This window comes from Ictidomys tridecemlineatus, chromosome 13, assembly GCF_052094955.1.
Source record: "Ictidomys tridecemlineatus isolate mIctTri1 chromosome 13, mIctTri1.hap1, whole genome shotgun sequence".
Taxonomy (NCBI): Eukaryota; Metazoa; Chordata; class Mammalia; order Rodentia; family Sciuridae; genus Ictidomys; species Ictidomys tridecemlineatus.
Window position 1 is genome coordinate 20,189,328 of NC_135489.1, and position 144,179 is coordinate 20,333,506.

At 39.3% G+C, this 144,179-nt stretch overlaps 2 pseudogenes; both read right to left on the minus strand.

Moving 5' to 3' along the window:
- Positions 1-29,066: 29,066 nt before the first annotated feature.
- LOC101973803 (large ribosomal subunit protein uL23 pseudogene) lies at positions 29,067-114,419 on the minus strand (annotated as a pseudogene).
- An 18,276-nt stretch (positions 114,420-132,695) lies between these two features.
- Positions 132,696-144,179, minus strand: part of LOC101974079 (ankyrin repeat domain-containing protein 49-like) — a 14,865-nt pseudogene continuing 3,381 nt past the window's right edge.

Sequence of the window (144,179 nt, forward strand, 5' to 3'; positions counted from 1 at the left end):
TGACTGGCCTCACTGTCTTTCCTCCTTGCAGTTCCTTGCCTGTGGCTCAGAATTGAGGTCAGTCTGCTTGCACAGGTGGGGCTCAAGGATGAAGGAGGGAAGAATTTATGTGCCTGATTTCTAATTTCAAATTTACCTTCTGGGGTGGGAGAGAGACCAGGGATGGTTTTAGTTAGAGGAACTCAATTCTGAGAACAATTGTGAATAGGAAATAATTTTTCATATTAAAATATTGCAATACTTACTTTCTCATATTTGCCTCCTGCTTCTATTTCTTCTAATTAATCTTTCATGTAAGAAATTGAAAAATTATAAACTTATAATACTTCTCTGCTCCCTCCAGGGGCTCCCCACCGCCTATAGGACAAAGTCTTATTCTCGGGGCAGAATGTTGTCTTATTTAGCCAGTTTCTTTACTTGGGGGCATTTGGTTGCTTCCCCCCCTTTTTTCCTAATTAACCAATAAAACTTTTTTTTTTAAGCTATGTCTGTTTGCCTCTCTCAGTTGATCATCTCATCATCAGGTTGGAACAACAGTGGATTGGTATGAACGTGAAAAGAAAATTCTATAATAGTTTTTATATAAATAATAAAGCTTTTATGATAATTACATTTAATGCTTTAAAAGTGAGTTGTTTAAAAACTAACTGAATAGATTTGAGTGGAATATTATGATAGTATGGCACTGTGTTAATTTTGTTGGTTGTAACAAAAGCATGGTGGTTATTTTAAGGGATATTCTTATGATTTTTTTGAAGTGTTCCTGAAGTATGGATTTCAACACATCTGACTGGGATTTGTTTTGAAACATTTCAGAAAAAGTGTATCAAAATTGGCAAGATAAATATTATTGAAGTCAAGAATGGGTACATGAACATTTATTTTACCATTTTTATGAATGCTTTAAAAATGTTAATGTATTTCAAAAAATAAACTCATTTAATATAACATGCTAAGCAACAAAGGATTAGAAAATATTAATCTTGAGTGACACTGTCATCAGAAAGCTTTCTAGTTTCTTAAAATTATCAATCTTTTTAAAGAAACTGAATTTCAAAATTACAGATGCCTAATTATGGGCTTAATTTTATAAGAAAAATGGAGCACAGTTCAGTCAGTAGATCCATATTTGGAGTATCACTCTAATTTTATTTCTTATTTATCACTCTAATTTTATTTCATTTCTAGATAATGGATGCATATTTGTTTAAGGGGAAATAATGTTTTAGAATGTATAATTTTGAAGATTTTTCACCTTAACTTTTTAAAAAATATCATTTTAATTTTAGAATATTAGATACACAGAAGAATAACCAAGATAAAGCAATGTTCCTGTTCGTTTTTTCCCACTTTCCCCTCCCATTACCAACTTGTATTACCATGACTAAACTCTAGACTTTTTATATTTCACCAGTAATGCCCCAATTCTATGCTGGTATTCAATCCAGGATACTGTATTACACTGAATAAATGGCAATTTCTTAGTCTTTTCTTAATTTTTATAACCTTAATAGTTTGGAGACATGGTAACCATCTGCTTTATAGAATGTCTATCAATTTGTATGTGATTTTTCTTCATGATTATAAAGGAATAAGATTTTTTTTTTTAAGTATCACAGATAACTTCAGGTTTTCAGGTTATGCCAGGAGGTAGCTGATATCCACACGCACACAGCATCCTTGGCAATGATACTCTCTGGCAGTGGGTTACCGTGGTACTTGTCAGTTTTCTCTACTGTAAAGTTACTGACATTTTCCATATTCTACTTTCTGAAAGTAAAGTGCTAAGTCTAGCCCATCCTTAAGCCTGGGAAAGGAAGGAGTTGTGTCTACTCTCATTGTGTGCGATTTTTCTGAAGTAAGATTTGTCCCTTTCCCTCCATTTGTTTCTGTATCCAATCATTTATTTATGGCCAATAGATTCATGTGTTTATAATGTACTCTGGGATGCAATCCAGTACTGTTATGTGGTTGCTGAGATTGTTCTAACTTTGACTATTGGGAGATTTTTCAGGTTAGTTCTGTTTTCCTTTGACTCTATCTTTTGGGGATTTTTTTTTTTTTTAAAGTACCTTCTGTTACTATAAGCTCCTCCGGGCTTGTCTTGTATTTCCCCAACCTGGCGCTAGAGGCAGACATTTCCCCAAGAAGCCGTTTCCTTTTACTAGAGAATGGTACTTAAAAACCAAGGTCTAGGTGTTCTCATTGCTACTGAGTATTAGCTGATTCTTGGCCCTTCCAGGCTTTAAACCCCTACTCCCTACTCCCCGATCCCCACTCAGAGACTGCCAGTTGTGGAGTTGCCTGAAGCATCATTTACACTGAACTGAGAACTAGTGCCATAACTCTGTAGGCAGATGGTTCCCAATGATGCTGAGCTGGGATGAAGGGACTGGGGGGAAGGGCAAGCTCCAGAGACACTGGAGCCTTCTTGCCTGGAGGAGGGGCTCCCAGCATGCTGCCCCTTACAGGGAGGTGGCTGGGGAGAGCCCAATGCACTTGTCTGCAGTGGGTTTTGCGGCTAGTAGGCATGCAGTAGGCAGCCACAATACAAATGCCCATGAGCAAGCTGGAGGGCCACACAGAGGAATAGGGGACCCTCCCATGCTGTGGGGACACCACAAGAGGCAACCAGCCTGCTCTCTTCTTCCCCTACACTGGCTCATGGGTCAAAGCACAGGGAAAGGTGAAGAGCAGGTAAATGAGGATGGACCAGTGCTTCCCCCTCCTCTGCTTGAACCTGAAATAGTCGGCAGAGAAAGCTTCAGTTTAAAATGAGTTTAGAAGTTTAAAGGGAGAATGGCTGGTTCTTTGGGAAGATTATTCAAGGCAAGCACTCTACCAACTGAGCTATGTCCCCAGCCTGGGAAGATTATTCTTTTAAGATTATTCTTTTAAGAGGTTAGAGGTCAGAATGAAACCTTGGTTTAAAAAAAACAAAAAAAAAAAAAACAACTTTTTTTCACTAGGTGGGTGTGGCAGAATCCAGTAAGCATAATGGGGACAGTTATTAGCAGCAAAATAAAGGAAGCCTCCCTTATAAAAAAGCCAACAGATTTCTCGGTCTTATTAAAATCTAGCATCTAGCATGAAGCCTGGCTCATGTTGGGTGTGCAACAGATATTGGCTTTTCCTATGATTAATGTTATTAATTTTTTGAGTTTAGGTCTATTATCATTCTGTATATGATTAGCAAATCCAGATTCTTCCTTCCGGCTTGCCTTTCAGTTATGTATGCTAAGAAAAACAAGGTAAGGGGCACCCTCCCCTTCTTGATGCAGGGACTTGCCTATTGCAGATGGTGTGTGCGCCGGGAGGCCACTTGGAGGCGCTCCTCTCTGCAGCATAGGGTTTTGGGCAATTTTCCCTGAGAAAGATGAACTTCTAACTGCAGTGGTGAACACCGAGTCTGGAAGGTAGTGAAGCTTGAAGCTGGCTTCCTGTTTTAAGTAAAATGTTCTAATGTAAACCAAAAGAAAATATGATACCAGGGAGAGAAACTAGGAAAGGTCAATACATACATTTGGTTAATATGTTGTAAAAAGCTGGTATTCAGTTAAATAGGCTGTTAGCCCTTTGTGATATGGGGAATGAATATTATCACCTGACAGCTAAACAGAATGGGAAAAGGAAACTGTTAGACTCTGCTTATCTTGCTCCAAGAGGAGACCATGGTAGGGCTGTGAACCCCTAGCATTGTTTTTGTTTGGTTACATTTTCCAAGCTTCTTAAAATGTTAATAGTTTCTGGGAATACTGACAAAAGGAAAAAAAAAAAAGTTAAAACAAAAATTGAGAAAATAATTCTTAGGGAAAAAAAATAGGCTGGAACATAAATCCAAATTGCCCGAGACAATGCTGAGTTTAATTCCAGGAATTAAAAATGAGAATTGATGTTACATCCAAATTTGAATCCAAATTCTAGGGCCTCCAAAATAAACGTTTCAGGGTACTCCTTTCCTCCCGCAATTCTTTCCATCAATGCAAAACCTAGGAGCGGTGCACTGGGATGTTGTGGGAAATACCCAAGGAAATCCTGATACCTGGTTCCTACTCTCCTGGGGCTCTCAAGAGGCTGCTTAGGGGGGAAAATGTCTGAAGTCAAAGAAGTCAGAGCTGGATTTTTGCATATTAACTGAAAGAATCTCTAGGAATTCAGATGGAAAATACCAACTGAGATAAGCAAGTCAAATCAAGGTGGAAATGCAAAAAGACTGAATGGGTAGGTAAGGAGCAGACTTGGCTGGAAGCCAAGTAAAAAGGTGGATAAGTTAATTGAAAATGGTCAAACAATGAAGTTCTCAAAAAAAAAAAAGAAAAAATTAGGCTTGGGCTGATAGCACTATGGTGGATTCTTGGGCAATTGGTCTATCTGTTGGGAATGGTGAGAACCTGACTCTTCACCATCTGAACGTGTCTTCTGGGGCCTCTCTGAGTACGATTTCCCTATGCCTGTGTTGTTAACATTTTAGCTGAAATTGTTCTTTCAGTCCATCTAACCCCAGAGTTCCTCTGGGGTTCAGAGGTTTGAGTTCTCTGACTCTGAATCAGGAGGACCTTTTGAGCCTAAATCTTTCAGGTTGAGTTTTTACACTATTTCTCATAACTTTCTCATCTGAACTGCAGCCAGTGCTTGTTCAACTGGCTCCTCAACTCCCTGGATCCCTGTGGATTCCATCAAAACTTTCAGAATATCCGTGTAAACCAAATAAGAGACGGCATAGATACAGGCCTAGTGTACTATGGGCACTTAGCAAATCTTAATTCATAATTATCTGTTGTTTCTTAGAATTTCTGTAGTTTTTCTTTCTTCTGCTTGCCATCCCAAGTCTGATGAGTTGTGGGCTTACTTAATAGCAATCAGTGTCATGGCACAAAGAGGATGCATTTATTAAAAGAACCACCCCCTCCCCACATTTTGACAAGGGAGACAACCACCCCAGTGACTGTGCAGTGCTCAAAAACTGAAGAACTACACAGACTGGAAACCAGATTAGGGGATGCGTGATTCACTTGGTTAGATCTAACAAGTTGCTCATATTTTGCATTTACTAGTTATTTACAAAATAAAGTGATCCTTCTATAGCAAAAATTAAATAAGTCAAATGGTCATGTTTAGAAGAGTGTCTTAGATCATTAATATTCTAGACACAAATGTATGGTTAAATTGAGGTTCTAGGAGTTTTGGGGTTCAGAAGCTTGGGGTTGAATCCATTTCCATCAATTGTTGGGTGCTAGGTGCTAGAACTTAGACAAATTGTCTCAGTTCCTCCATCCATAGAATCATCAATAAAATGATACTACTCACTAATGGAGTTAATTATAATAATCCTATCATGTATGGATACCACAATTTATCCATCCATCTGTTGAAGGGCATCTAGGTTGGTTACTTAGTTCAGCTATTGTGTAGTGAGCTGCTATAGACACTATGTGGCTGTGTTATCATCTGCTCTTATGAGCAGCAGTGTGATAATAAAGGAGAAGGAAACAATGGCCTTCAGCTATGCTGTCTCCCCACCAAACACAATAGGGGTTTCACAAAGAATACTTCCTTTGCCCTCTTTTAGTGTTTCAAAAATGAAGCATTTTACATGAATGGACATCCGTATGTTCTTCTCAGCCTATTTTTTCTCCTTTTATTTATTTTTCTTCTCTAAACTGAAAACCTCTCACAATTGGTGCTTTTTCCTCTGAAAATGGCAGTGAAGTTGGTTGCAGCTAGGGGTTGCCGAGGACCACCAGTGGCTCTGCAGCCTTCCTATTTCTGACAGCTCGCTCTCTTCCCAGACTGGAAGGGCATGGTGCCCAGAGCCAGGAGATCTGCAGCTTTGGTCTGGTCCCAGCACAGCCGCTCACTCCAGCTCTCTAGCCCTCCTCTCCCTCATGTTTAGCATGTGGGGGTTGAATGAGGGTGGAGAGACTTTCAGATGTTATTCCTTGGTGATTGGGGGCTTCTCAGAGATGCCTTTATGAACATTGTGGGAGTCGGGAGGCTGGGGAAGCCTTGCAGGGCCAGCTGGGGAGGAGTCCTAGCCTCCACTAAACTGAAACGGCCCTGCCTTTGTCTTTACACTGGCATCCTGTACAACTTTGCAGACTTCTGCTCTTTGAAGATCTGAAAGGGCTCCCAGTTGGACGAGTTACTTCTAAAGCTGTGCTGCCCAATCTTTTGTCCACTAGTCACATAATAGCTATGGAGCACTAGAAAGGTGACTAGTCTGAATTGAAATGTGCCATAAATTTAAACTGTGTGCTGAGTGTCAAAGATTCAGTATGACAAAAATACATAAAGAGCTCATTAATAATTAAAAAAAAATCATGTTGGAATCGCATCATTTTGGATATATTGCATCAAGTAAAATATTAAAATTAATTTCATCTTTTTTAAAATTCATCTTCTTGAAAATTAAAGCTAATGTGTGTCTTGCATTAATTACATTTCTAGCAAACAGCCTTTCTGCCCTGAGTCTCTTTATAGCTCTGAAATTCTGTACATGAATAAATGGATCCTGCAGCGTGTGGGGTGGTGTCTGAGGCTTGCAAGTAGACATGGAGCCTTCTTTGGGGAGCTCAAAACGGGTCGTGAACTTCCACACCACTGGGAGTTCATGGAGAAACGGTGCTCTTGCCTTTTGGTGGTATCCAAAGGCTCTCCTGCTTTTCCAGCCCTGCCTTTTTTCTTGCCTGCCTCCCAGAAATCCTCCTACCCTGCTCACAATGTCAACAGTGCGACCGCCATATGTCCTGGTGGTTCCTGGAGTAGCCCTGAATGTTGCTCACTTATTCTGATAAATACTGTTTTGTCAACCTGATTTTGGTTCAAAGACTATGGCACCTTGGATATTAGGGGATAAGAAGTTCTCCCCTTAAAATTTACAGTGTGTAATCATAATCTTCAGTGGTTCCCAGGGGTAAGTGGGAGAAAGGCATGAACAGGCAGAGCACGGATTTTTGGTGCAGAGAAATAATGACGTATGATGGTATTAAGGGTGGATATGTGACGTGCATTTGTCAAAACCCATAGAATATGACTCAGAGTGAACTGTAAGGTGAGCTATGGGCTTTGGTTAATAACACTGCCTCAGTGTCGGTTCATCGGTTGTATTTTTAAAAAAGTACCATTTTGTGGGGATGTTGGGGGAAGGGGAGGAAGTACTTGGAAATGCCATCTACTTTCTGCTCAGTTTTGCTGCGAACCTAAAACTGTTCTAAATGTAGTCTACTAATTAAAAATGAACACACACAACCTTATGTCTACACTGAAAATGAAAGCCATATATATAGAAAACCCCTGTGTTGAAAATTGCCTCTTCTCCTGTTGGAGTGGCAGCTCTGAGCTTGCCCGATGCCCAGCTGTTCTCTGAGCTACTTTGCAGGAGAAAATGGCAATCCGGCACCTTGCCAAGGTGTCTGTCTCTGTCCCTTAACACGAGAAGGCAGGAAAATGATAAATTCACTTGTTTTCTTGCCTTCCCAGGAAGGCCTGATTGATAGAAATAGCCACTAAATGACTTTGCAAAGCTGTAGGAATCTCTTGTGCTTTCTTTGGGACCCTAGGAGGTCAAATTGTCTTTGAAGGCTGGTTGCAAGGTAACCTGGTGACCTCTGAGTGTGATGGGGGACATAGTCTTATTTATTATTTAATGGAATACCTTGGATGACAAAGGTATTCATCCATAAACTTGGATGCAGGCTTTGACATGCTTAGTGATACAGGGCTGTTACAATGAGATAGTGTGTGAGCAAATCAAGGCTTAATAAGCATGCTCTTCCTCCTCTTGCCTTATAACCTATACTCTTCTTGATTCCCAATGCCATGTGTGGAAAAACTCTCCTTCAAGATTCATGAATCTTTTTTTTCAAAAAAGGATGAAGTTAGAAGATCAGGATAATGTTCTGTTTTGAAAGAAGTTTAATTTTATGCTGTAGAAGTTGAACAAGCTTTGACCAAGAATGAGTGGTCTGGTTATCCTAGGTTCTGCTGCTCAGTCTCTGTCCTCCTTGGATACTTCCTAATTCATATGTGAAATGGATGGAAGAGTGATTACTTTGCTCCTGCCTGCTTATATTTTAAAAGTATTTGGTGCTGAGCTTGGTGGTGCGTGTCTATATTCCAGTGACTTGAGAGGTGGAGACAGGATGATCACACAGTTCAAGGCCAACCTCAGCAACTTAACAAGACCCTCCCTCAAAATAAAAAATAAAAAGGGTTGGGGATGTAGATGAGTGGTAACATGCCCCTGGGTTCAATGTGCAGTACCTTACACACAAAAAATTGCTAAGTGAATAGGGAGAAGACTCAGTGCTTGTGGATTTGTCAGAACAACTTGGGAAGTTGAAACATGGCCCTCCTTCTCCCCAGGATGCTGTGGTTTGACCCCTGTGTTGACACTTTTCAGAAGTGTGAAGCTGAGCAAGACACCAGTTCTCCCCGGGACCCATTCTTTCTCTTGTGGGCCCCTAGGAATTTACAAATGCAATTTCAACCCATTGATTTATATTTTCTGGGTCTTAAACACACATCTCTCATTTATTTTGAAGAATCTTTTAAATTGCAAAGATATATACTCATTATATAATAAGTTCCAAAATTATGAAAGCATAGAAAATAAAATTGCAAGGCTTCCCATTTCTCCAAATCTTGATAATTTGGTATGTTTGAGGTATCTGTTGATGTGTGTGTGTGTATGTGCAATTTAGACTGTACTTTTTGGGCATTCAAGTTATTGGCATTCCAGGGTTATCTTGATATGTCACTACATATTGTGCTACTTTTTTTTCCTTTCAGTATCTGCATGATAGTGTTCCATTGCGCTGTGTGTACTTAATTTATTTAGCTAACCATTTATTAATGAGGATGTTATCACTCCTTTTATATTTGTTTATTACAATTGCAGGAAAAAAATACATGCTTATAATAAGAAACAAACAGTAAAGAAAGGTATAAAATGTAAAGCAAAACTTCTATTCTGACCCATTCTCACTTTTCTCAAATCAGATTCCTTAGAACACTTGAGATAAGTATCCCCCTCCCCCACTTTCTGGTCATTATTGTAGTTCTAAACAGTACACATATCACTAGTTATTTAACAACTTTAGACAGTGTCTTTTGACTGGCCACTATGAAAAATGAAGAAGGGTTCTGGAAGTCTGAGGTAGGGAGGACAGAGCAATTATTCAGAGAGACAGAGAGTGTGTGTGTGTGTGTGTGTGTGTGTGTGTGTGTGTGTGCCTCCTGATAAAATATTTCCTCATTTACACCTCTATTGCTATAAAGGATTATTTGTAATTGTTATTTTCCTACATTTTAAAAACTTTTAACACTGTTGGGTTTAAGGGATAGGGATAATTTCGGTCTGTCTTGAAACTGGTACAGGGCAGGGGGCATGTGTAGTCTCAGTTTTATATGCATGTTACAGTACTCCAGCCTTGTCCTTGGAATTACCAGAGGCCCTTACTGAAGGGAAAGGTCCAAATTTTGGTCAGTGTGCCTCTGAGAAGACACTGTAAAGAGCATTAGAAGCCATACATTATGCATGGAATCCAGGGTGAATTCAGACAGACTTCAATGTCCAAGAACTAAAGGTTGGGTCTGAGCAAATGATGCGAACTATAGGGCTGGAGTTATGACTCAGTGGTAGAGTTTTTAGCACGTGTGAAGCACTGGGTTGATCCTCAGCACCATATTAAAAAAAATAGTTTTTTAAAAAAAGATGTGAACACTAGGGTCAAATGTACTATTTTGACTATGAGGCTCTCAGTGTGAGATGGTTAATTGGATAGTTTTGGGTCAGAGACCATAGGGACATCTGAAACTGAATTGAGTTTTACAGTTGGAGATATCAAATCTGGTTTTTGGAAGACGTGGGAAGGCTTTGTAATGTAGGCACTGATAAAAAATAGAATTAGGAATTTCCAAAATCTGCTTGTGTTGGGCAACTAAAATCTTTCCTATGTTTAAAACATTATTGTGTTCATGTTCAGATTACCAACTCTTGCTGATAAGATATTAAGTGGGATGTTACTCTGATTTCACTATTGAGGATAAGTCAAGAATAAAGATAATGGTGGAAAAGTAATCAGGGATGTATTTTTGGTTTAGCAATTTTCTGGCTAAGGGATATGTTTCCATCATGAGGAAGCATTGTTATCCTGCAGGGGAGGGAAAGTCATTTCTAACATTATCCTTAAGATCCTATCTCCAACTGTCATTTAATAATCAAGTTTTATTCATTACATCTCTGTGTATACAACATACCATTGTGATTTCCTTGTACATGAAACACCCAAGAGTAACTTGGATAGGAATGTTATAAATTCAATCCTCCTGGATGATTTCATGCTGGCCCCAGACACTGGTGACATTACTGGTAGAATAAGGTACCAGAGACTCAGGCAGAAGGACTTTGCTTCTGTGGTCAGTATCCAGGGATACCAGGCTGATCTGCATTTCTGAGGCAGACTGCACAACAAATAGGATTTAGTGGGACCACTTTTCAGTGGACCACAAGGTTTGGTTTCCCTGGGCTCGGCGCCCAGATAAAGTAGAGACTGAAAGTGACTGGCTTTTTGTTGAGTATAAAATACCTAATAATAAGGTCTAAAATGGTAACCATTCTTTAGAATGAGGCACACGGGGCTAAGTCCTTGGGATCGTAAGAAATGTTAAAAGTAAATCTCTGAAAAGGAAGATGGCAGTCCATTGTGGTTGGGGTAGTGTACTGTACAACAGTAGTTCTCTAAGTATGGTGTCCAGACCAGCAACATTAAGATTGCCTAGGAACTTGTTAGAAATGAAGTCCTAAGGTATACTTTGGACATATAAGTCAGATATCCTGGTGGTGAGGACCAGCAATCTGCATTTAATAAGATCTTTAGGTAATTCAGTTTCAAGGTAAAGAATTATGACTGTCAATTAGCAACCTGTTAAATGAAGATTTCCCTGGTGGCACTTATATAAGTATGAACAACTGAGAGGGTAAAAAACAAACAAAAACTAGAAAAGTTTCTTTTAATTTTGCTATTTTCAAACTTTGTTATTGAAGAAGTTTGTATTTTTTGGTTACATTAACAAAAATGAAAAAGTTCCCATATGCATGATAGTGTGCTTAGTATTTTAGCTGTATTACTTCCCTGATTTTTACCATCTTCTCTATTGCTATTTTAATTTCCATTTTACAGATGAAGAGACAGAGGGATTAAGAATCTCATTAAACTTTTTGGAGCTAATAAGTGGCAGAGCTGAAACTTGAACCTAGGGACTTTCACAAAATGAACTTGGCCTTCTTAACCACTAAGCTGTACTGTATGGGTTCTTAATTTCCCATTACACCCTCCTTGTGCAGAAGACTGCACCATGCACAGTTTGGTAATGTATATTGATTAGTGCTTTTCTGCTTTGGGAATGATATAAAACTGGTATTTTCCTGTCATGGCTAGCTCATTGCTCTTGAATCTTGATAGTTAACAATTTCAACACATTTTTATATAGAAAAGCTCAGAGTTTAATGCTAACTGGACTCCATACATACTACGTTTTAATCTTTCACTTGCTAAATTTATGCCTCGCCTCTTATGCCCCTAAATCTTTCCCTGTCATAATATGAATGATTTACCATTTTCCTCTCAAGGATTTCCTCTTGTTGTATTGGCACCTCCTATTATACTTTAGGACAAGGGTAAAAATAATGAGATTCAATGATTTTAAATCAGCCCAAAATATTGTTGCAGGATAAGCATCCAATTATTCTTTTTTTTTTTCCTGGTGGTAAGTTTTCTGTAATTGGAAATGTTGCGGTAATGCTATTTTAAATTCTGAGTGTGGAAGTATTTCTACAGCATAAAACTCTTCTCTCTTGTGTGTATGAGTGATTGGGTGTGGGTCAAAGAGACTTGGAACATTAATTTTAATTCAGAAGTGACTCCAGAGAGACAAGTTAATTTTCTAAATCAGCCTGGTGAGAGTTGGAGCTTGGAAAATGCATTCAAGGTAAAATGTCTTCTACTCTGCTAAAACAATTATGAGGTAATAGGCTCAGGAGTAAGCTGGCCACCAAGGTTTAGTAACATTTCTAGAGTTGTGGCTGATTTGCCTGAAAACTCCAATTTCAAAATCTTGCTCATTCTAAGGTAAATCACTTTTTCACATCTTAATATTTCTGAAATTGGAATGTGCTTGTGGCCAGTGAATATGTGGTAGAAGGTCAGCATGACTTTTTACCTAAAGTTGTAATAGACATATTGTCAAAAAAGATGGTTGCAGAAGGAATTGTGATCCTATTTTTTTAATTGTAGTAAAATCCACATAATATACAATTCATCATCTTAAAAAAGTGTACCATTCAGAGGATTAAAGTACATGTGCTTTGCTGTATAATGGGTACCACCACCCATCTCCAGAACTTTGTTTTTCTTAGACTGAAACCTTGTACCCATTAAACAATTCTCCATTATCCCATCCCTCAACTCCTAGCAACCATCATTCTAAGTTGTTTTATAAATTTGTCTGTTCTATAGGTACCTCATAAGTAGATTCATACAATATTTATCTTTCTGTGGCTGGCTTATTTCACTTAGCACAGCGTCCTCAAGGTTCTAACTGTAACGTGTCACAGTTTCCTCCCTTTTTTAAGACTAGATAATATTCCATTGTATACGTATACACTAGGTTGTTTGTTCATTCATCTGCTGAGGGACATTTGGTTTGCTTCTACCATTTTAGCTATTGTGTATGATGCTATGAACATGAGTGTGCAAATATCTGAGTCTGTTTTCACTTCCTTTGTGTACCAGAAAACAATTGCTGAATCATCTGTTTATTTTTTATTTTTTTTTGGGGGGGGGGAGTCTTTGTTTTCCAAAGTGGCTGCATCATTACACTCGCACTTAGAGTGGCCAAGGGTTCCATTTTCTCTACCTGCTGCTCCCCAGCACTTATTTTCTGTTTATTTTACTTATTTTTAAAATAGTTCCTATTGTGATGAGTGTGGGGTGGAGGAGTCATGACTTTCCATCACCCTGCTCACAGGCAGGCTATGATGTAAGGATGGGGACTGGATATCTGGGGATAACTTGGGGCCTGGGGGGGGTCATGTCAGTGGAGAGGGCTGTGGATGTGATCTCATGGGGGGGAAACAAGTCAAAGTGAAATTTTTGGGAAGGTGTTATTCTTCCTTTGTTTCCTAAAGTCACAGGCGACTCCCCACTCCCAGTTGTAAGGGACCACTTAGAACGCTAACCTGAGTCCCGCCTTGGACAGAATTGATGACCACCTATGACGGCATCCGTCAGGTTGGAGCTTCGCTGGTTCCTTTCCTCCCTCCCTCCCTCTCCTTTCACTCTGGAGGAGTTGGGACCTGCCATTGTAGGGTTGAGGAGTGGGGAGAGGAAGCCCAGGACAGAATAGAAAAGGAGAGCAGACAGTACCCTGCTGGCTCACTTTCCATTTGCTGCAGACACAGGTAAAGGAGGTAAGAAGCTCCAACTTTCCATCAGGACAAAGGTTTGTTTGAGAGGTCACTGAAGATCTTCATGACACATGAAAACTGCTTTTATAACTTCAGGTGACCATTGGCCTTTTGTATGACTTGAGCATACCCAGAGAGCTCAACTTATGTTTTTGTCTGTAGCAGACAAAAGTCACATTGGTGACTAGGTTTCATATGAATAGGGGGCACAGGCATTCAGACCACAAGCATTCCAAGAATACTTGCAAATTGTACACTGTAAGGTACAGAGAAAGTTGGAAATGAAGTTGCTTTATAATGGGTTCTGTCAGTTTGGCTTGTTCAGAGAGATGGTGAAATGGACTTAAAATGCGATAATCTTTCCCAACTGTATCTCTGCCCAGTTGTAACTAAAAAACGATGCCGATTTCCCCCCCCCCAACCCTTTGGCAAATTGAGTTGCAGGGGTGAGGGGGTGTTTTCATCTGGAACTTGTTGGGATATTTGGAAAGCATCTCACAGGTGTATGGTGTTCAGCTGTCATGTTCTGCCTTGGCAAGAAGTGAGCCCTTTTACTGGTGCATCTAAAGTTGAGGAAGTGGGACCGGGTGCTCCTTACACTTCCTCCAGACAGTGGGACAGTGGGAGTCTTTGCTTCTCACATGTTGACCATCTTTATATTTATAAAACTGCTCCTTTATATTCTCTCTTAACGTCTTCAAAACGTTATCCGATTGGGGTTTCATTAGTATTACAGACATAAATAAGGTTTATGAAAGACTTGAGGGGTACCAAGTTATAGATGTTTGCCATGTTAAAATAGCTACTGGGAAAGTTTGTTTTCTGAAAATATTTTTGTTTTGGGTGTATTTTGTTTTATTCTGCTCTGGTTGCTATTACAATTCCCATAATCGGAGTAGCTTTTAAATAACATTCATTTCTCATGATTCTAGAGAATGGGAAGTCCAGAAGTCAGGTGCTGGCAGAAGGATTTCTGGTTTGTTGATTCTGCCTTTCCACTGTGCCCTCACAGGGTGGAAGAAGCTGGGTAGCTCTCTAGGGCACTAATCCAGTTCATAAGCGCTCCATCTTCATGATGTCACACCTCCCAGAGGCCTGTCATCACATGGGTGACTAGGTTTCACATGAATAGGGGGCACAGGCATTCAGACCACAAGCATTCCAAGAATACTTGCAAATTGTTTTTGACTGAAATGTTCAAGTTTGTCATTCAGCATCCACCGGACAGCACTGGTCATATAGTAATGAAGAGAAGTGTATTTTAGGAAATGGTGTTGCTGTTTAGTTACTACTATCTTTGGAAATAATTTTCACCAGGATTATAATCATCCTTAACACCACTAAAATCTGCCTTTCGCTTGGCTCCACATTTCACCTGGGTATCGTGTGTTTTTCAGTAGCTAACAATAAAAAATAAAACTGGCCTAAACAGTAAGAACATTTATTTTCTCAAATAACAAAAAATTCAGAGGTTGGGTAGGCTTCCCATGCCCTCTTGAACCGGCTTCCTCTCCTTGAAGTGCCCTCATCCTGGAGCTGCTCGTAGATAACGGTGGGGGTTCCAGTAATGCATCTAGTCTTAATGATGGCTAGAGAAAGGTTCTCGTTTCAAGATCAAGAAAGCTTGACCTTGGAGTACTTCCTTCCACGCCACAACTGTCTTCTCCCAAAATCTCTTTGGCTGGAATTCGTGACACATCCTAGTCAGATAACTGGCAAAGCGCGAGGTACAACTAGGATTGACTAGAAGGTCAAGTTCACTCCCTGGAGTGCTAATAGGTTAGCTGCCCTTGAAGCATTTATCAGAGAGAGGGGGCCAACACCAGGTAGCACTGTTACAAAGGAGGTTGAAAGGTGAGATGGCCAGTAATGTCCACTGTGGGGTGAGTATCCTTTATCTCAAATGCCAGGGAACAGAAGTGTTTGAATTTTTACTTCTTTAATCTTTGGATTTTTGGAATACTTACATATATATAATGAGATATCTTGGGGAGGTGACCCAAGTCCAAATAGAATTCACTTACGATTCATGTGTACTTTTTTTTTTATTTGTTCAAAACATTACAAAGCTCATGACATATCATCTTCCATACATTTGATTCAAGTGGGTTATGAACTCCCATTATTTACCCCAAATACAAGTTGCAGAATCACATCGGTTACATCATGTGTACTTTGCACATATGCCCAGAAAGTAGTCTTATACAATAGTTTTGGTGTAGCTGTGTTTTAACTGAGTGTCACATAAGATCAGGTGTGGAATTTTCATCTTCTGGTACCATACTAGAGCCTAAACAGTTGTGGATTTTGGAGCATTTTGGATGTTCAGGTGAGAGTTGCTCACCCTGTATAAAAAGTGGGCTCTTAAAGAAATTTGACAGTTGGCTGTTAAAATACCTCTTCAGATGAAATGTTCTCATTGCCGGATCACCAACATTTCAAAGCTAGAAGGTTCCTTATATTTGGTCTATTCTAAACTCTGCATTTGGGAATGGAATAGCAAGCAGGCAACTTCCAGAAATACCAGTAGGAACTGTAAGAACAATTCTGTGGACAGTCCTAAAGCAATATGATGACTACTACTTTCATTATTGTCAAGAGGATAAGATACTGTGAAATGAAGCTGAAGGGAAATATAAGAGAATTCCAGAATTCCAAAGTTTCTCTCTGGTGTAGGCCATGATAGACCCCCAGACCTGCCCCGCTGTTAGTGAAGCCAACTTCTGTAGAAAACCGGATCAGATTTGTTTCTGACTTTGAGGTCCAGTGGTCTCTGTGCAATTACTCGACTCTGCCACCAAAATGCAAAAACAGCCCAGTCAAAATAGTACAGAATAAATGGGTGTGACAGTGTTCCAATGAAAGTTTATTAAAAAAAAAAAAACAGCTGGGTAGGATTTGACCTGTAGTCTAGAGTTTGCTGAGCTCTGGTTACATTTATCCAAAAGATTGATCTCCTTGCTGCCATTCTAGTTCAAAATGGTATTGAAAAGGACCAAATAAGTTTCAGGCCAGATTCAAAAATCTGTATTTTCCACCAAACTCAAACTTGAAGGCATGAACGTCTGCTTTGTTTCCATGATGTGGAAACTGTTCTTTGTACCAGTTGTCATGATAGACTGGGGTATTCAGGATATTAAGGTGATTCACAGTTTATTTCACTGGACTGATCTGTCAAGCAGTCATAATAGTGTGCTCTTGCCAAGACATAACCTTTATGTGACTTGGACTGGATAACTCCTCCAGGTACCAATCTATCCCAAAGTAAGTTTACCTGTAACCTACATTTCTCTCCAAGCCTAATATGAGAACATCTAATTAAATCATATTCTGAATGAGGGCACAGCTTGCCTTAGAATTAATTTAACCAAATAATTAGGAAACTTCTGAAGTTGTTTCAAAGACTGGTAACAGGGAGTCATTTGAAAATTGCCCAAGCGTTCCTATTCCAGGAGACACAGGTCATCTATTTTTGGCTTGGAAATCACATGGTGATGGGTGTGTTCTGAAATCTCAAGGAGAGGAATAAATTATATGCAGAGAGAACTTTTTTTTTTCTTAAACAAAAACCCAGAAGTGCAAAATCTTTCTTGGAGCAATAACTGAGATGAAGCAGGCTGTAACCATTCTGATCGAGCAGTTTCCACTTTTGCTATGGAACATGCAATGACTTTATTTTCCACGATTGGATTGTGTCTTTGAGTTTTTATTTACTGCAGGGTAGCTACTCCCTTGATGACATTTTGAGTTGATTTCTTCATCTTGCATTTACTTTGGAAATTAAAGCGATCTCATTTTGGTTCCTAAAACTTTCCTGATCTTTGAGGTGCCTCAACCACATTCCTCTCGGGCCTTCCCTACTTCCTACCACCTCTTTCTAAACCCAGCAATGAATGGACAACTGCGGGGAGGTAGGAGTACAGTCCACCTTTTCCCAGCTTCCCTGTCCTGAGTGTCTCCCTGTGGGGTCAAGGTGATAAAAGGACCCATCATCTGAAGAATCTGTAGGTAGAGAATGGAGTGTCCTAGGCATGGTGTCTGCAATTACTGTTCCACTATGTGAACAGTTTTAGACGGAGGTGGCAAGTTTCATCCCCTGTTTGTGGTTTCAGCTCATCCATTGCCCACCCATGGATTCCCTCAGAAGAAAGGCAAGCATCTGCATGGCAGCTCTCTTGGGCAGATAGTCTTTCTTGAGGATTCTCAAGGCAACCTCCTTTGAGAAGGTCCCTTTATGACTAAAGTGTGACCTTTTTTTTCCTAACTCAGTTCCCATTGTGGACAATCCACGCTGTGACCCGTTGCTGCTGACTGCTTGCTAGCAGGAAGGTCGGGCTTTGTGGACATGTGACCAGTGGAGTTATACGGGGCGGTTATACGGGGCCTGAACTCGCAAGGAACCAAGAGTAGGGTTTAATGCTCTTGGGGTACCATGTTAAAATTCTTTATAATTTTACCTTTGAAATTGGGTTTTGGAAATGAAGCCTAATGGGGAAACTGAACATGTGCCAGGGGCTCAGAGCCTTGAGCCCTTCACAAGCCCACATCTTGCAGCCTCTTCAGTTCCATGGGGTGGATCCTCCACTGCCCTTCCTTACCCCTTCATGTCCTGGGCCCATCTGGCCTTCTTATCCTGCCCTTGCCCTGTTACTGGTGCTGCCTTCTGCCTGGGGTGGTGACTGTATGTGGGTTGGGGTGTGGGTGTGGATGGGGGGCTGTGGAAGTGTGAGTCTGGGAAGGTTCAGGTTGGGGACATGGTCTACCGAGTTCTGAGAACAAGCAGACATTTATCCCTTTTTTTGACTGGCAGGGCTATGGCACTTTTAGTGGGTGACTTAGCACTTAGATTAGAGGCATCTACTAAGTGCATCCTGGCAGGAAATGGAACTTGTCCTTCTACAGTGTGATGGGGTAATAGACCCATGAAAAGGGGAGACTGAATTCCTGCCTCAGCCTAGGGTCCCACACTTTGATTTTTGCATTAGGACCCACAAATGACACAGCCAGAGCTGCCAGAAGGTGGTCCTTGTGGGGGATATTGGCCAAATAGCTTAAGCTATTGTAGTGACCACTTCATCCACAACGAGGTGCATGCCTTGATAGTGAAACCCATAGAACTGAAGTTGTCCCTTGTCATTTCCTTTCTTTGACCTACCATCTTTCTCCTGAACCCTTATCCCTGCTCTACCTGAATAACTTGGCCAACTTCAACTCATCTCAAGCTCTAATTTAGTGGTGGGATGTTTAGGAGACCCCACTCCATCTTGAAAGGGGTAATGGGAGGCACTCACCCACCCATTCACCTTCTTAGATGGGAAGTGGGTCACCTTATACCATGCTAAACTGTCTTCCCTCCTGGTCCTCTTTCACTTCTTAGTGACAAAGGCTGGGAAACCATGTCTGAGTGTCTGGATTTGGTCAGATACCTCACATTAAGTGTCCTGTCCGCACCCCTCCCCCACCCCTCCCCCACCCCACCCCGCCTGCTTTTCGCAGCTCAACCCTGCAGTCTTGAGATTTTTGATCTCGGCAGGCACTGGATCTGCTTTAATCTCTGCTCTATTCATTCAGCTTCTGGGGCAGAGAAACCCCTCCTTTGGGCCTTTCCCTATTCTGTTAATAAGCAGTCTCAGGACCCTTGGGTGTTGCCTGAATTCACAGTCGGCTCAAGCCGACAGGCTGTTTTGATCAAATGATAGCCTCCCCAAACAACTAAATTTCCGTGGTGTGTCTACTCTGGTATTCAGCTTCACGGGCCTTGAACAGCTGGGGGAGCATTTTACCCCCCTGGGTAGTACCCGGCTTAACTTTTCTACACATTTTCTCTTTAACATTTTTATATATTGGAAACAGTCACAGTGATCATTCTGAGTTTCATTAACTTCAACTGATCCTTAGCTGTCTTGCGGGCAAGATGAAAAACCCCAAATTGGCTCTATTCACTTTACATGGCATTTGTGAGAATTCAATGGGATGATGATTGTAAAGCTTCTCAGATCTCGAGCTCTATAAATTTGAGATGATCATAATCTGAATCAAACTAAATATAAGCCCTCGGCACCCACACACTTCCTCCGGCAACAGTGATTAATGATGAGAGGAAACGCCCCCCTCCCAGGCTCAAGGTTAGACAGTGAGGTTTGATTGAAAGGAGCATTTCCTGGTGGAGGCTCCCACTTGGGTGGGAGGAGCTGGGGTGAATGAGACTCGGGATGCAGGGATCCCTGTGGTGAGATGCGGCCAATCCATGAATCTGAGGTCAGGGTGTTGAGAAAACAGTACGGGGTGTTTTCTTAGTCTAAGAATCTTGACATGATTTAAATTTGCACTTTTGACATCCACCTGCATTTCTATTGGCAAATATTTTTGCTGCTTTTATCCTCACTTGTTGGCTGTCTAAGGAGTTCATTCATTCTCCTTTTCCCGTAATTATCCTCGTTTTATCTTTCCTACTTTAAAAAAAAAACAAACCACCTCCCACCAAGTGTGCTTGTGTTTCTGGATTTGTGATGTCCTGCAGACCGCATGACGGCCGCGCCTGCGGTGTTTGGAGTCTGAGATGGCATATGATGACAACATCCAGTGACTTTTGGGGACCTTACATCTCTGCTGTTGTTTACCAGCTACAAATTCCATCTGGTCTTGCTGACAGGGACCTTGACACCATCTGCAAAACTTGTAATAAAGCAATTTGGGCCTGAAGAAAAGGAAAATAGCAAGTTGAATCCCATTTGGGAAATGTCACATCTGGTGCTTCAGAAGGAAGAATAGGAGGCGGGGGCGCGTGCTGCCGCGTGTTCCTGTTGGGTGGACTTCCTGAGGGCACACCCGTGAAGGCAGACTCTTTGACGATTCTGACTCCTTGATCAGATAAGCTCAGGCTGCAGTTCAGGAAGTTCACAATCATGGAAGTTCTTCAGTGCGAATCTTGATGATGAGCTGACATTGGGGTTGTGTTTATGCAGACTAAATCCACCTTGCACCCTAAAACAATGGGTGCCCGTGTGTTTTCCTTGTGTCTGAGGCATTTAAAAATCATATACTTTTCCTGTTACCCAGAGTTCACTGATGCATTACACAGTTCTCTACGAATATCTATAATCTCACCCCACAACAAAGGATAATAGTATTAGCTAACATTTTTATTCAGTGTTAAATACCTCGCACTGGTCTGAACCCTATAAAGATGGTACCTTAATTCCCACAACAACCCCAGAGGATAAATGTTCTGTTATCCTAATTCTACAGATGAGGAAACCAAAGCACAGAGAGGGTAAGTAACTTGTCAAGGGTCCCCAGACAGAAAGTGGTAGACCAAGGGCTTGAATTTAGGCCATTGTGTTTCAGTCAACAAAGTCAGCACTAGTTGCCACACTACAGGAGATGGCTGCTATTTTTAGATGTCAGTGAGGACTATGTACTGGCCTTTTTTCATTTGCTACTCACTTCTGTTCTCCCCTGTCTCCTGAATTGGCTCCGAGAGGCCTACCCTTCACGGCTGTGTCCCTGGCTTGTTAGCCTCCGTTTCATTCAGCTTTTCCATTGCTGTGATTAAAAGACCCAACCGGAACAACTGTAGAGTAGGAAAAGTTTGAGGGCTCCCGGTTTCTTAGTCCATAGAAGGCCAGCTCCATTCCTTGGAGCCTGAGGGTGAGGCAGGACATCATGGCAGAAGAGTGTGGCAGAGGGAAGCGGCTCACATGATGATCAGAAAGTAGAGAGAGGTCTCCACTTGCCAGATACAAATGTGTGTCCCAAAGCCATGCCCCCAGTGAACCACTTCCTCTAGTTGTACCCCACCTGCCTCTAGTTACCACCCAGTTAATCCCATCAGAAATTGCCTTTTTCAGATCATGCTAAGGCTGTAACCCAATCATTTCTCCTCCAAACCTCCTTGCATTCTCACGTGTGAGCTTTTGGGGGACACCTCACATCCAAGCCTTAACAGCCTCTAATTTCCAGGTGGGTGTGACCAATGGACAGCACCAGGAAGAGATGACAGGCTGGGCCTCTATTGAGTGAGCTCACTGCTGTCATAGGCAGTGACATCGTTAGGTGGGCCTGAGTCTGTTCAGGTCGGGTAAGAGCATCATCTACACCTTCCTTCAGGTGGAGGGAAATCACGCCTGCAGTCTGCAAGCCCTGGTGCTTCATCGTTGGGATTCTGCCAACTCTGCCTACACTTTGCAGATAGTGTTCAGTTCTGATGAAGGGACTAAGTATATTATCTGTTTCTGTGGAAATTCTGACAGATACAGAGTTTTGAGAGTTTGCCTATTGACTTGAGTTCCCAGTATTTTAAAACTATTTTATATTTTTAGAACTATTTAGGAAGAGCTAAATGGGTAAAACAGTAAAACCTAAAGTATGGTCAGGAAGAACCCTACTAACTTGCCTTTGAAGCAATAATGATAATTATGTCACATAAAGTCTTAATGCTTCTAGGTGTGTATATTAATAACAATTGCAGTTACATTTGCAGATAATGTTATGTGTACTCCCACGAACACTTTATGTAAATTAAATAATCAGCATTCTGAGGAGGTAGGAATCCTTATTATGTTGTAGATGAAGCAACAGAAATTGAAAGATTAAACAATCTGGGGCGGTACAGTTAATAACTTTTCATATAGCATTTACATGCAAGCAGCTGACTCCAGAGTCCATGCTTTTAAACAATATACTTATGCATTTGGCATCTGATTTTTGCCTTTAAAGCAACTTCCAAAGTAGGCCAGGTAGGTATAACTTTTTTCCTTTATTATAGTTGAATACACTGAAGCACAGTGGGTTGAAGTGACTTCTCCTAAGATCAAAGTGCTAATTAGTCTGGCAATTAATGGAAAAGCTTGAGGAAATCACGTAGGCTTGAAGGTGGCTTTGGATTGTGCAAAGAGCAATGGGTAGGGTTTATATCCTGAGACTTCCTACATACTTAACTTGGGAACATTCAGCCTCTGAATTTCCTTTCTTTGCGTGTATGATGGGAGAAGTGGTTCTCGCTTTACAGAGAATGTGAGGAGGATATAAAGTAACTGCACAAATACTCATTACAGTAGTTATTTTAAAAAATACTCATCTACCATCAAAGGGCATAGATGTAGTTTAGGGACAGTTGTGGAGGCAAAGGTCCTTAGGTTCCAAAAACCTACCTAATATGAGGAACGACTACCAGAAATGCACAACTTCCAGTGAATTCCACATGAGTAGGTGAAACTCTACCTCTAAATGTGTATTGAATGCCTGCTGTATGATAACGAAGAATTTTATATAAGCATGAGTGCTATATTTTTGTGACATACTTTGAGTAATTCTATCAATAGGTAGCCAGATATTTAACAGTTTATTAAGTACCTTTATGTAAGGACCATGATTTTTTCCTAACAGAATAACTATCTGTTATGGTGAGGACTTGATATATGCTATATTAATCTCTTTGCAAATGGTTTAGGGTATATTCTCAAATGAATCTGAAATGTGAGGCCTTTTAAAATCAACCCACAGGAAATAATTTGTCACCCCTCTGAACTGGCAGAACTTATTGTCTGTAGCACCTCTCTGTAATATTTCTGGTTTGAACATCATTATTTGTCTACCTTTTTCTCTCTAAATTGAGAGATTATTTTTAAGAAGCACTATGTCCTGGGCTACTGTACATAACTATTAGAAATGAATTAAATACATTTGGATCCAAGTTATGCCTTGGGGTTTTTGCTGTTCTTTCTGACATTGAACATCTTCTGTGTGTTAGGTACTCACCTGAGCAATAGGGACACAAATATGGTCGTTGACTATTAACTGATGTACAGATGCTAATAATTATGCGATCCACTGAGGCCTACGAGAAGCTGTGTGCAAGTCAGTGACATATATCAACAGTAAAAAGGAAAGCCAATGTGGTGTTCAGAAAATATCTGAAGCATGTAGATCATGTAGAGATCTTAATATGTTATTTTCCTTGTTGAGTACTATCCTCAGTGACAATAGTAAAAATAGTAATGGAGGAATTTGGTTACTGGGATTTCCCAGTCAACGATGTTTCAGTCCATGTGGCATCTGTAGTTGTGAAAACGCAACGTGAATGTGAATGTTGTTCAGTGAGCATATTACATCTCCACAAGATGGGAGTGTGTCCCTGGAAAAGCAGAGCTTTCAAGCCAAGCTTTAATTCAATTTGAATTCACTACACTCTTTCAATGGTGACATTTGCCTCACTTTTTAGGGAAGAAAATGTCTGGAACATATTAGTCACTCAATACATACTGGTTGAATAAATGTCAAATGGAAAAGTTAGTTTTTCATGTTTCAGTTGAAAATGAGAGATTTTCCAGAAGTTCACTTGGAAGACATCAACTGAAATTTTGAAAATAGGATTTAGCACATTTTTGCATTTATTTTCAGAAAAATGGGGCGGGGGAGGGAAGGCAGGTGGCTAAGTAAACAATTTCACCAGATTTTGTGAATATAAAATAAGGATATGGCTTGCAATTGCCTTTGCTTGACTGTACTCAGATTTTTCTAAAGTGAAGAATATGGACTTAGATGAAAAAGAGAAATAGTCTATTTTTACAATATCTATAGTGAGTGCTCTTAAGCTCTAATGCCAGGTGCAGCCCAACCAGCTACCAGTATCTGCAAATTCTTTTGCTATGCATTTACAACCTTATTTCTTTTTATAGTAAGAAACTGAATATACAGTGGACAATAGTCAGATCATTATGAACCCACCCCATTATTTATATCCACCAGCTTGGGAAACCCACCTATTTTCTATTGAAGACTCGTAGGAAGTCATACCATCTTTATAAATGGGTCTAAGAAGCCAAGCAATAACCTCTAACAATAAACCCAAGATGGCCAACACTTGATTGCCGCAGTCTGGCTGGGCACAAAATCGTGAGCCACTCACAGCCTTGTAGATTCAAACAGCAATTCTTTATTCCTGAACTCACACCGGCACTCTACACGCACTTTCTGGGGCAAAATCCACCTGACTCTGCATCCCAAAATACTCTCTGAATCCCATGGGAACTCAAGGAGTGGGCGGGTGCCTGAGGCAGCAGGATACGCCCTATTCCCAGCAGGGTCCACCTTAAACCTGGAACCGCCCTAAATCCAAGGAGTGGGATACTCCCTATTCCCAGCAGGATACACCCTAAACCTGGACTCTCCCTAATCCAGCAGGATCCACCCTGGTCCTTGAGCAGGGTCACCTTACTCAAACATACATGCAATGTCACTGCAAATGACCTGGGACCAAGGCAAGCCCATTTCCACAATGGAGAGTCCTCCCTCTAAGCAACATGGGGTAGGCTGACAAGGAAATTGCCATGTGTCATTCTTACTTAGCTATGGCTCTCAGCACTTGATTACTCACATCTATATTAATTTCTGTCCCTGTTTCCAATTTAGGAGCAACCATAGGGAGCCAGTTGTTTTTGTACCCCTAGACAATCACATGGAAATACCCACTGAGAGCCTGCCTGTAGTTACCATATTGACGGGCCCCAGTCAGGACGTACCTGAAGCTTTCTCTCTTCCCACTGTGATAGGGCTTGAATACGTACCCCACCCCACCAATGTATGTGTTGGAAACTTAATACCCCAATTCATTAACTATAGTTGGAAGTGGGGTTTGGGGATGTAATCAAGATTAGAAAAACTGAAGGTGGGGCCCCTTGATAGCATGAGTGGCTTTATAAGAAAAGGGCACACTTGCTCTATCTTGCCATGTGATTCCCTCTGCCATATTAGGATGCAGAAAGAAGGCCCTTAATCAGTGCTGAGCAGAGGCCTGCACAATGCTCCTGGACTTCTCAACCTCCAGAACTGTGGACAACTAAATTTTTTAAGATACATTACCATATCTTTATTATTCTGTTATAGCAGGAGGAAACGGATTAAGACAAACTACAAAGTTTTCTTCCCAGTCTCCCTGCCTTTGAGTGTCTGCCAAACGCAAGTGGTGCTTCTCACCAGAGCAAGCTCAGAACATAGCTTTTCCTTGTTCTTACTCACTTGGTCTTTATTTCTACAACTGATGTAGTTCTTACATTTAGCATGGATTTGAGAATCTCCCGTTGAGAGGCCTACACCGGTGGTGCTTGTGTTGTCCTGGAGGGCAAAAGAATAAATACGGTTATAAAATAGTATTAGGAAACTATAGGTTCTGAAGAAAAGGAACTGGATCAAAGGATAGAGTAATAGAAGATTCTATCTAAGGTAGACGGGAAAATTCTGAGCTGTGACCCTTGAGCAGCAATCCAGATAAATGGCGGGAATAAGTCACACGGCTAAACAGGAGGGAGACCTGTAGGCCAAGGTTGTGGCAAGTGCAAAGACCCTGCCTTGGGAGTGCGCTTGTTCTGTTCTCAGAAAAGCAAGAAATTGGAGGTAGTGAAATAGTGAGCTTTGGTGGCTGACAGTGAGGTGTACAGTTTACTTCATGGCCCAGCATATGATGCAGATACTGCTATGGATCCAATTGTGTCATTCCAAAAAGGTGAGCTGAAGTGTAACTTGTAGCACCTGAAAACTAGGGAATGATGCCTGTAGGGATAGAGGAAGTAGGATGAAGTGACTTTTGGAGATGTGCCCTATGGGCACAAAGCCTTGCTATGTCCAGTGAGTCTTTGTCCCAGGAAAAGTGACTAAGAAGACATGGCCTTTGCTGGGATACAGTGTGTGGACAGGGTATCAGTGACTAGATTTAGGTCTCCTCTGCCCATTTTTGGCTCGGGGCTTTTTGCATTATACACATGGTATGACCATTATACACCTCTCAGAAGTTTATCACAAGCTTTCCTAAACAGAAATTTTAATAGCATTTTTTTGCGTGACAGAAATTTTATTTATCCCTTAATATCTGATTTTTTTCCTTTATGTTGACAGAGCCTCAGATTGTTGGCTAGACAGATACTCAGAATGAAGTGACATCTTTGAAAATGTTTCTTAAAGAATAGTGTTCAATTTTAAAATATACGTAACAGTATATTTTGACATATTTCACACACATGGAGTGTAACTCCCCATTTTTGTGGTTGTACATATGGAGTTATATTGATGTATTCATATATGAACACAGGAAAGCTATGTCCAATTCGTTTACTGTTTTCCTTTCATTCCCCTTTATCTAATCCAATGAACTTCTATTCTTCCTTCCCTCCCCTTACTATGGGTTAGCATTCATATATCAGAGAACATTCAGCCTTTGGTTTTTTGGGATTGGCTTATTTTGCTTAGCATGATAGTCTCCAGCTCCATTCATTTACCAGCAAATGCCATAATTTCATTCTTTTTTTTTTTTTAAAGAGAGTGAGAGAGAGAGGGGGACAGAGAGAGAGAATTTTAACATTTATTTATTTTTTCTTAGTTCTCGGCGGACACAACATCTTTGTTGGTATGTGGTGCTGCTGAGGATCGAACCCGGGCTGCACGCAAGCTAGGCGAGCGCGCTACCGCTTGAGCCACATCCCCAGCCCCCATAATTTCATTCTTTATGAAGTAATATTCCATTGTGTGTATATAGCACATTTTCTTTATCCATTCATCTGTGGAAGGGTACCTAAGTTGGTTTCACAGCTTGGTTATTGTAAATTGGGCTGCTATAAACATTGATGTGGCTGATTCACTATACTATGCTGATTTTAAATCCTTTGGGTATATGCTGAGGAGTGGGATAACTGGGTCAAATGGTGGTTTCATTTCAAGTATTCTGAGAAATCTCCATACTTCCTTCCATAGAGGTTGCACCAATTTGCAGTCCTCCAGTAATGTATGAGTGTACCTTTTCCCCCACATCCTCGCCAACATTTATTGTTACTTGTATTCTTGATACTTGCCATTCTGAATGGAGTTAGAACTACCCTGGGAATCCTTCTAATTTGCATTTCTCTAATTGCTAGAGATGTTGAACATTTTTTCATGTACTTGTTGACCTATCGTATTTCTTCTGTGAAGTGCCTGTTCAGTTCCTTTGTCCATTTATTGATTGGGTTATTTTTTCTTGGTGTTAGTTTAGGAGATATGAAGAATTATATATCAGATTAATGCTCTGAGGTGCAGGTGGCAAAGATTTTCTCCCATTCTCTAGGCTCTCTTCACATTGATAGTTTCCTTTGTGAGGAAGCTTTTCAGTTTGATTCCATCCCATTTATTGATTCTTGATTTTTACTTCTTGTGCTTTAGAAGTCTTATTCTTTCTTCGTCCTTGGTGTTCCCCAAATGCTCATGTGTGAAACAATGCAAGAGTTTTCAGAGGTGAAGTGTAGAGTATGAGAGTTGTAACCTAATCAGTGGATTGATCCCCTGACAGATTCCCTGGGGGGGTGGTGTCACTGTTACTGTAGGCAGGTAGGGTGTGCCTGGATGACTTTGGAGTTTGTTTGGTCCTTGGTGAGCAGAGCTCTCTGTGTTTCCTGGCTGTCATGTCTTGAATAGCTTTCCTCTACCACTCCCTTCTGCATGATATTCTGCTTCACCTCAGGCCCAGAACAATGGTGTTGGCAGATCATGAACTGAACCTCTGAAATGGTGAACCAAAATAAACTTTTCTTCCTCCAAGTTCTTACAAGCTTTTTTGGTTACAACAATACAAAGCTGATTAAAGACATCCTTCTTCCTACAACATTGATATGAGATCAAATCACTATCTTAGACAATGAGAATAAAAGCCTTAGTTTAAGTATAAGCAGCAGAAAACTAGAAGCGTTCTGGTAATTGATAAACCATAAAATTGGGGGACACCTCAGTATCTCAACCATAAAACCATAAAATTTTGGAAACCCAATTTTGGATTTCCAAAATTTTATGCAAGAGACCAGTTTCTTTTCTGTTTGAATTCTTTTAATTTGTAGTAACATTTACATAATTTATACTTTTCAAAATGAACCTGGATCACGTTTCCTTTAGTAAGAACTGATTTTTCTTACATCACAGTGTTTCTGTGACATGGCCAAGGTGATTGCAATCTGGTTGTAATTAGGTGTTTGTCAGGCAGAGACTTGTTGCCTGTTAACTCTGTTGTTGGCTCCTCTGGTTACCTGGATCAACTCAGAAGCAATCCGTGGGAACTGATTATTACAACTTTAAGGCTACAAAGTCAACTCCTTTATGGTTTAGTATTAGCATGTCCTCACCTGTTCACCCATTCACTTATTCATGTATGTGTTCACTCATTTTCAATAAACATTTCAAAGAAAGATGAAACCTAATTCTAAAATCTAATATCTTTTATAAGATACTATCTTATTTAACTAGGCTTTTATTTCATACAAATTTTGGTTCAGTTCATATCTTTCCACAAGTTATCTTTTCACAAGTATTTATGAAGTCGGCTTAGAAATGCAGGTTTTATCTAGTGGTATTTGCAACAAGTTGAGGCATCTGTCTTTTTATCTGTCCTTCCCTAGTCTTATGCAGCTCTGAGGTCTCCAACCTCTATCACAACTGACAAGAAAACAATTGTGGGTTTTGGGGAGCAGATGCTTTCAGAGTAGAAGGGAAAATGCCATGGGAAGAAGTAATAGTGTGAGTAAAGGAACCCATTGGGCAAGTCCAACTTTTTCTTTCTGTTGAAAAAAAAAATGTATATTTAGAATTAGCCAGCTGGAATGTGTTTATATGATCCCAGTTTATTGGCAATGTCCAAAGTGTCATAATTAGGAGATAGACGAACATCTGCCTTTTCCCCATCAGGCCTGGTCAGAGTGTTGACTTTGGCCACATCCACGTCACAGATCTTCTTCACAGCCTCTCTGAGCTGGTGTTTGCTGGCCTTGATGTCCACAATGAACACAAGTGTGTTGTTGTCTTCAGTACTCGTCATGCTGGCTCGGTGGTCAGGGGGACTTGATGATGGCATAGTGGTCAAGCTTGTTTCTTCTGAGGCCGCTCCTCTGAGGATACTTGGGCTGCCTCTGGAGCTGCAATGTCTTGAACTGCAGGAAGGACCTTCTTTCTGTAGCTGGGGATGACTTTCAACACTGCCTTCTTGGCCTTCATATCTTTTGCTTTGGCTTTGGTTTAAAGAGAGACAGGAGCTTCCCTCTGGCTTTTGGTACCATCTTAGTGAAAGGGGCACGTCTACTTACCCACCCTGCCCTCCAAAGCAATCACCACCATCTTGGCTGGTGTAATGTACCAGCTTCTTTATTTCCCTTTTGCCCTTCATCAGTCCAGTTAATATATAAAAAAATATTAGGAATCCCGTATGTCCTCTGTAGTATTTATTGATTGAATTGATAAGGACTTGATCCAAATTGAAAATGTGAGAAAAGATCACAACTGAGTTCTTGGTGCTGGGACTTCTGAGGCTGACCATGGAGGGATCTAGAAACTCAGTTCTAATTTCTAACACATACATTACTGTGGCTTAAATGGGTAGTTTGTGCCACACACATATGATGGCACCACCTCCAAGTAGGAGCCATTTGTATCCTAGATGTTCATGCATAATAAGGAGAATTTCCTGGTAGATGTTCTAGCAAAATTAATTCATTACCATGTTTTTAGAAAAGGGCATAAAGTGTTCTGAGTAAGAATCTCATTTTTCTTATTTTCACAATGCTACCGTGGGGACAAGTGGTGCCCTTGTGACCACTTGAGTATTGCATTCTAGGCATATGAATAATATTGGGTAAAGGTGTTCCCTGTTTACAAATAAAGCTGCCTAATTAAAAATAAGTCCCTAGAGAACTATATATAGCTAATATTATATCAACACAACTCAATATTTTCCTTATCTCACTGCATTAATTCCAAAACTGTTTATTATTTTACAAAAGGAGAATGTCAGGTTTAAATACATATACTCCAAACACATCCACATCAGATCTCAGCTCTACAGGGGTGAGACACACTGAATGGCAGCTTTCAGCTTACCATATACCTGTTTTCTCTCGTGGATGTGTGCATGTGTAGCATTTCGGCAATAGAACCCAGGCAGCGGGGGCCAATAAACATGGGGTAAGAAACTTCCCAAGTCTTGCTATTAGGAAATAACCCCACTGATGTAGGTTCTCACTGTTTCTAAGCCAGACCCTCAGTGTCTTTTTCTTAAGAGCAGGCTGACTTCTTATTCATCTACGGTCAGATGGGACCAGCCACCTGACATTCTCTGTTTATCACTATAGGCTGAACATTTGGGGAAGTAAATTCTTTGGTTTATTTCATTGTGGAAACTTTAGGGGGGAACTTTATACTTCTTGCTTGTGAGTGTGGAAAAGAGAAACCAGGTGTAATATGGTAAGACAAAAACCACTATCTAAAATAAAATCCATTTTTAATATTTTGTAATCCATCATCCTTGGAATTGTACTAATTGGTCCTGGAATACAGTTAATCAGCATACAACTACCAAATGGAAAGAGAAAACCCAATCCATTCGTCTACATTCTAAAGAAAATTACCAAGTTACATAGGATTAGAGTTTGGTAGTTGTAACTAATAGTTTACATTTTCAATTGATTGCAAATATAAATTTACAATTTCTGTCTTTTGTTTCCTCTTAAAGCCTGAACTTTCCAGTCAGAAAACTCCTATGTAAAGTAGTGCATTATTTCCTTCACTCCATGGGCAATTGTCTGTGCTTTAAAGAGTTGGTTCGTGACTGAACTTTCAGGGTCAGTGTGCCCTTGTAAGGTGGCATCTCTCCATGTGCCTAATTTTCCCTGCCATATTGTAAAATCCTCCAAGGCATTCTTTATGTTTAAAACCTTTTTATCCGTCCTAATGACACCTAGCACAGTGCCTTACATATGACATTCAGGTGTGTGTCAAGTTATATTAAAGCTCTTCTCTTTTTTAGAATGTGAAAAGTCATTGTTAACTGTGACAGCGATTTTTTTTCTTTTTTTGCCCTTCTCTGGAAAAATGACTGACTCGGTTAAAAGTTTTAATTGGTTGCCTTTTCTGCCCTATTTAACTGTTTCTTATTCTTTGGAAGTATTGATCTATCTTCACATTTTCTATCATGTCTTTGTGTATATATAAATAAATAAAATATACTTTTTCCCCACTTTCTATTTAAACATTTCCCTCAATTAAAAAACTCTAATGCTTATATTGGAACTGGTCAGTGAGTGATACTGCCATTTTATTAGACTATTAGCTGCCCAAGGGTAAACCTGTGAGGCTAGCTGACAGCTCCCTCTGGCCATTTCACTTTCTTGGAGTCATTTGGAGTAATACAGGGTGACTCAAGGATACAGGTTAACTTTATTCACCTTTGGCAGCTTTTCCTAAGTTATTTCTTATGCCACTTCCAAGAAGCAGTGTTAACACCTTGCTGGTATCACCGTACCCGAGCTGTGAGGTTTAGTTGAAACATTTGGCTAGGCTTTAATACATTACCCAGATGTGAGATTTCCTACATATCCAGTAGACCGGGATTATCCGATATACCCTAAAGCTTTCTGCTGCAGTCTCCACCCCTACCCCAAGATTTCCCTTTCTGCGAGTGGCCAGTGTGTGCTGTGCATCATTGTAGCCCTTGATTCACAAGAATTACCTTTAGAGCTGGAATTTTCTGCAGGATTTTACTCTTCCTCTTCCTCCTCCACATTCTCCCAAATGTGTGGGTGTGCTGATTTGCATGTGTGCAGACACATATGAACACATCCACCTACTACTCCCTTTATGACTTTCCTTTGAGGAAATGTGTTTTTATGTTTTTCTGGAGAAAAATTCACCTGATTCCTTGTGGCAGGCAATAACTGTAGACCGTATGTATAAGAGTGTGTACAGACGGAGACCAGAGAGAGCAAGATGGATTATACATGGGGTGAAAGGATAAACAGAGTTACCAGGAGAACTGGTGATTCTGATCCTCATATGCATCATTTACATATAATTCCATTTGGAACTCCTCACTTCTGATATTTGTGGAGCAAACACCCAGTTTTTCTTTTGAGACTGTTAAATTTAGGGCTAATATTCCAGGAAGTTTTAAAATGTGACTGCAACCAATTTAACTTCTTGAATTGGTGTCCCCTTAAACATCTTTATATTGACGAATCAAGTAAGGTTAAAGGCAACTCCCCCAAATATATTTCTGCAGAGACTTTTTTTTTCACTTTGCTTTTATTCTGGAAGGATTTGTTGCATTTGGAATTTGGTATCTGGACTTCTTGCCCAATTTAAAGTATCCATTGTGAGTGATTTTATCCCTGTGCCTGAAATTATAAATTAATGTCAACTAATAGACTCTGTGATTTATTGGCTATAGCTCAGTAACGTTGCTCCTTTTATTTTATTGAAGTCAATTTTGTTAAGCTCTGCTAAGGCTCGTGGAGTCCCTCTGGGGCATAGCATTAGCCTAATTGTGAATTCGGAGTAAACCCGTTGAACCACTATGCGTTGGTTTATTATCAAGTGTAGAAACATGGTGAAAATGAGCATTTTTGTCAACCCTCTGACATTGAACAGATTTTTCCTGGGTTGAGTAGCAAAATACCATGTCTAAGTCTTGGGTAAGTCTTGTCTTCCCCTGAAGCTTTTAAATATTCACACTATGAGCATTTCTTACATCAGGTTAGTTCATTACCCACTATGTAGCCAGCAGTTAAACAGGAGAGGGTAAGACTGAGGGACAGAAGTTCCTGTCCTAAGACACTAGAATGTAGAATGTAGATTACACCAAGATGGGGACTGTTGTCTTTTTTTTTCCTCCTATGTTTCTCCAATATCTAGAACATGCTAAATGTATGACAATGTCTCAAATGTCAAATTCATGAACACAGTTTCACAAAGATTGTGGAGTTGCCTGAACCTGAAAGTGTTGGGTATTTTAACCACTGTTCTCAGAATCTGAAACAAGAGCAGGTGGTGGGGTTGGAGCCGAGCGGGTTGGGTAGATACTGCTTAAGCTGATGACTGGCACATGGATTTGTGTGTCCTTGGAGTTAAGAATATATTGGGAAGGAGGTAAAGATTTGGATGCTCTCTAGGATGTGAGCTCATCCATGCAGGCTCCAGGTATGTCTCGGAATGTAAGTGCATGAAACCTTAGAATGAAGCACTCACTGTATTAGGTACCAAGTGTCCTCCACAAACCTGTCAGAAGGAGCCCATTTTGCTTTACCTGGCACCTTGAGCAGTAGAGAACTTGAGTCCACTGTCAGATAATTTGACATTTGTTTTCTTGTTTATTTTTGACAAGGGGTTTCGCTATTTTGCCCAGGATGGTCTTAAACTCTTGGCCTCAAGCGATCTTCCTCCCTCAGCTTCCCAAGTAACTGAGACACCAGGTGCAAACCATGCCTGGCTGATAATTCCACAGTTGGACTGCTCTAACTATGGAAATTCTTTCTTAAATGTGGTCCAATTTCTATTTATTAGTCTTCATTTTACTCCCCAAAAAGTACTTAAAGTACTCATTAAAAGACACCTCCCCCCATCAAGGATTGAACCCAGGGGCACTTAACTACTGAGCCATATCCCAGCCCTTTTTATATATTAGAGACAGTATCTTGCTGAGTTGCTCAGGGCCTTACTAAGTTGCTGAGGTTGGCTCTGAACTCTTGCTCCTCCTGCCTCAGCCTCCTAAGCTACTGGGATTATAGGCATGCACCACCATGCCTGACTTAGAAGACACTTTATCATGGAATGACATCATTTTTAACAGATATCCTGTCTCATTATTTTCCCTTTTCCTGGACCTTTTGTTTATAACTGTTGGCAAGTAATATTTCCTAGACTGTATATTTCCTATGGTGAAAAACACCCATGGTGATACATCACTGTATCCATGATCTCTAGTTTATATGCACTACTTCTTCTTTGAATTGAGGTATACTTTCCAAATAATAGAATGCACTGATCTTAGGAATGAGCAGTTTGAGTTTGAGAATGGTGTACTTTTCTGTAACCACCATCCCAATCCAAAGCAAACATATTTTTATCATCTTGGAGAATTTCCTATCTCCTGTCCAGGCAGCTCTCTGAGGAAATGCTGTGCTGATTTTCATTAACAGACTCCTTTTGCTTTTTTTTGTGAACTTCATATTAATGGAATCAAACAGCATGTGCTCTTTGTGTTTTGTTTTTTTGCTCAAAGTGTGACTTTTTTTTGGGTGATATGTTCATGTCATTGCAAGTGTCCCTTATGACTGTTGGTTAGCATTGCATTGTATGAGCATCCTCCTATTTTTCTTTGCTTTGATTGTTAGGTGCATGTGTCACTCTTTCCTTTAGGTTTCCACAAATGATCTGATCAGTACATAGTGGAAAAAGACCAGTATCTCCATGGTTTCAGCAGCTTATTTTCATTTAACCCAAGTTTAATTTAGTTATTACAGTGTCCTTATTGCCCTGTATGCTTGATGGATTGGGAAAAGCAAGACTTTCCAGAAAATGTACAATGGGTTCAAATCCCAGATTTACCTCTTGCACTCTAGAGGAGATAGGGGAGATTATTTTATGTCTCCTTACCGCTGTAAAATAGGAACAATGATACTGTGTCTCTAATGTCTGTTTAGGAGCTTAAGGCATTCAATATACCTGTGGTTTCTACCCACACCTGCTTTCAAATGGGAATTGTAATTATGACAGCATACCATAGTCTTGCTGTTCTAGCTCTCTCCTATACTCATGCGTTTGTATAAGTTCATATGCCAGAATTTTAAACTTATCCCATTTATTTTCATGTAATACAATCCATCGTTCCACCCCATTGAAACCAACCGACTCTTCACCTGATCAACCAGCAGAGCTGCTTTCTGTATTGGCTCTGTCATTTGTGGATTTAATAAGCAGATCATCTATATCCTCAAGCAAGTCACTCTTAATATTTGAACTAGAACAGAACCAAGGACATATTCCTTTAACATAAAATTAACAACCACTCTTTAGTTTGAAATTGACCTACTAACCAATACTCTTTGGGAACTGTTGTGTAGGCATTTTCAAATCCACTGAACTGTATTTTTCAGTTATCTTTTTATAAGATGTCAAGGGATACAATTCTACAAATCTATAAAATTCAAAGTCCTTGGAAGTCCCATAAGCATATAAAGTAAATTATAATCTCCTCTTTAAATTGTATTTTAACTTCACCTGTTAAAATATCCTGGTGTAATATTTTAATAATTGAACTCATATTTTCAAAAATTTAAAAGGGAATCCCTAATTTACTTCACAAAGAATGTTATAGATCTTGTTCAAAATGATTTTTCAGGGGGGAATAAAAGCAGAAAGGTAAGGCTATTTAATATTTTTCACTTAAGAGTCCTTTTAAAATGTTCTTAACTTGCAAAATTCATAACTTTGATTCTTTGAGGAATAAAATTTTATTAGATTCTTTCTTTGCATTGTCACATTTAGTATCATTTCAAAATACTCTTCAGATCCAACCAAGAGTAAAGATTAACACTTGTCAAGCTTTTTCAAATATGTTATCTTGGTTTTGCAAAATATCTCTGTGGTTGGGATCTAGACAACCCCACACACAGGTCAGGTATATATTTGTCTAAGTAAGTGTGGTTTGTTTCTCCTGGTTACCATTCTTTCATTCTTGAACATGAGAATTAATCATGTGACCGAGGATCTTGATATGAAAACTATCATTCAAAATTTTTGGCTATTTTGAAAATTAAATACCATTTAGTTCATATGAAGGAGGAAAAAAGGGCAAGTCCATATGGAAGAAAGGGCACAGGCCAGGACAGACATGTTCTTTTGTCTCCTTATTATCCAGTGTTGTGGTTTTTACATAATAGGCACATAGTAAGGTATTACTAAGTTGCTTGAGGGGAGAATTAATTATGATCGTTTTTTTTGCACATATAATATAAATTTCATATTTATAAATGTTTTTAGTAGTTCATAGTTCTTATTATTCGTTATCTGCCTATGGATTATAGAATTTTGAAAATGACAGAAAACTGTTCCTTCTGTAATTTTATAGAGGGCAGTACTTTGGTGTCCAAGATGACTAAAAGGAACATAGCTAGGCAGGTGACATCTTCGGGAAATTTTAGATTAACCCTCACGTAATAAGATTCTATGAAAAGATAGCCAAATGATAAAAAGATAGCCAAATTTTTTTTGCATACAAATTTCTATCAGAACAATTTTATATAGCAGTTAGAAAAATCACAACACAAAGTAATATGCAAATTTTTAAAAAGTATTTGTATTCCTGGAAAGTACAGGAACTTACCAAGAGGAGTATCCTTGGGCTGAGTCTGTCTGCATGCATTATATGATCACTATTTATTGCTTTGTTGACTGATTCATTTTTTCATTTGAAGATTACTATCTTCAGATATAAGACATACACTTGTCTTTGGAAGGATTCCCAAACCAAATTGTAATTTTCTGGTTTGTGTGCTTATTATTATTATTATTATTTATTATTATGGTGTGTGTAGAGAGGGAGAGACAGAGACTGACTCAACAAAACTAGATAAAACATTTCTTTATCTTAACTATTGTCAATAACGTAGGGGTAATAAACTTCAAGGCTAGAGCTTTGGCATGAACTACTTTTGGGGATCTTGAATTTGAAATACTTTAAGAGAGATGTCTGTATATGTGTGAGTTAGCCTGACAGATAAATCAGAGATCCTAACACCAAATTTAATACCAAGGAGTGTAATAAGGATTTGTGGTGCTTCCTAGAGGCCCCAAGGTCTATAAACCAATGAATAGTTTACAGTGGGACATAAATATAACATATAAAACATCCAGCCGTTTCATAGAGGAAAACCTTGCTATGTTTGAGGTTTGGCAGTCAGGAAAGAAAAATACTTCTTACAAATTTTATGTGAAGATGGCTTTAGTTTTCAAATATTAACACGGGAACCTTAACAACCTTAACTGGGCTGAAGATATTACTGGTCTATAAAGGGGCAGCAAGTGAGGAGGAGCAGAGAGGCTTCTAAGGAGGGGGAACCTCGTGGCTCTCTGCTTAAGATCTGACTCCTTCCCAGAGAATTGTCTGCACTGGTAAATGATGGGACCAGGGAGAAAATTGCTTAAGAAATGACCAGGAGAAGGTTCTGAAATGAAATGAAAAAAGCCCCAAATGAATAATTTATGATTGAATCTCCTCCTAAATTCCCATTTTCTTAAGAAAAACATGAACAATCTGTTAGAGATGAACCACTCTTCTTGAGGTGCCAATCTTGGCTTGTGTGACATGACAGAGGCATTTGTAAGCCCAGTGTCTCTCTCAAGCTCAGCTTTATTCATTTGCCTGCAGATCTGCACGGTAAGTCATGGCTGATTGGCTCAGCAATAGAAATGCTTTATGCATGTCCCTCTCTCCCAAGGGCTCTGACTACAGCAGAGTTGCCTCCATCACCGTCTCTCAGCCTGGCCTCACTCTGTCTATGCTTGTCAACGCGCTACAGGCTGTGGTCTATTTCCTATCAAGTCCCCCAAGTCCACCAGTGGAGTCCAGAGTGAATGAAATGCCTGGCCATGTCCCCACCTTCACAAGATTCTGAAGTTTTATATGGAAAATTGAGACTGGGTGTAGGAACAGAGACCTTGCCATGTCTTTTGCTAGAACCAGGAAATTAACTGTAGTCAGATCACCAGCTGTCAGCCTAAGTTTGTTGGCCTTTTACACTGGCATGTTTGGATGGCCTCAAAAGTGATGGAACAAGTCTGGGCAATACCAATAGTTCTATGGGATGCAACTCATCAAAACACAAAGAAGGGCTGTGTGAAGAATTGCTACTTGTAAGTGTTTGAGAATAGAATGGTTGTGATTTAAATTCACTTTGATGTACCAGGATGGAAAAAAGACCTTTATATAAGGGTCTAATCAGACTCCTTCTGGTCATAGTTGTTTCTTATATCACCTTTTGTCCCCAAATTAGAATTTTATTGGCAATGGTTAGTTGAGAATTTTGTGATGTTTGCGGGGGGAGTTCAGTAAGAAATAGGAAATGCACAAACTCCTTGAATAAAAAATTATATTTTAATTTATGCTTTAAAATTAAAAACATGTACATATGTCCAAGTATGTTAATGCAGCATTGCTTGTACTGGTATATAACCTAAAGTAGCTTAATTGTTAACCAGTACAAAAATGATACATACATAGTATATATCTTGTAATTTTACTTAAAAGTCGAGAAAAATAATGTGTGGAGAAGGTATGGAAAGGCACACTTCAAAATGCTAACACCAATTACTTTTTTATTTTCATTTTTTAAATTGATTTTGTTTTTAAAAATAAATGACAGTGGAATGCATTACAATTCTTATTACACATGTACAGTACAATTTTTCATCTCGTTATTATATAAAGTATGTTGACACCAATTCGTGTCTTCATACATGAACTTTGGATGATGATGTCCATCAAATTCCACCATCCTTGCTAATCCCCTGCCCCCTCCCTTTCTCTCCCACCCCTCTGCTCTATCTAGAATTCATCTATTCCTCCCATGCTTCCCCTCCCTACCCTGCTCTGGGTCAGCCTCTTTATATCAGAGAAATCATTCAGCATTTGTTTTTTTTTTTTTTTTGGGGATTGGATACCTTCACTTAGCATTATCTTCTCCAGTGCCATCCATTTACCTGCAAATGCCATGGTTTTATTTTATTGATGAGTAAAATTCCTTTGTGTATATATGCCACATTTTTTTTATCCATTCATCCACTGAAAGGCATCTAGGTTGGCTTCATAGTTTAGCTATTGTGAATTGTGCTGCTATAAACATTGATGTGGCTGTGTCCCTGTAGTATGCTAATTTTAAGTCCTTTGGGTATAGACCAAGGAGAGGGATAGCTGGGTCAAATGGTGGTTGTATACCCAGATTTCCAAGGAATCTCCATACTGCTTTCCATATTGGCTGCACCAATTTGCAGTCCCACCAGCAATGAGAGGGTAACACCAGTTACTAAAGGGCATGAGATCACAAAGGTGTGAGGAAGAATAAACAATTGCATGGTTTGCATTTAATTGACCTTTTCAAGGAATATAACACATTGACTATAGTTATCACGCTATCCAATTTTGAATTTATTCCTTCTAACTGATTTTGCAGTCTTTGATGAATATCTTCCCAACACACTCTTCCCTCCCTGGTAACCATTCTATTCTCTGTTGCTGTGAGTTCAGCTTTTTAAGATTATGTGTATAAGTGGGATCATGTGCTATTTGTCTTTTGGCTTATTCACTTAACATGGTGTCCTCCAGATTCATCTTGTTTTCCCAAATGGATCTTAGACGAAAGTGATTCTAAGGCAGTATGAAAAAAAAAAAAATCTAACAAGTGAAATAGCTCTTGCATTCTCTAGGCAGCTTAATCACAACCAGCCTGGGTAATCATTTACCACGTGCAACTCCATGTATCTGTCCTCCAACTTCATCCAACTCTGTAGATCATTTTTCTTTTTATGTCCTTACATCTCAGGGGTGCCTGTTAGACACTAGAATTATCTACAAAATATTTCCTGAACCCTTAGGAGGTCCCCTCAAATTTCACTGGGATTTTCCTCTTGTGCATAACTGACCCAATGTATAATGTAATTTTGGTAGAAAAGCTGGTCTTCATCCAAGTTACTGTGGAAGAAAGTGAATATCCTTTCCACACAAGAGCTGATGGGCCAAGTTCATCGTTAGAAAAGAACACATTTACTACGGATTTCATCTGGCTTCTCTGGCTTCGCTGCTTCTTTCTCTTGAAATCCTACATAACACATTTTATTGTACTCTCCTGGTTGCCTCTAAGAGTGACTCCATCATTATTTAATTTGGTCTTGTTATGTTATCCCATAATTCTTGAATGTTCTGCTCATGGTTACTTACCATCTTCACTGTGTGGTCAGCTTTAGTTTCAAGATTATATATTTTGTCTTCGTTGTCTGAGGTTCTATCTTCCAAGTGATCTAATCTGTTGGTGATGGTTTCTATTGAGTTTTTAATTTGGTTTTTGTTTCCTTCATTTCAAGGACTTAAAAAAAAATCTCCTTATTGAAGTAATCTTTTGCTTCCTGAATTTGCTTATGTGGCTCTTTATTAAAATGATCTTTTGCTGCCTGTATTCTCTCATACCATCCTTTAATTCACAGGACATTTTAATTATGTACACCCTGAACTCCTCCTCTGTAATTTATTCGTGTGCTGGCCATGGATTCTAATAATGTTGTATCTTGTTTGGGGCACTTGTTTTTTTCTTCCCTTGTTTTTTCATGTTGTTCATGTGTCTTTCCTTCTAGCACTGCAGATCTGAGGTGCTAGTTTTTACCATATAGGCTTATAGTGTCCCTGCAGGGTTCCAATACCTCTCCTTTAAGGGGGAGAACAATATTAACAGATCCCAATACAAACAAGATACAGCCTTCAACCAAATAGCTGCTATTAAGGCATTTATAGTTTTGTCACAATATATAGAAACGGTGGGTTCAGTTACTATCCATACCATAGACAGTGGGTTTGCAAAAGGGTCTACAGTTTCTGATGGTGGACAAAGAGAACCGGGTGTGGGGTATAGGATGAGATGTTAAGGAGGTAGGAGTGAGGATAGTTATTAGATCTTAAGAAACATAAAAGAAACAAGAAAAAAAATCTCAAAGGAAAATACAAGGATTGTTATTGTTAAAGTTCAGTATCTTTCCTGCTTTCTTCCTCATCCAGTAGGAGAGGTTGTCTGTAGTTTGCTCGTATTTCCACCCTCAGGATGGTCAAGGTTATTGGGGTGGGAGAGCTGGAGCTCCTGGAGGTGGGGTAGTACTTGCCCCAAAGATCTCTTTTTGGGCCCACTTATGTGATGTGGGCATCTGGTCTTATCTCCTTGAATCACCTGTAGACCTCATAATTCCTGGTCTCTAATTTAGTCTCTAAACTGTGTCTCACTCGCCCCTCCCTTTCTACTTCACAATCGGGAAGCTTTCTCTCCAGAGGTCTAGTGGGCTGCACCCTGGGGGCTGTGCACCTGTCGTGGAGAGCTGTTTTGTATTGGGCGGTTCAGGGCCAGGCTTTGCTATTTATAGACTAGCCAAGTAGCTGCAAGTACTTTGCTGGGTTAGTGGCTGTGGGGAACCGTGGGGAGTTGGACTATAAGTACCTTGATATTGCTTCTAGTCTCTAGCTGGTATCCCAAGTTGGGAGTTTCCCCAACTAAAGACGGCGACAAAGGTGTCCCGGGACCCAGGCAGCTGCTTTCAGAGGTGGGTGTCGGGTTGGGTGGGGCTGAGTGGTGGCATTGGGCAGTGCGTTCAGAGATGCAGCTCTGTGACATGCAGCACTGTGGCTGGTGGTGTCCCCAGTCCCTGTCCTGGGTCCCCAGGTGCAGGCTACCACATATAGGGGATTATGGCAGTGGTAGCACTGTACCAAGATGGAGATGACTGGGGGAGCCCCATGTTGGTAGATGGGGGTCCACACGGTAGTGGAGGCTGGAGGCCCTACATGTGGGCAGCAGCTGGGTATCCTGGGTAGGACCAATGGCCCAGATTTCTATGTGGGAGGAGTGGCCGCAGATCCTGCGTGGTTGAGTAGCCAGGAGTCCTGTGCTGAGGCTGAGCCCTGGAGACCTGTGTGGGTACGGTGGCTGGGATTCCTGAGCAGGAACAGCTGTTGGGGGTCCTCTGATAACTCTCAGAGAAACAGTATCCCCATTACTAAAATCCTAGGCCCTGGAGAGACATAGAATGCAGCCTCCGTCTCAAATAGTGGGTTTGCAAAAAAAAAAGGGTCTACAGTTTCTGATGGTGGACAAAGAGAACCAGGTGTGGGGTATAGGATGAGATGTTAAGGAGATAGGAGTGAGGATAGTTATTAGATCTTAACTCTCTCCCACCCACCATTGTGGATGGAACCCTCATTCATTTAAACTGATGGGCCAAATTATCTATTTTGACTGTCATTCAGGCTGATTCCTGGTAACAGCAGAGTCTGAGAGGTTTGTTTTATCCAATAACTCAAACTTCTCAGGCTTTTGAATGAGGAGGGTCATTTCAAATAAGACAAAGGAATGGAGTCTTCAGCTTTTGCTATCTGTTCATTCTCAGTGTTTATTATAACAGTTCTGACATCAGGGGTCTAAGATCTAATCTGCCACAGATGGCTACAAGTAGCTTTAACAGGCTGCTACTGAAGTGGTGTCTAGTACACTTGGGTGGCTTTACTTTTTATATTGTATTTAAACAGGGACAGTAAACTGGATTCTATAGTTGGAAAGGTGTTAAAATGCATGGGTGGGTACATTGTCAAAAGAAGTATTAGCTATGATATTTTGTACATGTAATGTTTAGATGTAGTATGTAATATCATGGTAGTTTTTCCAGTATAATTTTTATTTGGTTTCATTATTTTTACTTCTAGGCATTTCTAAATGAATTGAATTGAGTGGGAATTCAAATTCTCTTCATTCCTGGAGTTAGGGCATTTATAATTCCAATCAGGCAACTTGCAACATTTGTGGGTGATCACCTCTAAAGGGGTACACCATTAGAGCCAGCATGGATTCCATGGGGTAGATGTGGATAATTGCTGAGGATCTTTGCTGCAGGAGGTGAAGATCAAGACTACCATGTTAGTACTGTGGTTGATTTATCGACTGGAATAAACAGAGCATAAGACTCGTGTCTTACTTGCTAGACTATTACTGTATTTCCATGAGGAGTCAGGCCCTGCCATTGGATTTGGGTATTTGGTTATAGTGCTCATGTGTCTCACATGGAGGATTTTAGCTGGATAAACAATCTCTTTATGACTGCAATGTGGAAATAGGGAAGTTTAAACATTTCTTCTGTTTATGTCTCTGTATACAAAGTGATAGAACCTGTAAAGTCTCCAGTCGGTATTTGAGTGGTAATGGGGCATGCGCTCATTGTTCTTATCTGGGACGTGCATAAAATGGCAAAGTACATGGAAATATATGCCATAAAGAAGCGGCTATTTTAAAGCCATGTGGAAAGTTCATGACAGCTCAATATTTGTATTGTCTCCACTTCTATTATTTTTGGTCTTCATATTTTCATCTGACAAATTGTGGGCTCTATTGGATGCCATGGCTGGTACCCTTTAGGGGAAAAAAAAATTTCATTGTGCGGGAGCATAAGCTCTTTTGGTTCCAATGAGCCATGTTTTCATGTGGCTGTTCCCACGTGTGCCCTGATGCACATCAGCCAACATCGTTAAGACCAAGAGCTCCTGCATGACAGAATCATCAGGCAGTTTCGCAGAGCTTGTGGTGGTGTTTGACTATTTATGAAATGGGTAAAATCTGTAAATGATTATTTTAAAAATTATCATTTTATATGCAATAGATATACGCTTCCGTCAAAGTCCTTTCTGTTTTGATGCAAATTTTATCCTAATGATATACAAATGATGCTTTAGATGGTGACTGGAAAATCTACTCATTAGTGTCGAAGAGATGCAGATTTATTTCTGATTTCCCTCCATTGAATTATGTCCCCTACAGAAACACACATATTAACACACAGTCTGAGAACTGATCTAGGCTTTAAACATCCTCAGCTTAGACTTTTTTCCAGTCAAACCTTAATTGCCCCTTGGAGAGTCCCATTTTCTTGGCTTCCTACTATCCCGTCTTCAGAACCTTTTTAGTTCTAATGATGAAAAATACAAAGGGGGAAGTACTTTAACCTAACAGAGGAGAATGTGGGAAACACACGGACCTTGCAGCATGATTGGCTTGTGTGGTGACAATGGCCTGAGAGTCGGTGGAAAAAAAGTCTGTCGGCTGGAATGAAGAAAGGCAGGGTGCTCTTCTCTCTCAAAGGGTGAGCTCTAGAAAGTCTCATTTATTGCTTTATTTCTACAACTTGGGGTACACAGCGGGTGCTTAGGAATGTCTGTTGAACCACTGAATGAATAAATAGTGTGATGTAATTTTAATACTCGGGTAATATTTCATTGGGGAGGAAAATACTAGAGCCTCACCTCCTGAAAATTGCCATAATGCCCCTCTGCCTTAGTTTAGAAGCTGTAGGGGGATTCCGGTTTCCCTCAGCAGGTTTAATAATATAGTCGACTTAAAACAAAACAACAAAAAAACCCCAAACACCCCCTGACCGTAAACAGATCAATAGGAGAGAAGGCAAACGGTTTCCGTCATGTGCTCATGTCCAAGGAGCCACTCAAATATCCAACTCAAAGAAGGGCCCCATAGTTAATGCCACGTAGTTGAGGCTTAAGAATCCTCTTCCAAGGGGAAAGTGGAGCGGGGCTGCAGGCAGTCTGGGGGGAGTAGGAAACCAATGGGCCTGAAGAAGGGTTGATGGCCTGGGACAAAGTTCTCTGGGCTCTGGGTGTGATGTCTGACTTCCAGTGTCTTCCTCTGGGATACAAGTTTAATCTTCCTTGGTAAATGAAATGTCAGAAGATTTGAAGGCAATTGCGTTCCTCTTTGATCTGGTCTTTGGGTGGATATGAGAGTGCAGAGAAAGCCCTTCCCTGCTGTTGCTCAGTTTGAAGTTCAAAGCAGCATAATTGGGGGGGGGGTATTGTTTTCTGAGCCACAACAAAGCAAAATGATAATTTTATGTCAAAATACAAAATCATAATGCTTAGTTTATCAATTATAGGATGGATTCCTTAAAACAGATCATCGCATCGTTTGTAAGTCTTTATAATCAAACATTTTACTTTAGATAATCGTAGATTTGCGTGAAATACCAAGAAATAATCCAGAGACAGCCTATGAACCCTTTATCTCAACGTCTCCTTCAGTGAGAAGTCATTGAAACAATATAGTACAATGTCACAACCAAGATGCCGACATTCTCCTAGGGATGTAGAACATTTCCATCGCCACGGAGATGTCTCCTGCTGCCCTTTGATACCCATAGCAATCTCCTCCCTTTTGCCATCTCCCAAGTGCCTGATGTGGCTGACCTCCGTTTTTACAATTTTGTCATTTTGGGAATGGTGTGTATGTGAATCTCACAGCTAACAACCTCCAGGAGCTACTGTTTTCCCTTAGCATCAGGTCCTGAATGCTCACCGAGTTTGTGCTGCCAAATAGAGGTGGAGGCTCCGCTTGCTGTTGATGCTTCAGCACTGCCCTGTGTGTGTGTGTGTGGGGGAATCAGGGCACTGGGTAGAGAAGGGATGATCAGCTCCCTGCTCAGCCCCCATGACGGGAACTCTGGAGGGGAATCTGAACACCACCTGGCTCTGCTGTTTGGGGGGAATACAAGATTAGCTCTCTGCTTGGCCATGCTGAAACCAGACAAAAGGGGAATGGACCATCTCTGCCTGCTTCCTCCGGGAAAGATGAGGATCGGGAGTGGCATGCAAGACGAACTTCCCTCCTGGTCCTGCAGCTTTCTGTCCCATGGAGGAAGCCACAAGGAAATCCAAGGATCTGCTGCGGAGTGGCTCCACAAGTCCTAAGGCCTGCATGTTGTCCGCTGCCATTTTTCTTAGTCTTCCTACACTTGTTGTGTTATATTCAGTGTTTTTTGAATGCAAGGAAAACCTGGGAGGAATTTGAATTTTCTTTTTCAAAAGAATTCTATACTTTTTTTTTTTCAGAGTACTTTATGAAATAACTTTGACACATGATATTAGTTTTCATGCTGTTTTAGACGGCATACTTTTGCTATTTCAGCATATCCAATATTTAAGACAAGCGTCTGTGTGAAGTTCTTTAAAAATAAGACTTACATCAGGGCAGGTATTTCAGGATGAATTGATAGGTCAGCCTATGGGGGGAAAAAGAGATAAGTATGTAGTTCTTTGTGAAATTGTCTCAATAATTTACAAGTATTACTTTACATATTTACTTTTTCAAAACATCATCCTCGGTGTGGCTGATGGAAGCTATACATCATTTTGGCACTCTGGATGACTTGAGAGAGAATTACTTATGATTGAGCAATTTTGTGATACTGCTAAGTGGAAGAGGGGCTAAGATATATTATGATCTTCTGAAATAACCCATCTAAAAATGTTGTTGATATTCAGACTATATATTCCTGGTTACACATCATTTTATAGCTAGTTTTCATTATGTTCCTATTCACTGCTTTCTTCTGCTTGTAGCTTCTTTTTTTCCCCCTACCATGTCATTGGCAACGATTCTCTTGTTGTGGAATTAGAGTAATTTCCAGTGTATTTTTACATTATACACAAAAATCGAGAAGTCCAACAGTATTATGCTAAGGAATTTAGCTTCACCCATAAACTTTGCAACTAGAACCATAGACCAGCTGACCTCACCCAATATATATATATATATATATATTTTTTTTTTTTTTCCTAACAATAATCTCTAATGGTACAAAAATCCCTAAAGGACACTAAACAATGTCCTTCATTCAAAGCAAAGAAATATAAGTGTTGATTCCCGTAAAGGGACAGTAAAAGAAATTAAATTGTCCAGTGGTTTTGATATATTTTAGACAGTTGATCTGAACTCAATTTATAGTTAGTCTCTGACATGCTTAGGACATGAGTAATTACTTATACACCGGATCATGCCGTAGTCCGGCTGCAGCAGAATAACCGGGGGGTGACGAATAACTTCTGTACTTTGATACAGCAGGAATGGGAGCCGTTTATTGTAGGACAACAGAGCTATTTATACATTTTGCACAGCTTATCTTAATTAGCATAAACTAGATACATCAGTCAACCAATAAGGAATCTCCACACTTAATAGCTCACTTTTGTTACTTCTCAAACCACTCCCTCTGGCATTTTTCCAGGCACCATCCAGACTTGTTTATGAACTCTAACATTCCTCTGGCAAAATACCAGGTGTTATTTTGACTTGTTTACAGACCTTAACAGGATCATTCACGTTTATTATAAATATCAGACCTAAAATGTTAAGGAATGTATTTTACACATTAAAAACTCATTATATAATCTTGTCTCTAGTAGCTGCTTGATAAATATATGCTGAATGGCAGAGTGATTTGGGCCATTCAACTTCCCTCTCATTAAAAACTTCTTGGGCATGATCTGTGTGAAGCGGTTTTTTTTGCCTCTGCTGCCCGGGGCATTTCCTAAATGCCTTTTTCATTCACTGCTCTGTTCATAATCATAGGCATTGTGAGTTCAGCTCACCAAGAACGAACTTCATCTTATCTGTCCCACCTACTTTTGCCTTGGAGATTGCCTACAACCCCCCCTCCCCCGCCAATGTCCCACTTCAGTTCTAGTTTTGCACCCACGTTGTGGGTACTCCTGCTTCTGTGTGTATGTGAGTTCTTAATTCTGCCCAACACCAGACCCACTGCTTTACTGTCTCGTTTGCTCACATTCTGATCTACAGTTAGCATTTCAGCTCATTTCTCACTTCCAGGATACCTTCTGTAAATGCTTTAAAACATGCTGTTACATCTTCTGTACAACTAGTAACACACATCTTGTATCTTAAATTTACCTGTGCATAATCTCACATTTTTTTTTTCCTAATTTTATTTTTGGCTCTCTTGCTAATGACTTTTGTTACACTATTGCTTGCTCTGATGAGGGCAAATCCTTCCTTTGTAGGATTTTGTGACACAGCAGACTTTCCTGGCACTGGTCATAGTTATGATCGCTCCAGGCTTCCAGGACAATGGTTCTTTGGTTCTTTGCATTCACATCACCTGATTTGATGCTAGTGCTTTCTCAGGACTTGGAATATGAGTCCTTTCATCAGAGAAATCTTTTTCTTACTTGCTAACTAGGTGAGGCTATGTTGCTTTAGTATATCTTTCATTAATTAATTCAGTCTTTTCACTTAATAACTACTGATCACTTCTTACACATCAGGTAATGTTTCAGGGGTTAGAGATATATAAGTGATATGGCTGGGGGTATAACTAAGTGGTAGAGCACTTGTCTACTATTTGTAAGGCCCTGTGTTCCATCCCCAGGATTGGGAAAAAACCACATGTAACAGGATGGGCACAATTGCTTTTTCAATATGCACTTATATTCTTGTGGGAGACTGACAACAACAACAAAAAACCCCCAGGAGCTGGACAATAAAAATAAACTAATAATTAATATTAGAAGCTCTATTAGTCAGGGTAGGATTAACTGTGCTGTGACAACATGTAAGTCCATGATTTCAGTGCTGTAACAAATAGTTTTTTATTTTTGAAAAATACGCCAAGATCTGGATAACTCTCCAGGGAAACATCCATCTGTATAGTACTTCTACAGTCTGGAATGTTTTGCCCTTCAGCGCTGGCATCTCAAAATGAAGTCGGCTTCGTGATTGTGATTGTTGCAGGGGAATCTGTAGAAGGTCATGAACTGGCAGTTAAATGCCTGGGCACAGAACCCTTATATGTCAATTCTGCTGACACTGCATTGCCCTGAACTAAATCATATGACTCCATCTGAGTGGGGCAGGGATTATCAGCTCTTCTGTATGCTTGAGAGGAGAAACAGACATAGGTGAAATCTAAAATCTGCATGTAAGTAGGTAATGCTGAATGGGAAATCCTAGGTCGGGGTAAGCGGCTCTTTTGTGCTTGGGGACATTGCAATCGAAGCCTAGTCCCAAAATGACATCCCAGTGAATGAAGTGAAGGAACGAGGATGTCAATATGTCCAAGAAGGCCATTCCAGAGATTAAAATCAGCTAGTGCCAGAGTCCTGAGCTGAAAGATGAGTGGTTTGTCTGAGGATGGGCAAGAAGACCTGTGTGGCTACTGTGAGTGGACAAGGAGGGGAATATGGACAACTCGGAGGATTGCTGTGGGGGCCTCAGAAGTCATTTTCAGGATTTTGTATCCTCCACCTCACTATTTTAGGTAAAGTTCACTTGCCACAACATTAGTCCATTCTGTTGTATAATTGAATGATTTTTTTTAATGTATTCAAAGTTGTGCAACCATGAACACAACAATTTTAGAACACAATCGTCATCCCCCTAAAGAAACCCATACCAATTAGAAATCACTCCCCATTCTCCATCAGTCTCCCCAGCTCTGACTCTAGATACTGGTCCATGGTGGACATTTCATAAAAGTGAAGTTATATAATATGTGGAATTTTGTGACTGGTTTATTTCACTTACTGTAATGTCCTTAAGGTCGATTCATGCTTTACTATGTTTTTTTTTACAGTAATATTCCATTGTATGGATATATCACATTTAATTACTCATTAGTTAATGGACACTTGGGTTATTTCTACATTTGGGCAATTGAAAATAATTGTTTTGAGAATATTAATGTTTAAGTCTTTATGTGGAAGTATATTTTAGCTTTTGGGAGGTATTATATCTAGAACCAGAATTGCTAGATCACATAGCAATTCTATTTTTAGCATTTTGAGAAGTTTCCACAACTTTTTGCCAAAGTAACTGAATTATTTTACATTAATACTGGCAGTGTAAGGAGTCTTCAATTTTCCCACATCCTCACCAATCTTGTTGTTACCTTTTTTAAAATTCTAGTAATTGTAGCAGATGTGAGTGGTATCTTAATGTGGCTTTGATTTGCATTTCCTTGATGGGTGATAATATTGATGATAATATTCATGTACTTATTAGTCATTTGTACATCATCTTTGGAGAAATGCATATTCAGACCCTTTATCCATATTTTAATTGGATTTAGGATGTTGGCATTGACTTTTATAGAATAATTGTTATCCACCAAAGTTTTGAGCAGACAAAGGGAATAATCTGGTTTAGGATTCTAAAAGGACCTCTCTGGTTCCTATGTTGAGAATGGACAGCAAGGAGGTAAGCATGGAACTAGTTAAAAGAATATTGGACTGACCTGGTTGAGAGGTTCTTGAGGTCTGGACTGGGATAGGAGCAGCAGAATCGGAAATAAGTATTTTCATTCTGGATGTGGTTTGCAGGGAAAGCTAGCAAGATTTGTTGACAAATTGGATATAGCACCAAGAAAAAGAAATTAGTCAATGATGACTCAACATCTGTGGCCAGAGCATCTGGATACATAGTTGCCCATGCTTAGGTTAAGAAGACTGTACTTGGAACAAATGGGTAGGGAAATTTTTTTCCACTCTTGTGAGACTTCAAGCTTTGTGAGGACAGAGACCATTCCAGTCATAAGCACCACAGCATCATCAGCTAGGAACAGGCTCATGGTATATAAATAAAAGAATGAGTGATTAAACAAAAGCAAGTGCCACGCCTCTATCAAATGTTGAATTTAACATTTTTTTGGTGATGGGTATACAAGTCTAATACATTAATACTTATTTTTCTTTCAGCAAGTGTTTTAAATTATTCCATTTGTTATAGGATCATGCTCAAGAGCATTAACTTTATAGTCGGGTATGACTGGCTTTTATCAGTATGACATCGGACTCATTACCTAACTGCACTGAAACTTGGTTTTCTTGTATGTTTGGGGTACTAACATTAAGCTAAAAGTGGTCTCTGAATATTAAAAGTCCTTAGGACAAAACTTGACACGTGGGAAAATCCTGCAAATCATTTCTGTATGTTTTGTGTAAATATTACATGCAAAAATAAACACAACATGTATGTGTACACATATGTACACCTAATATATTTACATATGCAAATGACAAAAGTACATATTGAATGTATTGCACTTTCTGCAACCATTCGCAAAAGAACAAACGATGATATTTAACATTTTGAATTAAACTACCAAAGCTGTTTTGTTTTATATATATTACTGAATCATTTCTTGCTCCAGACACAATTTTAATTTCTTTTCTTATAAAAAGCAAAAGGAAAATTATTTAAAACCAGAAGTCTGGGGTTTGAAGTTCAGATCTACAACTAACTGTCCATGAAGCTATTCTTAGAGTCCATCTTCCCATCTGTAAAAGGGTGGCAATTGCACATATGCACACTCGCCTTATATGCTAACATATAGAAGGGCATGGGGAGGAAAAAGTGGAATGTAACAGTGCTCATAATATTGCATACGTTTTTACTTAATGTTATATATTAAAATATTTAAGTTATTCTTATTATCTTCACAACTTGCTATTTTACTTTTGGGAGAGGATATCATGAAAGAGAATAGACTATCAGTGGATTCTGAGAAAGTAGGAACAGCATGGAGAAAATTATTATTGGAAATGCAATGTACAATAATCTGTTAAAATGTCTACAGCAACAAAATAATAGAAACCCGAGATATGACTTTAACGGAGGCAACAGCGTGGAACCCACGGCGTTTTTTTCTAGATTTTAGTCAATGACACGTCAGACTCATTGTGTTTGATTCATTGGGTTTCAGTGTCTGAAGCTGAGGATTGCACTTTCTGCAACCATTCGCAAAAGAACAAACGATGCTACAAATGGACAGCTCAGCATCTTCACGGCTGTGAAGTTCAGGTCACTGAGAGAACATTAGTGTCGGGAAGTGCAGGAGATCTGGTGGTACTGGGCTTGAAGGTCATTTGTTAGTATCTGAGGTGTACAGCACTTAGTAGGCACTCGATAATAGATGTCTGTTGATAAATATCACTCAACTACTACTTAGAAATTTGATATGAGGCCCTGTTTTATCATGTGGGAAAGGTGAGAATTGGTGTAAAGCAGCTCTAGTTCATAAATACTGACAACTTCCTTTGAAATGCATTAAAAAATAAAAGGCAAATTGATGGAGAGAGAGATGTGCAGATGGAATGATATGCGATCGAGCAAATCTGTGAAATGTTAATTGTAGTAACTGTACAATTTTGCAAGCATTTGTTATTTGAATTATTTCTATAAAATATTTATAGAAGTACAAAAAAGGGCTGGGAATATGGCTCAGCAGTTGAGTGCCCCTGAGTTCACTCCCTGGTTTCCCCCTCTCACCCCCTCCAAAAAAAAAGATGTAAAAAGAAACCAAAAATACACTATAGGAAGAAAAACTAGCTGGTTTCTCAGCTGCTTTAAGAATTGTAGTGCTGGGCTGTAGCTCCGTGGTGGAGAGCATGCATGAGTTCTTGCATTTGATTTCCACTCTGCAAATAATTGTAGCACAAATATGCCAAAGAGAAGGAACAAGTACTACCTGATCCTACTTATATGAAGACTCTTAAATGATCAAACTCACAGAAACAGAAGAATGGTGGTTGCCAGGATCCTGGGGATAGTGGAGAATGGGGAGGTATTAATCAAAGGGTACGAAATTATGCAAAATGAATAAGTCCTCGCCGTCTCTTACAGCATATTGACTATGGCTCATGATAGTGTATTGTATACTTAGAAACCCATTAAGTGGTTAGATCTTGTATTAAATGCTCTCCCCACCAAAATCAATTACTCAATAAATCAATAAGAGTGGGAGGAAACTTTCAGAGGTGATGGATATGTTTATGGCATTGATTATGGTGATGGTTTGGTGGGTGTGTATACTTATCTGCAAACTCATCATGTTGTATGCATTAAACAGGTACAGCTTTCTGTGTGCCAACCATGACTCAATAAGGTTGTTTTAAAAAACAAAATTTACAGAAGCTGTACGACCAAACGGTATCAACAGAATAACAGTGTTTTGAACTCGTTGCCATTGACTTCCTTCTCCTTTTCTTAGTGTAACAACTAGAAAAGTTTAGGCATGTTGCTGTAACAAATTAATCCCTGAATCGTAGTCACTCAGTGCCACAGTTATTTCTCTCTAATATCCATGACGAGTTGACTTGGGGCTTTGCTATAGGACGTAGACTGATAGCATTACAAACGATGGAGCTTCTGTCAGTCCTCCTGCCCCCACAGAACACAAGCAAGGAAAGGAAACATGGAGAGTCCGAGCCATGTTTCAACACTGGGAAGTAATGTTTCACATGCTTGCGGAGTGGAGGAGAAGCTAGAATTAGTGAGCAGTTAAGTCTTTATAAGGAGATGGAGGATGAAGCAGAGAGATCAGTGTTCATTACTTCTTTATTTTTCTTCCCAGTAACAGGTACAGCATGTCATGCTTGAAAATCCCAAATCATTAAAAAAAAAAAACTTTGGAAACAAGAGAGTTTTGGGGAACAAATGCCCACATTGACAAATTCTAGAGGTCCAAATATTATGATCCTCATTTGCATACCTGGGTTATGTGCTATCATTACAGTGTTCTCAGAATTTATCAGTAGGTCAAAAAGGTTCAGCACTTTGTGCCTGAGAACTCTCTCTCCATAAGGGAAATAACAGACATGGATCCTGCCTTTAAGGCTTAATAATCCAGAAACTAATGGGCTTGAAATTGCTAGAGAATAATTGTTCCAGATACAATTGAAAGCTTAATTGCTATAGACATTAGGAATCAAATAGAGGTCAAAAAAGGTGAATAGCATATCAATAGCAATAGTAGGAATAGCAGTAATAGTAATAGCTAAGGCTAACATTGTGCTTCCTTTGTGTCAGGTTATATCCTGAGTCCTTTGTAAGTATTACATTTTTGAATGTCCCTATCAGCCTGGTGAGGTCAGTGCCATTGCTGATGGACACTTCATAGAGAAGCAAGAGAATGGTGTTCATCACTGAACTAGGGTGGTACTAAACAGGAGAGGGGAAGGAAGAAAGTCTTCAGGGAAGAGAGGAGTGTGTACAAAGTTACAGGGGCCTGAACAAGCAAAGAGCAGGACAGGAAAGAGGCAGGTTTAAATAGAGCTCAAGGTCGGGGAGAGACAGGAGTTGGGTAAGTTGGATGTGACCAGATAACGGGGGATCTCAAACTGTAGGAGGACACTCTTTAATTCTTTTTCTTTGCTTTTGTGTTTGTGTATGTAAATGGTGGGGCCCAACTTGAGGTAGAACATACACTTTTAATGATAATACTGTAAGTTGTCTGTGACAGGAGAAATGATGAATTGTAATGAAACAGTTGCATGGATGATCTCCGGTTTTGCCTGATTTTTATCAAGAATGGAGGATGGGATAGAAGAACAAACTTGGTCCGAATGTTTGAGGAGGTCGAGCCAACTACAAAGTTCAAGGGGTGCTGTGTCCAAGACTGTTCTCTTCTGTCACCAAATTTGAGGGATTCCCACCATCATTCCTAGGTTGGATAATTCACTAGAAAGAGAAGTCGCTTAATGCTACATCCATAGTCACGGTTTGTTATAGGAAAAAAGGGACAGATTAACATTGGACAAAGGAAGAGATGCAGGGGGCAGAGCCCAGAGGAATTCCAAATATGGAGTGTCTGTTGTCCCCTACCCATGGGGCATCGCTCTCAACATCTCGGGGTGATGATACATATGGTGCATTGCCAACCAGGGCAGCTCACCTGAGCTGTGGTGTTCTGATGTTTTACTGGGACTGCATTACACGGCATGATTGGCTGACTGTCCATCTGGTTGAGCTCAGCCTCCAGAGCCCCTGATACTGGATACACACAACCCCCAAGGGACATTGCTGGTCTTTCTGGTATAGCCAGTCCCTTCCCTAATTCATAACTGTTGGATTATCCACCCTGTTTCAATGACAGAAATCAAGTCACTGCTTATCCACGAAGTGTTCATCAGTGATGGCACTCGCCTTGTTTGCCTTTGTTTCCAGGCAAACGAGACTCCCATATGGCACAAATTTCTCAGGCTCAGAGACCACTTCTTAAAAGCCAAGGGCAAACACCAGACCTCCTCTATAGTCAAGGTAAAATTCTTTACTATGCGCACACACACACACACACACACACACACACACACACACACACCAAAAAAAAAAAAAAAAAAAAAAGGTCTCAGGGAAAATGAACTCTTGGAGTTAACTTATTGGGTAACTGGCAACAAATGCCTTTCTAATGTGTGTTTTGCAGGAAAAAAAAATTGCCATGGATTTTGGCATGGAACAGACTTAAGGAACTTTCCCATTCAAGTACATTTGCAACTTCTTTAATAACTAGGTAAAAAGCCCTTTGTGGCATTCCATGTATTGCTCTACTGTGTTAATTCTTTGGCTACCATGAGAGATAGATCGGTCTTGTTAACATTTCTGTGACTTAAGGGTGTCCTCTATATGCTAGTAGGAGATGGAGGATCTCACTCGCAGGGCTTTTTTTTTTTTTTTAATTCAAAACATTACATAGTTCTTGACATATCATATTTCATACATTTGATTCAAGTGGGTTATGAACTCCCATTTTTTTCCCCGTATACAGATTGCAGAATCACATTGGTTACACATCCACGTTTTTAAATACTGCCATACTAGTGTCTGTTGTATTCTGCTGCCTTTCCTATCTTCTACTGTCCCCCCTTCCCTCCCCTCCCCTCTTCTCTCTCTACCCCATCTACTGTAATTCATTTCTCTCCCTTGTTTTTTTTTCCCCTTTCCCCTCATTTTCTCTTATATGTAATTTTGAATAGCGATGAGGGTCTCCTTCCATTTCCATGCAATTTCCCTTTGAGGTGTGGGTGTGGTCGTGGTCAGAACCCTGTTGAAAAACTGCAGAATTTAATCAACTCGGGCTTCAACTCCGACTTTGATTATAGCTGGAGTCCAGAGTGGGTTTCCTGGAATTTGAAACTGAGTGGCACTTAACAGATTGGGTTCAGATCAGGAGCAACTATAGAACAGGTTTGTACCAGTGAGTTCTGATGGTGAGGGCCAGAGACAGAGGAGGCCAAATCCCACGCTGACTCCGAGTGGAAGGAACGTTAATGGTTTCAGTAGTAGAATGTTGTTTACCTGCCCTGCCCAAAGCTTGGTGGGATCTTCTGAGAGTTTGTTGAACAGCCAACAGTCCAGGTTCTGGCAGCACATTACCTGCATTTAAGACATGGCCTTGCCAGTTGCTAATTATGCAAGCTACAAATTATTTCTCTGTGCCTGTTTTCATAAATAAGGCTAACATTCATTTTCTGTACCCTTAATTTCTGTTCCCATTTTTTTTCTTTAATTGGATGTTTTTTCTCTAGCTTCTTGAAATGGAGGCTCAGTTTTTGATTTTCAGTTTTTATTCTGTGTATTTAAACTTACAAATCGAGAATCAGGACTTGAGTTAGAACCCATAAGTTTTGACAGAACACATCCTCGTTGAAGTTCACCTTGATCTATTTTTGAAATTTCCATTGTGATATCCTATTTGAGGTCTGGATGATTTAAATGTACATTGCTTTATTTTAATTAGTTTTCTTTAATTTATTCCTAGTTTATGTCGTCTGAAGTTTTTAATATCCATTCTGAATTTTTGTCTGTTCTTACGGTTTCTTGTCAAGGTGGTCAAGGTGTGCTAACATTTTTTCAACTTTGACTAAAGATTTGTCTAGTCCTTTGAGGTTTTTTTCCTTAAGTTTATAAGGACTTTAAAGACATTTTTACTGTATCTACTTTGATTATGTTTCTAGTTACAAATTCAGGATTGCCGTGTCTTCCTATTGAGGTGACTGTCTTTGTGTTAACAGTTTGGCCTTGGAAGCATATTGTCTGATACTGACAGCTCCACAGTAGCTTTTGTCCCATTTGTGTCTGCATGGTGAATCTTTCTCTGATCTTTCATTTATTTTCTAATATTTGGTGTATGTCTTCTGCCCATTTTTTTTTTAATTTGGCCTGAAGATGTAGGATGTATATTTCCTTCTCTTTTAATGGAAGTATTTAGCTCACATTTAGTTGGTATAAGTCTGACATTTTACTATTCTCTATTTAATCCAGTTTTTGCTCCTTTGTTCTATTTTTCTTGTCATCTTAATCAAATATTGTTCCATTTCCCCCTTCATATTAATTTTTGAATTGTGTACTTTTTTTTTAAAAAAAAAAACTTGTTACTTTAGTGTATAGGTCTGCAAACTTTTTCCTTTCTGCAAAGAATCACAAATATTTTTGGTTGTGACAGCCATGGTTGTGTGCCAACAAAACTTTATTAAAAACAAATTGCTTGTCAGATTTGGCCAGTGGGCTATGATTTGTAGATGCCTGCATTATCGATCAAAATATTTTCAACTAACAATAGTCTAAAACTCACTATTTCCTTCTCTCCACACAGGAGTGTAAGACATTTACCCTTCTCCCTTTGGACTATTATTATTGTGTATTTCACTTCTACCTATGTTAAAAACTGCACAAGAAGTTAATATTGTGGATTTAAGGAGTAATATCTTTCTCTATCTAAATATTCATCTTTTCTGTTCTTTATGACTTCTGCATTATTTTACTTCTATCTGGATTCATCTTAAATTAGTTTGAAGAACTTCTTTGTGTATTATAGTGAAGTCAGCTGAATATGGCAACTCTTTGTTTCTGTTTCTGTATGGAAATGTCTTTGTCTTCACTTTTGAAAGGTATTTTCACTAGAAATAGAATTCCAAGTTGGAAGGGGTATTTTTCCCTCCCTTGAACATTAAAGTTATTTCATTGGCCTCTTTTTTCCTTATTTCTATTGAAGAATCACTTATAAAATTATTTTATTGCTTAAGTGTATCACATCTTTTTCCTTCAATATTTGCAGTGTCTAGGTGTCATTTCCTTTATATTGACCCCACTTGTTGCTCCTGACACTTCTGGAATCGGTTGGTTTAGTGTTTCATCAGTCTTAGAAAAACTTACAGCCATTATCTCTACAAAGAGTACTTGAGTCACATTTCCTTAATTCTCTTGGTACAATAATCGTGTATAGATCAGACCATCATTTGACTATAGCCTGTCTCTTATGCTTTCCTGTGTGTTTCTTTTTCTCCTGTGATTATCAGTAGGTAAATTTGAGCATTTAAAAAATTGATCTAAATTTGAAATCACTGATCCTGTTCTCCACATTGTTAAATCTGTTAACGTCCCTACTTTTAAATTTTTTATGTATTTCTTAGATGTAGGATATATATTTCCTCTTCTTTTAAAAATAGATTTGTTATATACTGAAATTATCTTTTTATTCATTTCATCCATCTTTTCTGTTTTCCTTTAATGTATTTATAATATTTAAAATCTGTGCTCTTGTAACTGATCTCTATCATGTCTGAATCTACTTCTAATGCTTATTTCTTCTCTTGACGGTCACATTTATTTTTCATATGTCTTATACTTTTTGATTATATACAGGAAAGTGTGTAGATTTATTTTTCCAGTGGACTGGGTAAGTTTAATCGGGCATGCCGTAAGCTTTACTTATACTCTTGCAGCTTTACTTATACTCTTGTTGCTTTGATTGCAAACATCTCAATGACAAGATCAGTGGAATGTTGCACTTTGCTTTCTCTAGCTGGACTGTTTCTTTATTATTATTATTTTAAATGACAGCAGAATGCATTATAATTCTTATCACACATATAACAGCACAATTTTTCATGTCTGGTTGTATATAAAGAATGTTGACACCCAATTCGTGTCTTCACACATGTACTTTGGATAGTGATGTCTATCATATTCCACCATCCTTGCTAACCCCCGGCCGCCTCCCTTCCCTCCCACCCCTCTGCCCTATCTAGAGTTCATCAATTCCTCCCATGCTTCCCCTCCATACATGACTGAGTCAGCCTCCTTATTTTTTAATTTTTATTATTTTTTTATTTTTTAAATTTCTTGGTTGCTCAAAACATTACAATGATCTCGACATAGTATATTTCATATATTTGATTCAAGTGGGATATAAATTATTATTTTTATCACATGTACAGATTGCAGGATCACATTGGTTACACATCCACGTTTATACATACTGCCATACTAGTGACTGTTGTATTCTGTTGCCTTTCCTATCCTCTACTATCCCCCCTCCCCTCTCCAACCCTCCCATCTTCTCTCTCTACCCCATCTACTGTAATTCATTTCTCTTTTTTCCCCTTTCCTGTCACATCTTCTTATATGTAATTTTGTATAACAATGAGGGTCTCTTTCCATCTTCCATGCAATTCCCCTTCTCTCTCCCTTTCCCTTCCACCTCTCATCCCTGCTTAATGGTAATCTTCTTCTCATGCTCTTCCTCCCTGCTCTGTTTTGATCACTCCCCCTTATATCAAAGAAGACATTTGGCGTTTGTTTTTTAGGGATTGGCTAACTTAGCATAATCTGCTCTATTGCCATCCATTTCCCTGCAAATGCCATGATTTTGTTATTTTTTTTAGTGCTGAGTAATATTCCATTGTGTACAAATGCCACATTTTTTTTTTTATCCATTTATCTATTGACGGGCATCTAGGTTGGTTCCACATTTCAGCTATTGTTAATTGTGCTGCTATGAACATTGATGTAGATGTATCCCTATAGTGTGCTCTTTTTAGGTCTTTGGGGAATAGTCCGAGAAGGGGAATAGCTGGGTTGAATGGTGGTTCCATTCCCAGCTTTCCAAGGAATCTCCATGCTGCTTTCCAAATTTGCTACACCAATTTGCAGCAATGTACAAGTGTACCCTTTTCCCCACATCCTTGCCAGCACTTGTTGTTTGACTTCATAGTGGCTGCCATTCTTACTGGAGTGAGATGGTATCTTAGAGTGGTTTTAATTTGCATTTGTTAGAGATGGTGAGCATTTTTTCATGTACTTGTTGATTGATTATACGTCCTCCTCCTGAGAAGTGTCTGTTCAGGTCCTTGGCCCATTTATTGATTGGGTTATTTGCTATCTTATTGTTTAGTTTTTTGAGTTCTTTGTATACTCTGGATATTAGAGCTCTATATGAAGTGTGAGGAGTAAAAATTTGTTCCCAGGATGTAGGCTCCCTATTTACCTCTTTTATTGTTTCTCTTGCTGAGAAAAAACTTTTTAGTTTGAGTATGGCCTGTTTGTTGATTCTTGATTTTTAACTCTTGTGCTATGGGTGTCCTATTAAGGAATTTGGAGCCTGATCCCACAAGATGGAGATGAGAGCCAACTTTTTCTTCTATCAGACAGAGTTTCTGGTTTGATCCCTAGTTTGATCCATTTTGAGTTTAACTTTTGTGCATGGTGAGAGATTCAGTATCATTTTGTTGCATATGGATTTCCAGCTTTCCCAGCACTATTTGTTGAAGATGCTATCCTTTCTCCATTGCATGCTTTTAGCACCTTTGTCTAATATAAGGTATTTGTAATTTTGTAGATTGGTCTCTGTGTCCTCTATTCTGTACCATTGGTTCCCCCGCCTGTTTTGGTACCAGTACCATGCTGTTATTGTTACTATTGCTGTGTAGTATAGTTTGAAGTCTGGTATTGCTATACCGCCTGTTTCACTCTTCCTGCTTAGAATTGCTTTTGCTATTCTGGGTCTTTTATTTTTCCAGATGAATTTCATGATTGCTTTATCTATTTCTACGAGAAATGCCATTGGGATTTTGATTGGCATTGCATTAAACCTATAGACTACTTTTGGTAATATCGCCATTTTAATGATGTTAGTTCTGCCTATTCATGAACAGGGTATATCTTTCCATCTTCTAAGTTCTTCTATTTCTCTCTTTAGGGTTCTGTAGTTTTCTTTTTCTTTTCTTTTTTTAAGAAGTCTATATTTTTTATTTATTGTTCAAAACATTTCATAGTTCTTGATATATCATATTTCACACTTTGATTCAAGTGGGTTATAAACTCCCATTTTTACCCCGTATACAGATTGCAGAATCACATCAGTTACACTTCCATTGATTTACATATTGCCATACTAGTCTGTTGTATTCTGCTGCCTTTCCTATCCTCTACTATCCCCCCTCCCCTCCTCTCCCCTCTCCTCCCCTCCCCTCCCCTCTCCTCCCCTCCCCTCTTCTCTCTCTACACCCCTCTACTGTAATTCATTTCTCCCTCTTGTATTATTTTCCCCTTTCCCCTCACTTCCTCTTGTATGTAATTTTGTATAACCCTGAGGGTCTCCTTCCATTTCCATGCAATTTCCCTTCTTCTCTCCCTTTCCCTCCCACCTCTCATCCTTGTTGTAGTTTTCATTGTATAAGTCTTTCACCTCTTTTGTTAGGTTGATTCCCAAGTATTTTATTTTTATTTTGAAGATATTGTGAATGGGGTGGTTGTCCTCATTTCCATTTCAGAGGATTTGTTGCTTATATACAGGAATGCCTTTGATTTATGTGTGTTGATTTTATGAGTCAGCCTCCTTATATCAGAGAAAACATTTGGCATTTGTTTTCTTGGGATTGGCTAACTTCACTTAGCATTATCTTCTCGGCGCCATCCATTTACCTGCAAATGCCATGATTTTTTTTTTCTCTTTTTGCTGAGTAAAATTCCATTGTGTATATATGCCACATTTTTTATCCATTCATCCCCTAAAGGGCATCTAGGTTGGCTCCATAGTTTAGCTACTGTGAATTGTGCTTCTATAAACATTGATGTGGCTGTGTCCCTGTAGTATGCTGTTTTTAAGTCTTTTGGGTATAGTCGGAGGAGAGGGATAGCTGGGTCAAATGGTGGTTCCATTCTAGCTGGACTGTTTCTTAAGCACTGCAGATTGTGGGTGATTTTATTCTGCCTTTTAATTTTAGCCCTCTTACTTCTCAAGCTACTTGAGGATTCAGCATATTTCTCACTAAGAAAACTAGGCTGTGACCTTTATGATTCTCTAAATTACACTTGAACATGTCAGTGTGGTATCATCAAAAATCCCATTTGCTTCTCTTTTCCTAAAAGTTCTTTCCTACTGTGGGAATAATTTCCAATAAATAATGTCAGCAAATGACTTCAAGTTAGAAAATAGCCAATAACATCAGCCACATAAGAAAGACTATATCCTCAGTTGCATTAAATTAATTTAGTCTTCTTTTGAGTCTTCATGTTAAACAATGTGATGTTCTGCAGCGGGAGCGATGACCTGATTTTATTTTATTTATTTATTTTTGGTGGTAGTTATGTATTTTTAACTACTACATCCTCCCCAGGACAAGATATTAGGAAAACAAAGATAAAAATGAAGGCCTAAAAGGTGAGTTTTATTTTCCTACACTGCTTTGTTCTCACTCTTGAGGGTTCATCTTCCTCTGACATCAGGAATGCTTTGGTCATAAAATTTTGGAAGAGTTGCCTTATTTAATTACTCAGCCTCAGAGTTTCATATTTTGGGGATAATTGGGCCTGTGTTGGTGTATTGTGTTATCATTATTACAAAATTAGGATACAAAAGCATAATGGAAAATGGGAAATTGGAATAGTTTGGTAAAACAGTTTATAATTGATGTAGCTATAGATGTTAAGTGACGATTGTGACTGAGTCTGTAAGTCAGTGCTGTGATTTGAATGCATCCTTGAAAATTCATGAATTGGAAAGTTAATTCTCCAATATGGCAGTGCTGGGAGTGGCGCCCAATGGGAGGTGATTTGGGTCGCAAGGATGGAGACCTCATGAATGGATCAATGTCATTGTCCTGGGACACTATTAGTTGTTGCAAAAATGGATTGTTATAAAAATAGCCTGCTCTCATCCCCACCCTCTTACTGGCTCTCTTAACCTTTCTCTCTCCACCATGTTAGACCACACCACACCAGATTCCAGAGCCATGTCCTTGGACTTCCCAGGTTACAGAATCATAAGCCAAACAAACTTCTTCTCTTTATAAATTACCTCTTCTATGGTATTCTGTCATAGCAACAGAAGTGGAGTAAGACAATCACATACAGTAATTTCTTTTTATTTAAAACTACTACAATTGAAGTTTGCTGAGTGAGGACTGAGATTAGGTATATTTGATTAAAGCTTATAGAAACTTAGGAAATTCATACTGTGTTATTCTGGTTCCACTAAATATTTATTGAATACCTTTAATAGCTTCCCTCCAGCCTATCACACATTTTATTAATGATCAAAATAGAATTTATTTTAATATTAGATCTTAGGCATCAATATAAGTTTATGCTACTGAGAGTGATAAAACTTCCCTAACTTTGCTAGAACATTGATTGCCTGGAGAGAGAGAACAGACAAAAATTTGATTACAATACAAATATGCAAATATTTCTTGAGGACCCACTGTGACTCCACCATGCCTCTAGGCCTGTCATGGTCCCAGATGCTCTAGGTTAACCATCAATTTAGCCTCTTTTGCTCCTTCAACTCCACCCATAATCCTTGTAAGATGTCTCTCAGACTTTATCTTTGCCTGCATTTTTTAGTTCCTCCAAAAAAATTTTTTTGTGTTTTTGTATGTTTAGGTCAAATTGAATAATAATCTTAGAAAGTTTTCTACATGTGCAGTTCTAAGGTTTCTCATTGTCTTCTTTGTAACTCCCTTTCTACCCAGGCCTACTAGGCATTTTCTCCTTTGTGTATTCCTTCTCCACAAAATTGTGTGTGTGTGTGTGTGTGTGTGTGTGTGTGTGTGTTGAATAGAGGGACAGATAAAATAGATTCTCAATAACTGAACAAATAACCACATCCTTTGTATTTTGAGTTGAATGTGACTATCCTCACAATAGTTTCATCTACAAAACTGGTTAGGAATACAGATATGTTAGGTGGCAATTATTTGCTTGCCAATGATTAAATAAAAAGAAAATCTCATTTTGTTTCTGTATTTGTTGTACAAGGTAACTGAACTGAATCCTGGAAGCATCATATTTATAGATTCTAAGATGAAGAATGTGTGGTAAAAATATGATTTGACTATTTGTGCTCAGTTCAGCAAACAATGGTAGTTGAATGTGAACTGGTGAAAATGAGAATCCCAAGTGCTGAATATTTCATGAATGTAAATGGAGGTGGGAAGACCAACATTTGTAAAATGGTTATGTTTTAACACTGTCTCATGTCAAGTTGCTTCCATCAATAGTCCCATTTCCCAGCCACTACCAAGAAACGCTGGGGCAAATGGTGTGGTGCTATGCACACTTTGGTGTTGAAGCAAGTTCCCTAGAGCACGTTTTCAACCAGTTGTGGTCTTTAGATGACTCTCACTTGGATGTTCTTGAGCCTTTTACACAGGCAACAAACATTTGTAAATATATGTATATATAATTAGTTTGTTTATATTCCCCAGTTAGTCTCCCCAGGAATTCTGTATAAAAAGTGTTTTCTTTCCATTTCACAATAGAGAAAATTGAAGCTTTTGGAAACAAAATGTTTTGCCTAACATTATATGTTAGGATGGGATCTAGAATTCAAATTTGAGTCGGTGTAACCATAGGAACACTGAATAATGTGTATTCTGTAGTTGAGAGTAGTCTTCCACAATTGTCAATTAGGTTAAGTTGGGTTATAGGTTATTCAAGACTTCAGTGTGCTTACTGATTTTTATGCCTGCTTGTTCTTTCAGTTTCTAAGCAAGAGATGATAAATCTTCAGCCATAGTTTATCTTTTCTTTCAGTTCTGAGATCCTTTTTGCTCTACATATCTTGGGGAAATAATATTAGATGTAAGCTTAGAATTTTTATGCCTTCCTGTTGAAATGACTATAGTAATATTTTTGCTTTGAAGTATATTTGATACTGTGTCTGATTCTCTATTTATGCGATTTATATTACTAAATCGTCCTACACAGTTGATGTGGTGTAGTCTTTCTCCAAGTGGGAGAATAAATCAATTTTGATAATTTATAGAGATGAGCCATTTAAAGAGAATTATGAATTACAGGTCAAATTCCATTTGGTTTCTAACATGCTTTCAACATAAGCCAGTTGAGAATACAAACTCTTTCTGAAAAGCCAAATTGTAATTAGAAAGTTAATTTGCTCATCCTTAAAATCATATAATAAACACCAAAGCCAAATATAAATTACTTTTGTATTATCCTTTATTTTGAACTCTTTATCCCCTTGATCCCTTTAGTAATGTGGAGTATATTAGTGCTAAAGTAATCTTACTCTTCACCTTGTCCGAATACAGTCATTTGTCAGCACCCATCTTCTAGATCGCATTCATGGGATAATGGTGTATTTGAAGAAGTCATCTCTGGGCTAGGCGCAGTAAGAAATGTACTGAATACTTGTAGCAGGTGGCATTAGGTTGCCTGAGTCAACAAAATCATTTGCAAACCATTTTCCCAGTCTTCACAAAGAGTACTATCTGGATGCTACAGGTTTACAGTATATTTCCGTGGCCATCAATCCTTATTATAAAAGTTTGTTTGGCTAGGTATTGCCACTCTGTCTTTGGTCAATCACCAACCAAAGAGATAATACAGAAACTTAGCTTAGGGAAACTCCAAGTGGCAGATGAGAGGGCATCAAAATTTTATTTGGTAAAAATTTAATCCAGTTGCTTTATTTCAAGCTAGTTGCCAATGCCTTATTGACAGAAAAAGATGGCAGAAAAATTGAAAGTGTCTTTCTTTTCTTTCTCTGATATCTTTGAAGACTAAAGGCTTACATTCATCTTCCTTCAGATTTCAATTTATGTCTTCCTTCTTCAGACCTATAGTCACCAAGCCTTCTACCCTAAAAATCTTAAAACCTTGGAGGAAATTAAAAGCGGCTCTTATTCAGTGAAATATTAGGGAGTTCTAGCCTAGGTGGTTGGCAAGACTGCTCTGTATTTCTTGTCTTGATGTAAGGATCATTTCTCAGTTGAAATTTTTATTGGATATTGGATCCTTGATTACATGGTTTTTGTTTTTGGACTTTCTGAAAAAATTCAGACTTTCTGCTACCTTTAGCTTTATTGATAGAATCCTCTTTACACCTATAATCCTCATTAAACAGGAACTTTGAATGGAAAGCTCAGATGGGAGAATAAAGCCTCTGTAGAATCTATCCCCTTTAATTAAAAAAGGTGGGTTTCAAAATATACAATAAGAATGGCTATTAATTCCGCTTTTCATTCAAAAGCAGAAGTCAAAGTTAACAGAGAGCCAAAGTTTGCACTGCATCAGGCCCTAGAAGGGAGGTTGATTCATTTGCATTCTTATTAACTGAACGGACTCTGAAGGGAATTTTTATATGAAATCAGGTGGGAAAACAGCATAGAGCTTGTCCTGTTTTATTATAGGCTTTCTGTTGTCTATGCAGTTGACACGAGCAAGGGACGGCGGCGAGGTCCCCCGACCGCTCCCAGGTGGTCCTGAAGTCACGGTCGCCCCTGCCCCAGGTAACCTCTCCCGGCCGACGATCCGTGTCTTGAAAGAAGAAGCCGCCACACGCGAGATGCCTTTTCGAATGCTCAGTTTATTCACTCCAAGGGCATCACATCACACGAGGCACAGGAACAGAGGCTGGCGGGACACAGTTCGCTCGATGTTGACCCACACATAGTGAGTCTGAACTGGCCAAAGAGCTCAGCCTTCCTGGCCTTTAAATACTATAGTTGTTTACAATACTTCAAACCAAAACATGTTTATTCCATAATTTCTATTTCTTATCCTATCTTAACAGATTGTCTCTATTACATCACATCTTGCTTACATCTTTGCTTATCTTAGAAAATCACACTTGTTTTGGGCTAAAATACCTCAAAACATGTTTACCTTGTATCCTTATCTATTTCACACATTTTCTAGCTTAGGCACCTTTCTTCATCACAACATGTTTACTTCAAACTCTCCTGTCCTTTGTTTATTTCAAACTCTCCTGTAACTCTCCTGTCAGCAGTGGAATCGAGGTGAATGACCTGGGTTTATAAAGTACTAATTTGTATAGTGACTTAGACACAGAAAACTCCAGGCTCAAAGATTGGCTTTCTACAATTTCTAAAACTTCCACATGCCACCTGTTTTTCTGCTCTCTGAAATGAAAGAACTTGCAAAGTCGAGTGATTTGGGTGGTATGAGGGAGGTGGACAAGGCTAGTTATTAAAGGTGTGTTTATGTTTCGGGCAATATTGTTTTGTTATATCCTAAGGAAATCACACTGTTATGTTTAGTTACAATGTGTCTCCTGAAAGCTCATTGTGCAAGACAATGCATGAAAGTTCAGAGATGAAATGATTGGGTTATGAGAACCTTAATCTAATCAGAGCATTAACTCCCTCATGGGGATTAACTGGATGTAACTGTAGACAGGTAGAATGTGGTGGGAGGAGGAAGCTCTCCAGGGGCATAACTTTGGGGTCCATATTTTGTCCTAGAGTGGAGCTCTTTCTTCCGATGGTTCCTGGTTCCTAGCTGCTTTTCTCCATTACGCACTTCCCCTGTGATGGTTCTGCCTCATCTCAGGCCCTGAGGAATGAAGTTGTCCATCCATGGACTGAGACCTCTGAAACCATGAGGCCCAACATAAACTTTTTCTCCTCCAAAATTACTCTTGTCAGGTCCTTGGGCCACAGTGGTAAAAAGCTGACTGGAACACACACCTTTACTGAATGTTAACATTAAGCAAAAGTACATACCCTTATTTTTCTAGCAGGGCTTCTGCTCCCGTTAATTTACCATAGTACTTTGTTTCCACTTCATAGCATCTGTGTATGTCAATCCAGACACTTCAGTACCCTCCACTCCAATCCAGGGTCAAGTCAACTCAAATTCATTATGTTTTTCTTGAACTTATCTCCACCCTAGTATCTTCTGTATCCCACACTCTTTATATCTGGCCAATTTATATTTTTTATGTATACTTGTTATTTGTCCCCTTGATCATTGATTATATATTCATTCAACCCATATATTTTGAACACCTACTATGCAACAGATCTTGTTCTGTTTTGGAAGGTGGTAAAAATCCAATATTTCATAGTAATCTTTTAATAAGATATCCAACCATGTTTTTCCGTTTGGGCAACACCGTCATCTAGTCCTTATGATACTGCAATGACTCTAAACTGGTCTTTCAGTATCCATTATGGTCCTCCGTGAATCTGTTTTCCACACTGCATGTGTGATGAACATATCAGAGTTCAAATCTATTTAGATTGCTGTTTCTTGACTGAAAATTGGTGACTTTTACTTCTCATTACTCTAAAATAAAACTAAATATTTTAACATATGGCCTGCCACTTAGTGTGTGCCTCTCCCTGAAGCCTCAGCTTGTGGCCTTGTTCCCACTTGAGTATGAACTTCATCCTCTTCCTTTCACACCCTGTTCTCTTTTGCTACAGGGTCTCTGAAGTGGCTACTGCTATTCCCCAAATGTTCTTTCCATCTTTCCACTAACCTCAGCTCCATTGTCACGACCTCAGGAGATTCTTCTAAAACCTTCCTCCTCGGGTCAAATCTTCTCTTGTTGGCTCTCCTAACTTTCTGCCCTTCTTCTTTTTGTACTTCTCACAAATTCCTACTGTTTGTTGGTATGATCATTTGTTTTAAACATATAAATATATATAGTTGGACACAGTGCCTTTTACTTCATTTTTATGCAGTGCTGAGGATCAAACCTGTGCCTTATGAAAGGAAAGTGACCACAACACTCAGAGTGACCAAAAGATCTTTATTGCAGCAGTGCAACAAAGAGAAAAGAAGGAAGAAAGAGAGAGAGAGAGAGAGAGAGAGAGAGAGAGAGAGAGAGAGAGAGAGAGAGAAAGAGAGAGGGGGGCCTGGCAGGAGAGAGTTTTTATAACCCAAATCTAATGGGGCCTCTGGGTCTGCAAGCTGCCTTGTTGGCCCAAGGGGGGTTGAGTGCTCAGCCTTGAGCAGGACTTGACACAAACAGGTGATAAAGGACCAGACAGAGGGGGGTTTGAGTGCGTGGGCTATCTTGCAGCCAACATCTGTTCAGCCTGCTCTGCACCCAACACCTCCCACATGCTGGGCAAATGCTCTACCACTGAGCTACAGCCCCAGCCCTGCTATGGTCATTTAATAAATCTTTCCACCATGAGGCAATGAAACCCGTGAGGGCAGGGACCAGGACTCTCTCCTGTACTGTATTTCTAGGGTCTAGGCCAGGCTGAGGCACTATACATACTGTTCTAGTCGGCTTCTGGGTCATGGTGACCAAAATGGCTAATGAGAATATCTCGGAGGAGGAAAAGTTTCTTCGGAGCTCATGTTTTCAGAGGCCTCAGTCCACAGACGGCCGACTCCATTGCTCTGCGTCTGAAGTGAGGCAGAGCATTATGGGGGAAGGGCCCAACAGAGGGAAGCTGTTCAGCTCATGGAGAGGTCAGGAAGCAGGGACCAGCACAGGGAAGAAAGATGCACCCTCCTAGGCATGTCCCTGCAGCCTGCCTAGAGTTTCCACCCAGTCAGTCCATTCAAAGTAGGACGAACCGATTAGGCAACAGCTCTCATCATCTGGTCATTTCACCCCTGAGTATTCCTGCACTAACAACACAGGAGCTTTCAGAGAACACCTCACATCTGAACCATGCACACCAATCAATCAATTTTATCCTACAAGCGTTAGAATCTGAACCATAGGAATTTCTTAATGTTGAATGTGTGCTGTAGGGAGAGCAGGTAAAGTATGCCTATGAGGAAGTGCACACATTTTCTATATTTTTATTCAAACTTTTTTTTTTGTGATCAGATTTTGAGGGAGAGTCCATAGCTTTTATCAGACTTTAAAAGAATGTCATTTTTAAAGGTTACCAAGAACTTCAGGGAGACTTTGAGACTTTATTTTTGTTTGTTTTATCACCCTTGAAGGTTGAGCTACTCACAAAACCTTTATTTCAACAGCAACATGGAATGATATTTATGAAGGCCCAGAAGGATGGTGCTTAGTGATACATTAAGCAAATTCAGAAATACCAGGAGACGCTGTGAATTTGAGAATTCAACCTAAGCATGTTGCTGGGTTTTTTTCTTTTTTTCTTTTAAGAGCAGAGACCTGGCCACAAACAGATGAGGATTAAATTTCTGAGAGAGGATGATGGATCCAGACTTACTGCTGAGGTTCAGTGGTCCATTGGGAATTTGTGGCTGCTGGAAGTTAATGCAGAGTGGCAGATTGATGCTTTGAGTGGAATTTTTTTTTTCTCACACAAACAAGTCTCTAATTAAAGCATTTTATGTTTATATAGTTGTCACATCCAATAATTTAAAATTATCCTAATTTAAAACAGCATTTAAGAAACTCTAATTAGACTGTTAATATTATGAATTCTTAAGTGTGCTCATGTTCTTTTCCCCTGATTAAAATAGAAGGAAAAAAATCTCCCACATCATCCTGTCGGCACCTGATCCTAGAGGTGATAGTTAACTTAAGGTGAGGAAATGTTATGGATATTCCATGGATAGAAGGAAAATTTTATATTATTAATTCAATTTCTCATTCACATCAGGGAGCAAATTATTACTTAAGTAGCTTTGCTCATGTCAACATATGTGAGAAAATTTTAACCTGAAACAGATTCATAAATGTCAATAGTTTTCCAAGAGTTTCTCATTTTAAAATTTGCTCCTCCCACAAGAAAACCAGGGGAGAACAGTAATAAATACACACAAAAACCCCCAGAATGAATCTGTTTCAATATTATGTTTAAAAATGAAAGTTGGAATAGATTTAATATCTGTGTAGATGGAGAAGATCATCTTTTTGTTTTGACTTTGACATCCCAAAGAAATGCAGTTGCCGGTTTGATTCCCATCATTTTTTCTGGTTTAAAAAAAAAAAAATTGTGCCAGTTAAAGATGCCTGAGGCTGTGGAAGCTGAGAATGATTGCCCTAGAACTTTTTCTTCAATTGTTATAAGGCACTAAACACTAAAACAAATGGCTCAGGTTACCTCAGGGTTGGAAAAATAAGAGCTGGTAGAAATAGCCAGGGACAGACAAACCATAATAAAGCAAGATGGTGTCACCTTCCTGGTACAAGCATGAGGCTTGGCCTCACTGTAGGAAAGGTCTTTCAGGTGGAAAGCGAGTAGGAAGCTGCCCATCCCTTACCAACCCTTCATTTATCAGGTGGTTCTTTCTTCAGAATAAACCCAAGAGAAACTCTTATGCTTGCCCAGCTGGAGAGGTGTGCAAGACTGTAACAGCTCTGTTCACAGTAAAACTCGGTGGAGGATATTCATACAGCAATGTATTATAGTGTATAAATAAACTTACAGGGTGACCCAGAAGTCTGAATGGATCAAGGTGATGTACTCTGAAGTGAAAAGAGAAGATCCCAACACATTACAGATATTTTAATCAAGTTAAAAAAAAAACTAAATTGAAACTGGATGGAACTCTATAAAAAGGAAAAGGGAATGATGGGTGTAGACTTTAGGGAGATGAGTACTTTGGGCAGGTAGAGGGGTGGGGAGAGGCTGGAATTGGAGATAAGGAGACACCTGTGGCTAATAGGTTATCTGCAAGGTCCAGCTATTATTTTGGGTGATGGTTTTTTGGTGCTTATTAGGTTATCAAAAACAATAAAAATAATTGACTAAAGAAAGTGGACCATGTATGAACCAATGATGAGTGTGTCTTGAACTAAGAGAACCAGTTCAGGAGAAAAACCCTCAATTGGATACTTGACGGACATCCTGGTGCTGAGGCTGTGTGTGAACTGGGGCAAGGACTGTCATGTTGCTCTTGACTTTCCTTCATGAGAAAGATCCAGTCACTGAAATGAAGAAAATAAAACTTCTCAAACTTCAGAGACCTAGAAAAAGAACAATGAGACAAGTTAAAAACATTATTCTTTTTTTCCAGAAGAATAATAGGGAATGGAAATTGGGGCATATTCATCCTAGTCTTTAGGGACAGCTCAAAATCTTTTATGCAGCCTTATCATTTTTAAATTCATATTATAAAGAATTTCAAATGTCTACAAAATTAGAACAGCATAATTAACCCCCATAAGTACTTGTCTCCCAGATTTTTTACAATTATCTTTCCTACTACTCCATGTACCTCCTTTGGGTTTTTAAAAACATTCTAGATTTTTTTCACATGTAAATATTTCAGGACATATTGCTGAAAGAGGGGCTCTTCTTAAATACAACTTTCATATTGTGCAACTGCAAGCAATATTTTAAATAGTATTTAATAACCAGCCAGTATTTATTATATGAAGATTGTTTGAATCGGGACCCAAACAAGGTCTCTTATGTGTTTCTCCTGCATTTTAATTAAATTTTGTTGAAGAAGCTAAATCCTTTGTCATGTAGAGTTTCCAGTAATGTGTTTTATTATATCCATGTTTGGTGGTCGAATAGGTTTTTGTCCTGTTTCCTGATATTGTCCTTCAGTCTAGAGATTAATTGGATTCAGGCTTGATTCCTTTCAGGAGTGCTATTCTATAGGTGGTCTCCTGAACTTCTCTTGGGAGCAATGTGCTGTCTGATCATTTCTCCTTGTGTTCTCCTTGCAACCATGGATGATCATTAGTGAATGAGTGAGGTACAAAGATATTTTAACTGATCATCCCTTCTTTATTTGTTGGAATGATTGTATAATGAGAATTTCCCCCATCAACTGTGGGTACCTTGAGGTACATTTTATATAATCAAAGGGTGTTAAGTGCTTGCTTTTCCCTATTTTTTTTCCTCACCAGTTATCAGTATTTTGAGTTGGTTCCTGAACATTCTCTACGTGAAATTAATGGGCTAGTTAGTATCATTTTGGATTTAGGGATTTAAACTACCTGATGTATTTCAATCCATGGAAACTATTGCCTCTATTGTGATATTCAGATGGGCCCATCTTGGCCAGTAGACGTGCACACAGTTGGTTCCTGAGTCCTTTTGGCATTTGATGGTTCCCTCGTTTTCTTAGTGCTCTATTCTAAACTCATCTTGCACATTTCCTTCTCCAACTAGGAATCTGCTATTTCTTGGAGCTTTGATTTCTTTTAGTGAAAAATAACATTTAGGTAACATTGTCTAGGCACGAGGGTTGTTGCTCATGGCCACTGGTTGTTCATTTTTTTTCTATACTTTGAACAGGGGAGAATGACATTTTAAAAAGGAACTGAAACTTGGAATTCTCCTTTAGAACTGCAGGGTTTTTTTTTTTTTTAACTTTTAATCTCATCAAACTGGTGTCTCCTATTCCTGCCTAAAATCCCATTTCCCAATGATTATAAGAGACTTACTCATCTGCTTTGTCTCATACTGCACACTCATAATACTTTCAGAAAAAACAATGCCAGTCCCATCACCAGTGATTAATGAAAACAATTGTCTTGCAGTTCTTTTGGTCCCTGGGGTATATGCCACTAAGAGGGTGCAGTCAAATTACTTCTTTTCAAGTTTCATTATAATTGTTCTCTGTGATTTTTGCCATTAACTAGATTCACAGTTAGGCTCGTTTATTTGATTTTAAGTTTGAATCACCACTATGTGACCCTTACAGCTTTTGCTGCTTTGTTTTCATCTGCTCTTATTTTGGGTTTCATAGGAATATTTTGTCATTTACTGTTGTTGGAGATAACATTAAAATCATCCTATTCTGCATTCAGTGGTATCCACTGACGTTGAATATATGCATGTGCTATGATTTCACAATTCCATTCCTCATAATCCACTCAACAGAAGGGATACATACGTTCATCAAAGCCAAAGTCTTGAAACGATTGAATTGCTATCAACTCTAAAATGAGTAAGTCATGGTATATTCACACCATGGATTACTGTACAGAAACTATACAAAAATAATTCAGATGAATCTCACATAATTTCAGGAAAATACAAACACAAAGACGGACGTTATATGATTCCATTTACAGAAAGTACAAAAGTATGAAAAATTATGTTTTAGATGTCAGAATACCTGTTGGGAGAGCAGTGGGTGGAAGGAGAAATGAGGGGAGCTGCTGTGGGCATTGATAATACCTACTTCCTGAACTGGGTGCTTTTTACATTAGCACACTCTGAATATTTATCAACCTGGACAACACATAAGTGATTTTTTTATTATAAATAAAAGTAAAAATGAAAGCAGCTATTTCATAGCCATTTTCATGGCTTCATCATTTTAACATACTTCTCTATAATTTGAGCCTCAAAAAAAAAATGGTAGTGAAGTGAACTATGAAACGTTAAAATGCATGTGTCCATAGTGGTACTTGGAGTAAGGAGGCTCTGTGTCAGTGAGGAGCTCGGGGGTGATGGTGTCACATCATGGCGGGAGCATCTGTTGGCAACTGGTTTCCAGCCGCAAAGCAGAGAGACTGGGAGGTTCTGGCTTGCTCCTTTCCTAACAATCCTCTTGTGAGGACTCCAGGGGTCACCCAAGGACGACTTCTTGGGAGCATACCACCCATGATCTAAGGCCTCCCGCAGTTACCTCTTCCTAAAGGTTTTAGCACTTTGCAAGGGCCGCACTCCACAGCCCAGATTTCAATAGCAATGGACCCTTGAAGACGCTCACACCACAACCAAACTTCATCAGGGAGCCACAGCCTTCAGAAGAGGGTGGTTCTTTTCTTTCCTACCAAGGTGTTTTCTAGCTGTTTATTGGTTCTTACTTTTTTCTACAACTCATCACCCCGATCCTGTCCTCAGTCAGAACTATACTAATCTGTACTGTTTATAATTCTTATCAGTCATTAAAGCATTAATTCATAAGCACACACCCAGGCATTAATCTTTCTTGCTACTGAGAGGTAAGCACCATTCATTAGACTGGGGTTTTGCTTGACTAGTACTTCCATTATTTTCCTGGTACCTAGATCGGGATTTGGAAGGTGGAGCACTTGAAGAATGAATAAGGGCTAGTCAGGATCAGGAGGTTGGCACTACCCTAGGAGGGCTCTCAGCTGGTAGCAGGGCCCCAAGATCTCCAACTAGCATGGAAGGCCATTGACTCACCCAAGATATGCATGGGTGAGGGTGGCCTTGAGACTCTCCTAAGCAGGATTTAGGCAGCATTTATTTATTGTTTTATTTTTTTAAAATACACAACAGTGGAATGCATTGCAATTCTTAGAGTATAATTTTTCATATCTTTATATATAGATCATGTTCACACCGATTCATGCCTTTATGCATGTACTTTGTTTTTTTTTGCATAACAATTCTTATTATAGATCACAATTTTTCATCTCTGTTTATATATAAAGTATGTTGACATCCAATTCGTGTCTTCATACATGTACTTTGGATGATGATGTCTCTCACATTCCACCATCCTTGCTAACCCCCTGCCCCCTCCCTTTCCCTCCAACCCCTCTGCCCTATCTAGAGTTCGTCTATTCCTCCCATGCTCCCCCTCCCTACCCCACTATGAATCAGCCTCCTCATATCAGAGAAAACATTCGGCATTTATTTTTTTGGGGTATTCATTATCTGTTAAAGTTCTGGAGTTTGAGTGGAAGCTTACCTAAGAAGTTTACTTAAAACAGGAAGAATGGCATTTGCAGTCAGCCTGTGAACCCTTGAAAAGAAGCCTACCTGTCATCTTTTTCTGTCTTTGCCGTCTCTGTGCTATGCGTTTCACGTATTAGAGTGGGGCCTTTGAGTGCAGGAGTGTTTGTTGGTTTTCATGAATATCAGAGGCGTGGTAATGACAGGGAACATTCCATACCTGTCTGTGATTACTTGGGTTAGTTTAACCTCAATTAAGAAAATGGAGCATTCACCTGATGAATTCAAGGTGGGCAGATGGAGCTGACACAGCTGTCTGGGATGCCAGGTGGAGGGAGGAAATTTAGACCCAAGTGAGAGCAACATCTTCTCCGTTAGCAAATGGGCCATCTGTTCCTCCATGGTTACATTTTAACCGAGGCACCTTAACTCTTTCAGGGAACAGCTTTCCAGAGCAGCCATTGGTATTCAAGGGAAATGAAGGCCTAGATGAATGAATTTACAGGGAATATGTGATCCCCATCCACTGGCAAGAGCAGAAAAAGAACATAGTACTGCATGCATGTGGAATATTCTCAGGTTTCCTTGACACCTCTGAGGGGGCCGGTCTGAGTTCTGTCCCTTTCAGATGGGAAGTCGATTCAGCTAAATCAAGGTCTTGGTGCATGTTCGGTAAAGCAGAATGTTGGGGAGGGAAGGAAAAAATAACCAGGTGCTTTCAGTTAACTCTGGAGAAAATGAACAAATGGTAGTCCAATTTTCATTCTGCTCTGTTGCAATGTGTTGCTGCTCAGCCATTTGGAGTGGAATTTTCCGCCTGAACCAATAGATTAACCCATGTTTATTCAGCTAATCCATTTTGCTTTTTTATGTGTCACCTGCTATTTCATTCAGCAAATTGCTTGAGCATCTAAACAAAGCTCTGTGCTAGATAGTATTAAGTTTACAAAGCCAAATAAGATCAAGTTCCAGTTTATCACATGTTCAGGCTCGTGGAGTAATCAGACACATGCATAAAAAATTTTGAGTACACAGTTACACTGTGGCAAATCCTATACTTTGAGGGTCGTCTGCATCTGAATTAAAGAGATGCAAACTCATTGAAGTTATTCCTGCCATTGCATGTTAAATTCTTTGCCAAACTTGAACTTATCTAACTCCCATAGTTCTCTAATTTTGGATGAGGAAAATCGGACAGTGAATTAGCTCTCCACCCAGTGAAGGCTCTGATGAGGACTGACAGATCTAAGTTTTTGGGAACATGTTAGTTCCCTGGAATACACAGCTGATCTGGGGCCTGTGTATTCTGGGTCAAAAATCAAGCAGCCTGGTTCATGATAACCGTAAAAGAACTGTTTTCCTGCTCTGTTTGTACATCCTTACATTCTCGTTTTGTTTTCTGCTCCTGTGTGTGGTATTACTTGTGCTTTGGTCATGGAGATTTTTTTTTTTTTTAAAAACTCTTCCAATTGTCAGAATGAGGTTCTGAGCTGGAAATAAATCCCCTTCTAGGCAGAAATATTGATGCCATGTTATCGCCTTTTAAATCATAGTCCTCAACAACAGATCTAGAGTTGACTATCATATTTTTTCTGCTTTCATCTGAGGCACCTGGGAGAAGTCAAAAATGTTTATAGCTATAAGAGAACAGCAATAATAGCAGAGGCTCTTTTCCCAGCTGTTAATTCTATGCTTTGTATTCAAAGCTCTGACGTGGGAAGCTTCCGAGGCTAATGACAGCACAGACACATTGATCTGTGGAGGCTGCAGTGTACTGGAGTCTATCAGCAATTCAGGATTGTGTCTCTTGAAACATGGGGCGAAGCGGGCACTGGTCCTGACCTTGTGTAACAGGCTGTGGCTGACTAATTGTTCGGAGCTGGACATCTGGGGAAAGCTAAGGAATTATCCACCTTAGAAACTGAAGTTCATAAACTAATAGAAGATGTTTATAGATGCATGAGGAGTCTTCACAGTTTCTGGGAAGGCCAAGGCACTTCTGCTACTGATGCTCCTTAGGGGAGAGTTGAGCAAGAGATGAAGGATAAAGGAAGAGAAAGAGAAAAGGAAAAGGGGGTGAGGACCCGAGCTTCTGTTGGGTTCTTTCCTCCTCTTTTTTCTTCCCCTGCCTCTTTCTGTGCAGTCTTCTTCTTTCTCCTCTTGCTTTCTGAATGATTGCCTCATCTTCCACACATCTGGCTTCTCTTGATTTCTCCAGTTCTGCCCAGTATCGCCAGCCAGCACAACTGACATAGGTTGTTCTCTCAGTCTGGTTTCCTAATTACCTTTGTTTGGTTCTTTTTTTTTGGAGATCTCGGGGCACTTTCTGTATGGTGGGGTTCTCAATCCTCAGAATCCACCTGTTCCAGCTTGGCCAGTGAGAGTAACCCCTTCCCCTACCACAGTGATTGGCTCAGGGATGGGTTTGTGAACATTTAATGTGAACAGAATCATCAAAGTCTTTCCCTGTGAGAGGTTTTAAAGAGACAAATCCCTCTGAGGTTATACAGATTGGGGCAGGTATGGCTTGGCCTGGCCATTTTGCCTGTCACGTAGGAGGTGGCTCTGGAATGTAAAGCCAAGCATTAGAAATGGTTAGGAGATGGAAACAGATGTAGCTCTGACATTTCCTCCTGAATTCCTGCATCTTTTGTGGAGTCTAAAGCATCTTCCACACCTAAATGTCCCCTGTATAGGAGTCAGTAAATTTTCTTTTTGTTTTGGGTAGTCTGAGTCGAGTTTGTTATGATCTGATTAGCACAATAAAGTCCAAATGGCAAGGAATATAAAGAACTTCTAGAAGTTTCTTCAGGTTAACCAGTGTTTTTTGTTAGTTGCCACCAATATTTTTGGAAATCAATATATTTGGAGACGACCACCCCCACTACCGTAGCCAGTTTTCCACTTGGGCATGCATCCAAGACTAAAGTATAATATCAAAGAATTTTTTATATAAAAGAACAATGTTTAGGGCTGGGGGTACAGCTCAGGGATAGGGTACTTGTTCAGCATGTGCAAGGCCCTGGGTTTGATCTTCAGTATTATAGCAAAGTACAGAAATCAAAGCAAATAACAAAAGCCCCAAAGTTTAAATGGCCTCATATCCACTGTGCTCATCTTTGTTTAAATGACTCATCATCTGTATCAGATTGTCTGTTCATACTTATCTGCGCTGTTCTTGTTTAGGAGAGGCTGAAAGCCTGGAAATTACTCAAAACTCCTAGGTAGCAGCATTCTAGTTAGTTTCTTGTTGCTGACAAATGAGTCACTTTGGTGAGGTTTGGCAGCAGTTAGAAGGGGCAAGTTCTTCTTCCCGAGCACCAGTTAAGAGAAGGAAGCTGGGTGTCCACAGATGGCAGGGGTGAGGTATTGAGTGGTTGCTGGGGACTCGGGCTCTCACTCTCATTGAGGGTGTCTGACCTCATCCAGCTGCTTCTAGTCATCCTCCTTTCTGAGGACCAGCTATTGGGCTGCAGACAGCGGGAATTGTGGGTGGGAGCTGCCCTGATTCCTAATTTCCTGAAAGCTAGCAGCCCTTCTAACCATTATTCCTGCAGTCTTCCAATGTTTGGGCAAGTTTCCAATTTTCTGTGTCGAATCTTTTCCTAGTCAAGATACTCAAATGGCCTCTGATTTTTCTCACCAAACCATTTAACTATCTAGAGTCATGGAATGGAGCATCAATACTTGGAGGAAGATTGTACAGTAATAGTTAAATGCATCATCCTTCAATTCTGATTGTGAAGCCACTGCTGTCTCTTTGTACGTTGAAGTGAAAATATTTATCAAATCCAAGCCATTCAGAGAGGGCTTGAGGGCAAATGATCTGTTCCACCACATGCTCAGAAGACAAAGTCTGTTGGAGGCAGGTAATATTCTGAAATATTGCTTGCCTGAACCAGGAAAACTGTTTTGAGTGTCTATAGAATTCTAGTTGTAAATGAAGGAAGAAAAAGAACCTGGTGTCCCAAGCTATTGATTAAAAAACAATGCTGTTTCTAAGAATTTGATTAACTACTTAGAAAAGTGGAATCTTCTGGCTTTGGTGTGCCCTTACATGTCATGAACATACCATTTCCATATCTTGGTAATTTATGGAGTATTTTAGTCAGAGTAGGTTAGGCTATGTTGCGGTAACAAACAGCTCCAAAATTTCAGGACTTAATACAAGGTTTGAATGTTAATCAGCTTTCTGTTTTTTTTTTTTTACTAAATACCTGAGACAATTGGTGTAAAAAAGAGGAAAGGTTTATAGGTTTCATTCCATGGTTGGTTGGTCATGTTTTTTGGGTCTGTGTTGAGGCAGTATATCATGGTAAGAGCACATGGTGGAGGAAACTGTTAGGCTCATAGTAGCTGAGAAGGAAAGTGAGATGGGGAGAGGGGATGGGGAAACAATATCCCCTTCAAGGGCATGCCTTACTAATCTAATTCCCTTCTTCTAGGCCCCATTTCCTAAAGGTTCCACCATCTCCCAATAGTACCCTGGGCTCGGGAATGAGCCTTTAACACGTGGCCTTGGGGGAACATTTCACAAAGTACTACAGGTTGTTTTTCCTAGCTGCTAGCAGCTCCTCCTGCCTGGGAAGCTTTCCCAGGTAACATTTCTACAAGGACCAAGGTTCCCCTATGGTGTAATGATGCCAGTCTTAAACCGGGGGCTTCCACTGCACCAAGGCAAAGATGAGAGAGGCCCAGGACCACACAGGGGCTTTGTTTTCAGGTCTTGTTGTGGTAAACACCACTGCAACCCACATTTTGTTGGCTACTAACCCAGGTTTTGTGGGTCCCAACCTACCCACAGGGGAGGTTTAGAAGTGTGCTCTTGAGGATGGTCCGAGTACTGAATGTGCCTCTTCCTGGCCTCAGCATGGCTCTGCAGAGAATTGTCCCTCCCATGTTCCGTTTTGCTCTTCACCCCCAAATCTGCCCTACTTCAACATTTTTTTTTCCTTTTCCAAAGGCCTTTACTCATGTTGTTTTCATAATCTAGGTTAACTACACTTTGATTTTCCTGATTTAAATGAGGTCAGCATGAATACAGAGTGTGTTTATGTGGTTGATCATTCTGATTGTAATCAGCTGTGATTTTTTATTAACTTTGGTCATCTTAATTGTAATGGGAGATACTCTGCATCTGATACTTCCTCAATGAAGAATTTCCTGGCCACTCTGGCCTTGGGACTCTTCTTTGCCTCTCCAGAAGAACTAGCATCTACAGTCCCCGCCAGTGTTCCTCAAACCTTAGTGAGCTCCAGAATCACCCAAGGGGCTAAACAAAACCTTAATTGAGTGGCTCCATTCTAGAATTTCAGATTCAACTTGGTATGAGTTGGGGTCTGAGAATTTGCATGTCTAACAAGTTCTTGGTGATACTGTTCCTGGCCTGTGGACCTTATCTTGAGAACTGTTGGTGTCTACCAGAGAGTTCAGCATGAAATTTCATGTTATCTTATTAAATTATTTGCAATTTTCTCACACTCACATCAGTACACTTTGAGGATCTATTGTATGTTGGGTCTTATACTACTTGATGTTAGAAATCATTAGTCATATTTTCAGGATATCATTTTAATTTTTTGTATCTTTTATAGTAATAAATCCAGGTTTATTAATTGGTGTGAGCCAATACTATTGACTTCTACTCTCTTGTTGAGCATAGACTTCATGCAGAAATGGTGATTTTTGACTATTAAAAATCGGATGGAGTCTTTTGACCTCTGATATCTTGTGGGAATAGACAGGCTTACTGTGTTATGTTAATATCAGTCTCAAGCAATTCAGTAAATATGGCAATTGAATTGCTCAATTTCATGTCTTTGGTTATCCTCAGTCAAAGGCATTGCAAAAGTATTAAAGATGATTAGTCTTGGTTCTTAATTAAAAGACATTTTGACTTTTCATAGATATTAATGGAAGTGAACTGAAACCCTCTAGACTACATTTAAAGAACTAGATAAAGAAGCTCTTAGGATTTTAATTTTGCCCTGATGCTTCTTGCCCAAAGATGAATTTTACTCCAGAGTACTGATGCTGTCTTATTGTCATGTTCACTATCTTTGCCATGGGATATTTTGGCTCCCCAAAGGGCCAGTGAATTGGAAGTCATATGATATTCTATAACAATAGCAGCTACCTAGAAACTATTTTTATTCTTGTGACATTTAAGATTTAAATTTAGTGTGCTGAAATATTTTGAAGCTTATTTTCTCTTGTCACCTGAAATTAGGGGCTACTTTCATTAAAATATTAAGAATCTTATTTGCATTGTGGGTAGAAATGATACATATTATTAATTTTGGTGCTTTAAAATTATTTTCAGTTTCTTTAATTTTTTTAAAGATAAAGCACAAAACTGTATTACTGTATTTCTACAACATAATCACTCTACTCTTTATTTTCCCACATTTTTTTCCACGTTTAACATGTTCAAACACATTTATGGCCCAAATTGCAAGAAAATACCCGAAATTGTTAGAAAATTTCTTCTCATGGCTTATTCCTATTTAATTTTATTCCACTGTAGTTCAAGCTCTGTGGAGCAACAGCCTCTGGCTCTTTTCTTCAGCTCTGCAATATTTTCCCCTCAAATTGGGACTGCCTTTTGATCTTCTAGAGTTCTACAAGGGAATAAATATGCATGCAGATAAAAGGGAACCTACGAATAAAATATATTTAGACTTTCTAAAGCCTTTGACAATATTTGCATTAAAAACTTATTAAAAATCAAGTCACTGGAGAATTGCCTAGATTATTTTATCAAGGGTGGCAACCAGTTTAAAATATAGAAAGTAGAGTAAATAAGAGGGTATTTCTCAGAAAAATTATAACTCCTAGGAATCAATTCCAAAATAAATTAGAGGTAATGATCTCTAAAGTTAGTGGGTAAGTTTTGCAGGTAACAACTTACTCTGCCAGATTCCTAGTTGGTTTGGATAATTGAGGATATCTGAATGCTCAGAAAATTGGATGCATATTTATAACGGGATATTTTGGGGGTGAATTCTCACATTTTATTCCTAAGAAATCTTTCATTAAAAAAAATAACTAGATTCTATGTTGTAGATCATTGTGAATATGTGAGAAGGGGATTGAGTTGTTTTTCAAATTTATTTGATCATGAAAATCTTTTGTTTCTAGCTCTTTTAACAGTTCGAGATACTCATGATTTATAGGTACCAGTTTGGAAACAGTTATTATTACTGGGGCTATTGTGATTCTGAGGAAGCCTTGCAGTATATTAACCAAAGTAATACTTTTAAGATTAAATGATCCACTAATATCGAACTATCAAAAAGGAAATTAAAAGCAAAGTAAAAACTGTTATGCACTAGTTATAACTAAATAAAAAAGTTTACCCCATCTAATATGTAAGGCAAAGGTTATTCTATTCAACAGTAATTTTGTCCTGAGGCTTAGTCCCTAACCCCCAAGAATTTTGGTTCTTCATTATTTTTTCCTTTTTCTGCTTGATCATCAAACTTGTGCTCACTAGGAGATCATCATCATCATCATCATCATCATCATCATCATCATCATCATCATCATATATCTTGAGATTACTGCAAAAATCCTTCCTAGAGGCATCCTTCAGCAGCCTCACTTTTCTGTTTCCTTTCAGACTTGAGTCTTGCCTCACAAGTTGACCAAGCACAAATTGGCTCCTGTTCACACTTCAGTCTGGCTTCCACCCCAACCACTGTATTGAAACTGCTATATTCGGTCACCAGTGACCCAAGGCCATGTAGTTTATTCCCAGTGAACTATTGGGGGTGGGAAGAGACACTACTAAGAATCTTGCTTGGATGACAGGCATTACTTGCACCACTCTAAGCACAACCAGGTTGTGTATTGTCACCCTTGTGATGACCTATGTGGTCCTAGAGACCAAAGAAAATGTCCAGCTGTCATTTTACCTCATCATTCATCAATATGAAATATAATCGACATTTTCTTTATTGATGTGACACTTTCTAAATTCTGACGAGACTCTTTTTGGTTTTCTTCCATTTCCACCCACTCACACTTAGTCTCCTTTGCCCACTTCTCTTTTACCCATTTTTTAATTGCTGGCATTCTTTTATTTTTAAAATTTTTAGTTGTAGATGGATACAATATTTTCATGTGGTGTTGAGGATGGAACCCAGTGCCTTGCACAAGCTGCAACCCCAGCCCTTAGCTGGCATTCTTTAGGATATTATCTTGCATCCTTTCTTCCTTTCTTTGGGAGAGCTCTGGGACAGCTGCTTTATTCTAGATAATTAAGTTCCCCAAATTAATCTCAAGTCCAAACATTCCATTTAAGACCCAGGCTTATGTCTCTAACTTGCCCTTTGGCATCTGCATAGAGATGTTTCCTGAGTATCTTATGCTAAATCTATCTAAACCTGAATTTGGAGCTTTCATTATTCCAAATAAGTTTCTTACATTTTTAACTCTTTAAAAAGTAAGACGGATGAGCCCGATTTCTTGAGTCAGAAACCCAGAAGTCATTCTGCTTCTTCCTTCTTAAATCCCCTGTCCCCATCTCATAATTGCTTCTCCATTTGGCTGTCCCAACAGAGAGGCAACCATATCTAGTATCTAGTATCAACACCTTGATCCAGGTCCCCATTAGAGCAACTCTAATTTGTCTCTCCTCCACTATGTTGCTCTTTTTTCTATTGCCCATTTAATAATTAGAATGAACATTCTTAACACAAACGAGGTAGATCATGTTTTCTCTTGTCTAGAACATTCATAGATGTCCTCCTCCACCTGAAATATACCTCCTAGCTTACCTTGTAAGGCTCCAAATCATCTGAATATTGCCCACATTGCCAGCTTCCTATTTTTTCTTTGGTTACCAATTTCTTTCTTAGAAAACAGAAAGGGCCCCATGGAATGGCTAGCATGAAAGTCTGAGAATAATAATGTTTGAAGTTTTTCTACTGATTCAGTTTTATCAATGACTGAAGAATCACCCTCCTTGTAGTTTGGATTTCCTAGAAGTGTATCCTAAGTCAAAGATGAATTCTACGAGATTATTTGAAGATGATTCCAAGATGTGTTGAAAAAGTACGAGGGAAGCAATTGAAAAGAAGAAACCTAGTAAAGGATGTACTGCCCAGCAGCTGGCCATGGGCAGCTGGGCCTGTTTCCCAAAAAGGATTTTTGAGAGTCAGTTCAGGACACACCACAGCAGCATCACAACTAAGAGGTCAGAGAGGCGGTGTATTTAACTACCACTGTCCATCAATCACTGAATAAGGACTCCTCGCAGGCATGTGAATTCCCTGGAACATCTGGTCTGCCTTGTTCCACTCAAGAAAGCCTTCAGTTGCTGGCGCTTGTACCTAGAAGCTCATGTTAGGTACACACAGAGCAGTAAGTGAAGAGGGCAAGTGGATGGACATCGACAATATCTGCTGCAGCCAAGCATCAAGACTGGATAATCTCCTATGAATAACTTTGAACTTCTTGCTTGAGTCACCTCTCATCTGCTCAGAAATTGTCACATCTATGTCTGAACATAATCTGGCCAAAGAGGCTTAATGAACTTAGTGAACACATCCAAGGAAGGATCTGAAAAATCCTAGAATTCTTAAACTTGTCTGGATGTACTTGAATAAAGTCCATGGACATAGGATGGTAGATCTTGATGGAGGAGGTGTGTATGTGAGGGCCTTCACAGAAGCGGTACAGCAGCACCAGCATCTCAACAGCTGATCATGAGGAATTTAATGTACAAGTTGGCAGCCAGGCCACAGGACTGGAAAACCCCAGCTGTGGTCAGGCTGACCAGAGTCCACAGCATTCTGCTGTGCTGCACATTATTTTGCAAATGGCAGCACTAAGGGGCCCTAAGTGGGTGAGGTCAAGGTCATTCTGCTTTGACCTCCTAATAACATTTTCCTACTTTCCCCCCCTGCTCTTTCAGACTGACCTATCCAGTGTTCCAAATGGCTAACATTGCCACCACCTGTTGTCCAAAGAAACACTTCAGGTGGGAAATAAAGCCAAAGTACCTCCACAAAAAAAAAATAAAATAAAAATAAAGGAAAAAAAGGCAGAGCTGGTAGCAAAGTGTGGTTAGAAGAGTGTGGACGTGGTGATTAGGGAGAGTGGATTTAAATCCTTCCTCTCCATTTATTCACCATTGCAGTTCCCAATAAGTTAAGTCTCTGTACCTCCCATTCTTATCTGTAGTACAGACTGCTCAGACTCAACTAATTGGTATGTTAATAAGAACAATAAGGAAAGTAATTAGTGAGTGACTTTTTTTTTTTTTTTTTTTGGTCTACCTGAGTGCTCAAGTGCCTTCAGTTCTGTCTTGCTAGGTAATCAAACCTGGGGTAGCAGAAAGAGTCTTGTCCTTGAAGAGAGAAGCATTTGACTGTTTCTCTGAGCTCAGAAGAGATAAGGGTGACCAACCCCAAACTGTCTCCCCACAGTCTTCTTCAGAGAAGAGGATTCATTCTTCTGTTATGGTTTAATCTAGTTACAAAACGGGATCATTTGAGGCTTTATTTTCCCTGTTAAACTATAATTCCCTTCCAAAAGTTCCTATGAATAAAAAAAAGTAAAAAAAAAAAAAATGGAATTTCCTTCCCATTATGGATTTCTTGTGTTAGAAAACATACAGTCCTGTAGTTATTTAATTTAACCACCAGGAGGACAGGGCTTGTTTGCTGGGTAGCCCAACATGATACCTGGTGATTGAATTTCACATGTAGGGCGCCAAACAAATGAACACAAACTTAATTAAGAAATTCAATAACCTATCAAAAGGATTGAGGACTAAATTAAATCAAGGTGGTTTCTACCTGGAAGCATCTTAGAGGAACTATTAGGCTTTTCAGACCTGCTGTTTGATATTGCTTTTAACTTGCCCTTTCTAGGCCTCAGTTCTCAGTTGTAGGATGAGGAAATTGGATAATATTTAACGAATGCTCCTTTATCCCATTTTAAGTTTATGAAACTTGGAGTAAGGTGAACTCAAAATTATTTGATCTATTTAGATAGATCATGTTATGTGTCAACTTGACTAGATCAGAGGATGTTCAGATATCTGGTTAAACATTATTTCTGGGTGTATCCATGAGGGTTTTTCTAAATCTGGACTTGATAAAGTCCGTTGATGCTCTCTGATGTGGATGGCCATTATAAAATTGGTTAGGGCCCAAATAGAACAAAAGGAGGAGGTCACTCCTCCCCTGCCTTTCTCCTCCCCTAACTACCTGTGTGAGTGGCCACATTGGTCTTCTCCCCTTGTTGTGGGGTTTACATCTGCTTCTCTGGTTCTCAGGCCTTCAGACTTGGGTGGAATTATACCATCAGCTTTCTTGGGTCTTCAGTTTGCCGGTGGCAGATCAAGGGATTTCTCAGTCTCCATAATTGTCATAATACACAGATACACACATATACATACGTATGTTATTAGTTTGGTTTCTTAGTCTCTGTGGCAGTCAAGTTTCTCTAAGTGGGACTGTTCTCTGGCAAGTTCCCAGGGCACTTCCGATTTCTGGAGATCCTACATCTGTTTCTAGGTAGATGAGCTGGCAGTGATGTCATCTTGCACACCTCTTGTTCTGGGCTACCATTCATTTCCTTAGCAGTATTGGTTGTCCACAGTCTTGCTCGACTCAGCCCTGATCTCTGGGAATGAATGAGGATTTCAGAATGTGCAGAGGGAATCTGAGTAGCTATAAGGTATATTTAAATGCAAGATATGCAGTTTTTAAGCCGGCTTTTCTTTCCTTTGTTATTTAATATATCTTTAGTTTTATCAAATAAATCCAATTACAGTCAGAAATCTTGCTTTTCTGCATGACATGTTATACAGTTCCAGAACTTTTAAAGCACAGATCTCTGGAACACTTTTTCAAGTTCTAAACACAAGTTACAAAACTTCTATGGCTGATGGAAACAGGAATCATTAAAAAGTGACTAGGGAACTGAATAAAGCTGGGATAGCTGGAGAAGCAGACTTGGGTCTTCATAACCAGAGACAATGCCTTCAGATTGCTGGTCTGGTGAGGGCAGCCTAATGTCCCCACAGAACCCTGCTCTCCACCACTTGTACTGCCCCCGGGAGGCGCTGGAGCACTAGTGTGACCACTGGGGTTCCTGGAATCTGGGTGTGGTTGCCACCCTTGCCTGTCCCTATGTCAGAAAATAGCGTGTGGTCCCTTGTTTGTAATGAACACTCTTGAGGAAGTTTTCTGTTTGAAGCTTAGGTCATACGCTACGGTCCTACTTGCAAGGGAAACCTGGCAAGGAGTTATCTTACTGCTTCAGCTTCTGAAGGGAGAAGGTAGACCTTACCTTCCGTCAGGACTCATTAGGCGGGGAACCTCCTGAGCAGAGGAAGAACTTCAGATGTTGGAAAATGATGGAATGTTCTGAATGTTCAGGAAAATGTTCATAAAGAATGACAAATATCACGCCAGTCTGTTTGGAGGGTGCCTCCCATTCCTTACCATGGCAACAGCCCCTTGCCACGGAGCACGGGACTTTCTTCTGCCATCACAAAGGCATCAGAGTGTAAGAAATGTTAGAGAAAAAAAATAATCTCAAACACACAGCTTTTTTTTTTTTTAATAGAACTTGTAATTCAAAGTGTAATAAGGTGTGCTCTTCAGACTTATGACCTCGAAGATTGTATTAAGGGGACAATGTAAATGATTAAGCAGTTATATAACTTAGAACCTGACAAGGAAGATCATCTTTGTGCTTATGGGATTTGGGGCCCCTGGAAAAATGTTATCACCAAGACCATTCTTTGGCAAAATTGTGGACTAGAGGAGGTTTTAGGGCCCTCATTTTCCATTTCCTTTATCTCTATGGTAATTATTCTCAGGAAATGATTTCATAAAACTTAATTTATACTAAGCAGTCATTTATATAAATGGCCATTAAAGTCTAATGGTGCCTTTCTGTCTTTTACCTCTGATCCTGCTCTTAATGGTGCACCAGTATTTTAAGGACTTGGTATTAGATCTTGCCAGCATGCCCGTGGGGAGGAGATTGTGTTGGATAGAAGGCGGCAGTGCTGTCTGTAGGTGCTGAAGGAAGTGAGCTCACTATGCTAGCCAAAAAACGTAAGAGTTATGATTCCTAAAATGTGCTTCTATTATTTCAACTATCTTTCATAGTCATGTATTGTAATATTGCATATTGTAAAGAAGCATGGATTAGATAACTTGTTTAAGGCTGCTGTGTTAGACAGAAACAGCCCCTCAAAGATATCCATATCCTAATCTTAGAAATGACAAATATGCTATAGTATATGGCAAAGGGGAATTAAGATTACCTGTAGAATTAAGGTAACCACTCAATTGACTTTTTAAAAAGATACTACCATGAATATTCTGGGTGGACCCAATATAGTCATGAGGGTTCTTTAAAAAGAAAAAGGCCAGAAGAGTAGAGTCAGATTGAAAAATGCTGTGTCAATAGCCTTTGAGGATGGAGAAGAGGAGTCATGGCCCCTATACCAAAGAAGTGGTCCCTAGGAGCTAGAAAAGATAAGAAAATATATTACCCCAGAATTTCCGAAAGGAGCCAGCCCTGTAGACATCTGGATTTCAGTCCAGTAAGACCCACTTCGAACTTCTAACTTTCAGAGCTGAAAGATAGTCTGTGTGTTGTTGTAAGCCACTAATTTGTGGTAAGTTGTCACACCACAAAAGGAAACTAATACTACAGCCAGAGGATTTAAAGTCTGAATGCTGAATTTTTTTCAGTGTAGTTTAAAGGCAAATACCTAAAAGGCACCATTGGAAAAGAGGCTCCAGGTAGATAATAAGTCAGCATAAAAGGCCAAGAATAAGATGGAAGAAGCCTTAAGAGGTGGAGAATGAAAATCATAATGAGATTATTGGGGCATTATTAGACAGTTAAGAGGGATTATTTTACCCTAAAACTGTGCTATACCTCAGCACTGCTTTTGATCTCTTCCCAGGCAGTGACACAAGGCAAAGCAGGCTGATATTCTGTGTCCTTAGAGGGCAGGGCAGACCTCTGCATGATTACTTCTCTGCCCCAGAAACAACAGACCTGGAACAGAATATGTGCACCATGCATAATGTCTATTAATGAGTGAACAAGAGGCTCAACACACGCGAGTGAATGCAGCGAGTGACCTGTAGGCTCCCTTGTTTCTCCACTGCTAGGAAAGCCCTTAGTAACTTGGAGTCCTATAGGCGAGAAGGCTGCTCTGCTTTCCTCCTGAAGACCCAGCCTCGATTTTTCTACCTCTCATGATGATATTGATAGCTGACACTTACACAGCTTCTGGGATATATGGGTCGAGTTTCAAAATATTCCCATATGTTAATTCACATATATGCATATATTAATTCATAATAGCCATAGGACTTAAAGACATCATTCTCATTCTACGGTGAGGAAAACTTAGGGAAAGTTGAATTGGAGCCCACAAGGCTTGTTAATGGGAGAGGCAGCTTTGAACCAAGGCAGTCTGGCTCTTGGTTCTTTTATTGCGACGTCTTCTGGTGGTGATCACCAGGCTGAGGTGAGTAAGAGCCTAGCTCCAGATGTCTCCTGTCATATGTTACTCAGCTGTGTGGATGACAGAAAGCCAGGGTGTGAGTGTCACTGTATGGAATTGTGCAGGGGTTCTCCTGTCACTATCATTTAACCACCGGGTACAGACAGCAGGAGGAGGGTGCTGGAATAGCCGGGTCACATCTTCTCTGGTCTGAATGTTATATGGGCAGGAAGAGTAAGAGGACCAGAGAGAGCCATAGAAATGAGGGGGGCTTTATTCATAGCCATGGGGAAAGGGTGTGAATAGAAAGTGCCTACTTCTCTTGCCCCCACTGGACTCTGTGTCCACTATGCCTAGATTCCTGCCTATGCACATGGACAGTGCAGCTCCTTACTCCACTCTCGCATTCTAAAGAATTTTTACCTTGGTCATCAATCCAGTGGCCTTGTTGGCCTCCGAAGATGAACTGAGGATGAGGTCTGTGTCCGACCTGGGAGTGGACCTCTTTAGGAGAGGGAGTGAATACTGAGAGCTTGACTTGAAAGGGGGTCACACGCCCCAGGTAGGTGCTTCCCCTTGCCCATGTGGAATTGCTCTTCTATGAAGAGAGGTGTGATCGTAAAGGACCAAAGAAATTTCTATCTGAAGCAGTGCTTCCCAAACTTGAGTAGGCATGCCGATCCCTTGGGGCTTGCTAAAACAAGATTCCTGGGCTAACACTAGAAACCGTCATCGTCATCGAGATTCAGTATGCATTTATAACAAGTGCTCAGGTGATGCTGTAGCTATGACCACACAGTCTAAAAAGCAATGTCGAGGGCAGGAGGTTGGATGCTCACGTCTAAGGCATACACTGCAGTCATATACCTCCCAGCAATCACACTAGAGCCTGGCCTCAGAATGCTCCTTCATATGATGTCTGTATAATTTTACCAAAGAATCTTGGAGACTTGATATACTACTAAAAATCAACTTTGGGATCGACATTCAACTATAACTACTGGACAAAAGGTCACATTGGGACCAACAACAGAGATAACTTGATTCTGAATTTCCAAGTAAAGGGATTATCCTGAACAAACAGAACTCACTCGGGAGAGTGGTATCACTGTGGAAGGAAATGGGGGTGAGGAAGAGACAGTTGCTCCAATTTGGGGTGGGGGAAAATAGAGAAATCAAGACTGGGCATGATATTTCAGTATTCCTATATACTATGTGGAAATATAAAATATATAGAATAATAATATATAGAAACATAAAATATATATATTTAAATGTGTTATATATAATATATAGAAACAAAAAAGAGATTAAAGACAATGGAATGAAGCATTCAATTTTAACTTTGAGGTTTGGTCAAAATTGGTTGAAAGATGAAACTTGTGAAAAATTGAGAAGATACCACCATCTTAAATAACTGTCTAATTTCCATATGGCTGGATCTGGTTCTTCCAAATACTTTTAAAGACATTGTCAAAAATGTTTGCTTGATTGACATGACTAAAGATGCCACATGAACAGACCCCTATTTGCAGATATGTGTTTCATTCTCTTTAGGAAAATATTGAGAACAAGCAAGCAACCTTTCTTCCCAAAGGACTTTGCCTTTGAGCTCTGGGGTGAGACAGGTTGCCTAGGAAACAGATCTCATGGATAAATCTAGAGCTCAGTCACTTAGGTCCTGAAAATGAATCAATAGAGCTTTTCATAATGTCAAATCTTTCATCCTTCCATTTTCAATTGAGCATGTGCTAAGAACTTGAAAGATTTACTGGTTGATCACAATTTAGCCTTAGCTTATTGGGGATGTAGCTATAATTGTGAGGCTAGGTGAGTATTTTTTTTCCCATTCTCTTGATCATACTAGATAGCAATTTTGAGAGCATATTGGTGGTTCTCTTCTGGGAGAAATTAAATGTATTTGAAATTTCCTGGGATCTTTTGCACCTTAAAAATTGTATTGTGATTTTTGTATAATGTATACAAAAGATGCATTGAAGTGAATTTTGCTATGAGAACAGTAAAAGATTTTTGGACATGTCTTGGAAGGTGGGAAAATAGTTTTTTCTTTTAAGGATCTTCTGTGTTTTAATCTTTAAGATGTGTGAAGCAGAAATGTACGAGTTAATTAATGGTGAAGTAAACACCTGAGTAGCTGCCAGTCATATAAGTCAACAACATAACCAGAACCAGTGGTAACATTGTGCTGACTCTCTGATCCTCATTCTATTTTTGTTGGTTAGGTTTTGGTCAGTATTATCAAGACACAATTTACATACAATAAAACTTGTTCATTTTAGGTGTGCAATTTAATAAGTTTTGACAAATATAATAGTTGGGTAATCATTACATTATATATAGAACTAATGTGCAAAATGTTCCCTTTAAATCCTGAAGGATATTTTCACTAGACAGAATTCTGGGTTGATTTTAGCTCTTGAAAAATAGTGTGCCACTTTACTTGGGCTTCATGCTTTCCAATTAGAAATCTACTATCATTCAAATTACTTTTTTTCCTATAGGTAAAACATGATTTTTCTCTAGCTAATTTCAAGAATATTTTTCTTTCTTGTCAAACATTCATAATGTTTATTATAGCTATACTTATCTTAATATGTCTTTAGCTTTATTCTGTTTGAGGCTCACAGTTTAACAATCTGTAGATTTTTGTCTTTTGCCAAATTTGGGGAATTTTCAGTGACTATTTCTTTGAATAGATTATTTTAGTCTTTCCCTTGCCTTTTCTTTTTGAAACTTGGGTGACACAGATATTAGCTATTTTGTTATATAGTCAAACAGATTCCTGTTGATCTATTTTTCCAGTCTGTTTTCTCTTTATCAGGTTGTATAAGTTTCTATTTTTAAATTTTTCAATCCTTTTTCTTATGCCCTCCATTCTGCTGTTGAAAAAATTCTATGGATTGGTGTTTTTTTTTTTTTTTTAACTTCAATTCCAGAGTTATCATTTGGTTCTTTATGTAGTAGATTTCTTTGCTGAGAGCTTCTATTCTTTCATTTGTTTCAAAGTGTGATTGTAATTGCTCATCAATTACGATGGCTACTTCAACAGTTTCTGAGATTACTGTTAACTTGGTGTTAGCATCTATTGATTATCTCTCTTACAAATTAAAGGTGAGATTTTTTTCTTTTCATGTTAAAAAAAATGATTTTCTATGGAAACTTAAATATTTTGAGAATAAGATTTTAAAACTTGGTATCTTGTTTAAACCATTTGTTTATCCTTGCTTTTCATGATGTCGTTTTGGCAGGGGCAGGAAGGGGGTACCACCTCATCAATTACTGAGAGAAGGATGTTAAAAGCTCTATCTATGATTGTGTATTTTTTTTTTATTTTTCCTTTTGGATCTATACTTTTTTTTGCTTTGTGTACTTAAAAGTTCTTCTATCAAGTGCATGTGTTAAGCATCATTTTGCCTTTTTCAAATATGCATTTTTATACTGATTCTATTTCCTCTGTTTCATATTTCTTTTTGCCCAGGGAAGCAATTCTTTGATTGTTTACTGGGTATATATTGGAAAAATTAATATAAATTTGGTACCTAGAGTGATGTCAACTTTCTTCAGAGAATTTCTCATTGACTGCCAGGAACCAAAGGTTCATGGCCTATGAACAAGGTTAAGTTTCTGGGTCACCTAAACAATTCTCTGAATCTGCTTAATGCATAACTACATTCAGAGGACAAATTTTGGGGATTTCATTTCTATGCAAAGGATTTTGTATTAGGTTCTCTGCCTTGGCAGGAGTTGAATTCTGACCCATTTGTTTAGGGTCAGAAAAACCTGCTTTACCTTTTCTAGGGTCAGAAAAACCTGCTTTACCTTTCAGTTGACTTTCAAAGCCCTGAGGCACAAGCATGATACCCTCAAAGTGGAATGGGAGGCAGGATAGTGATACAAATGAGGAGAGTGGAACTTCAGCACAGTCTCCTTTATCTCTCCATTTGGCAATCTTTCTAGTTGATCTAGCCTTTAAAAAAGCTTGACTTTAATTTTAATTGTGATAAAATACACATAGTATAAACTTTGCCATCTTAACCATTTTTAATTGTACAGTTCAGTAGTGTTAAGTACATTCACATGTTGTATAACCAATCTCCAGAGTAATTTTCATCTTGCATAACTAAACCTCTGTGCATATTGAATGACAATTCTCCTTTTCAGTCCCTAGAAACCACCATTCTACTTTATGTCTTATGAATGACAATCTAGGTACCTCATATAAATGAAATTATACAGTATTTGTTTTGTGACTATTTTATTTCACCTTGTATAATGTCCTTAAGTTTTACCTATTTTTTAGCATGTGCCAGAATTTCTTTCCCTCTTTTAGCTGAATGGTTCCATTGTTTCTCTGTCCATTCATTCATTCATCAATAGAAACTTGAGCTGCTTCCACATTTTGGCTATTATGAACAATGCTGCTGTGAACTTGGGCTTACATATATCTCTTCAAGAACTCCCTTCAATGTTTTCAGGCATGTACCTAGAAGTGGAATTGATGGATTGCATGGGAATTTAGGTTTCGAGAGATTGCCATATTGCTTTCCATGGAGTTTGCAAAAATGGTGCATGAGGGACTTTGTTACCTTTTAGTTTTCATCAGTAGTTTTTATGATTGATCCCAATTGTCTAGCCAGCCATTACTAGAAACTATTTCAAACTAATGTTTTTCCAAATGACACACAAAAGTTACTACATGAGCATGTTGTTGGTTCAGTTGACTTCTGAAAGAGCAAGGGCATGAATTTTTTTCAAACATTTTCTAAAGACGTAATAGCTTACAATCAACAGATAAAGGAAGAAAGGATCCATCCAGTTTAATCTCTCCATTTTAAAGAAGAGAAAAACATCCTTCCTGAAGAAAAAGATGAGAAAACGGCTTTACAAAGGAAATTAGGTTTTATGTAGTTGCTAACTCTCTTCATTAATAGGGATGCAAATGAGGTTGGCTTGCAGTTTTCATTGGTTGGTCTTAGATGGCCACAGAACATAACCCATAATCAACATTTTAACTTGGCTCATATGACTAATAAATTTTGAGGTTTATGGCCTAGGCCAAGTATGCGATGGAGTATTTCTGCTTACAACATAAGCTTTGAAATGAAGACTCCATCCTATAAAAGGTTTTGATATACTTTTGTGTGATCATATAGATAAAAATCTTAAAAAGAGGCTGAAAATGTTTCCTTGGTTTCTAATTCTAATGGGTATTTTAGTCAATTTACTAATATATTTAGACAAAGAAACATAATCAGAGATACCTTATTATCTATTCTCTAGTCAGGAGCAGAGTCACATTTAATCCACAACCCTAATATTACAGAAAAAAGAAATCAAGATCCTTTTAAAGAGGCCACAAAATGGGTGGAATTAATCATGTGGAATTAATTTATGTTGTGCTTGCCAAGTAATTGGAACTTTTCTGTATGTTCTTCCTATGGGTAACAACCTCAGGAACAAAACTAGGAAGTTTCTTCTTTCACTCCTCTTATTTTTCTATAAATGGAATGCCTTTTTCCTTTCACTTCTTCACCAGCAATTTTTAAAGAACAGGACATTTTTACAAGTAGAAAAGATTACTATCTGGTATAGTTGATTTACAAGCAAGAAAACCATAAAATAAATTTGTAGAACTGCAAAGTTCCAATGACATTGTATGTGATGGTTAATTCTAGGGGTCATCATGACCAGATTGAAGAATACCTAGAGAACTGGCAAAGCAACACTGCTGGGTGTGTCTGAGAGTATTGCTAGGTGAAAATGGAACGTGAGTAGGTAAACTGAAGAGCTGCGCTCATTGGAGTGGGGGTATTATTCAGGTATCTGAGGGCCCAGATAGTAACCAAAAGAAAAGATGCAATCTCCTTCTCCTTGTCTCCTGGAGCTGGGACACTCTTCTCCTGCCCTTGGATGTTAGAAATACAGGCTCCCTGGTCTTTGGAATCCAGAGATTATACTAGAATTTCCCTGAATCCTCAGACTTTTGGCCTTTGGCTGAGAATGATATCAATAGCTGCCCTAGCTCCGAGTATCTTGGATTTGGACTGAAACATGCTGCAGGATCTCAGGTTCTTTAGATTACAGATAATCAGTTTCAGGACTTCTCAGCTTCCAAAATCTTGTGAACCAATTCCCTAAACAAATCCCCTCTCATCTCTGTCCCCTACCTCTCTCCTGCTCGCTTGCTCCCTCACTGGTCTTTTGGAGAACTCTAATACACTATAGATGTTTACATATGTGATTAAAAAAATCCTAAAGTTGGAGAAAACGTAAAATGTTTCCTTTTAAGAGAGAGAAAGGATTCATTACTTAAATAACTTAGCTCCTCTCTAATTTTTAAAGCTATACTATTAAGGAGACTAAGCAACAGTGAAATAGCACGGTTCATTTGCACAGTAGTGTAACGTAGGGCCACAGTTACTTAGAGGGGAGATCTGTGGGCAGTTCCCACCAGCTCAGGATGCTTGGCCACAGTTTGAGTGTTTACACAGGTCCTTACAAAGTTAACCCTCAACTAAGACATCAAAGGGTTTTCTCTTCTGACCCTTGAAGGGGTCAGTACACATACTGCTCAACTGACTCGCCGCAGCACTTACCAGATCCATGCCATTTTAAAGGACAGGGTAAGGAAGAATTTGCTGGAATAAATACAAATGCTCCAGAGTCTGGGAAAATGACCCATGATAAATATCAGTGCTTTTCCTCCATAAAAATTCAGACCCTAAGGAAGGAGCATAAGGAGTTCAGTGTAATATTATTCAACTTCTTTAGGTCATGGATGGGTAATCACCACAGGCTCACTAGTAATGGTATGTTAGAATGAGAAAGTCAGAGGCTATTTCCCAGGATATTTTCTTTAAAGTAAAAGAAAATAGAATTGAAAAGATATTATGGGTCGATAATAATATACATTATCCATATGGGAAATAGAAAAATGCAGTTAATCCCTTTCTCCTTTCACATTTTGACTTTTTGAAATTTAAGATAATTTTAATGACCCACCTCGGTGTTTTGGCCAGACATAATTGGCCTGGTTCCCTGATAGTCACCCTCAGAGCTAAGCAATCAAATATTTCAAGCACTCCCATAATTTCTTCCCAGTAGTCCAGAGCTCCATGGGTCTGGTGTGTTAACTCTGGTCTTATCAGAGTTAATATTATATATACTGTGTGTCAAACACTATTCTAGGAGTTTTATATATCTCAGTTTTCTCAAAACAAAGATATCATTCCCATTATGTAAAATGCATTAACGAGAATATAAAAAGGTTAAAGGACTTATGTAAATTGATGGTGAAACTAGAATTTGAATTCAAGGAGTCTGGCTCCAGAGTTTGTGTTCCCAAGCAACATTCTATATCTAGAACTATAAGAGATAAGGAAAGACCTCCTTGAATCTATAATTGGAGTCTTACCATCATAAAGGGGCCTATACTTGTGGAAGTTCAATGGTACTTGAATATTTGGGTACTTTGCAGCGAGCTGTACATCTGACTTCAGTGTTCAGAGTGTCAGAGTTACGAGGAAAAGGCATTTCAGGGAGAAGAATCCAGCAAAGTAGCAGAAACAGAAAGTAATGGCTGGGTAAAAAATAGGGGAAGGAGTTACAGCTTGGCATTTGTTAGAAAACTTGTTGCTATTGAAATAAATTTACAATTTTAAGACTTAGTTTATAGATTTTTTTAAAAAATCTGTTACAATGCCTACTTGAGTTAGCTGATAAGAGCACAGCCTCTTCAGTGCCACCATCTCTAGGAACATAAAAAAATAATGGGTTACTATGCTAAGGATTTTGATGGAATAAGTAGACAACACACAAGAAAAGATGACTATTATAAGCAGAGAAGTGGATATTCTAAAAATATTGAAAGGAAATTATAGATATGAAAAACACTAATAAAACGTCTTTCATGGGCTGATCAGTAGAGCAAACTCGGTTGAAGAAGGAATCTCTGAGCTTGAGAATATGACTATAGAAACATCAAAAATTGAAGAACAGGAGAAAAGGAAAAGTGGAACAGAGTATCCAAGAACTATGGCACAACTGTAAAAGATATGCCATATGAATAATGGAAAGGAGCACAATCGGTATTTGAAACAGTGATGACTGAAAATTTCCCCACATCAAGGTTAGTTCAACAAATCACAGATCCAGGAAATCTAGAGAACATCAAGAAGGATAAATGCAAAAATAAAACGAAAAACATCCTATTATGGTTTGAATGAGAGCTCTCTCAAAAGCTCCTGCATTACTTCAGGAGGTGAAATGATATTATGAGAGTTATGAACTAATGAGTGGATTAATCCACTTGATGGATTAATACTTTGAATGAATTACTGGGTATTAACAGTAGGCAGGTGGGGAATGCCTGGAGGAAGTGGGTCACTAGAAGCATGCCTTGGGGCTTGTATATTTTGACCCTTTTCTCTTCCCACTCTTTTCCCACCTCATCACAGCCAGAAAACATTTTTCCACCATCATGCCCTTCTACCATGATGCTTCACTTCACCTTGGGTCCAGAGAAATGGATTTGGCCAATCATGAAATTAACTACCAAAGACCATGAGCCCCAAATAAGATTTTCCTTCTCTAAATTGTTTTTGTCAAGTATTTCTTTTCATATCAATGGAAAGCTAACACTTGGGCATTTAATTTTCAAACTACAGAAAATCAAAGATAAAAAGATATTGAATTAAACCAGAGGGAAAAGCACCTTACCTATAAAGTAGAAAAACCAAGAATTTTATCCTTTTCAGAAACCTTAGAAGTGAGAAGAGAGGATGTTGAGTTTAAAAAAAAAAACAAACTCACCAACTTAGAATTTTATACCCTGAAAAATAGTCCTTCAAATCTGAAGTTGAAAAGAGGACTCTCTGAGACAGACAAAAATTGAGAGAAATTATTGCCAGTAAGTCTCTCTCTCTCTTTTTTTTTTTTTTTTTTGGCAAGAGATTCGTTTTGGTCAGCTTTTTTTTGCTGCTGTGACTGACCAGCACAACTGTAGAGGAGGAGAAGTTTATTAGAGGGCTCAGTTTTGGAGTTCTTAGTGCATAAATGGTGGGCTCCATTCCTTGGTGGCTCTCAAGGTGAGGCAGGACATCATGGCGGAAGAGTGTGGTAGAGGGAAGCAACTCACATGATGAACAGAAGGCAGAGAAAGACTCCATTCTCCAGATACAAAATATATATCCCATAGCCACGCCCCAATTCCCACCTCCTTCAGCCACACCCCATCATTTCAGCTAATCTCATCAAGGATCCATTCACTGATTAGGCACTGATTAGGCTGAAACAGTAACCCAATTATTTCTCCTTCAAACCTTCTTGTGGTGTTTCACACATGAGCTTTCAGGGATACCACATCTAAACCATAACAAGATTCTTCAGAGAGAAGGAAAATGATATAGATTCAAGTTGTTGAAAACATGAATCTATATCAAGAAAGAGCAAGTCTTGGAGAATAAGTGAAGAATAAAACTTTCATTTTTCTCACTTTAAATTGATCTAACAAGTTTGTTCAAAATAATAGTAACAACAATGTACTTGACCATTATGTTTATAAATGCACGAATGCTTATGTATGGTATGTTTATGTATGGTATGTTTATGTATGAATGAAGCAAATACTACGGGAGACCGGAGAGGGAGGAACTGAGAGTATTTTGTTATCATAAGGCATTTGTAGTGCCTATGAAGCTGGGTAGTGTTATTCAAAATTGGATTTGGACTAGTTATCAATGCATATTGCAAACTCTAGGATAATCACAAAAAGATTTTTAAAAAAGTAGAATCAATGTCGAGAAAGGAGGGAAATGGAATAACATAAAATGTATAATTAAACTCACAAAAGGAAGAAAACAATATGGAACTCAAAATTAGGTAGAGAACCAGGGTACAAAATAGAAAACAGTAACGCTACTGGCAGACCTTAATCCAATTATATCAATAATCGCTTTCAATGTCAGTTGTTTAAACACACCAGTTGTTAGAAACTGTCAGAGTGTATCCGAAGGCAAGAACTGATGAAATGCTGTCTTCAAGAAAGAAACCTACTTTAAATGTAAAGACACATAGATGGAGTAAAGGAATGGAGAAGGGATACCATGAGAATAGTCACTAGAGAAAGGAGTAGCTGTGGCTCTGTGGCAGAGCACTTGCCTAGCACGTATGAGGCACTGGGTTTGATGCCTAGTACCACTTAAAAAATAAAGTGCATGCTGTCCATATACAACTACCAAAAAAAAAAACAGCTATATTAACTTCAGACCCAGAGGACTTTAGTGGTAGGAAAGCTGTCAGGAGGAAGAGGGACATTATGTAATGATGAATTCATCAATACTCCTGGAAGATGGCCGTTCTTAACCTGTGTGTGTCCAGATTATCAAAATATATGGGGCAAACTGACAGAATTTCAGGGAGAATAAAGTGAGTTTATTATGATAATTAGATAGTTATTAAAGTATCTATCAGAGATCAATATGCTATTCACATCCCTTCTCCTTTGGGTCTAGACAGGATGATATCTTGCTTATCCAAGCTCCTTTGCCCTGTGCTGCTTGCTCTGGAATTTAGGATTATGATGTTACACATTTCTTTCTTCTATTTGCCTTATTGGGGGAAAAATTAGTATCTCCTTTCGGTTTCACTTTTTTTCTCAAAAAAAAAGTGTGGATGTGGTACATTCTGACTTGATTTCTAAATATCTCCCTTCATAGTGGGCTTATTCTTTTATTTAAGTCAAAATAAATATTAAGGAAGAATCCATACTGAGATGTATTCCTTCCAGATCTTCTAGGGTCAGACCTCATGACCCTATTTTCTAACCAGAATTTTTTTTTTTTAATGTTGCTGGGGATTGAACTGAGGGCCTTGTGCATGCAAGGCAAGCACTTTGCCAACTGAGCTATATCCCCAGCCCTCTTGAACCAGAATTTTTATCAGTCAGCTTTCTCTTGGTTATGCTGCAGTAACAAACAACCCTTAAATCTCGGCAGCTTACAAACAAGTTTGTTTCTGGCTCATGCTGTTTGAGTCAGCTGTGGTTCTTTCCTGCAGCCATTCCTCCAACAGGAAGAACAACTGTATGATTGTAGACAGTACAAAATGGATCACATGGGTTGACTATATTAGTCCCCAGTTCTCTTCTCTTGAGCTCATCATTTCCATGAAAAAATTTAGAACATAATAAAATGATTTACTAGTTCATTTACCTCTGAATTTTCAGAAGGTTTTCTCAAACCTAGATGCATGAATAGATTGTCCCTTTTCTAATTTTTTCCTCACTCAGATAGTAAGTGTTGCCATTATGCTGTGATTTCCTCACCATTCTTGCCTGATAATATCCCAGATGAGAGGAAAGCAGGAAATGCTGCTGTTCTTTTGATGCAGTAAAAGGTGAAAATATTGAAAAGCCTTCTTAATGGATAGCATAGAACATTTTCTCTTGCTTTTAAGGTGTTTAATTTTGGTTTCATTAAGTTCTCTTTTTAGATACTTGTACCACATTTAGAAACTCAAATGCTTTATAGAAATAAATTACTCAATAGATACATTAGATGAAATCTGCTTCCAGCCATCATCTCAGCTATTGGCTTTGCCTTAAATGCTCATTAATTTTTTTTTTTAAATTCAGGCACAAGATATATAGAACAAGTTTGATTGTGGTTGCCTCACCTAAACCACCTGAGCCTCACAATCCCTACAGGGTAGAAGCAGAATTCCAAGTTATGATAAACTTTCTACAGTTCTTGGGTGTATAGCACATAGTAGGAGAGTACATGCTAAGATTATGCAGGGTATCTATGAAAGGTATAAGTACACAGATCCATTCCCCCCAAACTTGCTCACATGTATGCAGACTAGTAGGGCTATGCATTTTCTCCTTTTATATCATCTTCACCTTTCATTTAATATTATTGAAAAAGTTATCTTTATCTCTAGCCTAATTAACAGCTTGACTGCTTGTGTTTGTATAATTGCTCTGAGGAAGGTTTTCTTTGGAAAGCAAACTTTTCAATATTCTGCAGGATTTAAAAATCACTGTAAAGTGTGAAATACTCCAGTGATATCATTAGGGCATTAAATGATTTACATGTATAGAGGCAAATTTTGTTTCTATGTACATGAATGCTTGTGCGTGTATATGTGATATGTATATGTATGTATGATGTTTCAAGTTTCTCAGCTGGTGTTCTTACAACTAAAATAGATGCATAGAGTGCAATTCAGAGCTGATCTGCTTCAACTCATTCAAGTGATGCTGAGCTTTTATTTTTAGATAACAAGTACTGACAACAGAATTTACTCCCATCATTTTTATCCAAGGTTCTATTCTGGTAGTCTGTTTTGAAGTCACTGTATTATATAAATAAATATTTGCTTATAAAACTTTCTCTTGTAAATTATAGCATGTGTGAGTTAAATAGCATTTTTTGGGGGGGGGACATAAGCTGATCTTTTGGTGGGAATACTGCCCCTTTAAGCTCATTCATATGATCTGAGCTTCTCGATTCCCTCACCCAGAGCTCTCATTCCCGGGAAGCTGCATGCATTAAAACAAGGTCTTGGCCATGTCCTCTGACTTGCAGGATCCAGAGACGCTAGTTGGGAACACAGAACTTTGCTCCCAAATCTTGATTCCTTATTTCTGACCTCATAGGATATTTTTACTCTGGTACATTATTCTTTACTGTTCAAAATGAAGACCCAATGCATAACAGGATATTGAAATACCTTAAATGTTGACAAATAACATAATCATGATTTCAAAACAACTAACACATAATCAATTTTAAGTAATGCAGGGCGTTTAATTACTTCAACATGTTTTGTTCTCCCTCCATTTTCTGGAATGGAGAAAAAGAATTCTATGAAGATATGTCAAATTGTCTTTGTGATTTATGTAGCTGTGCCACCTTATTGGCTAAAAAATGCAAAGAATTTATATGTGACTATGAATTTAATGGGCTGCTTTTACTGGGCCACAGAGTGCCTAGACTGCTAAGCAAGCATCATTCCAAGTGAAGGTGTTCGCTGTGAGGTCAACATTTGCATCCGAAGACTGAGTAAAGCAGACTGTCCTCACTCATGTGGGTGGGCCTCATCCAATCAGGTGAAAGCCTGAATAGAACAAAGAGGCCCAGAAAGAGGGAATTCTGCCTTTTTAACTGTCTTGAGTTGGGACATTGGCCTTCTCCTGCCTTTGGACTCAAACTGAAAAAGTGACTCTCCTGAGTCTCGAGCCTGTGAGTGTCAGACTAGGGCTTGCACCATTGGCTCTCCTGGGCCTCAAGCTTGTCAAAGGAAGACGTTGGGACTTCTCAGCCTCCATAACTGCATGTCCAATTCCTATGATAAATCAGTATTTCTCTCTCCCCCCCATCTGGTTGGTTCTGTTTCTCTGGAGAACCCTGTCTAATGCATAGCACTACTCACGATCCCTCTTTTCTCTATTTATCTGTCTTGTCTACACCTTTGACATGTGAACTGTTCCCTACACTACCTCCCATTTACGACGACTTTATCTGGCTCATGCTAGAGGCTGATTCAGGTTTCAGCTTTGGTTTTACTTCTCAGTTTTACATCCCACTTGACCCACATGCAGTTGGGATGGGTGCCACTTCCGTGGGATCAGCTTATGTCCCCATGACATTGCTGACTCTTCTTTCTTGAGACTGCACCGTAATTGCTGGTTATGGGTGTGTCTCCTTTCTCTAAACTATTAGCTCCTTCAGACCAGGAACAGTGACTTGTTTACTAATTTATCCCACAAATCTGTAGAGTGTTTGACATATGCTCAAAGCTCAATATCTATTGACTGAATGAGTGAATAAACGAGTGAATGCAGAATCTGGTTTCTATTAGACCCAACCTAGTTTTCTTTTTCCTCTCATCAAATTAGAGATGCAGATGGCACAGTTGACGGGAGGGATGGAATGCAAGCCAAGTGATTTCTAATCGGTTGATTTAAGCCAAGTAGGTTTTGAGATGATTGAAAATGTTATCTGTTATTTTTGCCTATTGACATTCACGTGTGTCACTTCCATGAAAACCTGAAAGAAACTGTACTAATATTTGGAATGACTACTCCTATCTGTTCTCGAAACCATATGCCTTGATATCACAGCTACAGTCGCTCCCATCTGTTCGGCAGGCAGGGCTGCTTCTGATGGAGAACAAAATCATTTCTGAGGGCAGAGTATGCGCTGAACTTGAATTAGAGGGACCAGAATGTCCTGTTTGGGGACAAATACCTGACAGTGTGGTTGGTGGAATGGTAGCAGCTGTGAGAATCACCTCCCACCCTCCACCCCACACTGTGTTTACACCTATAACTCAGCTTGTTTCTCAAAGATGAGGTTCATGGTTATTTCAAAAGAAAAGTGCTTAATTCATTTAACTGCCACTTACAATTTCCTAAAAGAAAAAAAAAAGTTTGGAACCAGCCACTACTTCCTTTTTACTTAACAAATGGGTGAATGTGGGCAGACCTAGTTCTCGCCTATGATCTCCAAGATGGGATGCTAGAAATATGGGGCCATTGAGTGTGGACAGAAGCTAATGCTCAGGAATGTCGAGTCACCAATGGGGTCACATTGACTCTCTGTGCTCCAAAGTTTCAAGGACATAAAAGACTCGAGTTATGAAAGTAAAAAAATGCCTTCTTGGACAAAAAGTAGTGAGAGTAAAACAAGGTGATGTGGTTGGCCACTTATTCAGCTGAGTTTAGCTAATTGCAGCAGCAGGGCTTTCTCGTTACAGCGCCTTCCTGCCCGCAGCATGAAACCTACTGTAGGTTTTAGTTGAGTGGGGAAGGTACAGTGAGGTAGTGTAATAGTTCCTGGGTTCTTGAGACCTAGGTGTTTAGAAGGCATGGAGGATTGGAGGCCTTTAAAGGCTTTGTGGGCACCAGCAAGTTAACATAGAGGTTCTGATTCATGGCACTATGCCTTAGGATTGGGTAGCCCAACCCATGTGCATAAGATATTGTACAGCTTACTAAGATGAATTCCAGCTTCTCGGAACAAGCACAAAGGTCCCTGTGTGCATTTCTGTTATTTTGAAGTATCTCTGGACATTGTTATTACAATGAAGAAATTAAAATTTTAAAATATTGACCTTCCGCACTGCACTTGATATAGACACGAAGCGGAAAAAAACACTGACTTTTCTTTCCCTGGTCAGGGTTCAGTTGGGTGAACATGCTTTATGGTCCTTTGTGTCGCATTGCCTTTTATGGGGCATGTAGGCTGGAATTGCAGATAGGGAGATCACATAGCCTCCCTCGCTTCTGTACAGCTGCAAAAGTGTGACCGTACAGAATCCATGTGCAGACGTTTTGAAGCATACAAATTCTTTCCTGTCAACATCCCAGCCTCTCCCCAACGCTCCTGCCAAGAAAATGCATCTAAGCAGGCAGGGTTGACCCTCGTGCCAGCCAAACGCTGTCACTGGTCCAGTTTAATCAGACATCTCACTACTCATTTACATTTGGAGACTCTTTCTTAGCTCATTAAATAAATTGGAATAAAAACTTGGCTTGTCAATTCTTCCATTCTGTGTTTCTGCATAACCACTGGAAGTAAAGCTTTGGAAAAAAGAATTTTTAAACTTTTGATTATTTACAAGTGTGTGTGTGTGTGTGTGTGTGTGTGTGTGTGCACATCTGTTTTGAATGGATTATTTAGGTTAATCTGATTTCTTCCCATTTCTATTGAGCCAGGGCTGAAGGTATGTTTGGTGTGTGTGTTGGATGTATTATTTATGTGTATTCAGTGATTATATCAGAATATGGTGTGAGAGGTGGCCGCCTCTCACCCCAGGACCAGGAAAAATGGGCTTTCCTAGTTACTGGAGAACTTCATATGTGTTCCATGGGCCTTGAGTGGGGCAGTGGACTCTTATTCGCACCTGAGATTCCAAACGGTTTGACTGCAATGGCAGCAGAGCAAGGAGAGCTTGCTGCTTTAGGAGTGCACCTGCTGCTCCTGGGTTTTATTGGGCCAGATGTGGCCCTGAGTGTAGAGAGCCATCTTAGACTCTGTCCAAGAGAGCCTCCTGTGGGGGTGAGCTTGACCACAGAACAACAGATTTGGAAGGTCGTTGGGTAGAGTAAAACAGCCTGGAATACAGATGCAACCCCTGTCACCAAAGGGACACCCTGTAAGAGAATGCCAACAGCCAGGGGGTAAGAAGTGCCTCTGAGGATCCCCATGAGGGCCACAGATGGGGTCACAGATGTAGCAAACAAAAATCAAGGATACCCAGTTAAATGTGAACTTTGGATAAATAACAAATAATTAATAAATGATCCTTTGGCATAATATATAATTTTTTCAGAAGTTCACATTTGAACTAGGTGTCTGCATATTGTATCTAGCAGCTCTACTAATGAAAGTCAGATTTTAGCATCAGGTGGGCTATAAGAGCACGATGCAAACTCAAGACAATATATTTCAAGTAAGAAATTTACTCTTGTGTCTTTTTTGATCCAGAGGAATAAAAAACGAAGACTTCTGACTAGAGAAGTGTTGTAAAAGTTCACACACACATACACACACACAGCCATTCACTCAGTCCTCTATCCACACCACTTTTGAGTCTGAGAGGGAAGCAACTATAAATGTTTTTGATTTTTCTGTGATAGAAGAAATTAATTACAGAAGGCCTACTTCTGTCATGGATTGCTTGAGTTTTTATTTTTGGGAAAAAAAAATGATTCTCAATAGGATGATGGGGACCCTACCGAAAGATTTTGAAGGAACTATAAGAGAAAAAGTTGTAACTATTATTCCAAGAATTTTTCCTTTTTGGGATTATTACCTTATTATTGTAATGATTTTTTGTGCAGCAGGATGTTAAATGAACTATGTATTAAAGGGCTTCAGAGGACTGTAGCCCTCAAACTCAGAACAATAGATGACAAAGTTTCTCATGTTCTGAAAAGGAGGCACTGTGTAAGAGGTGGCCCCAAACCATCACCCAGCTACAGGACCAGTGGACTGCCAAGGAGCTGTAACCCATTAATATGTACAATCTTAATTCACTAAAAACAAATTTAATCCAGCAAAGAATATATAAGAGAACAGTCATATATTTCTTTCTTTCACCTAAGCAATTAAAATATAAAGAATTACATAGGAGTTTCACAATAAAACTTACTTTGGATCATCGTTGCACAACCATAGTATTTCACATGGATTTATTTGTAGTGTTAATTTCACTTTTCTTTATTTTGAAATAATTGAATTTTCCCTGAGAACACAAATAATGCAAATAAAAATTACCCAAACATACACACCGAAGAATTCCAAGGAGTCACGGTAAGACACAGTCAAGTTTTCTTTGAGAACTGTGGGAGCATTGTTTCCCTCAGAAAGAAGCTTGAGAGAACGGCTCACTGTGTGTGAAGGTGCCTATGGACTGGGGGGAGACTATCACCTCTGACTAGCCCCCTCTGGACTGCATGATTCTGAACTGTGGCTACTCTGCATAGGGTGGGCTGTAGGTTTCTTGAGAGGCATCTCTTGGAGTTGAGGGAGAGGCCTGGGGAATAAAGCTCAGTGTCTGAATGAATCTCTGAGTTGAACACGTCGTGTTGTGGTGAAGGGCTGGTTGGATCTGCCCCATGAACTGTGTAAGAAGACACTCGGAGCCAACTGGGATTCCAGCGATGGAGGACAAGAGTTCCCATGTGGGCCATGGGAGAATGTGAAAACACATTCAAAAATGACCTGCCCAAGAAGTGTACCTGCCCGGGGAGCCTGGCTACACACAGAAAGACTCTGCAACTGTTGGAATTAATATAGAGGCAATGCTTCCATTTCCCTTCTTGTAGGATATTTGCTCTTGGAATCCAGCCACTTTGCTGTGAAAAAGCCAAACAGCCACGTGGAGAGGGTTTGTGTAGGTGCCCAGGCTACAGCCAGTACCAATTTGGGATATCTGGGGGAGGAAGCTTCTGGATAATGCAGGCAACCTTCAAGACAAAGGGTTCCTTGCTTTGGAATTGGCCAGCTGAGGCCCTGAAGAAGTGATGGCAGATTCATATGCGAAATAACAAACCATTGGTGAGCTGACCCTCTAAGTCGGGGTGATTTGTTACACTGCGGTAGATACTCGGAGCAGAAAGCCAGAAACGGCAGATGGGCTGAACAGGGAGAGAAAAGAACTCGCCTGTTCCCACCTGCAGTTTTCCAAAGCCTGAGCTGTGTGGAAGGGAAGATGAGCATTTTGATTAAGATCCAAAGATAGTACTTTATAAAAGGAGACTGTCCCAAGTCCTGAAAGTGACAGAAAGAAACCATGAATCTGGCCTGAGAGCCTTTGGGAGGAGATCTGGCATAGCTTGTTGGAGAACAATGATTTTGTTTTTTAAATGTTATTTTTTATTTTTGTGCCCTATCACATTCATCCTGCTCAATTAATTGCTCACCTGCTTATTTTCAAACAATCTGAGGCTGGTATGTATGCTAAGCAGTGAGGCAGGGCGGGGGAAGAGAAGGTATTTGGTCTTATGGGATTCTTTTATCCAAGTATACATAACTTACAATTATATTTTCTGGACTTAAGAAGTTACTCATCAGTTGAGGGCATTATAGCACCTTGGATTTTTGGAGTAAAATCTTGTGGAATAGGTATGAGAAACGGCATTCTGGCGACTTTCTCCTTCAGAGTAGAATGAAAAGGCTGTTTCTTAGTGGAGGCCACTTGGAAGTTGAAGTTGATGTTAATGCATGAGCAGACGACTTTCTACTCACTACTTCATACTAACCATTTGTAATAAGTAGCCACAATATGTGAGCAAATGTTACATTTCTCTATTTTTGCCCACTTACGAGATAGACAACAATGACAGTAATTAATCTTAGGTTTTCATTTCATTACAGTATTTTAGTACTGTGTTATAGCTGAAGAGCACTTTATAATCTTACTAAAAGTTCTTTTACTATTTTTTTCTCGTTCTTTGCAATCAGTCTAAAGGACAGGAAGCATAGACATCATGTGCTTAGTTGAAAGATGCAGAAATTGAGGGTCAAGAGGAGTTAAATGATTCATGTGATTTCAGGCATCTGGGAAATACTGGGGTTTAGATCAAAGTGTTTGCCTTTTGACCAGCCTTGTGGTTTCTTGCTCTCGTGTCATGTGGTTAGAAATACCCCCAAATGAAAGGCTATGTGAAACCCTGAGGAAGTTATCTGAATAAACTCTCAAGTTTTGATGGCCTTTTGTAGTTCTAAAACCTAAATTATCTCTGACATTGTTTCTTAGAATTGAAAACTGCAAGGAACTTTGAATTGAAAGCTCTGAGAAACCTTTATTGCATTTAGTGAATGAATTAACAAACAGCGTGCAGAGAGCACTGGTATTTGCTAGGCTATGGTGCACGTAAAAATGAGCTGAGGTCACTGACCCTCGAAACACACAGGAGGAGCTCCTCCTACAGTTGGGACTAGGGTGACTTCCTGGCAGAATTCCTGCTAGAGCTTAGATATGAGGTATCCCCCAAAGGCCACGTATGAGACAATGCAAGAAAGTCTAGAGATAAAATGGTTAGGTTATGAGAGTCCTAATGAGTGCACTAACCCCCTGATAGGGGTCAACTGGTTAATAACTATGGCTGGTCGATGGGGATCGCCTTTGGGGTTTATATATTTTGTCTGTGGTGAGGGAATCTCTCTCTCTCTCTCTCTCTCTCTCTCTCTCTCTCTCTCTCTCTCTCTCTCTCTCTCTCTCTCTCCCCCCCTCCCTCTCTCTCTCTCCCCCCCTCCCTCTCTCTCTCCCCCTCCCTCTCTCTCTCTCTCTCTCTCCCCCCCTCCCTCTCTCTCTCCCCCTCCCCCTCCTCCTTCTCTTCCCCACCTCTTTCTCTCTCCCTCTCTCTCTCTCTCTCTCTCTCTCTCTCTCTCTCGGCCCCCACACCTCATGCCATGTTGCCCGCTACTTTCTTTCTGACACAATTCCCCCATGATGTTCTGCCTCACCTCGGGCCCAAAGCAACAGAGACAGCCATCTATGGAACTGAGACCTCTGAAACTGTAGGCCCCCAAATAAACTTTACTTCTTCTAATTGTTTTGTCAGTCCTTTTGGTCACAGCAGCAGAAAAAGTTGACTAAAAACTCAATTGAGTCTTTAGTGAAGAGTTTGCATATAGTAGAAGACAGGAAGGATATTGTGGGGCGAGAACTGCGAAGGTTAGTTTCCAGGGTGATGAAATGACTTTCCAAACATGCACAGTTAGTGGCACATCAAGACCTGAATCTAACCAGGCTTTCTAAGAGCACTACTTCTCCATCTCTCTCTCTCAGCTCACTTTGAAAATATACAAATAATTTCATTCACATCAAGACTGTCCCTGCAGATAGCAGGATGTTTGCTAGAAGCCCTGTTCTTCAATATTATTTTGAAAGCTTTAGCAAGTACAATAAGACAAGATGAAAGAAGAGCCAATTCAGTGAAATCATATCAAACAAGTACTAAAATGACATAAATTCAGCTATATGGACTCTAAAAAAGAGAGACTAACAATTGGGAATACTACTATCTGTTCTCTCAGTGCCAAGAATTTGAATTGAGTGACAGAGCCTATTTTTTCCCCCTGTTTTGCTTACTGCATTCCTATAGATTCAAAAGTAGTTTTCCTGCTAGCTGTGATTTTAAAGTTTAAAGCCATCAAAATTTTGAACAGTGAAGCCACAGCTTATATAGACGTTGCATAGGGAGGAAAGTAACAGTCATGTGTCATATGATGTTTCAATTAATAACCATGTTTACTACAATGATCCCATATAACTATATCACCTTCTTCTGTCATAGCCATCTAATTTGTGTAACTAGAGTGTATGATGTCCACACAGTGACCAATTTGCCTAATGCACAGTTCTCAAAATATCCCCATCCTTAAGCAATGCATGAATGTTCATGCAAAATTACCCTTGGTAGGACATGAGGAAAAAAATGAGTTTGAAATTACAGGGCAACTGTCAGTATGTTCACTATGACAACTTTTGTTAAGTGTTGGAACGATTATGTGAGCAAATGAAACAGTGATCTTGCCAATACTGGCCATGTTGTAAAATTCATCTCAAAAAACTGAGGATGGTTAAGAAAATAATGACAAAGAATGATAGGTAGGGATACCTATCAATGACAAATAATGATAGGTAGGCAGCTTTCTGTTCTCACTGAAAACCAACTTTTTATCTTCAGTGTCAAAGTATTTGTTTTAAGCAGATTAACTTGTATTCATCATACTTGTCTCTTTTGTGAAATAGCTTCTTTTATAAGGTCTTGGTGTTTTTTTTTGTTATTTTTTTTTTGTATTCATCTCTTATTTGTTGTAGGCTGAAGGTTCAGTCTTCTTTCGGCTTTATTCAATTCCTGGGGCCTGTTGTGCTTTCAGTCTCTCTGGGGACTAAAAGCTAGCCTGTCTTTCTGGGACATCTCCTACTATTCTTCACATCTTAGCTTTGGTGTCACTATGGAACATTGTTGTAATAATGAATATCAAGCATGTGCCCAAATTCTTTTGTAGCAACACTGTTGTTGGCCTAAAGACACAATTTTTTTTTTAAAAAAAAATCTTTGGTCCCTTGAAGCTTGGCTGGCTTTGTAGTTTGTCTTTAACCTGTAAACTATGGTAGCTATAACATGGTATGAGCTGTAGAGCCTGAGACTTGGAGACCTTGCAACTTCTGCTCTCAACCTTTTGCAACTTTGAGACTACCGTGCTGTGAAGGAACTTCATCTAATCTACTGAGGAGAGGCTGAAGAAGAAGGCCAGCATTAAGGAATGAACACAACTGTGAGGCCATCTTGGCTCTTCCAGCCCTAGTGGGGAGGTTGGATTGCCACACTCATGTGTTGGGATTCCAGGATAGACTAGCAGGACTGCAGATATTGCAAACCCATTGAACAGTAAATTCCAGTTTCCTTTGAGTCACAGAAATTTGGGATGGTTTCTTAGGTAGCAGAGGTAATCGACACCATCACTGTATTCAGGAGAGCTACCATCCAACTCTCTAACCTGTGACTCCCTGTCCCCTCTATCCCATGCAATCGGGGTTAGGTTAGCTCATTTTCTTATGTCTATCACCCCATTATGTCTTATACCATGTCATTATTGCATGTTTTTCCATCTGTATTCTTGACTAAAATGAAGCCCGGCAAAGAGTGACTAGTGCTGTCAATTATTGTTTTGTCCCTAATGCCTGGTAGAATGGCCAACAAATAATACACACACAATTAGTTACTTTAAAATTTATAAGCAAATATGCTTGAACCATGTTGTATCTTATCATCTAAACACTAGAGCATGACCATGTTTCCAGGGCAGTCAGTAAACTTCTGCAACTTTATTATTAATAGCACTAGACCAAGCCTTCGTGAGGCTGTATCATAATTCGTTAAAACTAGCTCTATTTTTGGCATGTGGGTTGTTATCAGCTTTTTCACTATTATAAAAAATACTGCCAAGAACATCTTGTATACAAATCTTCACACACCTCTTGAATTATTTTTCTTACAATAAATTACTACAAATGAAATTGACTTGTCAAAAGTTGTACGCGTAAAATATTCTTAGCTAGTTTATGATGATTATACAAAAACAAATTCAGATGAACAAAAACAAAATAAAATTGCCAGAATTATTGGAAAATTTATTAATTTCCCTATCTTTTTTTTCTGTTTCCAAAATAACTTATGCTACTCTTGAATTTTTAAAGTTGAAAACAACAAAATTTATTCTTATAATTTTCATTTTCTGGCAAACAAGCAAAAGTACCAGAGAATGAATTTTGTTTAAAGTCTGTTATTTGACCCCAGAAAGTATTCAATAGATTGCTTTTGTCACCATCTATCCACTTGTTTCTATAGTTATGATATATATATTTCTGTAGTTAAAATATGTAATAAGATGGTAGACCATAATGTTTGAAAAACAGAGACTTAAATTTTCATTTATTTACAAGATACATTTTATGGCTCAAAGTACATAGGTAATAGTTTTTTAATTTAAAAAGACTGTAAGATAACTTAACAGGATTAATCCATTTTATTACTTTATTTTAATTTCCAGGGTAAAGGCACCACTAAGCCAGTCAGAAACTAGATTTATGATTCTACTGACAAGCTGGTTAAGCCGACTTCAGTAGAAGAAAACATCAGGTCAAGTCGGCAAAGATAGTCTTTCTACTTAGGACACAACTTTACCACCTCCCTGTTTCACCCCCAATTTTTGGCAGCTGTAGTTCAAAGTGATGGGCATAAACCTGGGAATGAACCCATGTGGGAAATGCTTACCAACCTATTCAGTTCCACCCTGGGCCAATCTTTTGTTTCTGATGAACTATTTAATGATACAATTTCAGATTCATCTTTGCCCAATGCCTCAGCGTGCACTGCTGGAGGGTAGGATAGTCGGCAATCGCACTTGAAGTTTCCTGTAGAAATTGAGGTGAAGAGCAGTGTAACTCATGAAAATGATAAAAAGAAAACAAGTTTCTCTCTGAAAATTCTCCAATTGAATGATGGTTTTCAGTCACGTTGTAATCATGTAATCCAGTTTCATAGTTTCTGACAGAGGATGAGTTTCTCCTAAAATATAGGGCATGTCTCTCTCTCCTACCCTCCTTTCCTTCCTTTATACTCCATGAAGAAATTTTATACATAATTCAAAACATTTTTCCACGTAATAAATGTTGGGATTGTTTTCTATCAGTATATAGACAATAGCCTCATTCATTTTCCTGATCAACTGAGTTTGATTGAATACCCACAAATTCTTGCATATATTCTTATTGTTTTGGTTTTATTTATTTATTTTTAAACACAACACATTTCCTGGTTTAGCCATTATAAGACCACAATATGGAGTTCAGTCAGTAATCTTCCCCTTGTCTTCTGAAGCCTACAACTTACATGGGTTCCTTGTGTAGATTACAAATGAACTCATGTTGACATTAAATTGTCATGGTGACATTATCAGGTGAGCCTTTAAAAGGAGATGAGGTCACCAGGCTGTGCCATTATCTTGGGAGTGGGTTGGCTCTCCTGGGAGTTCACTCTTCCATTGGCTCATGTGCTGTCTTTCCCTGTGGTACTTCTTGGGGTTAGGAGCAGCAGGAAGGCCTTCACCAGCTGCAGCCCCTCAACCTTAGACTTTCCAACCTTCAGAATCCTGAGATGACTTAAACTTATTTTGTTCATAATTTATCCATTCTCGAGTATGCTGTTGGGGCAGCAGAAAATGGACTAAAGTAGTGCTTCTTTTATGTAAAGGGAAGTACACGCTCATCAACTTTTCTTTCATTCCCATAGAAAAGATTATACATCACATGATGAACCTCGGCAGGAAATAGAATTCCACTAAGATGAATAGACTTAATCAGATAAATTTTTAGAGGATGACAGTATTAAGGGAACAGAAGCGGAGGCTGAGACACCCAGAGACTAGTGGAGAAATTTACCTCCTCCTACCTGAAAGGGCAAGGGAATAAAAAATGTCTCTAGAGCCAAGTGAGAGCCGTGGTCCTGGAGAAGGCTGCAAAGGTAGCGGCTGTAGTTCTGGTGCGATGGACTCGGTGCCAGAGTTGGCAGCCAAGGTGGAAGTGATGAGGAAGAGGAATACCCTGGCCCGCTCTCCTCCCACACATCTGTGACTCTCACCAACCATTGGAAGTGAGGTGGCAAGAGAGCCATTGGTGCAATTCAGACGCAGGATGCTGCCAGGACAGAGCACACCTCATCTTGTGCATGTGCAGTAATCTCTGATGGATGTGTTTTAGGAGTATGCAGCATGGTTGTGGAGTCTGTAATTTCGGTGGACAGGGCTAGGTTCCTCTCTGTGGCGCTACCACACACCTCCCAAGTCTCACCGACATAGTGCTGTCAAACTTCTGAATGTTTTCAACATAATGAGTGACAATGTAATCTCATGTTGACGTCATTGTGGTTTATATCCACCGTCTTTGTACCTTTTTGGACCAAATCCCACTGTGCCTAAAATTAATATAATAAAATTCCTGATTGTTTCTCTTCAAGATTTTCTTTAAGTGCCTTATCTTTTCCTTTCCATTTCTGAACCATTCTGTTTTGGGCTGATCTCTTGTATATGGCAGAGTGTCTTTTCCAATCTGACTCAATTTGAAATTTTAATTTGTTAAAGTTGAGTTACTCTCATACTTTATATTTAATGATGTGGCAGAAATACTTAGCATTCTATGTGCTTGTGTTTTAAATAATGTAGAGATCTTATACAACATTGTCTCTTTAAGTTTTTTTGAAGTTCACAAATTTTCTGTTTAGGATGATTATTTAGTACTATACATAAATAATTGTTCATAAAGGTCTCAGTTCCCTCTTTTGTAAAACAGGTTGTTAGTTCCCTCCTGTGAACCGTGGTTCAGTTGTCTTACATTGTCTTTATTTGGCGATGCTTTCTCTTCTGCGTTATCCAATTTTAGTCAGCAGAATGGTCAAAGTTTAGTGTTTACCTCTGGATTTTAAAATACACTTATTCTTTGGGCTGGGGTTGTAGCTCAGTGGCAGAGTGCTTGCCTAGCATGTGTGAGGCCCTGGGTTCAGTCCTGGCACCACATAAAAATAAACAAAGGAAATAAAGATACTGTGTCTGTCTACAAGTAAAAAAATAAAAATAAAAAAATGCTTATTCTTCCATTCCTGATTTCTTATCTTACTGATAGACTTTGCTTTCCCATGAAAAAGACACAAATGATGAGTTTATTTTATCTTCCCTCTCCCTCCTGTATGTATGTATATTTTTTTTGGTGAGTCCTACCATTCTTACCCTGCCATGTCACTTACTTTATGAGCTTTCCCTTCCACCTTTGAGTGCTGTGTTTTGTACTTAAATATGTTCAGTTTTGCTGTCAGGCTTTTGCTCAAGTTTTGCCCATGATCTTTGGTTGGGTGGAGTTTAAAACCAGTGGTTTTCTCAAGAAGGGCTCATGTAAACAGAATTCCGTGATTTATTAGGTGTTTAACACTGTCCACAGCCTGTAATCTTCCTCTTCTTCCTCTTCTTCCTCTTCTTCCTCTTCTTCCTCTTCTTCCTCTTCTTCCTCTTCTTCCTCTTCTTCCTCTTCTTCCTCTTCTTCCTCTTCTTCCTCTTCTTCCTCTTCTTCCTCTTCTTCCTCTTCTTCCTCTTCTTCCTCTTCTTCTTCTTCCTCTTCCTTCCCCTTCCCCCTCTTCCTTCCTCTTCCCCTTCCTCCCTCTTCCTTCCTCTTCCTCTTCCCCTTCCTCCCTCTTCCTCTGCCTCTTCCTCCCTCTTCCTTCCTCTTCCTCTGCCTCTTCCTCCCTCTTCCTTCCTCTTCCTCTGCCTCTTCCTCCCTCTTCCTTCCTCTTCCTCTGCCTCTTCCTCCCTCTTTCTCCCTCTTCCTTCCTCTTTCTCCCTCTTCCTCTGCCTCTTCCTCCCTCTTCCTTCCTCTTCCTCTTCCTCTTCCTCCCTCCCTGCCTCTTCCTCTTCCTCCCTCCCTGCCTCTTCCTCTTCCTCTTCCTCCCTCCCCTGCCTCTTCCTCTTCCTCTTCCTCCCTCCCCTGCCTCTTCCTCTTCCTCTTCCTCCCTCCCCTGCCTCTTCCTCTTCCTCTTCCTCCCTCCCCTGCCTCTTCCTCTTCCTCTTCCTCCCTCCCCTGCCTCTTCCTCTTCCTCTTCCTCCCTCCCCTGCCTCTTCCTCTTCCTCTTCCTCCCTCCCCTGCCTCCTCCTCTTCCTCTTCCTCCCTCCCCTGCCTCCTCCTCTTCCTCTTCCTCCCTCCCCTGCCTCCTCCTCTTCCTCTTCCTCCCTCCCCTGCCTCCTCCTCTTCCTCTTCCTCCCTCCCCTGCCTCCTCCTCTTCCTCTTCCTCCCTCCCCTGCCTCCTCCTCTTCCTCTTCCTCCCTCCCCTGCCGCCTCCTCTTCCTCTTCCTCCCTCCCCTGCCGCCTCCTCTTCCTCTTCCTCCCTCCCCTGCCGCCTCCTCTTCCTCTTCCTCCCTCCCCTGCCGCCTCCTCTTCCTCTTCCTCCCTCCCCTGCCTCCTCCTCTTCCTCTTCCTCCCTCCCCTGCCTCCTCCTCTTCCTCTTCCTCCCTCCCCTGCCTCCTCCTCTTCCTCCCCTTCTTCCTTCTCCTCCCCTGCCTCCTCCTCTTCCTCCCCTTCTTCCTTCTCCTCCCCTGCCTCCTCCTCTTCCTCCCCTTCTTCCTTCTCCTCCCCTGCCTCCTCCTCTTCCTCCCCTTCTTCCTTCTCCTCCCCTGCCTCCTCCTCTTCCTCCCCTTCTTCCTTCTCCTCCCCTGCCTCCTCTTCCTCCCCTTCTTCCTTCTCCTCCCCTGCCTCCTCTTCCTCCCCTTCTTCCTTCTCCTCCCCTGCCTCCTCTTCCTCCCCTTCTTCCTTCTCCTCCCCTGCCTCCTCTTCCTCCCCTTCTTCCTTCTCCTCCCCTTCTTCCTCCTCTTTTTCCTCCTCTTCCTCCTCCCTTTATTCTTGATGATCTAGAAGCTGAAAATCAAAACTGAGTCTTTCAAGGATGTGAACTTCCTAGTTCATGTACTTTCTGAAGTCTCTTGGAGGTTTTGCTCCCCTGTCTTGTGGTATTAAATGTTGCTGGGAAGAAAAGCTTCACACCAGACTAATCTTATTTTCCTTATATGGGGACATGAATCTTTTGCCTGGATGCCCAAATAATTTTCTTTATAGCTGGATTCCTTACTCATAATATCTTTTTGTATTAATTGGCCTTAGTCAATTTTTTGCTGATACGTGGGATGTACTTTCAATATATAGTCTTTTTTTATTCCAGAAATCATTTCTTGGGCTTTAAAACATGTTCTCTGGTATTTAGTTGGTTTTCTTTCTTAGGAACTCCAAATATACCTTTTCAGAACTTATTTCTTATCTGTTACATATTATTTTCTTTGCAATAATAATACCTCTCCATTAGGCATGTCTTCTTGGTCTGTCCAAAGCTAACTTTTCTCAGAGAATTGTCACCACCAGTCTCACATCCCACAGGTATCTTTCATTGACCATTACTCCAAGAGACACAGATATGATATCCCAAGGTATATTTGTGCTGGGGTGGTGTAGGCTATCCTGGTCCTTCAGCTATCATTTACTTGAGGCTGACCGCAGCGGCCACCTGTGCTCCTCTTTCCTGTGTCTAGTCATGTCCTCTGAGACTTTATGTTAGGCACAGCTCTTTTTGAAAGTGATTACCCTAACTTGGAGTCTGGGATTTTCTCTGCCTACTCAATTCCACTGAAAATGGTTATTTCCATTTCTTCTGAATGGTTTTTTGAAATCAAAGAAAAAAATCAGAAAATAAAATTTTCCACTAAAGGATTTAACTCTTTAAGAACCACTTCATCACCCTTAGCATTTGAAAAACTGGTCTCAATAATGCAGAAATATGCACAGATGAATTGAAACATAATTATAGTAGAAGTAACCTAGTGTTTACCTAGAACACCAGGGGGGGCAATTCTGGAAACATGAGATAGTTATATATATAAAACCTTATGATTGTGATTTGAATGGATAGGGAGAATAAATAATAGTTGGTTTCCCTTCAGTGCAAAGACTCCTTGTGGATTTTCTTCTGAAAATGAGCCTGTATATTTCTAGAAAGAATGGAGATCTGGAAGAGAAATCTGTTGTTGTTGATTCTTATATTTTTTCAAGTGTTTATCAAATCCGTAAGCACAAATTACACTTAAATGACAAAGGTGGGAAGCAGAACTCAGATCAGCAAGCTCTTAAGTAGTGGAGTCAATTACTCAAACACCTGAAGTGGCTTATTTTTGGGAGGAAAAATGGCAGAAATCTTTGTTTTATTAAAATTACTTTCAATGTCAAAATGAAGGAGTCCAAAAGATATTGTCCGTTAAAGTCAAGGTTCCACTAAAAGGAGCAGCATCTCTCTCAAATTGTTCTAGATCTTTGCCCACTTTCTTATAGAAATTCAACCAGGCAAGTTAGATACTTAGAACAGCTCTTTCCAATAAAGTAAATAGTATACCACCCAAAAAATCCCAAGTGGTAGAAACGAATGCATTTCAAATCATTTTAACTATACAACCTATTGCATTGGCTGTAAGTTTATGGATATTGAAATTAAAAAGTTTGCATCATTGTCCTTATCTAGAAAGTTATTTGTCTCAGTGGTAGAGTGGCTTTCCCTTGAAACAAAGGAAGGTGAAGATTCAGAGACTCTTGTTCTCAAGGGAATGAGGCCATGTATTATTTAATGATGGGGATACATTCTGGAAGGTCCCATTAGGTAATTTCATCACTGTGAGCAGCATCCCTGCAAACATATGAGAAATGCATTGCATCATTTTATGCTGGCTATGATGTTAATAGGGATTTTTCAATAACACCATTTTGAATGTAGTCTGTTATCAAAATGTCATGTGTCACATGAACTGTGGTCCATGGCCCAGCGAAGAGCCTTAGCAATGTGCATACGTGATGATATGGTTTTGTAAAATTAGTGGTAGTAAGCTATTTTCACTTCAGTGGGTAAGGTCAAGGCTTTCCCTTTACTATACTTACCCTCTTGTCACGTGGCCTTGTGTGACCACAGGCACTTTGAAACCAGGCTAAGAGAAATTTGCACTGGTGATATATTAAGTTTTGACTTTTTGGGATATAGCTATGTAATCAGGACTTTCGCATATCTGGTTTTATTATTGCTGTCACAGGAAAATAATGATTTCTAGTAATACCATCACCAACCCTTGCCTTCTATGTTTATTAAACCAGTATCATGACAAGAGTTAAGGCCCAGAGGTCATATCATCAGGTGAATAAAAATGGATAGTGGAAGAGCAAGAAAGCTTGATGTATGAAGCCTGAAGCTAGTCATCAGATGTGTAAGACTATTAATGGAGTATTAGATTCTTATCAACACCTTGCCAATTCAGAAGTTTTTCTTTGCCAGGAGTAATTGAAAATGCAGTATATATAATTATATACTCATCATACTTTTTTCCTTTTTTAAATGAAGACTGTACAAACAAAATTTCCATAATTCTTGTGTTTGTAGAAAATAAAACTACAGAGCAATACTATATATAGCAAGGTGATCTGTGTGAAAGTTGTACATTGGTTTTTAACTTTGTAATTTGTTGTGTTTTCTCACTGTAAATAGTCACTTTTGTTCTAAATTTTATATTTTGATTAAATCAAGTCTTTTGACATTGATCTTTTTTTTTAAAAGTAAATTTTATTTTTAGAGAAAAGCTTTTAAAATTGTGATCCTTAGATTCCACAAAACCTGGATCATCTCCTGTTCAACAGGGTAGAATAAGAATTTCATGGAGCACTTGACTGGTTTCCAAATGGTGTGAAGGGAAAGGGATTCCTGCTGCCAGTTCTCCATAGTTTCTGAATTCTGAATGAGTATGCAAAAGGAAAGCGAGTCTCTAGTTCACTTAGGGAAGACAGGAGGGAAAGGAGGAAGAAAGCGTCCACTGCTGTTTGTATCATTTCCTGTGTCATCACTGTTGTTTTAAGTCTGTGTCGAACAAGGATTTGAGACTTGGTTCAATTCAGCATGATGCAATGCTTATCCTGAAAAATTCGAGATGCTGCAGAGATTTATTTCGTTTTTAGATTTGAACAAGTGAGGCCCTTAGCCCAGGCCCTGGTCCTCAGGGCTTCTCACGTGGGACCCCTTTTTCTTCTTGTGTGTGGGATAGGTCAAGGCCAGTACAGCCATTCAGACAAGAACTCTGAGCCCAGATCTGGTTGTGTGTGTGTCCTGGTCCTGAGAAGTACCTTCCTTAGTATTTTGTGAGTCGTCTTCTGACAGAGTGGCCAGGGCTGGAAGGGTCATCCTCAGCCTAGACCCGCATCTGATGAGATCTTCCTAGGGCTCTGTGGCAAGTCCCAATCCCAGGAGGGCACTTTGGTAGCAAGATGACTACTCTCGCTGTGCCATGCAGGATTATCTGTCATGAATTACATGAGATTGGACTCCTAGGGTGGTGCTAACTTGCCAATTTTGGATGACACTCATGAATACTGGACACAATGGGTCTGGGCTATGAGTGGTCCACTGGTGACCCTTAGGTTGGAGCCATGTATGCATCTTTGCACTTGTATGTTAGAGGGTGGTGGGAGTGTCAGGGAGGCATGCTGTATCTTGTGGATTCCTCAGCAATTGCACCCAGGTACTCACTGCACCCTTCCACCAGCTCTGTACTTATGTCAGATAGTCCTCTGTGGATACACTTTTTTCCTCCTAGGGGTTTTGACATCATTGCTCCCCAACATCAGTAGACATTTTAGACAGATGTTCCGTCTGAATTGCTTCTTACCAGTATGGTGAAATGGAGCTTTCCTGGTCTCATGCAGTGCTGGATAAGAAATCGACATTTCTATGTGAACAGAGCATTCTTCTCCCTCTATTCATGTATCCAGTGGTGATATTTGGAAGCTAGGGTCCAATTAATTGATAAAAGGCCACATCCTAGGAATTCAGTCATTATGGCATAAAGAATTTAAGAAAACACATGGTTGGAAGGTGTGTTTTCTATATTACATTATAAAATTTTGACCTGTGAGTTTAATGATATATCAGGATTTATAGGTAACACAGGACCATGAGTAATTATGTAACCAGCATTAAATAAAAATTGTTTGCAAATAGCAAGGCAAGGCAGTATTGTTTCCATACAATTCTTTCTATGGATCTGTGGAACTTTCATAAATAACAATGCTGCTTTTTCTTGCAACAGAAGATAGAAATCAGTGTAGTTCATCTGACAACAAAAGTTATAAAGGGATATTTCCTGGATCTGAATGGGAAAAGATGGTGCCTGAGGTCGAGAAAGGATCTTTCCATGCATTTTGGGGACTAAATAAATATGCAAATACCTCTTCCCACTAAAAAATAAAAATAAATAATAAAAAAGTTGCCTATGGTCTCCCACACCTGGAAGTAGTCCTCATGGAGAGAGGACACAAGACTTAATAAACCTGGGAACTGCTTTGAATCGGGCTTCTGATAGGTAGCACAAAATTCTCAAATACAACCAATTCTTTCCTTTTGATGAATTGTTACCTGATCATTCCCTTCCTAATTTCACTCTATTGTACAATTAGGAGGTTATGAAATGTTATAAATCCTATTCTTTGTCTACAGTTTTATCATTTGTGATTTAATACTGTTTCACATACCATAATACTTGATCATTTATGACTCAGGTCATACGTAAGTACTTACCATCTCCAAATAAATTATAGAATCCTAAAGATCAGATTCTATGCTTGAAGTCTTTGTTTCTCAGTCTGAGCATAAAGCAGGTGCTTAATTAATAATTGATTAAATATTATGAGGTTTATCAGACTTTAATTGTGTAAAGAATGATAATGATAATACATATGGATATGTTTTGAGATTTTTTTAGATGGAATAATTCCAAATATGAAGTCTAAATTGAAATTTTGGTTTGGCACAGTTTGAAAATACTCCTGGATGATGTTGGTGCAAAGTGGGTCATTATGTTGGTACCAATGAGAAAGAATATGACAAGTCTTCTCGTATCAAAGGATATTAATTTTTATCTTCTGCTCCATCTGACTTTGAACATCTTGATAGAAGGCAGAAAGATCCCTGCCCACTCCAGTTCAGGGGTGCCAGCCTCACTTATCATGCGGCTGATTTCCATTCTGGTGCAATCAATCTAGTGAATGTCAAGTGCCCCTGACGCGAGTGTTCATGACTCAGTCATCTGGAGACTTTTGAAGGGTTGGTGCGAAGACTTGGATAGCAAAATAAAGAGAAATAAAACGTCTTCTGGTATAAAATATCCAGCAACCGAATCGAATCGTCCACCCAGGAGGCCCAACTCGGAGAAAGACGGTGAGGCCCTTTTTATCTGATGCCAGGGCACTTCCCTCAAGAGATGGGTAGGAGTGGCCCATGCCTGGCTGGAGGTGAGTGCTCTGCTCCCAGCAGTAGCGCCAGGATTATGGACTGAGCCCCAAGGGGCTGTGTGTCTATTTTTCACTGCTCCCCAAACCATCTTTCCCTCTCCTCCAGGACTGAACTTCCCACCAGGTAGGACCATGTGTCTTCTGCATTGGAGTTTCCCTTGTACCTACACGTGCCTGTCTGGCTCGTAGAGAACCTTGCTCTGTATTTAATGAACATGGACCCAAATTCCTCAAGGGCTTACCATTTCCAGAATCAGAGCATTACAAGGCCTCTAATGATATGGTAGTCTCTGGGATTAAAAAAAAGTGCTGAAACACTTTTTTATGAACATGAATCACTGGAAGTGAGAGGCAGCTGCTTATAACTCTCGCCTGACTTCAGATGGCTAGCAGAAGGTTGTACAAAAGAACACGAGGGCATAAAAGGATGTGATTTCCCGTCTTCTTTATGGTCTAGTCTTGTTTTACACTTCTCAATAGTGCCCTTCAATCTCTGCCCTCTCTCTCGTCTTATCTTTTTATGCTGCCTATGACATTCTTTTGGCTGGGTCACGTTTCTTTCCAAATCATGCCTTATCTAGGTTAATTATCATCCCTTAGGTACACCCAGGGTGACAGGAAAACCAGAAAGGCAACGCTAGAGAGCCTGGGATTCAATTTACTCTCCCTGTCTCCAAACTTGGTCCTTTCTCCCTCTGTCTTTACCGCTGCATATTTATTTGTACTCATGATAGGTGTACTAAAACCTCATCCAGGCACCAGAAACCTCATTCTAAATCCCATAAATGCTCAATGATTGAATGACGGGATCCATGAATTGAGCAGGATATATTATTTCCTTTGCTACCCTGTTGGTTTCACGTTTCCTTGGTATTCTATCAAAAATGTTTGGTAACGAATCCATTGTAGTATGAAATGCTGTTGGCAGAGACTTCTGTACTTGGGAGACTGTGTACCTGACACATTTTGACCAATTACTGATGCTTTTCTTCACAGTGCCAGCCATGCTGAGGGAGCTTCAGGACAGAGTGCATTCTGTAATTAGGCAGATTTGAGTGTATTTGTCTGAAAGCGGTTTAATAAATGACACTTTCCTTGTCAAGGTGAAATATCCTTTCAGGGGGGATTGGGGGCTTGTATTTCTTTGTCCTGTAAATCGGAAGCAGTGTGGATATGCTTAATTTGACCTTTAAACAGACATAGCTCAGACCCAACTGTCTTTCCTTATATAACTATTTGGCAAACTTTGCTTCTCTTTTAGCCAGCACTGTGGTGAGATTTCAGAGTGTCAAAGCTATGTAACATTTAATGAGTGCCAATCATATGGGAGAAACAGGGTCCACTGGAGCCTTGATTTTTTTTTTTTTTTTTTTTTCTGGAATCTGATTCCTGACTCCAGGCTGGTGGTTGCACAAATGAATTTGCTTCATGGTGTGAAACATGGTGTGAGTTCATGGCCATCTCAGGAGAGCCTCAATTTAGTTCTCTTTCCTCATGATCCTCCATCTCCACTGCCAGATGGGAATGCATTTCAGCTGCCAGCACAAGTATCTCCAGGAGACATCATGCAACAATATTCTCAAATGCTTGACTTTTAAAGGGTTAGAGAGCAGATTTTGGGAGGTATGAAAGGAAAAAAGACTATGGAGGCACTGATGGGAGAAACATGAGCAAGGCCTCCAAAGGGGTTCAAATGAGGCAGAGTTGGAATTATCAGGATGATTTCTGAGTGAGTCCTGGAAAACGTAATCTAGAATGTCTAGATATTTCCATGGGACAGTAATGATGGAGGATTTTAGTTCTACCAGGTTGAGCCTGGCACTGTGGCACACACCTGTAATCCCAGTGGCTCTGGAGGCTGAGGAAGGAGGACTGTGAGTTCAAAGGAAGCCTCTGCACTGCTAAGCAACTCAGTAAGACCCTGTCTCCAAATAAAATACAAAATAGGGTTGGGGATGTGGCTCAGTGGTAGAGTACCCCTGAGTTCAATCTCTGGTGCTCCCTTCAAAAAAAAAGTTCCAAGAGGTTGAAAATATTCTTGTACTCTTAAGATTATTTGGTTCTATTCGGGTAGAATGCATACACATAAGATCTAAACAGAAATTTTCTCAGCATGATGAATGGAATTGATAGCATGTCTTTGCTTCTTTGGGTTCATTGATTATTGAGTGTAGTACAATATTTAGGATAAATTTTGTCTACATAACCACTCATACCAATACCTATGGTCAACCAGTGCTATCAGGTGGGCTGTACTCTTCACCTTGAGAATGCTTGTGTTGGGACAATGTTCTCTCCCACTTTTTGTCTTTTTAAATGGGTTACGAGGAGAGAATTCATACTGCATTGAGCAGAATGAATGTGGCAGTGTCACTTTTTGTGACTTTCCATATCTCCCTGTAGTACATTCAGCGTGGCCCTAATTAATCAGAATCAGAGCAGACCTTTTTTTTGATTTAGATTATTTCTGTGATTAATAAAGAAGATTAGGAAAGATTTGTGAATTTCTATCTAATATTGATTGAATATGGATATCAGGAGTTGGGTTTTCATGATCCCAAAAGGATATAAGAATTTATGATACGGTCTTTCTTGCATCCGGGTACCTGAAATAATGAAATTAAATCTGCTTGCATACATTTTTTTTAACTCTCAAGGGAATAACCAAATTATTTTCATAATTTTCAATCCTTTTATTGTGAGCAAATATTATTTACAGGGTATAAACAGCTATATTAGTCTGAATTTCGCAATATTTTAGGATCTTTGTCTTGGGTTAAGGCTATTTACTTAATTGCTTATTGTATTATCCCTTTAAGAAATAGTTGGAGGTGATAAATTCTTCCAGCATCAGTATTCTAACTGCTCCACTGACATCTATGTGTTTGGAAATAATTCTTGTGATAATGGAAGGGTGGAATGTAGCTTCTCAAGGAACCAAGACGTTTCTCTATTCAAAACTTATTTGCAGAGATAAGTGAGGTGGATCAATTCAGTAAGGCAAAGGGATCTCCAGGATCTTTCTTTGTCATGAAAGATTTATGAATATGAAATTTATATCTCTAAAAATTATAATGTGAGGTTTAAAACATAAAATCCAATTTTTAAAATTTACACCATCACCATATGAAAAAAAAAGTTTTTCTGGTATTTGAGTGTAGCTGCTTTTATGTAGAAATGGCATGCCCGCCCAGGTCTCTCCTGGCTCAGTTTTGGCTTTACAATGGAAAGTATGCAAAGGTAAAGAAACTCCTAGCTCATGGCTCTCAAACACATTAAACCATTATCTTTTATGGAGAATGTCTTTATAGAATTCCAGCATATAAAGTTGAAAAAGGTGTCGCAATCATAGTTAAAGCAAGGATGAGAAGAGGCCGAGTCCCTGTGTACTTGAAGATTTATATTCATTCATTCATCATTGAGCTCTTTCTATGTTTGGTGAGGAAGACTCAAGGAAGGGCAAAAGAAACAAGGTCTCTGCTCTCATGAAGTTGACAGTCAGTCTAGTAGAGAAGACAGATAACCAAATTGTCATAATGTGCGATGTAAACTGTAGCTCTAAGGCGTACAAGACGTAACGTACATCTTGTAAGTAAGTTATGACTAGGGACATGGAGTGGTCTGGGGAGGGATCTCCAGAATCTTAAGAGATTGAGAAGTCCTTACTTGGAATTCTTCAGGGAAGTTGATAAGTAAGCACCAAAACTTTCATTAAGAATTATTTGAGGGGTTGGGATTGTGGCTCAGCGGTAGAGCGCTAGCCTAGCTCGTGCGAGGCCCTGGGTTTGATCCTCAGCACCACATAAAATAAATAAAATAAAAATTGTAAAAAAAAATTATTTGAACCTCTAGCCATTTGACTCTATTGATGTCATTTTCATAATTTAGCATTTGTGTTCAAAGGTATATACAAACAACTGCTTTCTTGAACCGTACCATGAACTTCTAAAAGGAACTTTCTTCCTTACTCGGTTTTATAACTTTAGCACATTATTCATTGTCAACGTCATAACTGCTTAGTTAAGATTTATCAAAGGGATGAATGAAAGTTATGATCTAGTTGTGAAATGAGTCAATAGACATAAAATAATAAATCACCCGTGCCAGGAAGAAGGGCAAGTGCTCAATGAAACTTACAGAATGTTAGAAGGTGTCCTTCCTCCTTCAGAGAAGTGGAAGGTTTAGATGGACTTCATAGAAGGTGACTACATTTAAGGGAACCTTAAGTGTGGTTTGACTTTAAAGTAGTAGTAGGTCAAACAGCACCTCCCTGTACCCTCTAACTTCACGATGCTCTTTTTTATTGGGAGACAATATTGAATAGAATCAGAATCCAAAAGGTAAATTTGGGATTTTAGAGGAATAGTATCAAAGTTGGTGAATAGATTTAGAGGAATATGTGCAAGTCACTAAACATATTTTGGAAAAAGCCAGAATAGAGAGAAATTTGCATTTGACCTCTAAGTGACAGAAACCAAAACTATGGTTAATTTTAGCTCAAGATTTAAATAGAGATTGAATTGTGCACTTTCCATCCAGGTTGCACAGAATTCCCAACCTTATGATAATTTAGTAGGGAAAAAAAACCCTACATGCTAATTATATGCAATGTAATCAGAGATGGAGAAACAAGGTCTAATTTGTTCCACCTTTGGAAACAATTTAGGAGGAGTGTAATGGCGACTTATGTGGGTAATTGATAACAGGTACAAACTGGTGAAGTCCAGCCTTAGATGGTCGTTGAGTTTTTATAGACCTGGTTTTTCTCATCGTTTTAATCACATTTAATGTAAATCAGAAGTTACATCATTAATGTCCACCAACATGGCTGTCTGGAAGGATAGATTTCATCTAATTTTCTTGATCAGAATAAACAGGTTTGGGATCATAGCACGGGTCAGAATAAAGGGCCTTTGCAGATTTTGCCTATAGAGAAATGAATGCTAGAGAGCCCCAAGAAATCATTTTGGAAAGCTGTCCCCTGACTCCTGTTCTGTAGTAGGAATAATGTAGGGGAGCTGTTTCCTTTGATATGGGAGCTGGACATCACCATGGAGAAGACAAAGTAAAGAACTCATTTTTTTTTCTACTTTCTGTAGGGGGAATAGAATGTGGGGGGACAGAGACTATGAAAACTGGAAACTTGATTTTCCTGTCATTACGTCATGGCCAACCTGAACCTACTTAATCATCTACTTCAGTGAATAACTGGGTGCCAAGAGAAAGGTGAAACCCATCTGTTCTGGAAGGTTATTTACCACTCTAAAGATGAGAACCTTGTACAACTTTGGTCAGCTTGGGTTTCCATGCCATCCCTCACTCTTGATTAGGAGAGAGGAGGAAGCAAGGAGGTTAGAGAAGATAGTGATGGTTAGAAAGATGGCCTGACGTTTTGCATGTGACTCTGCTCTTGGGGAGAAATGGGAGGGGTCTCTGAAATGTCTTTGATGGAGATTATGATCATCGGCCAATTGGGTAGCTGTCAGAGTTTACACATTTTAGGCATATACTCATGATGGTGAAGTTGGGGTGGCTTTAAAGCATTTTCTTATGATGTGATAGCCAATTTTAAAGATAATCAGACAAATTGCAAATCGAGGGTTTTAATGAATACATTGATTTCAAAATGAATCAATGGAACCTCTTTTCTTGAAAGGAATCAAAGTTCAGGCTTCTCAAGTGAATCACAGTTGGGAGTCTTTGATCCCCACGTTCTGGTGTTCCGATTCCTCTTCCTGTTGCTTAGAGCTCTGGGTGCACCCAAATAGAGGTAGTGAGAGAGGAGCAAGGAATCAACCACCATCTTCTCATCCTGCACAGATGTGGTCTGGGGATAGGACTTGGGTGAAGCACAGGGGTTCCTGGATGAAAGCTTGGTGGAAGGGCGCCTGCAGCACCTTGTGTCAGCACACTGGGGACCGAGTGGTGGTGTGAGTTTCCCCTCCGTTCCTGAGGGTTGGACGGCACTACCTTCCTTCTCTGTGTCTTTTCTATGATTCTGGTCTTTTCAGTGACTCTGTGACCTAACTTTTTCCTTTTGTAAAGCTTAGGATGGTTTCATTTTCCCAATTAAACTCTGGTGATATTTCTGTCGCACAATAATTAAGTAGTGAAGCTGTGAATGCAGCCTGGATCGGCCTGACGGCCAAGCGTACAGCCTTCAGGCACAACTGCCCTCTATTTGCAGAAATAAACTTTTCCTTTGGAAGAAGACTTTCTTTGTAAGTCACTTAGATTTCAGTCAAAGAGGGAGCCATGTTATGTTATAGAAAAAATTCTTTTTGCAGATGCATAGAATCTGTCCTATGTGCAATGTTTCATCAGATTTTTTTTTCAGTACCCAGGATTGAACTCGGAGGCACTTGACCACTGAACCACATCCCCAGCCCTATTTTGTATTTTATTTAGAGACAGAGTCTCACTGAATTGTTTAGCACCTTGTTTTTGTTGAGGCTGGCTTTGAACTCGCCGTTCTCCTGCCTCAGCCTCCTGAGCTGCTGGGATTACAGGTGTGTACCACAGGACCTGGCTTCATCAGATTTTTTGAGGGGAAAAATGTATTTTAGGGAATACTCACTGAGCTGGTCTGTCCAGAAGTAAAAGTAGGGGCCTTGTCTGGCCAGCAAATCAGAATGGTAAAACGAATTGGGGAAATGATCTCTTTGCAATCTGATAACCTGTAAGCATCTAAAATGCATGTGCAGTGAGTTTTTTGTGCTTCAACTTGTGGCACTACTTTGATAGGGGCAAAGTGAAAGTCGCACAAAAACCATTCTGACAACTTAAGAGACTTGCCTTAATTTTCAGAGATTTAACACTCACCCTGAGTCAGAGCAAGAAAGAAAGTTATGAAAGAGCACTGAGTGAACAGTAGGTGGCGCTGCAGGTGCAGCTAAGCGCTTTTCTGTGGGTGACAGTAGTTACACGTGCAGGGGTAGGTGACCTGAATTTGCTCTCTAACCTCTCAGTTTCATCACCAAATCACAAAACACCTAACTTACAAGAGTATATTGAAGAATAAAATGCTCAGTCTGTGCTGGCATATAGTAGATGCTTAATTAAGGTTTCTCTGCCTGAGGTTGGTCACATTATTTATTGCTTTGTATTTGCCAAGCCTTGTTTCCAGGGCTGTGAGGCAGACATTGTGCCCACCCAACAAGCCATCCATAATACACTTTTGTTTTTTTTTTAATACTCTGTCCATCTTCCCCAGTCCTCTAGAGCTCCTGAGTTGTCTTACATTCTTAGCAAATTAAATAAGTCCGTGAAATCAAGGAAAGTTGGATTAAAGGTTTTGACAGCGGCTATAAAGGGCCTTTAAACACATGAGAAAGGAAAATTTATCAAGGGGTTATTTGTGGCTGCTTTTCTGGAACTTGTAAAAAGCAAGTTGAGTGAATTGCTGATAATGTTAGATTTGAGGGGGAAAAACATCTTTAAAAGTCTGTTATTTTGTGGATTTGCCTTTAGCACAGGCTCTTAGATCTGAAAGCCTACTGAGAAATCATGGATTAAAGTGCTCAGGTGATATTCTAGAAGTTTCTCTGGATGGGATGATGCCAGGTTGGGTTCAAGGAAAATTGGCTTTCTGATACATTTAGGTAGGAATTAGAGTTGACGAAATGGAGTTGAACACTTTCCTCGTTTTGGTGGGAAGCAGAGCAATCTTCAATTCTTCTAAGCAGGACTCAGAATTTGTTTGCAACCTTTGGCAGAGTGAGGAGTGAGTTGCTAATGAGCTGCCAAACTGGATTGCATTTAACTTCCATGCTCTTTCTTCTCATTTTTATCAAATAGCCTTTAATTGCTTTCCTTCCACATTTCCAGGTTACAGTATGTCACTCACCAAATTTACCATGATTCAGGGAAATGAGCCCAGGCTTATCCCCAGTGTAATGGAGACTGCCGTCCAGCTCCTCACCTAAACTGGTACTCTCCCAACCGGTGTAAATTTGAAGCTGGCTAGAAGTAAATTTATCCAATTTCTATGTTCTACATATGTAGAATGAAGAGGCTAGTTTGCTTTATGTTTAACCTGGGCTAAGCATGTAAAGATATTTAGATTGAGTTAACCTTAGGGCAGGTAAAAGAAAATGGAATGCTTTTGCTTCCATTAAACACTGGCTTTTATTAAGTACATATGAAGCTTACAAATCTCCATTTCTATGGACAGGAAAACTAAATATTTGGTTCAGTCACTAAAATTGTATATCCCAGTGCTTCTCAAATTTTCTGTGGGTAGTCTGGGGGAGGCCATACCTTGCACGTGATTTGAGTTACCTCCCTGGCTGGGTGAGAGGCGCTTAAACACAGCTGTGTTAAAAGCCTTCCCCACCCTTTCCCAGGTCCAAGGGCTTGTCCGTGCAGAGGCGTGCCTAGCCACTGACCTGAAGACCTAATGGACATCCTTGACCTTGGGATGCTGCCCGCTTTAACCTTCATTGGATGGGATTTTCCCTGGAATTTTTTGTTCCCCAATGAAAGCTTACTCCCTGGCGTGTTCTCCCTCTCTGGCTAGTCTCTTCTGTAAACCTTGCCACCGCATTAGGTGGCTGGAGGTGGGAGCTAGGAGAAGCCATCTCGGAGTTGATATTAAAGGTAATGAGAGTCTGTCTCCTTAATTTAAAACTCCCTAGTAATTTCTTATGAACCGAACCTTCTTTCACTAAGCCCTAGCTGGTCGCGTGGCAGAAGAGTCTTTTGCCAATATCACAACTAATAATTTTGTAAAATATAATAAGAGTAAAATATAAAGGTACTCAAAACATAAGCCCATTTAAATAAGACATTATTTTTTTGTGATGTAGAATTACTTTCTTCAATTAATGTTTTTAAACATTATGAATGTTTAAAATCTGTATACTTCTTAGGGACCTGTGACACATTGAGTGTCGTGCTAGATGGTCAATATTACTCTTAGCTTAACCTGGTTGTACAGATCATATCAAAAAATTGCTGTTCACAATTCTGTTCCTTTGTTTATACTACTTTGTTTTGCTTAGCCCAGGAACCTCATGCTAAAACAGTATTGTCCCATAGAAATATAACGTGAACCCCATGTATAATTTAAAAACTTCCATTAATCCCATTAAAAAAAGTGCAATTAAATTTAACAATACATTTTATTTCATTGTATCCAAAAACTGACATCTCGACTCGTAGTAAATAAAATAATATCATAGGGAGGTTTTACATTCTTTTATAGCAATTCTTTGGAACCCAGTGTATAGTTTTCATTTGCAGCACATTTAAGTCCGACAATGCACATTCCAAGCGCTCAGTAGCTGGTGACTACTGTGTTGCTATAGAACTGCCTCTGAGCTGCCTATAGCGAGACATACCTATGGTATCTTGTGTCTTGGAAGGAAACGACCTCCATGAAAAGGCGATTGCAAATTCTTTTTTTTTTTTAATATTTTTTACATGGACAAAATACCTTCATTTTATGTTTATGTGGTGTTGAGGGTCAAGCCCAGCGCTTCGCATGTGCTAGACAAGTGCTCTAATCCCTAAGCCACAACACCAGCCCTCAAACTCTTTTTGGTATATGCAAGGAAGCCTCAGTCACACAGGATCTGTTCCTTGGCTTATCTGTCTGGCAAAGTCTCATTGAAGCAGCTGCAGCTCACACTTTCCTGGTTTCCAGTGGTTCTGGTTTCTTATGCAGGACTTTTCAGCTTCATTATGTCCAAGGTTCTGGGCCACCCTCTCCTACTTCAGGTCAAGGTCATCGTGTGTATCTCATGCAGCTCTCAGTTACCTGCAAACCACAACTGAAACAGAGTAGAATGTGATCCGTGGTTTTGAAGGTGTCTCGTCAGGTTGGCCTTGTTTTTGGTGGTTTTGTTTTTCTTGATCTTCTTCCTCTTTCAGTTTTTCCCTGTAAGGATTTTAGGGATGAGCCCCTTAAAAATCTGTCACTTCTGTATTGACTGCCATTATTGTTGTTTGGGGTGGTGATGGCCTCACTGTCTGATCTGGCAGTGAAGGATGTAGGAGAACATTTCTACCCAGCGAATCTGCACTTATGGGCACTTGGTCTCCTTCATGACACCCACAGAGACGGTTCCAGCGCAGTCCCTCCTCATCTCCTCGGGCTCATCAATCCTCTTGACCCTGTCTCTTGTTGCATACCTGGGGCAGGGGAACACCTCCAAGAGGGCATTCATAAAGTCCCGAGCAGGCAAATATTTATGGCGAACCTCCTCCATCAGTGAATTTTAGAGTACCTTCAAATACGTGTAGTTAAATATTTATAGTAAAGAATTACCTTTACCGTTAGACACACACACAGGGCATTACTCCTCTCTAGTTATATTCTGGAGGGAAAAAGAGGCAGATTCAAACTACATTGGGTGAGAGAGAAACAGTTTCGCTCCATGAGCTGTCAGCTCATGAATCCTCAGAGGAGAACAAGGTAATGGGTGCTGCTACTAGGTTTTCCGAATCCCCTCTTCAACCTCGGGCTATCTTGGATATATCCCTGGATCATGTTAGCCTAAGGGTGGGTCTTTAGTGGATGATAAATTTTGATAATGCTAAATCTGGAGTGTTTCTAATGTAAAAATTTTAATACTATTAACAAATTAAAATGAGGGCATCGGTGCCAGACATGAGGGAAGAATCAAGTTTTAGTTGGTGAAGGAAGGTCAGAGTTTGAACTTGGGAGACCAAGTGCATACTGAGTCAAAGGCTAAAGGAGGATGAGTCTGGGGTGAGAGCAAATGGGGAAATAAGGAAGGCCAAAGGGTGGGCTTAGGTGATTGCTGCAGACTCTGGAGGGTGCTGTGGTTTGTCTCTATGAAGGACAGTGTCAGGTTCAAGGGTAAGACTGCTGATTTGAAGAGCCGAGTGCTGATATCACTCTGTGGGTCTTCCTCTTAGGCAAAGTGGAATCAAATCCTCCTGGGTCTCTGGTAGAGGATTCTGGTGTATTATGCAGATTGGAGACAGGATCTCAAGATCACACCTCAGTCCACACCCTGTCCATGACATTGTACTTCCAACTCCCCATTTTCTAGAGGAATATCCAGCATGGGAAGACACAGCAAGAAGTGTTAGAAGATTCTCTGACTCTTCAGGATCTAGGATAATTAGAAAAGGAATTTTTTGGAGTTCTTCTAAATATTTCATTTTAGAAGGAGAAAAATAATAAGTATTTTGAGCAAACCATGTCATTATTCTCATGTGAGGCATATTTATAGTGCTGTGAGTAATATTAAAGTTCAGAAACGCACACTTTTTTTTTTTTTTTTAAGAAACTTACAGTGACAAATGGAGAAAACCACAAACATCTACATAGCTACCTGGAGTAGATACTATAAAAATATTCATGTCACATAGTGGGGGACTTGAGAGATGAGGGTCATTATTTTACTTGTGGCAGGAAGTGTTGCTGAGCTTGGTTTGAGAGATGAGCAAGTCTTTAGGAGCCTGCTGAACAGTGTGGCCCTCGTAGTGTACATGAAGCAGGGGTGTCCTGTTGGGAAATACCGAGTAGGTTATTAAGGACGGATCAAATAGTTTAAGGCTTGGAGACGTGACCTTGGAAACGTGTCCTGTCCGTCTTTAGTTCTTGCCCAGTGCTGTCACTGCAACTGAAGATACTCTGACAGCTCTGGTCAGGGGCTTCATCCTTTCCTCAGAAGAAGCCAGGATGATTTTAAAAATGCACTTCCTACCTCGACTCCCCCACCTCATTTCTTTTGTAAGGATGAAGTCAAAGCTTCTTTAAAAGTCTCTACTCACACCACTCTTTTTAATTAAAGGTGAGACCATCCCTCTCTGTGTTTTTTTTTTTTTTTTTTAAATAGTCGACGCTCCTTCGTGCATTAGGACTTTGCACATATTGTCACTTTTCTCTGAATTTCTTTCACGTGTCTCTGACCGGCTCCTACTTATTCCCAGGACTCCACTTAAATATATTCTGAAAAAGGTCTTTCTTCACACCCAGATTGTTAGATTTCTTTTTAATCCCTGCTTGCACTCTCTAATTTTCATCATAGCAATTGCTAACGTCGGTGATTATACAGTCACGTAAACCTCTCATGTCTTCAGTGTCTTTCAAGCAGAGGGGTCACATTCACCTTGCTCGCTGTGGCATCTCCAGTGCCTTGAACAGCATCTTGCCCTACAGGGATTCAGTAAATATTTGTTAAACAACGTCATCTAGTTAAAGAAAGCAAAGGCATTTTCTTCTCGGGAACACAGGAGGGGGGAAAAAACACTATCTTGATAAAATGAACATGCTCAATGCTAGATCCCGACTCAGAAAAATCTATCAAATACTGTCCCAAACCAAGAGTTAAGATTCTTCAAATGGACTTGAACTTGAAATACTAAGGGAGGGTTCATAGAAAAGCTGCAGGAGAAATCCTTGACTTTCTTCCATACTGCTGAGAGATGGAAGAAACAGCCATTAGTAAGACACCCCCAGCCGCATCGCTTCATAATCTGTTAGTGCCTCTTGGAGGAGGAGCAGTGTTGGGTGGTGGCCAACTTCCCAGTTGCTGATCATAGTTAAGAGAAGAAATACAAAATCAGTTGACATATTTATCCATGATACCTGGCACTTCATTGAGAACTAAGCAAATCTCATCACAAAGGGGAACAACAGGGAGTTGTATCAGGCCCTCCGTGTGGCCTGAGGGGAGAGTTGTATGGTGATGCACCTGGAGGAAAGCTACCTGAGCCTTATCTCGCCCCCCTGTCCTTCCCCAACACACACACTTTCAGCTAGTAGCTTTGCTAGAAGGAAAAAGGCTGAGTGATTATTAGTACAGAACTAGCACTTTGAATACCACCCGTAGATCATGAAGGAGATGGCAGGAACCTAAGAGACGGAAAGCTGATGAGAGGCCCTTGTGAGTGGGCCCAGTGTATCCAGTGACCTCAGCCAGTTTTGCTTGTTCTTGGAGAGCCAATCCCAAAGGCCTTAAGAGCACCTGGGCCCAGGCCCCTGCCCCTTCCCCACATAGTTCAAATTTCAATTTCTGTGTGTGGAAAGAAATTTGATTTGCAGCAATGTGTGTGTGTGTGTGGGGGGGTTGCTTCCAGGGTCCTGAGCTTTGGAACGTGTGGCAGAGGCATCTCAGGACAGTCAGTCCCACAGCTGACCATTCAGAGCCAATCTCTGTGAAGAGTCCACAGTTCCAAGAAATGGATGCTGGCTCTAGGGACACTTTTATGTGGATTTGCTCATATAAACTACTAGAGACAAAGTCAATGCCATTCATATGAGCAAATTTGGTAATTGTTTTCAGAACTTTCTTTTATTGTATATGTTTCTATGAAATATTAATTTTGGATATTTCTCCATATACTTAAGACCTATTTATCAGCTATAATTTGGTAGTTTCATAGTGAACATGAAAAATGAGTGTCAGGAAGTTGAGTATCGAACAAAAAATTATATTTTCATGCATATTTAATTTTGATTGCAAAACAAATTACTTCAGATGTCAAGATGTAAACTTTACTATAAAAGCAGATAAAAACCCATGAAAAGCTGGGCCTGGTGGTACACATCTGCAATCCCAGTGGTTTGGGAGACTAACATGGATTTAAGTTCCAAGCCAGCCTCAGCAACTTAGTGAGAACCTGTCTTAAAATAAATAATAATAATAATAATAATAATAATAATAATAATAATAATAATAATAATAATAAAATAGATGGAAACATTGCTCAGTGGTTCAATTCCTGGTACAAAAAAGACCAAAATAACAACAACCCCCTCCCCCCCAATCACATGAAATAATCAGATTGCACAGCAGAAAAATATGAGCTTAATGAGAAAATTCTTCAGGTAAGTGTTTTCAAGGAACAAAGAAATGATAATGAAATGAAAGTAATTAAAAAGTGAGCTGGCAGACCTTAGGGGAAAAAGGTAGAAAAATTTACAACCTTCGCAGAAATGAAGATTGTAGATATAATCAAAAGAATATGGGAGCTACATAGACTTTTTTTTTTTTTTAAAAAAAAGGTAAATCAAATGCATGTGGAAAATAGAACAAAGTGAAATTTATAAAAATTGATTAAAAAATGGACATGGAAGTAAGACAATATGAATAATTAGTGTTCCTAAAGAACAAAAATTAAAAGAAAAAAATTAAAGTTAGAATGAAGCTTTTTAAAAATAAAGTTAGGACCTGATGACAAAATGTATGGACATACTATCATCTGAAAAAGCAATACAGATAAAAACAAGCACCATGATCACTATAAATTTAAGAGAATAATTACATTCTGGAGAAACAAATTGGTTAAAAACTAATGAAAAGATTACTCAGATTCTTAGAAAAACAGGTAAAATTACCAAATTTGTCTTGGATTTTTCTATAGTGTTTTTATAAGATTCTTAAACCATGAAAATATGATTTTAGGCCAGATGCAATGGTGCATATCTGTAATCCCAGTGGTTTGGGAGGCTAAAGAAGGAGGATCACAAGTTTGAGACAAGCCTCAGCAACATAGCAAGGCCCTAAACAATTTAGTGAGACCCTGTCTCAAAATAAATATGTATTCAGTGGTGAAGTTGCCAGTACCAAAAGAGTACAATTTTAGGATTTCTATTTCCTTCATGTGCAAAAGCATTGAACAGAAATTTTTAAATGTAAGAGAACTTACAGAATATAGCACTGGTGAACTTTTCATAGAAAAAAAAAATGAAACCTAACAAGAGATGAGTAGAAGTTGTAGTTATTATTTAGTGGTTTAGATATATATGGAACAAAGACTAAGGTGTGGAAATTATAGTTGCAAATCAGCATGTAAATATATTAAGTCTTGATTGTGTATAATAAGATCTAACATTGGAAGGTGGGTCGATGAATAGGTGAATTTATTATCTTTCACATTGAGGTACAATGAACTATTTCCTATATGCTGAAAATATGAATAATTGACACTTCAATGTTATTAAAAGAGAAAAGATGATATTAAGAGAGAAAATGTATTTAGTAGTAATGGACTTGACCATGATCTCTCAAAATTGGTATCTTGAAATGTGACTTCTTGTCATTTGCTTTTTTTTTTTTTTTTTCAGTACTGGAACTTGAACCCAGGGGCGGTTTAACACTGAGCTACATCCCCAGCCTTTTTAATTTTTTTTTTTAATTTTGGTACAGGATCTCACTAGATTGTTGAATCTGCACTCAAACTTGCAATCCCCTGGTCTCAACCTCCAGAGTCCCTGGGATTATAGGCATGCACGACTGCCCCCCACCAACTTCACCTGTTCCAATTTTTAAAGCTGCTGACAAAACACTTTGAACTGCACATGTGATTAGCATGACACCTTAACTTGGGCAAACCTAATTCAGCAAATATACAAATTGTTTTTAAAAGCACTTAGGTTTGAGGAGTGGAATTGGAGATTTATGATGATCTCATTTTCTACTCTTTTTTACTTTGTGATTTTTTTTTTAACTACACAAGTGAGCTCTTTTTGTAATAAATAATTGAGCAGAAGAACCAGTTGCTGCCTTGGTTTTGAGTTGGCTTCCATATGTTAGGTCTATTAGGTGCCTGGTCTACTAGTCTCTGGATCACTTACAGGCATTACCTGTGTAGTCTTTTAATGCCTATCCCATATTAACTCTGCATCTTGAGTAGGGTTTGGGTGGTGATCATTAACACTGGTTTAAAAGAGGACTTCCTGGTTCCTTCCTTCCCCCTGCACTCTTTACCGTATTTCAATTATCCTTGTTTAGATGACACATAGATTATTTTTGACTCTCTGAGAAGGTTAAAAACCTGAGGGGTTGTATTTATGATCTCAAAAAGTAAAGGTGGAGTAGACTTCTAAGTCCATCTTAATACCCCTAAAATCTGAATGTGAGTTCGTCTATGAGTTTATCTGTGAAAGAACCAAGAGACTGTAGAAAGTATAAAAAATCACAATCTCCCCAGGTCCCTCATAGCTCACATAATAGATCTTCCACAGATTTAAAAAATGCCGTGCATTTGCCATTTAAATTCACATCCAAATATACTCACTACCTTCTAAGTAATATTTTATTTTTAATTGTGATATTATTTATGAGTTTTTACTCACCAGGAGTTCTGTGTCGCTTTAAAAGCAATGGTAAGAAACCCGATCCATCAGTAGAAAGACGTGGGCTGATGAAATATGGCCCCGAATGTCATCGTCCCGATGATGTATATTAGAATGGGGACGAAAGCGTGAAACTGAGGGATGAGTCCGTGTGCTGTGCATTCCTGAATGATCCCTGTGAAGACTGTGTGGCAGAATTCTTACCCACGTGCAATACCACAACATCAGGAAATGTTTACCTGTAGAGGGAACCCTTTGCAAGGTAACCAGGTGTGCACACCTGCACGCTGCGCCACATCCATTTTAAAGAACTGCAATAAAACATAGGAAAAAAAAATCGTAGATTTTAGTAAAATTGAACTAAATCCCATTCTCATAACTCAAGCTGTTCCTAACTACCTAGATTTGATGAATCGGTCACATTATGCTGTCTGTGGAGTTAGTAGTTAGTCATTGAGAAAGTTTTGTGGGAAAAGTAAAATTCTTGTTATCTCCAAGTGTCCTGGTTATGTTTGTGTAATTATGCAATAAGTTTTTACAGATCTTCGTATTCATAATTACCTGGTATTTAACTTTCAATGACATTATTAAATCTAAGGTGACAGCCCTTCACTTGTGACATTTAATTTACTTTCCAGTTTTCCTTTGCCCCTTGGTCCTTTAAATGGTTCTTAAAGCAAACAACTGAGTAAACACTCAATCTCATGTCAGTCATGATTTTTTCTTTGATAAATATCTTAGAGATTAATGTTTAAATCTAAGTTTCAGTTAATGCTTTCTTGGGAAGTATAGAGTTATTTTAAAGAAATTCCTTTGAGCAAAAACTGGCGGTGAGATCAGATATTCAATGTCTTGTTACAAGTCGGTGAAAAGGGGGTGCTTGACAAAGCAGATTTCCTTGCCATTTGATTTTTCTTCATGGTAAAGTCACAAAAGGTTACCTTTTTATATATGAAGGTGAACTGAAGAACAAATGTATTTTCCTTGTTTTCCTAGAGATAAATCTTTTCTTCTGGTTCTTTGACACAGGCACAAGAATTAGAAAAGAACACTTGCAATTATTTTTCAAATAATGAAGAAAATGTTTTAAAAAGAACAAAGATGAATAAGGGAAAATAATTATGGGACTTTGCAGCTTTAGAATTGGAGAAATTTATTTGGGAAGTCATTAAAGTTCTAGTGAACTCTAAATGGGATAAAGAAACCAATAAGCACATTCCCATGGTTTTATACAATTTATAACATCCACTGTCAAAAACATTGTTGACCATGGCTCAGCTAATGCCTTCTGCACACACAATATGCTCACCGTGCTGCTCTCTTCAAGTGAGGTTTTCTGTTTGCCACAAAGTTTATAAATGCTCTTGTTGTTGGCACCACTCCCTTAATTAACAAGTTGCTCAATTTGTCTTTATAGGCCACTTATCTCCTCTTCTACAGAACTCCTCTTAAATGTGGAAGGAGAATGTGACTTCTGGGACTCGATGCCAATTTATTTTTCATATTGATTGGTAATAGAATGTTGTTGAAAGGATGACATGTCCTAGAGGGTATGTCCCTAGTATCAGATTTAACATAGGGTTCTATTTTTCATGGTTAGCTTGTCCTGGGCTTCTAGTATATCTTGTGTTTGCTTTGTAACCGCCCCCTCTCCTGCTTCTGTTTTGACTATTCTGTCTTGTGAAGGAAGCTTCTGCCCTTCCCACACTTGCTCATCAGTTTGGTGAACTGTTAACATTTGGATTGTCTCTGGCTGCTGATGCCCACCCGGCCCACAAGAATGGGTGTCTCAAAGTACTAAAGAACTAATGTCTCCTGGGAGATGGTGGCAAATGAAGATGGATGACAGTTGGTATCCAACTCTCCTCCTCTCCTTTCTCTTTGGAGGTATAACTGCATCAAGGTTACACAGTTCCCCAGTGGAATTCAGCTTCCATGTGCTTAGTGATAACTGTGCTTGAAGATGCACTCTTTAAAATTGGCTGTCTTCCCTTCCCTGACTCCCTTACTAGTATTCCCTGGGATTACCTCTAAATTGGATGCTGAAGAGATGGTAGTGATTAAGTAGAGCTCTTATGTCATTGCCTTCAGGTATCAAAGTGCTTGTGCATGCTTTGCCCTCCTCCTCCCCTCTCTCCTCCTCCTCCTCCCTTCCCTCCCTCCTCTTCCCCTCCCTCCTCCTCCTCCTCTCCTCCCCTCCCTCCCTCCTCCTCCCCTCCCTCCCTCCTCCTCCCCTCCCTCCTCCTCCTCCTCCTCCCCTCCCTCCTCCTCCTCCTCCTCCCCTCCCTCCTCCTCCTCCTCCTCCTCCTCCTCCTCTCCCTCCTCCTCCTCCTCCTCCTCCTCCTCCTCCTCCTTCTCCTCCCCTCCTCTTTTCTAGCACATGCTTAATGTGTGCTAGGAATATGCTAGTATAGGAGATACAAATGAAATAAGACACTTCATGTCAGGAGGAGAAATCAAAACTACAGAGCCGGTACCTTTATTATGATCCTAGTTGTAGAATAGTATAACCATTAGTTCACCTATAAGGTGATTCCTGCATAGTCCCTAAGAATTCACTCCATTTGCATAAGAAAAGAGATTTTCAGGACACCTCCCTGCATGCCTCTAGATATATAGACAATTTGCATATTAGACACAAGCCTCAATTGTCTATAAGAGAAGGTGACCTGAAACAATGCTTCTCATGAAAACTAAAGGTAGAAGTTCAATACTAAAACTAAATTAAAAACATAAGGAAGCTTATGTCAGTCCTCCAAAGATTGAAATTGATATGTTTAACAAAATTAAATATTTCAGTAACAATTCATTTAGAAGAGTCTTTGTCTCAATGGCTTAACATGGAAATATCACCTAATCTGGAGTGTGCCCAGCAATGAGAAATCCGTTTGTAACATTAGCTTCATAATATACAGTTTTAATGATTATATCAATGGAATATAAATGTTGATTATAAGTTCAAAGGGGTCTAAAATTACTAATGATGACTGAATTTAAAAAGCTATGCGATTTACTGACTAATTCTGCAGTGTGGCCAATTGAAAATTGGACTTTCATCATTATTAATTTTTAAACACTGCAGAAGAATAAGATAATAACTTTTTCATGTATATTTGAGGACTTTAACATTGATGTAGAAAGAACTAATATAACTTAATTTCAAAGTTAATGAATGAACTACATTTAAATGAAACTTTTTAAATTGAGTTGTGAGCTAAGCTCTACCAAGGAAGTGTCATTTTTTTTTCTCAGCTTGACAAAGGTGTGTACATGTGGAGGGATAATATCAATAAAACAAGACAAGAATGAACATCCTCTATTAGTGTATCCTGGAATTTGCATTTATGTTGGATTTATGAGTTATTTAATAAGAAAAGATGACATTATTTTCAAATTTTAAGATCAATCAAATCTTTTCATTTCTAAGGCTCATTTGTGGTGTGAACATTCATAACCTTTAACTGGAAAAACATAAGACTTAGCAGAATCAGCATCATTGTAAGTAAATCATAGCCAACATTAGTGGCCAGATTTATTTTCCTCACCTAATGATGTGAAAATCTAAGTGAGGTTTAAAATCCTATTTTCAGTGCTCAGAGACTGCATTACCTATATCTGTGGGAGGTGTAAGAGACCATGTCACATCTATTTGATATATGATTAGTATCTCTGAGAGCTTGACTTGGTAATTACTTGACAGTGAAGATGTAGAAATAATTGAACTGTGATGGGCTGCCATGTTCTTCTGGTGCACAATCCCTGTTGAATCAGGCTTTCTGATGCCTTAGAACTTGAAAGAGATGAAAAGGCATTTGGCTCATTCATTATGCCTTTTCATTGCTTTTTAATGTTTCCAAAACTATCAACCAGTTTGGATTGAGGAGAAATAATGAAAGCATTCTATATAATTCAGCAAATATTGTCTGAACCCCCACTCTATGCCATCCTCGAAATAGCTGGTTTAGCATTATATGATCAAAATCCCTGATCTAGACTTTATCTATGCCATTGACTTGGGATGGCAATATGGAAATAGTTAAAAATACACAACCACATGTATCTGTATACATGCATGTGCACACAAACACTACATAAATGCACACACATTTTCTTAAAGCTTACTACCAGAATCAAAGTATAGGGTATGTTTTCTTGAAATGAGTATGTATGATCAGGGAAGAATTGATTTATAAAGTACGACCACTCCCTGATCAGTCTGACATATCATCATTTAGAGCCCAGGTATTGGGATGTGACCTCCCGGGGTTAAATCCCTGATCTGCATTAATTAGATCCATGGCCTTTGTCAAGTGCACAGTGATTGGACTGTAGCTTTGGATAGTTATGTAGATTAAATAGATGAATTTTTTTTTATTTAGTGCAGTGTTCGATAAGCATTAACAACTGATTACCTTTGTTACATCCCATTCTGTGATATTGCCACTGTAAATGACTTGATATTCTTAATTTACATACATTTGAAACATATCAAGCTGTCATCTCTGTCAGTACAAGAAATCTGGTTATGGTTTTTTGGGCACTGGTAGGAAGACAGCAAACCATACCTGACACAATAGTTTGAAAGTTCATATGTATATTTATGAGTTTTTTAAATGTAAAAGTGGTATTCATTATTAAAAATATTCAACAATATAGAAATGTCCTAAGGTACAGCTGGCCTTGTGGAAAGGTAAATATACCTACATATGCACATGACATTATCATACTGGTCTGTGTTTTGCTTTTATTTATTTATTTTTTAAAATATAGCCTTCTTGAGGCATAATTTATACACCATGAAATGCACAAGCTGAATTTAATGACTTTTAGTAAATTGACAGAGTTAACTGCTGAACCTCTACTGAAATCCAGATTTACAACTCCCTATCACCTGAGAGCCCTCCCTCCTGCCCATTTGCGGATACCTTTGTTCCTCTCCAACCTCAAGCAACCATGATCTGCTTCTGTCTTATTAGAGCTGCTTTTTCTGGACATTTCATCTAAATTGACTCATACAATCTGTGTGTGTATGCTTTTGGGTTGTCTTTTTAAATTTAGTAAGATGTATTTGAAATTCAAACATATACTACATATCAGTAGTTTTCTTTTATAACTTAATATGGCATTGACACTTTTCCATGATGGTACATAGATGTACCTCATTCTTTTTAATAACTATAGATTATTTCATTTAATGTCTATACTATAATTTTAGGGACTTTTAACAAAATATTTTAAGCTGTTTTGATTAGTTCCAATTTTTTATTACAAATAATTCTACACAAATATTCTTGTGAAAATACATTGGTAAACCATTAGCAGTTCTATAGGCTAATTTCCTTAAAGAAGAGTTTCTGGGTCAAAGGTTATGATAAACATTAGATTTTGATGCATATTCCTAACTTGCTTTTCAAAAGATTATACCACTGGGTATTCCTGCCGACAATATGTG